The 142,360-nt window shown below is 40.6% G+C and overlaps 8 protein-coding genes and 2 long non-coding RNA genes across 20 annotated transcripts in view; 3 read left to right on the plus strand and 7 right to left on the minus strand.

Annotated features, from left to right (window-relative positions):
• The first annotated feature begins 1,035 nt into the window (after window positions 1-1,035).
• Window positions 1,036-3,202, plus strand: grxcr1a (glutaredoxin and cysteine rich domain containing 1 a). The gene is made up of 4 exons (XM_077733630.1): window positions 1,036-1,688; window positions 2,368-2,607; window positions 2,699-2,764; window positions 2,869-3,202. Exons 1-4 carry the CDS (start codon window positions 1,272-1,274, stop codon window positions 3,046-3,048), a joined length of 903 nt encoding a protein of 300 aa, XP_077589756.1. The 5' UTR covers window positions 1,036-1,271; the 3' UTR covers window positions 3,049-3,202.
• A 1,593-nt stretch (window positions 3,203-4,795) lies between these two features.
• Window positions 4,796-9,649, minus strand: slc30a9 (solute carrier family 30 member 9). 3 transcript variants are annotated; one of them, XM_077733444.1, is made up of 18 exons: window positions 9,481-9,649; window positions 9,018-9,131; window positions 8,783-8,950; window positions 8,571-8,618; window positions 8,398-8,497; window positions 8,175-8,267; window positions 8,006-8,088; window positions 7,752-7,810; window positions 7,585-7,652; window positions 7,021-7,179; window positions 6,821-6,956; window positions 6,698-6,737; window positions 6,433-6,504; window positions 6,246-6,353; window positions 6,003-6,168; window positions 5,776-5,905; window positions 5,596-5,709; window positions 4,796-5,517 (listed from the first exon to the last, which is right to left on the minus strand). In XM_077733444.1, exons 2-18 carry the CDS (start codon window positions 9,103-9,105, stop codon window positions 5,473-5,475), a joined length of 1,677 nt encoding a protein of 558 aa, XP_077589570.1. In that variant the 5' UTR covers window positions 9,106-9,131; window positions 9,481-9,649; the 3' UTR covers window positions 4,796-5,472. The 3 variants fall into 3 exon arrangements, with proteins under 3 accessions (XP_077589570.1, XP_077589571.1, XP_077589569.1); XM_077733445.1 differs by having other exon boundaries at window positions 9,018-9,245; window positions 9,481-9,633; XM_077733443.1 differs by having other exon boundaries at window positions 9,018-9,619.
• Window positions 9,650-9,915: 266 nt separating this feature from the next.
• gsr (glutathione reductase) lies at window positions 9,916-14,363 on the minus strand. Of its 2 annotated transcripts, XM_077733447.1 has the most exons (13): window positions 14,054-14,363; window positions 13,540-13,717; window positions 12,612-12,638; window positions 12,449-12,537; window positions 12,220-12,289; window positions 11,981-12,128; window positions 11,830-11,884; window positions 11,650-11,749; window positions 11,295-11,531; window positions 10,901-11,012; window positions 10,705-10,836; window positions 10,504-10,637; window positions 9,916-10,421 (listed from the first exon to the last, which is right to left on the minus strand). In XM_077733447.1, exons 1-13 carry the CDS (start codon window positions 14,107-14,109, stop codon window positions 10,272-10,274), a joined length of 1,488 nt encoding a protein of 495 aa, XP_077589573.1. In that variant the 5' UTR covers window positions 14,110-14,363; the 3' UTR covers window positions 9,916-10,271. The 2 variants fall into 2 exon arrangements, with proteins under 2 accessions (XP_077589573.1, XP_077589572.1); XM_077733446.1 differs by lacking the exon at window positions 14,054-14,363 and having other exon boundaries at window positions 13,540-13,960.
• A 221-nt stretch (window positions 14,364-14,584) lies between these two features.
• Window positions 14,585-19,088, plus strand: znf518b (zinc finger protein 518B). 2 transcript variants are annotated; one of them, XM_077732422.1, is made up of 2 exons: window positions 14,585-14,730; window positions 15,502-19,088. In XM_077732422.1, exon 2 carries the CDS (start codon window positions 15,594-15,596, stop codon window positions 17,877-17,879), a length of 2,286 nt encoding a protein of 761 aa, XP_077588548.1. In that variant the 5' UTR covers window positions 14,585-14,730; window positions 15,502-15,593; the 3' UTR covers window positions 17,880-19,088. The 2 variants fall into 2 exon arrangements, with proteins under 2 accessions (XP_077588548.1, XP_077588549.1); XM_077732423.1 differs by having other exon boundaries at window positions 14,612-14,730; window positions 15,513-19,088.
• Window positions 19,089-29,739: 10,651 nt separating this feature from the next.
• Window positions 29,740-32,292, minus strand: hs3st1 (heparan sulfate (glucosamine) 3-O-sulfotransferase 1). Its single transcript, XM_077732425.1, has 2 exons — window positions 32,055-32,292; window positions 29,740-31,343 (listed from the first exon to the last, which is right to left on the minus strand). The coding sequence occupies exon 2, from the start codon at window positions 31,237-31,239 to the stop codon at window positions 30,367-30,369; it is 873 nt and encodes a 290-aa protein (XP_077588551.1). The 5' UTR covers window positions 31,240-31,343; window positions 32,055-32,292; the 3' UTR covers window positions 29,740-30,366.
• LOC144207155 (uncharacterized) lies at window positions 29,777-73,334 on the plus strand. 3 transcript variants are annotated; one of them, XR_013328588.1, is made up of 10 exons: window positions 29,777-31,375; window positions 35,640-35,743; window positions 39,209-39,306; window positions 39,725-39,905; window positions 64,212-64,291; window positions 71,629-71,773; window positions 71,971-72,048; window positions 72,756-73,045; window positions 73,107-73,172; window positions 73,236-73,334. It is a non-coding gene; the product is annotated as an uncharacterized LOC144207155 (long non-coding RNA). The 3 variants fall into 3 exon arrangements; XR_013328587.1 differs by lacking the exon at window positions 29,777-31,375 and adding an exon at window positions 32,302-32,540; XR_013328589.1 differs by lacking the exons at window positions 29,777-31,375; window positions 35,640-35,743 and adding an exon at window positions 32,304-32,540.
• A 42-nt stretch (window positions 73,335-73,376) lies between these two features.
• Window positions 73,377-76,662, minus strand: LOC144207156 (uncharacterized). Of its 4 annotated transcripts, none has more exons than XR_013328593.1 (5): window positions 74,319-74,909; window positions 74,114-74,234; window positions 73,926-74,020; window positions 73,810-73,853; window positions 73,377-73,457 (listed from the first exon to the last, which is right to left on the minus strand). It is a non-coding gene; the product is annotated as an uncharacterized LOC144207156 (long non-coding RNA). The 4 variants fall into 4 exon arrangements; XR_013328591.1 differs by lacking the exon at window positions 73,377-73,457 and adding an exon at window positions 74,931-76,662 and having other exon boundaries at window positions 73,627-73,853; window positions 74,319-74,379; XR_013328592.1 differs by lacking the exon at window positions 73,377-73,457 and adding an exon at window positions 74,923-76,662 and having other exon boundaries at window positions 73,627-73,853; window positions 74,319-74,379.
• Window positions 76,663-104,018: 27,356 nt separating this feature from the next.
• Window positions 104,019-130,160, minus strand: rab28 (RAB28, member RAS oncogene family). 2 transcript variants are annotated; one of them, XM_077733627.1, is made up of 8 exons: window positions 129,795-130,160; window positions 125,577-125,673; window positions 120,888-120,976; window positions 119,428-119,557; window positions 106,994-107,097; window positions 106,844-106,921; window positions 105,023-105,124; window positions 104,019-104,781 (listed from the first exon to the last, which is right to left on the minus strand). In XM_077733627.1, exons 1-7 carry the CDS (start codon window positions 129,867-129,869, stop codon window positions 105,029-105,031), a joined length of 669 nt encoding a protein of 222 aa, XP_077589753.1. In that variant the 5' UTR covers window positions 129,870-130,160; the 3' UTR covers window positions 104,019-104,781; window positions 105,023-105,028. The 2 variants fall into 2 exon arrangements, with proteins under 2 accessions (XP_077589753.1, XP_077589754.1); XM_077733628.1 differs by lacking the exon at window positions 105,023-105,124 and having other exon boundaries at window positions 129,795-130,157.
• A 1,321-nt stretch (window positions 130,161-131,481) lies between these two features.
• nkx3-2 (NK3 homeobox 2) lies at window positions 131,482-134,640 on the minus strand. Its single transcript, XM_077732904.1, has 2 exons — window positions 133,953-134,640; window positions 131,482-132,526 (listed from the first exon to the last, which is right to left on the minus strand). Exons 1-2 carry the CDS (start codon window positions 134,344-134,346, stop codon window positions 132,105-132,107), a joined length of 816 nt encoding a protein of 271 aa, XP_077589030.1. The 5' UTR covers window positions 134,347-134,640; the 3' UTR covers window positions 131,482-132,104.
• A 2,198-nt stretch (window positions 134,641-136,838) lies between these two features.
• Window positions 136,839-142,360, minus strand: part of bod1l1 (biorientation of chromosomes in cell division 1-like 1) — a 9,038-nt gene continuing 3,516 nt past the window's right edge. Inside the window, exons 7-27 of the mRNA XM_077733377.1 lie at window positions 142,255-142,351; window positions 142,051-142,177; window positions 141,914-141,974; window positions 140,436-141,759; window positions 140,313-140,353; window positions 140,036-140,153; window positions 139,881-139,970; window positions 139,782-139,816; window positions 139,687-139,711; window positions 139,569-139,606; window positions 139,437-139,497; window positions 139,269-139,321; window positions 139,139-139,208; window positions 139,040-139,077; window positions 138,829-138,973; window positions 138,214-138,684; window positions 138,035-138,099; window positions 137,873-137,960; window positions 137,675-137,801; window positions 137,267-137,332; window positions 136,839-137,193 (exon numbers count right to left, since the gene is read on the minus strand). Coding sequence (XP_077589503.1) covers window positions 137,070-137,193; window positions 137,267-137,332; window positions 137,675-137,801; window positions 137,873-137,960; window positions 138,035-138,099; window positions 138,214-138,684; window positions 138,829-138,973; window positions 139,040-139,077; window positions 139,139-139,208; window positions 139,269-139,321; window positions 139,437-139,497; window positions 139,569-139,606; window positions 139,687-139,711; window positions 139,782-139,816; window positions 139,881-139,970; window positions 140,036-140,153; window positions 140,313-140,353; window positions 140,436-141,759; window positions 141,914-141,974; window positions 142,051-142,177; window positions 142,255-142,351 — 3,264 coding nt within the window. The 3' untranslated portion in view covers window positions 136,839-137,069. The remainder of the gene's footprint in view (window positions 137,194-137,266; window positions 137,333-137,674; window positions 137,802-137,872; window positions 137,961-138,034; window positions 138,100-138,213; window positions 138,685-138,828; window positions 138,974-139,039; window positions 139,078-139,138; window positions 139,209-139,268; window positions 139,322-139,436; window positions 139,498-139,568; window positions 139,607-139,686; window positions 139,712-139,781; window positions 139,817-139,880; window positions 139,971-140,035; window positions 140,154-140,312; window positions 140,354-140,435; window positions 141,760-141,913; window positions 141,975-142,050; window positions 142,178-142,254; window positions 142,352-142,360) is intronic.

The following is a 142,360-nucleotide window of genomic DNA, read 5'->3' on the forward strand; positions in this document are numbered from 1 at the left end:
TGCTCTGGATGACCAACTGACCCCAAAAGGCTTCTTTTTACCTAGAAATTGACTATAATTAGACAAGGCCCTCCCTAGATCATATTCAATCATGTCTAGTCGTCAATTGTAAAGATGAACAGCACTCGCTAAATTATGATTATCTTTTGAAACATTCAAAAATGTGGAACTTCTTCTAGTGTTGTGTTGGCATGTATTTTAAATAGTCTTCTACCATTATGTACAAAGTACACTTACTCAAGTACTTTATTTAGTAAATTATATATAAATATGCATGTAAATGGTAATTGTCTCGATTGGCTGGCAAGCAATATGGGGTGTAACCCGCACTTTGTGGCATACAAGGCCTTCTGACTAATAATTTAATAAAGTAGTCTTAGAACACAGAGTCCAAAGATACCCTTGGGCACTGAGCTTTATGCAGCTTAACCGAGACAAAGACGCTATTATCCGTTGCAGCCTGCTGTGCAATATTTCCATTGGAGTGCCAATAAATCCCACTATTCCACTTCCTAGTCGTAGGTCCTTGCCACATTTTACATTTGACATTTTTTTCTAGCCAATTGGTTTTTAACCGAAACCCCAAAAGTGTGACCGATAGCTATAAATGTCATGGATCAGGAACATAGTATATGGGACGGCGCGGTGAAAAAGTGGATGGTGGGTCAGCCTCGCAGTTTTGGGGTCACGTGTCCGATCCCAGGTGGGTCCAGTGGGGTATGCATGGTATCCCTAGGCTGGTGTGGGTTTTCTGCAGGGTACTGCAGTCCCGCATGCCCAAAACATGCATTCTAGGCTAGCTGGCTAACAGATTGAATTGCCTAACCATAGCTATGATTGGTTGTTCTTTGTTTCCTTGTGCCCTGCGATTGGTTGGCCACAGATTTATGGGCTAAAATCAGATGGGATGGGCTCCAGCACCCCCGCGATCCTTGTGAGGGTAAGCGGTTGAGAAAATGAGGTCAAGGATATCGATGGGTTTGATTAAAGCGCACGGCGTGGGCTCATTAGAAGTGGTCGTGTCAAAGCTTGGTTGCCAGATGCATAATGCACACGACGCGATCCCCTTACTTGGCCGCTCTGGTTGCCGCGGCAACGGCGCATGCATAATTGAATGGCAGCTGAGTGTGACTAGAAGGCAGCTTAGGCCGCCGGCCTTTTGGAGATCGGATTAAAAGACGCCGTTAAATCCACGGCCAGCTCCGAGGAAGGGCTCTCCCTGCCAAACTGCAACCCCGTCATGTAAAGCCTGGGCAGAGAGGCGCCGGAGCATGGACGGGGAGGCGGCCCAGGGGCGCCGCAGCGCCGACGGCCAGGCGGACGAGGGCCACGTCAAGTCCCAGAAGCGGGTGAGGTTCCGGGTGGCCTCGGGGACCAGCGGCCGCGTGCTCAAGGAGATGTTCAAGGACGAGGGGCCCCGCGATTCGCTGGACTCGGACGGGACGGGGAGCTCATTAGCCAGCGGGGACGGGGATCGCCCCGCCCGAGAAGGCTTCCCGGGGTTGGAACTGGACGACACCGACAGTGAAACTGACGAGCTGCTGGCGTACGCGGCGGGGGCGGCGGGGGAGCGGGCCTTCACCCCCAAAAGGGTCACCATACGCAGCAGGAACGGCACCGTGAGGGGGGTCAAGCACAAAGTGAGCGCAGGTCAGACGCTCTTTGAAAACTTGCCCCATTCCAACAGTGTAAGTCTTTTCATTTCGTGGACTGGGGATGATTGGTAAAAGTTGAAATATGGATCAATTTTGGGGGGATTTTTTATTACCGAGCATGTTTGTGGGGAGTACCCACACTGAGATTCAAATCCGGAAGGTCAAAGGCACAGATATCAAAGCAAGAGGGCCAATTTTGTGGAAAACAAAGATAATTTGGCTGCAATTGTGCATGATTTCCCTCTATTGAAAGCTCGCTACTTCCTGTGAAGCTGGCGTTCCATCAACAGGAACAAAGCGCCCTTTGTCGCGCCACGGTAGAAAGCAAAGTGCTGAGAATTCATTAGCCCGATTACTTTTTCCTGACACACTTGACCCGACATATCATTAATCTTTCATTCTTCACCAACCACGTCCGTCCGACATTGCGACTCGGACGCTAAACAAAACTTGCTCGGAGCTGTCCAAGGTGCCTATAAAGTAGAATTGGAGAAATCATTCAAAATTTGACTTTTTTTGGAAAATAATGCAATTTTTGGTCATTTTTTATAATGACAATTTGATTTCTAGTATGCAGCTGCATTTTGGTGTATTGGAAAATTTGCATGACTTGACTGCAGGGTGCGTGTGTTCAATTCCCAGTCTTCCTCAGAGACAATGTAAATATTTTGAATCTTTGCCACCATTGAAATTCTATTTTCTGTTGCCCCAGTTGGAGTTACTGCTGGAGTTGGGTCGGATGGTCATGTACACCACCAGCTTCCGGGTGGTCAGGACCACCTTTGAGCGCTGCGAGCTGGTGCGCAAAATCTTCCAGAACCACCGGCTCAAATTTGTGGAGAGGAACATCGCTCTGGATAGCGAATACGGCAAAGAACTGGAGGAGCGCTGCAAACGCGTAGGGGAGCCTCCCTCGCTGCCTGTCGTCTTTGTGGACGGTCACTACCTCGGGGTAGCTGGACATTTTTTGATCTAAAATTCAGGGTAAACAACTTTGAATATCAGATATTTTGGTATTAATGACATAAATGCTTGGCTTTCAGGGTGCTGAGAAGATCCTGAGCATGAACGAATCAGGAGAACTGCGAGATCTTCTAACAAAAATTGAGGTTGGTTTTGTCATTATCTCCTTAGATACTAATATCTTCCCAAAAAAAAATTATGATATCTGTAGTTTATGCTGATGTGTACTCACGGCTGCTATTACTTCCAGCGGGTGCAGGACCCCGAGACGTGCCAGAGCTGCGGGGGCTTCGCCTTCGTCCCGTGCCCGACGTGCCATGGCAGCAAAATGTCCGCCTTTCGCAACTGCTTCACGGACTCCTTTAAAGCCCTCAAGTGCACTTCCTGTAACGAAAATGGACTGCGGCCTTGTGGGAGCTGCAGTCACTGAGCCAGCATGTGTCAATCAAGTGCCTCCACATACTAACACTTCAAAAACAGAGACCCCCGGGACACCCCCCATAATCCCAAAATGGACTTTCCCTCTTCCATTGCCATTGTCAGCATTTTTTTTGTATGTTTTGTCCATGTTTCTATGTGTAAACAAAGAATAAAGAAGCGACTGTGAGAAATGCATTGGGGAAATCACATTTATTACAATAACAAAGAAAGGGGGTCTTTTTGTGTTGATTTTTAAAGCTAATAGTAGATTTTGGGCTTTGATTTTGTCAAATATATGGACTAAGAAAAGGCACAAAAGCATTTTTAAAATCAGAAAAGTAGATGCTTATCCAAAAAAAAGCTAGGAAAGTGCCAATAGTGATATTGTGTGCATGATGTGCACAAAAAATCTGTCATTTTTTGGCATGCCATTGAGGAGAGTTGCCTTTGTACCCAGTTTCAAGCAACTCATCAATCAAAGAGATAAAAACAGGAAAAACATGTTTTTCTATGACTTTTAACCCTATAAAAGTCCGACAAAATGGAACACTATTATCTCACTGGCTGCCACTGACGGCAAATAAGTGCCTAGAAATCACAACCCCAAGCTGCCAACCTTCCTTGCTGAAACAGATTGGACATTTAGTGTCATCAACGACTCTTAAACGTCAGCCAGACTTCCCAGTTTAAGGGAATATATATTAACACACCTGGTATCTGCATCTACAAACATCACATTTGCATTATATAGGTCATATTTTTTCCCAAATGATCTACTACATCATCTATAAACATTCTAAATGTAAATATTGTCGTTACCAAATCTATACGAACTATTTTTTCTTCCCCAATGACCAAAACAATGCAGTTCCAAAAGCATCGATTCCCATAAGTGGGTCAAAATCCAGTTGTCAACTCAAATTGAAGACCAAAAATAAATATATAAATAAATAAAACCGTAGTGGTCCAGGAGCAGGAGAGCTGGTTTGTGGACAAAATCCAGGGGATGATGTCACCCACGGATGGACAGATGGACGAATGTATGGACGCCCACCTCTCTAGGCTCTCATAGCCCTGTACAATGCTGCTTGAACATGAGCACACAAGGCAGCACCGTAAAGAGGCTAAAAGCGAAGAGCATGCGAAGATGAGGTAAGGAGGGGGGAGACAAATTCCGCCATTGATGCCTTCTTCTTCTCCTTCTTGTTGTTGTTGATGTCCTCCAAGATGGACTCGACGGAAGAAAAAACAGATCCTTGGGATGCCGCTTGTGATGGAGGATGGGAGCTTGGCGCGCAATGATGGACCACAGATGGATGGAGGGATGCTGGGATGAGAGGATGGAGAGGTGGGATGCAATGGGGGAGGACCAGCCTCCATCAAATGGCTAAGACGATCGTCCGCCGGCGTCAAAATGGAGCCGGCGTCAACGTTGCGTATTTACGCGTGCCTTCGATTCCGATCGAAGGAGTCCGCTTGGTCCCTCACATGCGCGCGCACGTGCACGCACGCCCCCGCGATTGACAGAGACGCGCGTGCACGGCGACGAGAAAGGTGGCCGAGTCCAGCAGCGTGTTTTGGGCTGGTGGCTCGTGACGTCAACGCCCACCTCCAGCTATTTTTGAGCACGAAAGCGACATCTACAGGTCATCAATGGAAGGATGCAGGACAGAAAGCACTTTTTGGACTTTTTGCCCTAAGAAATTATTCCAATTTAAAACTAAATGAATAAATAAAAGGGTACTCGTAGCAAAAACAGAAATCAAAATAATTTAATAAATTATTTCTGCAAATTTGTTCCAACTCCAGTATGAGTACAATACATATGCATCCCGCCTCTGCACATACACCCAAAATGTCAAAAAACAACTCTACAGTCCTCCCTAACTCAGATGAAATGTTGTTTTGAAAATAAAATCATGGCAGCACATTGAGTGCTAAAGCTATATTCAATATACATAATATTTTACCAAAATAGGCAGGTAGTATCTTCTGAGCAGCCATAACTATTTTTGCTTACCTTGTCATATTAAAAAATAAATCCCAAACTGGCTATGTGCTTTAATATTGTTTTGCCGATCATTATATTCATTTTGAACACTATCAATTCTGATCAAGCTCACGGGGGGTGCCGGAGCCTACCCCAGCTGCCTTCGTACTACACCCTAGACTAGTTTATTATTTAAGCTTCCCACTTCGTACACTCGGTTTGCAGTAAATCATCTTTATCAGGTAAAGTCGGTTGTTGTATGGTGATTTGCTTGGTGATAAAATTCATCAGCCAGAAAAACTATTTAAAAAAACAAAAAAACTATTATTTCTATGCTGAAATGAGAGGAAAATTGGGACTGTTAACTTGTGAGGAGGCAGACTTTGTCGTTAGGAATGAGAGGCGGGCGCCTCTTCTTCATCTTTAAAGTACTATACTTTGTGACTATAAGATCTCCAGGTCCACATGGCGGACCTCTGGGTTACGTTGCTGTGGAAGAGGACAAGTGGTTAAAGAAATGGTTCTGATCATATGAGTTGTTACCACAGACCTACAGGTTCCACATACCTTGAGTTCCTTCTCCAAGCGGTCCACCTCAGCTCCCAGGGTGTCGATAATGTTCTCACCGTGTTTCAGCATAAAGTTCTCAAGCTCTTCTGGGGTCTTCACCTGCTGAATGTCCTGCATGGGCACCAAAAAGCATTAACACTCAGACCTGGACTTTCCATTTGCGTCGAGGAGACTCACGTTTAGGATTTGGTCAATGTCTTGCTTTTCCAGATAGGAGCGGGTCACCACCCGTCCATCAAAGTCGACTTCGGCTTTAAAGCGCACTTTGCTGAGTCCCATATCCGTGGCCTTCACGTCGTGGATGGCCCTGAACCCAACAAAAAACAAAAAGGTTGACATGGTGAAGTTTTGTTTTAGTTATCTCTCTGCGGCTACCTAAGCTGTATATGCGAGAAATACGGTACCTGACGGCGGGGTCATTCTCCAAGAACTCCGTAAGTTTCTGGACGCTCTCGGGCTGGATGGAGCGCCCCAGCAGCGCCTCTGTGTTGGTGTAGATGAGAAACGCCGACACGGTTCCAAGAAGCGTTCCTACTCCCAATGAGCCCAGACTGTCGTAGTACGGATTCCCTGGCATCAATAAAACGTGGAAATTCTCATCATTTAACGTCCATGGTGGAGTTAAACTCACATGACTGTAAGCTTACCTGTGAGGGAGGTGAGTCCCATGCAGCCGGCGGCCATGATCACCCCGAGCACTGCAGCGGTGTCCTCAAGTAGAACGACGTTGGTACTTGGATCTCGACTCTGCATGACTGCGCACGAGATACACTTTTGGTCATTATCGGTCTATACATTTGTGTCAAAGTGCCTTTTTACTTGAATGACACCCACCATATTCGTAGAAGGAGAGTCCGTGGTTTTGGGCGCTTCTCTTGATCTCGTTGATGGCTACCAGGAGTGTGGCTGGAGGAATACAAAACAAATAAATAAACAGCCATTTTTAATGTTGAATTTAATTTTTATTTTTTTGGTGAATGTATTCAACTACGGTCTTGAGGCAAAAATTATTTGAGGATTTTTTTCCCCTGATATATGAATTGGCTACAAGACAATCTCCTTAAAAATCTTAAAATAACTTTATATTACATGGACCTACCTCCTTCAGACACCAGCGAACCAGCCAAAATGCAGTATGCCTGCCACAGAGAAAGCAGATTTTCAGCACATTCCCCAAATACAAATACGAACAGAGAGGGAGCCAAATTGAGAGGACAAACACCCATAGCAAAGACTCCATGGGCTCCGGGTGCAGAAGTCCCATGATTCCGTGGTACCAGGAGAGGCCGGCGCCCATCATAAAGATGCCTACGCCGCTGATGAGGGAGGCGATGTAGCGCATGTTGGAGAAGCCGTACCTGGAAGCGCAATTTAATTATTTTTGTTTTCGTGGTGGACCAAAGTGCATCGGGTGGTGCTTACGGATGGCCGGCGTCGGGGTTGCGAATGGACTGGCTGATGCCCAGAGCCAACAGGGCCTGATTGCAAGTGTCGGCTAGAGAGTGGATGGCCTCGGAGAACATGCTCGCCGAGCCCGTGTAGACCCATGCCAACAGCTTGAAGAAGAAGTTTAAGCCATTTCTGTGAACAAAGACAGAATAGTCAAATATCGTAGAAATGTGGAGGTCATTGACTCTTTATAACATTTTTTAAAAGAGTCCATGGGCATGATTTGTGTCTTTTGTTGTCTCTAGTGTATATAATGGTTTGTCCTGTGAGTCAGAGTTACATTGGGATGGTCTTAATAATCTTAATCGCCAAATTAAATCTTCCCTAAGCCTTTTTTTTCCACGCCCTAATCGAAGAGAGCATCTCGGGTTCATGTGACTAACTGCATGTGTCCTCTAACCCAATCATCTTAATGAAGTAGCCCAGCCCCTCATGTGAGGAGGCAACACTCTCATTTTCTTACTTGGGGGCTAAAGCATACAAAAACGTACGAGTAACACAAAAAAACGTGAAAAACTACGACAATCCTTGACTCACATGCAAATGGCGACCATGACCACTTTTCCCGGACCTTGGAGAAATGTCGTCCTTTTGCCTGATCGAGGCTGTACGAGAAGAGAACATTTTAAAATTAAGTTATAATCATTTTATACTTTGTCTTCCATGGCAACATTTCTAAATCCAGTTTTTCTAAACATATTTACCTTAGTGTTCCCCCAGAAATCTTTGTATTCTTTCAACAGCTGCTGACTACGGAAGATATCTGGAGGAGATAAAAAAACGACGGAAAATCATTTTTATCATTTATATTATCTAATTAAACCCACATTTGCATACGTTGCTAAATGAAAAGCAATTTCAATTTCTCAGCATCTCATTTTTCCAGATGTGCAACTGAGAAAATCATTTTTTGGCTTAACTGGGAGTACTATAAACTGTAATATTTTCACACTCTTACTTTCTTGGTACTCTCTTTCCACTTCTTTGCGTAGTTTTCTCTCCCTCGCCAGGGCTTCTTGGCTCCCCCACACATCCAGAGCTCTAAAATACCAAAACAATACAGTAATGCAACATTAACGACCATTTTATTTTGAAAAATAACTCCCGGGAAGTGGCACAACACTAACTTTGCCTCCACATCCGAACGCAGAAACACGGTGAATGCTTCAGTGTCATCGTGGGGGCTCCGCCTCCGGATCTTGCGAAGATGCTCCAAGTCGCTGTCGGGGGAAAAAGGCCACAAATGCTCGTGTGAGAAGAGGACGCTCCTCATTAGCGACTAATGGTAGCCATTCAGTCCTTCGTTAAGTCAGAAGGAATGCGAAGGGGGGAAGGGATGTGGAAGGCTACCTTGGTTTTAGACAGAACTCATTCATTGCTCGGACGGCTGTGATGAAGTTATTCTGAGTGTACTTGGCGCCGTATTCGCGCTTTTTCAGGACGGCTCGGACTGAGGGGAGAAAATTTGTTTAGACAGGGGTGAAGGACATGGAAAAAATAAAAATCTTATGATTTTAAATTACCTTTCACTTGAATCTTCTCTGCTTTTGTCAAGCCTTTAATTGCAGAAGCTAAGAAAGAAGCACATAAAATGTAAAGAGACTCCATGTTTTCAGTAGTTTCAAACAATAAAAAGACATAAATAAGATATTTTCGACAAAGTTTTACATTTCATTGCACTGCATTGCTACTTTTTTTTTAGGTGATGCTGTCATATTTGGGAACAACTTGTCACCTGTCATAGTTATGTTGGCTTTCACTTTTTCAGTTGTATTCGACGGAGATGAAGGAGGTCCATCTTTGCCGTCTGTGGAGTAGAATTGGACCGTGGCTGCTCCCAGCGAGGCAACGCGACAGTCCATGAATCTGAACACAGAGCTGGATTTGGCCCCTGTTCTCCAGCCTGCAAGATGTAAACATTAAACAGTAAATCGGGCAAAGCACAGAGTCAGTTTTAGGCGAGATCTCACCGAGGCACGGCTGGGGAAAGCTGGCTTGGTGCCGCCAGGAAAGCCTGCAGAAGACCTGCCACGGTCTGTGGGCCAGGCTCGGCAGCATCCCGGCGAACTGATGTAGTAACCCGACTAGCAGAAAATCAAATCCCGGTAAAAGATGCTACCTTCGCATGTCGATTTCAACTCATTCAAACAGCTCGACTCCGGAGGTGATGACACTCCGGGCATGACACCGTCAAGAAACTGATCGGAAACCAATACCACACAAATAAAACAATAGATTCTGGCGATAAATTACTCGGATCTTGAGGTTGACGATGAGGTCAACAAAATGTTGGAATCGGTTAGGCTAACGATGCTAAAGCAGTAAAGCCGAATGACTTGTATTAAAAGTCGAAGAACGATCTGCAAGACGGCGCAGATATTTGCTAAACTCACAAACACTAAAATGTAAAAGGATCTTTGACAAATGTCATACCGATTTACGGTGAGGTAAGTCCGGCATAGTCGATACTGGTGCCCATTTTTGCTAATCTATGGACAAACAGCAAGGTAAGTGCTACAAACATGCCGGGCACGTGACCCGTGACACTCTATGACGTAACGGTAATCCTCTCGTGGAACGAGTTGTGGAATCCACAGATAGCACAAACAACACTAGATGCTATTACGACCTGTAAGCCAGAAGGACGGTCGTTATAATTGTCGGCCATTTTGTGTCAGTATCATTCGTAGATCATAACACTAGTCAATGGATCTTTTGATCAACTTTATGACGCTAACTTTTAGGCTTTGCCCTACGTATGCAATATTATAATGATATGGATCTGACGTTTAAAACTCATTTTTTTGTATACACTAGACTACAAATAAGATGTCTTAGAGGGGAAAAAGGCAAGGACAATGCATAAAATGTATGAAAACATAATTCATATTTATTGATTCTTCATGACAGTACAGTACATGTGTGATCTGTAATTTATCCTAGGGAGATACCCCATTAGGTAGAAGTTTTTGGAAAAAAATGGACTGACTGAGAATCAAACATACAATACGATTGAGGTCTTTGGACTTTCTATATTATCACTCCATCATTTACTTAAAAAAAAAAAAAAGAATTAATTTGAATGACCCAATTACAGTACAATTTTAGAAAGCTACAACTCCTGAGGCAGAAAAAAAGGAAAAGCTGTGCAGAACAAAGGTCACTTGAGTGAATTAAATTTTAAAAAAAAGGTTATCAAGCAGGCCTGGTTGGCTGGTTTTCTATTAACGCATTGTGACGAGCTCCTCGGCGGAAGTGGGGTGAATGGCAATGGTCTTATCGAAGTCTGCCTTGGTAGCGCCGAGCTTGATAGCCACGGCGAAGCCCTGCAGTATCTCATCACAGCCTTGACCCTGCATGTGCAAACCTACAACCTTGGGGTGAAAAACAATAACAAATAAATAAATGAAACTTTGCAAGAATTAAAAAAAATGTTGATCTGTTGAAGACACCTACCTTTTCTTCCTCGCCAACGCAAACCAGCTTCATGAGGCAGAGAGTCTTCCGGGTTGTGATGGCATGATAAAGTGGCGTGAAGGTGGTCTGGTAGACCTTCACGTTTTCCTTGCCGCTGCTACTTATGGCTTCCTCTGTAAAAAAAAAAAAAAAGTACAATTGAGGGTAACCAAGTTAAGGGTGTGATGCTTCCTAATGTACCTTCTGTCAGGCCCATTGTGCCAATGGGGGGATGGCTGAAGACTACGGTGGGAATGTTGGAGTAGTCCAACTTGGAGTCCTTTTTGCCCTCGAACAGTCTGTGTGCTAACTTCCGGGCAGCAGCGATAGCAACTGATGAGAAACCAAATGTCCAGTTAATCCAATGATAAAATTGAACTAATAAGTCCAATTTTACCAGGTGTAAGAAGAGCTCTTCCGCAAACATCTCCGACAGCGTAGATTCCTTGGCGACTGGCGTTTTGGTACTCATCCACCACAATGTGACCCTGTTTATCCGTGTCCACGCCCTGATAACACACACAGGTTAATGTTGTTAATGGACAATCCAGTACAAAGAGAAATTGGTTCTATCCAAACATTCCAATGCATCATTAGACCAGATTTTCCTGTTGAGCTAATGCGAGTGTTTGCAATCCACTGTGTGGAAATGTGGGTCAAATATTGAGGTCTAATTGAAGTAGAATGCCACAAGAATGTTAGCGTTAATTAAAAAAATAGAATTTGACCATGTAACAGATTGTAGAACAGGTTTGAGCATAAAATCTCCTATTTGGATCACATATACGTACCAACTGGCCGACATTTAAACCGTCGATGTTGGGCATCCTACCGATGGCCCACAGGACGCAGTCCACTTCCGAAATAGTGCGGCTGTCCTTCTCGCCTTTGGTGGCGATTGTCACCTCCAACCCTTTGTCCGTTTTACGCAGCGACGTCACCTGGGAGTTCTTCCACAAATCCACGCCAGAGTTCTGCAGTTCTTTGGTGCAGTTGGTGCTTATAAAGCTATCAAAATTCCTCAAAACCTACAGAACAATTTAACATGAGTGAAGTAGCACATTGCTATCAATGGTCTAATTTGTATGGTATTTGAATTAGTAATTGTAGTATTGGACTTTCCATATGCATCTGTATATATTTTACCTCATTCTGTCGTATGATGAGGGATGTTTTCGAACCGAGGGTAGCGAGGATGCCCGCCATCTCCACCGCGATGTAACCAGCGCCCACCACCAAACTCCGTCTGTTGACCAAAATATATTGTTTATTTCCATGTAGGCTTAGTATCATTATTTTCAAGTAAGCGTAAATGTGTATGCTTACTTTGGAAGGGTTTCAAGTTCAAAAAAGCCATCGCTGGTGATGCCCAGGCTTGCTCCTGGATTGAGGAAATCAGATGATAACAATGGCGATGACTTCAACAAGTCACAACATAACACATCTAGACGTTTGTTGATTTAAATCAAATTCCCACCTGGAACCTCAGCATCGGACAGGACAAGTGGTTGCCCCCCAGTGGCGATGAGAATATGAGGCGCGGTGTACTTCTTGCCGTTGACCTCCAAAGTCGGCTGAGTATCGTTTGTGAACCTGGCGTGACCTTCAATTGTTGTGATGTTAGCCTGTCCAGGATGAAGTGTTTAAAGCATAGCGTCATTATTTTTTATGTTTTAAGAAGTACAACTTAACACATGGTTGAAAATGTGACCCTACCTTATCGAGATTGTTGCGGTAAATGGTATTCAGGCGACTGATGTAGGCATCCCTTTTAGCTTTCAGTTTTCTGGAAACACATTCAATGACAGATTTACACGTTTTATATCACAAAATATGTTGAATAGTGAATACACAGATCAGGTACACAATATGATGGCTATCTTTGGCCATAACTGGTTTTCCAACAAAACAAAAACATAAAAAAAAAATACAAATAAATACTTACTCCCAACTGAAATGAACGTTCTTCACGTCAAATCCATAATCGGCGTGATCGTGGAGAAACTCTGCGTGGACTGCCGCGTTCCACATGACCTTGAAAAAAAGAGTGACGAGCGTTAAATTGAAGTCAACTTTTTGACAAAATATGGCAATTGTGCTGTTTTTACCTTCTTTGGGACACAGCCAACGTTGACCTGTAAAAATGAAAAGCACATATTCTTGGGTAAGTTTGACAATAGTAATTTCATACTGTACATACATAACATTTGTCCACTACAACCGGTATGTAGCAAAAAAAACGATTCTCGTAAAAGCGCAACATTTCCCTTTACGTAACTTCCCCTTGTCACAATGTCACTACGCTTATCCCATGACACAAAGAGGTTCACCTGCGAAAATAAAATAACGCCCTTCTTAGAGTAACATACAGTATTTAATATTAAGAAATTGAAGAGCCGCTTCTTCACGGAAAATTCCCTCACACAACATACTAATACTCTAACAGTATAAAAATGAAAGTTCATCTGACTGACTTTTTTGATCGCTTTTTTTTAATTAACTTTTACATTCAATGATTTTCCTCCATAATCATCATCAAGGAGGTGGCTTGGGCAGCCTTCTGGTCACCTGGTCAGGGTAAAGTGGCACATTACAATCCCCCGATCTCTGTCTGGATCATCTTTTCACGAAGATCCCCCGAAACAACTCACCCGGGAGGCATCCCAATCTGATGCCCGAGCCACTTCGCTCTATTCTGAGCCCCCCATAGCTTCTAACCCTATTTAAAACGGGATGGACCCTAGAGTATACACTGTCAAAAGCAACTAACGACTTGCACCCAAAAAAAAAACTACATGTCGTTTCATTGAAGTATAGCTGAACTATTTCATGCATTTAGATTAAAATCAGCTAACCTTACCCAACTCATTCTGGACAACTTTACTTGAATATAGAACAATACACAAGGAAATAAATGAACAAGATGAAACCTGTAAGACATTGTGCAATGACCAGACTGTTTACTATTTTAGAACTTTCTTAGTTATTTCTGTGTATACTTTAGGGTCAATAATAAAAGTCAGACAAGTTACTCACGCAGGTACCTCCGAGTCTATTACTCTCGATGACGGCGGCGTTTGCCCCCAGTTCGGCCGCCCTCCGTGCCCCCGCTAGACCTCCGGATCCCCCGCCGACCACCAGGAAGTCGAACCGGGTGACCTCGCCCGCTTTCGCTGCCATTCCGCGACGATTTACACCGTAAGACGAGAAATGCCTGGCGATGGACGATGAGAAGATGGAAAGAAAGGAAGTTTGTGAGCTAGTTAGGCGGGTTATGATCGCCATAACCAGGAAGCTGATACGCGAGGGGGGTGTGGGACAAACGAGGCAGAGGGAGGGTCAAGCAAAAGCCAGTGGTTGCTGTGTCATTATGAAGAACAACAATAGTGTGTAATCCTAGAAAGCGTCCCCACAATGGTCACGGTGATGCTGCCTAGACAACGGCAGACGAAAACGAGACCGGCGAGACTTGAAATTGTCATTATTCTAATTAACTTGGACTTTGATGCATCAATATCAGACCAAATAAATAAAAGCGCATCTAACATACCCCGTCAGTGAACTTGATCGTGTTTGAAGGAGCCTGCTCATCCTTGCAAACAACATAGTTGCGTCACTTTGTTGTTATATTGTGTGGAGTGAAATTGTAGCTATATATATTTCTATTTTAAGAATACATGATGTGTTAAAGTTGATGTCTTGCAGTATAGAAAATATTGCAATGAATCGGAATAAATATTGTGTTTTTAGAAAATGTTGAGGTTATCCATCTTAAATCCAATATCGCAATACTTTCGTTTTAAGTATATTTTAGTAGCACTGGTGCTACACGAATATATTATTATTATTTCCTTCCAAAATAGTGATCATTACGATATTCCGGTTTGTGTTTTCGACGTAAAACACCGCATCTCAAATACCGTCTTGCATTTCACAATTTATATCATATACTACGACCTCATCAGATTTGTATTCACTTCTAGATAATTAGTTGTTTATTAAAATGTACAACTACGCATTTGAGCATTTTTTAAATATAAAAAAAATATAAAGTAAATATGTATAAGTAATATGTAGTCTTTATTTTGAAAGTAGGTTCAATCGTATCCGGCATTCATCTAGCATGCTAATCAAATACAGGCTAACGACAAATCGACTCCCACAGACGAGGAGCTTTACTGCCTCCAAAATATCCATCCAAAATGTATTTTAATACTCTGCAATAAGGTACGTAAGCAACATTCATCTATCTAGCCATCAGATCTTTGAACTATGGCATCGGATCTTCCTCATCCCCGTTTGCCACAGAAGCTTTCGGGCCTTTACATTGAACCAACGTGAACGTTTATCATCAACACTCGTCATCAAATAGTTATCTTTCTCATTTGGGAAAATTCCCGTAGAGGATCCGTGTCAAAGTCCGTGTGGTTGGCGAGCCACATTCATGCCAAATAAATCCTGATGTGGGCCGGATCGGTTAATTTTTGTCTCAAAATTGGACATCTATCACTGTCAATAGCACGCAACGAGTTCATTTGCATAACTTTTTTTCACATTTCAATTTTCAAAGACGTACAGGTTATTTCCCATGTATTTTGAGGGATTTTCTGCAAGGCCTCTTGTTTGTCACTTCCAAAAAAATGCTGTCAGACCGGATCGGACCCCCTTAGCGGGCCACTTTGACACCCCTCCACGGTGTAGACGTCATACCTTGAGATACGAGCTCAACATGTTCTCGGGTCGAGCTCGTATGTCAATGTAGTCCTACTCAAATCAATTTTTCCCAAATATAAAAGAACTGAAAACAAATTAATCCATTCCCATCCTCCTGAAAGAACACCTAAAATAGGATATTGCAATAGAACATGTTTTTAATTGTTCTAGATCACCAGCTTTGCTCACAAAGTAAGAAATACATGGTTGTGATCTGCAAGAAAATGTGACAAAAATGCCCTCGTATCTCAAATTTCTCATATGTTGGGACACTCGTATGTCAAGGTATTCTACAGCCGACAGTGGAGAGGCATGCGGACGTCGGTGTGAATCCGCCCGTGCAGCTGCCGCCCGCCGGTCGGACAAGGCTACTCAACATGAAGTCCGTCAACTGCCAGCGCTTTCCCTTCTTTGGGCCCACCAGACAACCAGGTGACGACATGGTCCTCACGCCGAGGTTCCTTGATCCAAAGCAATGCCCCAAATGTGACTTTTCAACCGTTGACGTCAACTTGTTCAAAAGACATACGTACGAGCACATGGCGTCCAAGCCGTGCTGTCTTCACTGCCAAAACGTCCCATTAGGTAGGGAAGAATCCTTCAAATCGTCTCTCAAATGCCCCCACTGCAAACTGTCCTACTCCCGCAATGCAAGTCTTTTGAAGCACATTGAGCGCGTGCACTCCAAAAACATTAATCAAGGACTCAAAAAGGCCAGTGCCAACAAAGACGCCCACTTTTTCAACGCCCTACCGGCCCAGAATTTGACGCAACCCGCGGTTTTGCCATCCCTCCATACGCCTGCCTTCAGTCCTGGATCAAAAGATGTGCAAGAAGATAGGTCAATTAATAAAATACTTCCATTTTTTTCAAATGCTGTCTCGGAGAGCGGTATTCATTCAAACCGGGCTTTAACGGTTTCGCTCCCGGAGGAAATCAGCATCCCGGCCGGTTGCCTGGTTGAACTGGTGGAAGTGAAAACCGTCAATGGGTCAAAGGAACTCAAACTCCGACTGGTGTCACGACACGAAAAAGAGGCCGAAATGAGAGCCTCGCGAACTCTACCCAAACAAAATGTCATCGAATCTAAGACTTCTGCATCCAAATCACAGCCTCCCATTGCGGTCCGGTCCACGGTTAACAGAAATATTATTCCGGAAAATAAACCGACAGCCGTCAAAACGACATTTCATCAAAGCCAGGCTACTAAACCAGTAAGCACAGCCAGTAGCCTCGTTTTAAATCAAGCCAACAAAGAGAAACCTACACTGAAGAGGACGTCACAGGATGTTATTGACTTAGAAACCTGGACTAAGGTTTTCAAAACTGTCTGCCATCCAGAAACGATAGAATACCCTTCCTCACAGAGTCTGTCAGTCTCCAGTCAAGCAAAACTCCCCAACATTCCCATTGAAACTGGCGCTTTCAGCTCCTTCGGACAGCCCGTTCAAAAGATATCTTGGCAAAAACGAGACGAGGGACTGAAGACTATTCTGGAGAGTACTACTCCTTGGACTGGAAAGAGGACTGGAACTCATGAAGAAGGTTTTCTGGAACGTCCACCTAGCGTGGTTTGCCTCAATGATAATAACAATAGCCCTTATATCAAAGACACGCCCAAGGTGGTAATCACGCCCAAGGTGGTGGGAACGCCAGTGCGGGTAACTCAGAAAATACACAAACCGGCGTCCTCGAAACTCCAAACCGTCAAAGTGCTACCTCCAAAGGTGAAGCCTCAACAGAAGACCGTTACTCCTCGTTCCTCTAATCCAAGTCAAATCAACGAGCAGACAAACTTCACTACCCAGATACCCGTGGGGTCTTACCACCCCGAGTCAAAAATTGGTCCAGCTTGGTCTCAGGGTGTCCATGTTGGCGTTAAGCAGTCTTCTGAAAGAGACACTCCAAAACCAGAGGGTTTCCCAGTCATCTCCTCCGTGTTTTCCCTCAGCCAAGAACCGGAAAATTCCCAAGCTGCCATGCGACCGCTCGTCAGGGCGCTGCGGGATATCGTGATGGACGCCGCTGATACGTTGGCGCCAAACGTCGATGATAAAGACCAGTTGCGGGTCAACCCGACCTATGGTTCGGTCAAAGTAGAAGGTAAAGAAGTGGTTCAAGATCCGGTCAAAGTAGAAAGTAAAGAAGAAGTGGCTCAAGAGCCGCCTATCTCGCCATCGCTTGACGTCAAGCCCGACGTCAAGTTGGAAAAAAGCAGCTCCACGCAGACGGACAATGGCGGTCTCGCTCCCAACTTGAAATCCGAAGATGCCCAAAACCTGTTGGACACGCCCACTGTCACCCATGTCAATAGCCAACATGACATTTTCAAATACGTGACCGTTCCACTGACCAGAGTGGACGGCGTCTGGACGACCCGAGTGCCGGCGGACGTCGGTCACCGACCCAAACCCCCTCACAACGCCATCTGCCTTATGCCACTCAAGGTAGGGCAATCAGTCATGAGCCCGAGCCTGAACCAGCCGGTGGTCGTGCTCAATCACCCCAAGCCACGGCGAACCCTGCAACACATGCTGGACGCCGTCCCTTACGCCAGAATCCCCGCAAAGGCAGCAAAGTGCCAAATATTGAAGATGAGGCTGGGGAAAGTAGTCGGGCAGAAATATGAGGTGACGGGCTGCACCGTTCGATTTTCCCAGTAAGGCCATTTCAAGCTTCTCATGTCCATATAAGAACTGATGCACTCTTGTTTAAAGACCAATTTGTATATAAACTAAAGTGTTTGTGTCTGAATAGTCGTTTTTCTCTCTGTGCCTGAGATTGGCCGCCAACCAATCCAGATTGGCTCTAGCAGTTAGTAAACATGTGGTGCCTTGCTCAAGTGCACCTAAACAAACAGCAAAATACTTTAAAATAATTTTAAAATTAAATTTAAAATAATTTTTACCCCTCCTGAGATATAAAATGAAGTGTTATGTGGACATGTTCAACTTGGCATAAGTACTCAAACTTGTATATTCTTTGTTTATTCTCCTGTTTGTTGATATGTTACATTGACTTCAATTTGGAAGTTGCTCTTCATCACTCCTACGGTAATGACCAACTTTGTCCGCAAGGGGGCTCTAAAGCTATTTTGTGTAATTACTTTTTTGGGGTTGATATTTGTACATAAACTCGTATACATAGATGCCCACCAGCATTTCTTTTTATCATGTTAAGCATGTTACATTCCTTTTCTTAAATGATATGAGTAGATGTACAGAGTGGAAGAGTTATGACTCCAAATTATATATAAATGGCCTTCATATCATTCAATGCTGATTGTATTATATTACCACAGTCTTATGCTGGTTTAAAAGTGTCTATGCTTCAAAATGATTTACTATATTTTGGTTCGTGAACCTTTCTGTGCATCATGTACACTGAATTTATTTGTATATCCCAATTTTATTTCTTATATTTAGGTCCGGATAGCCCGGCCATAATATTAGGTACGCCTTCCAATCTTTTTTGTCCACAGATCATGTCTTTTTCTTTGGCTATATTCATCTAAATTCTTTTCTGTAAAGATGAATTTTTCTAAATAACCATAATGAAGTATACACAAGATGGTTCTGCCCTTTAAGACGCTCATTTAGGGAATTTAAGAAGTAGACTACGGTACATGTGATGTTGTAGTTGAGGGGTTGTACCTCCCTGCCAAACATCCAATGTTTGATTTTAATTTTATTGAGGTTCTGAACTAATGAAATGTTTTTGAAATATTCAAACAGTGCAATCTTGAATCTGCTATGACTGACTAATTTTTTTTTATAACGAATGTTCCTTATTGCAGCCCATGTGTTCATTTTTGTAATATAACTACACTGTCTTTTTATATTAAAAGCCTGATCATGTTGATCAAAAGCAAACTTTTAGCAAGAAGCTGTGGTGTATTAGCTCAAGAATTAAAATTGGCATGTCAATCCACGATAGGCTCCAGCACCCCCAGGGGGTTTATGAGGATAATCGGTACGGAAAATGTATGTATTTATAGTAGGGACACAGTGGGACAAACTTTTTATAACCAGCAGATGGTGCAAAATATATTGTAATTGTGAATGTTGGCCTGCTATTTAAGTTATTTTATTTTTTTCTCAGAAGGGTCGCAGGGGGTGCTGCAGCATATCCCAGCTAGGTATGGACACTGAATTGGCCAGCCAATCATAGGGTGTCCAACTTAGGTTGGTTCATGGGCCGCATTAACGTCAACTTGATTTCATGTGAGCTGCACCATTTTAGATATAATATATAGATTTTTTTTTTTTTAATCGAGTTAAAGTAGAGTTAATTCCTGCTTCCGACAATTTCCTATTGGGAATTTGTTGGGCATCAAAAATGAAAGTTTTTAGAAATTCCATTGCATCCTTGCGTAGTGCTGAAGCAGAGACCAAACTCGCCCTTGGGCCGACGTTCCCCAACTTTTATCCACCCAAAGCATACATTCCACAATATTTCAATGGAAATCATCAATGCTCTCTACTTTGAAGGCAACCAACGCAATATCTTCACCATGGTTTCACATCCCAGCCTTGTAAACCAAGCCTGGCTATCCCCATTCCCCATGGCTTCCAATATCGAAAAGACCCTTAAAAAGCATCAATTTGGCCCAAGCTGGTGGATGGCCCTCCTCCAATCAGTGAAGACGCCTCCAGGGCCAAATAGATCAGAAAAAAAACAGATCTGAGGGTGCTCCTGTTGACAATAGTGTGATTCTTTCTTGTCTGCTGGATAAGTGTAATCTCCCGCGGTGTGACACAGCCAACTTCAGGCCCCGGAGACCCGGCGGGGCGTCACGTTAACTCAGCGTGACGTTTGTCTCACATCCGCCCAGCTTTCATTCCGCCAGCGCAGCAGAGTTCAGAGCGGCTCTTGTTTTCACTCTCCTCCACTCTAATTATATTCGCCAGAGATTTTTCCAAGACAAAGCTTTATGGCGCTAACAAGTGACACGAATAGGACAGCGACGAGTAGGACCATTACGCTTTTGGCTCTCCGTCGGTTTGGAATGCAACTTGACTTGTATTATTTGGCTATTTGGTTGCCATCCAGCCGCCGTCAGATCCATCCGCTTGGTTTAGGTCGGGGATGCGGGTGCCCATTTCATCTCAAATGTAAAAGAAAATGGACCTAGTAGACGAGGCTTCTTTCAGAACATTTTACTGATGATGGTGATGATAATGATGAATATTGATGATGATGATGAGGATGTTGATGATGATGTTGATGATGATTGATGATGAGGATGGAGATGAGGACAAGGAGGATGTTGATGATGATGAGGATGATGATGATGAGGATGAAGATGAGGATGAGGATGAAAATGAGGATGAAGATGAGGATGAAGCTGAGGATGAAAATGTGGATGAAGATGAGGAGGATGATGAGGATGAGGATGACTGATGATGGCGATTATTCTAGATGATGATGATGATTGTTATGATTCTTATTCTTATTCATTATACGTCCTCTATTATACTAATAATGTCGTCAAAACAATTCAGAGACATTTTCTCCTTTAAAAATAGTAAAATGACAAAAAAAGGCCCACATTTCCATGTTGTATGTTGTATACTTTTAAATTGTGAGGATGGCTCTCAAGGACTAACAGATGGAATTATGAATTGTTTTTATATTTCTCTGGATCACAAAGGTTCCTGTTTGAATGTACATATTCACATTATGGCATTTATGTCATTGTCATAAAATACCGTTACGGTGATTGAGGGGCATCTCAGGACTCTTCCTACGTTCCCCGAAAAGCTGCTAAACGACTTCAAATTTCAGTTTTTGTTCGTTTGACTGCTCATCATTTGCTGACTTGTCCCCATGGCTACCGCTATTTATGTCCTCGCTCCCCGTCTTTTCATTTAGACGCTGCCATGACATTATGAAACCAACCTGAGAAGTTTACATTGGGCTGATGAGTGGGCCTGCCTCATAAAAATGCCTCATTTTCATTTTCTTTTCCTTCATTTTTCTTCTTCATTTGGGCAAGACCTCGCCATCCAAAGCCGTCACCTCACCCAGTTGGAATTGGATTTTTTTATTTGCCAGTGTGGTGCAACCCGCAGCGGGGTTCGCCTCGGCTACTTTACTGGGATTAGCGGGTCCTGGGAAGTGCTTTTGGATGAGTCACATGAAAGCAAAAGAGATTACAAAGATGAAACTGGAAAATAAACTTGGAGCCAATCGGGGAAAGGGACGCCGCCGTGAGGGATTTGCGGACACTCGGCTGGGCTACTTTGGGATTTGCCACCCAGGCTTCTCCGCGGGTATCCGAGAAAAGGACCTTGTAATGAGACACTCGGTTTTCAGAATTGGTGCAATATTCTTAAATCAAATTTCTGGAAATTCATTTGAATGAAAAATGAAGAAATGATGGAGAATACAAAAATCATGGGTGTGTTAAACAACCGGAAAGTTTTCGGCAGACTGTAAAGCTCGAGACGGGAGCACAAGGTCAGCCTCCCTCCTGCGGTTTGGACCTGCAACACAATCGTCTCCATTTCCCGGGGAAGATTGCCATCTGGCCTCTCATTTGCTCTGATGCTTATCTTGGGAGACGGCTTCCCAAATGCGTCCACACCTTCTTCGCTCACCGCCGCGACCCACTGGCCTGTCAATCAGAACCCCCCCACATCTCCTCCGCTCGTCCTCGACCAAAAGACAAACTTCCCCTCATCAGTTCCGGGCTGCTCACTATGAAATAAGATCCAGTTGTAGCTTCGTACGAAAAGAAACATTGGGATGCCTCGCATCTGTTAATCTGCCCCAAGGCAAATATAGTGTGGAGTATATGAATAAAATATTTAGCACCATCTCCTGGTTAAAAACAAAATGGTTATCCCAGTACGTTCTTATGATATATTTCTCTTTTCATCATTTTCTGTAGAGGTTTTTCTGATAAGGGTAGTGGGGGTGCTGGAGCCTATTGCAGCCAGCTATGGGAAAAAGTTGCAAAATATCCTGTATTATTTGCCAGCCAATCACCGGGCTCCAGTTTATATGATCTCATCTCATTTGCTGACTCACTTTATCCTCACTAGGGTTGCAGGGGGTGCTGGAGCCCATCCCAGCTGACTTCAGAGCTAGAGGCAGTGGGCAGCCAATCACAGGGCACAAGGTAACAAACAACCACTCACGCTCACACAATTTAGAGTGTTCAATCAACCTACCATGCATGTCTTTGTTATATGGGAGTAAACCAGAGTACCCGGAGAAAACCCACACAGGGCTAACAACGGGCACAACATCCAAACTGGGGCGTCCAATAATTCGATTTAAATAAGTATAAAGTGCTTTATATAAATGGAATGTATAATGACAATTATAATGTAACAGTGGAAGGAAGGAATTTTTAATACATTATTATAATATTTATTTTTTAAATTAATTAATAATTAAATTAATCCGATCGAGTTTTCATTGAAGAGTTCAGTGAGCGTTTCTTCTCTGTGTTTTTGATACGAGTTGCATTTCACTTGAAATATAGCAAAGAAGAAGAAGACATGTTTTGTTTGGGGTTGTTCTTTTTGTTATTAATAGAGTGTCGTCGTCTCCCCGCTTTGGGCCTTTCGAAATGGTGAGAACAAGACTTGCCAGCTTTAATCCACTGCGTATATAAAAAGAAGGATGGGATAATGTCACCCAGATAAGATCTGAGGGAGCTTGTCTTTATCTCTCCGATGAGACTGGGATTCAGCGCCGTGAATAATTAAAGCCGCCGGCGCTGATGCCGATCTGCGGACGCCGGGGTCGGCAGATCCAGTGGGGGTCTCTCTGCTGTTGGGGGGGGGGGGAGGAGAAAGGGAAGGTGGCGACCCGGGCCACATCAGTCACCGGCCCTGGCTGCCCGGGGCACTTTGCTGAAGGTCAGGAGATGATGGATAGCATGGCGAGAGCCCTGGCTCACGGCAGACGTCGACCGGAAAACCAATGTTCCTCGTGTGAAGTACCGGTTAGTAGCTGGGAGAACTTTTTTATTTCCATAAATCAAGTGGAAGCAGAGGAAACTAACCGTCAAGTTTTGTTTAGGCCATTACCATGAAATAGATCATCTGTCATTTGATATACAGATATGAATAATACAGTCCGAGATAGAATTTTAGCTTCATTAAAGGTTTATCAAGTGCTCAACATTTTGAAGACCTTGAGGAGTGAAGACAGAAGGTTCGATAATATCGACGAAGGGAGATAATGACGGAAAAATTGGCCAGGAAACTGGATTTATTTGGTTATGCTGACTAAATATCCATATATATATATTATATTTGATAGTGCATAAATGTCCAGTACAACAAATCTGCTATCTTAAGGATAGTGTCACAAAAGTATAAATTCAAAAGTAAAGTTGATCTAACCTAATACTTTAAGGAAATATTTATTTATAAATGTATACTATAAAATACTGGTCATTCATGATTTAGTGGTAGCCAGAGTTGCCAAATAGTACCACTCTTTTGTAGTTTACTACTAAATACGTGACATCACTGGGAAAAATGCCCCCAAAATCTGAAAATTCTCCTCTAAAAAATACCTTTTCCATATTTAGTCGCCACCAAATTCCGACATACGCGTAACCCCATCATGTGTAATGCCACCCCACTCCATCATTTTTCCATTATCCAATCAGGGCAGCACAATAGCACCGGCCTGTATAATTACTGCAATACCCTGACCAATGTATGTCGGTCCTGACTCTCCTTCCCCCGAAATGCTTCATTTGGGAACGCAAAAGGTGGCGGGGGGTGTCGGAGGTGGCGCGGGTACAGGAATGAACATCTGTCTCCCTTCCGGCGTGGCCACGGATTGGCGGCGGCCGCCAGTTTGGGCTCCCGTGGCCTGGCCAGCAATCCATCTACATTAAGTTGAATAAAAGCGAGCGTGCTTGCCGTCACCCTGGTTGCCTACGGGGCAGGACGGCAGGCACTCCATTCAAATCAGCCATGGATCTTACACACACATGCAGACAATTTACCCACGTTTTTACTTTAGTAGCACTCGTCACTGGACAAAGGACAAAGATTGAAGGTTAAATGCCCGGGCGATGATTGTCAAAAGCATCATGGCTTCCAAATGATGCTATTAATGAGAACACTTTTTGTAATATTATGACAGTTCAGAGTCAACTCAATCCTCCCGGTTAATAACAGTCCAGTTGGAAGCTATTACCGTATTTTTTTCGCGTATTAGACGCATCCGCGTATAAGTCGCACCCTTAGAATTGCCATTGAATGGTTGAATTTGACTTTTTTTTTCATATAAGACGCTCCCTGGTTCACAATTTCCCCCAAAAAATGTCTTGAATTTCATTCATAGATGTCAAAATACATATTGTTTAGCATTTTATCTGTTTATCTTTTCTCTATTTTGAAATAAATGACCGTATTGGCTGCAATGTTATGCTGTTTTGTCTTTGCCAACTTCTAATTTGTGCCCATGATTCAGTCATCATTTTTTTCAGCGACAAATACGGTTTATATGCGAGAAAATCCTGTAATCTGATATACTATTTGGGTCATAAGTACTTGCACCTCAAGATGGAAGTAGTACTCTTTAGAGTATAAAAATGTGGACAGTTGTTGGTCTCATGTTGTCCTGTGATTGGCTGGCAACCAATGTATGTTGCCGTAGCACCCCTGCAACACTTTTGAGGATGTGTGAAACGGAAAATGAATAGAAATCTTACCCAGAGTGCCATTTGTTTTTGAGCCGACACAGACAATCCTCCACATAGAAGGCCTTTTTTGTCCATTAAAAAAAATGAGATGTATTTCCTTCCTAGAAATTCAAATATGGAACTCATTAATCTCATTTTCAACTGCGCAGACCTCGTTTGCTTGTCTCAAAAGCATCTTGACAATTCTAGTCTTGTATTTACGAGTTCAGTCTTGAATGATTTCCACAGCAAAAGCCAGGCTGGCGCTACCCAAACTAAGCTTTGGCACCCCGCTGTGAAAAAAGGCAAAGTGTGTTCTAAGAGAACCAGAACAGACCACTTAGGTTATCGATTGCATGCTGTGAGGATGGAATGTCTTAGATGAATGAGAATGTTGGAAATGAACAAAATCAGCCTGTGTACATCATTTGTTTGGGTCTGTTGACTGATAATAAAAATATAAAATGGAAAAAAAATGAAAAATGAAAACCCTAAACAAACCCTAACCAAACCCTAACCCTAACTCTAACCCTATGTTTTGCGATATGGGATTAAACCGGAGTACCCGGAGAAAACCCACATAAGCCAGGGGAGAGAACATGCAAACTGCACAAAGGAGGAACGACCTGGGAATTGAACCCAGAACTTTTTATTATTTTATGTTTGTGATGAAGCAATTGTGTGATTTGCTTTCAATTTAATAGCACAAGTAAAATATGAATTGTATTGTTTTGAAAAAGGACAACAAGGGCAACGAGATTGTTTCCTTTATGAAAACAATTAAACAACTTGCAAAAGAGCAATTACAGCGCAATATGAGCCATTTTTTTTCAAACACCATCGTGTTGTTTTTAGTGTAACACTGATTAGAACACATTTCATAGGATTTAAATGAAATGAGATCCTAATTAGGTCATCGCAGTAAAATAAGTGGTTAAATGGACGTTACCATCAAATCCTATCATTTTAGTATATAACTGTATCAAAAGACAACATGCAGAATTCATGGCAAATGCTCATTTCTCTTCAAAGATGCATATGTTGATATTATATTACTTTGCCTTTTTGTAGTTAATTGATTTCCGACCACGTTTGTGGAGCGGCCTTGCCCGGGGCTTGGCCAACGACCCGCTAGGAGCACGGGGTCGCATGCAAAAATCTGCCTCATTAAGTAAGTAAGAGCATATTACAGAGAGTGAGACTTATGCGGGTGCGACTGGATGGCCAGCACGCGGCACGTAATAGGCTGAATCAACAGCGTGTGAAATTAAGAGGGAAATAGAAGTCGACAGCAGACATTAAGCCTCTCCCGCACTCCTTTTTCACCCTTCAAGACACCGCACAGACGTTAATGTGACACCCTCCGACACCCCACCACCGCGTACCGTCGCCGCAGCTTGAAGACCGATTTGATTTTGATAGATTTCCCAAATTCGGAGCTGCTTTCGCCTCACCGCAAAGTGAAAAAGGAGAATTCTTGTTGCCTATTGGACGCAAATACAGGTGGCATGCCATTAGGGCAGGTGTTATTTTTATAATATTATAGAGTCATACCTCTACTTATGAAATTAATTGGTTCCAGAACTTTTTTCCTAACTTGCAAATTTCGTAAGTAGAGGTGTACTTTATATGTAAATGTCCTCATTTAGCAACTAAACCTTTCAAATTGGTCAACATGTGAGAAAAATGTAAGAAACACACAAAAATGAGAGAAAATGATCATAAAACGATTTATTAATGTCACAAAATGAATAACAAGTTTATATACGAACGCATAGGAACAAGAGAACGCTTACTGGGATGCAACATATAGATAGCACACAAATATAAACACATAGTATATGTTTTGAAAGCAAAAATCAATGCACCAGTTAAAATAATTTCAAAATAAAATGACAGATAAGGAATGCATGTACTTTTTAGGGTTTTTGCAACTAATTTTTCTCATCTTGAGGCCCTATTTTGCATATAATGGGCTTTCGTAACCTAGAAAATTTGCACTTAGAGGCATTTGTAAGTAGGGGTTTATCTGTAATTATATCATATATTATAATATATTTTTGACAAAGCATTCCTCTTACAACATAACATTGTAAACTACTTTTTTTCCTGTTCAAATCTGTTAAGAGTGCCACATGAAAAGATATCAAGTGCACAATTTAATTGTGTTTTTGTCAAGCCTTTTTAATACAGCTGAAGCTTGACCATTCAAAAAGAAGTATATTTTTAAACTCTTTAAAAAGCAGAGCATAATCAAAGCCAGGTAATATCGCAATTGAGATTAATGCGACTAAAATACCTCACTCCTCTAAGACGTCTTTGTCAAAAGCTTGGCTGTGACGAGCTTTGGAAGAAGGCTCGCTTCATCTTTTCTTCTTGATATGTTAATCAGCACCTCATTTTTTTTTCTCTCTCTCCGAATGTTTTTCCAAACAAAATCTTTTCTGGCAAAGTGGGGCGGAGCTTCATTTGCATCCCAAACACTTGCTTTAGAATGAATCTTCTATTCAGTAAATTGCCAGCAGTGAATTAATGACAGAGAAGAAGAAGAAGAAAAAACAACCCAAACAAAGCAGTTGCTATGGTAATGTGGGAATAAAATAGTGCTTTTTATGGTTAAACTATGTTGAACTGCAAAGGTTTTGGACATTTCAGGTCACTTTGCAGCAAAATATAACAGTGGGAGTCGGAAAAAAACATATTTTTGTGCACGTGACACCTTGAGGGAGAATTTGGTGGCATCTTGCAGAAGGTGATATCTTTGGGATTGGCAGGAAGGCAGCCCCCACCGACCCCCCGCCAGTCCCCCTCCATTAGATTAGCCCCAGGTCACACTTGAGTGAAGTTAGTTATTCCTTTCACACTGCAAATATGAGTCACTTGGAGAAGTCAAGTGTCAAACACAAGTACAAAAATAAATGACCTGCAACTTGACGTCACCTGATTCTCGACTATATAACCAGAAAAAAAGATTATTTACAAATAAACTGAGATGTGAGTTGATAAAATTCAAATTTCAAAACATTGATGTCTTAAATAGACTGATTTAACGGCATAATATTGTTCAAATTAATGTTTATTGTGAGAGTTACTATTATTTATCCACTGTTTACATAATAACTATGTTTTTCATTGTGCCCTGCAATTGGATGGCATTCAGTTCACTGTGGGATAGGCTCCAGCACCCCCTGCGACAACGATGAGGAGAATTGGTACAGAAAATGAGTGAGTAAATGTCTTTCTTTCTTTGGCTGCTTTTAAAAGCTTTTTTTTTTAAGTCTGCAAACCTTTTGACAGTTTTTAAAGTGATTTTGTGATCCAGGAGTATTTTTTTTGCAGAAAAAATGAACTGCATGTTCTCAGGTCGTCCGGAAAGCACTTGAAAAAATGTTGTTCTAAGCCAAGGGTTTTTTTGGGGGGGTTGGGGGTCCCCATTAATCCCGCCTGCAGAGTCAGTTTAATGGTGCATGTGGGGCTAAGAACTCACATTATGTTTGCCACTCCGATTAATTTGTTGATTTTATGTGCTGCTGTAAAACTTTAGAGGGCTTCTCAAGTGACAATCTAATGTTCTCCTCATAGATGTGAATATTAGTCATTAAAATTATGAGTCACTAAAAATTATTAGTCATTTAATCTGATGTAGAAGAACACAAAAGTGTCATGTCGAAGCTTTGGGGATTGAAATAGTTCATATTTCATAGGACGATAGCTTAATTACTGAAGTATTAAGAGGCTCTGAATTTATAATGGCTATGTTGCATAGGGCTGTTATTGTAGGGTGTGTTTTAAAAGGGCAACAATAAGCGCACTGAAATTTGTATTACGACCGGCCATGAGACTATTGCCATTGATTTTATTTATTTATTTAATTTTGGAGCACGTTTAACCAAATAAAATGATGTAACCGGGTTCTAAGAGTACATAGAAATCAGCCTGGGTATTTATCGGATCATAATGTAAAATATTCGACTCACCGTACATAATGTTTTAAATGAAATAGTTTTGAAAACACAATAATAGAGCACGCCCTTGAACATAGACTCTTTTTTTTCCAGGTTCCACTTAACGCCCCGTCGACAGCAACTTATTTCACGGCGCGTACTTGTTTATGCATGAAATCCAAGGTGGCCGAGGTCACAAATAAGCTCCCGCCGGTGTTTGAAATTCACACGGTGGTCCTTGAAAATGATCACATTGAACTTCTATAAATGTAAATGCATAGAGCGGGAGAGGGGAAAAAAAAACAAAGCAAAATTGCAAACAACAACACAGATGAATACAAATAGGACGTGAGGCCCTCTTGTGAGACGGGAGACCATATTTGGGTGACGTGATGGGCATAAACCAGGCCTGGAACCGTGTGTTTTTCATCAAATGAGGGTTAGCTGACAGTAAGGTATGCTTTGGACAAACAAAATGCGTCAAGCTGCAATTCCGGAAGTGTGCTAGACATTAAAATGAAATGGATAAAATCTCATAAAGAAGTTTAAGGTGATCTTTGTTGAAGGAAGCCATCACAGCAAGCCAATGTCCTTCTCAGTAAATATTTATACATATATATTTATTCAGCTCAGTAAATAAAGCGGCGTTTGATGAGATAGCAACAATAACAACACACTTTTTTTGTGTAAACGTTGTTCAGGAAATAAGCGTCCATCTTTGAGAAAGTTTGAAATATTCCATTTCGGGAGGAAATTTTAGAATGGAACAAAAATGGATTTTATTAAATGTGCTTGTTCAACAAATGTGTGCTTTTTTGCACAAGTCGCAGTTTTAATATACGTTTATATAACATATTACATTGGAATTCAGAGTAGGGCATTCATCCAGTTCTTCTCTTTTAAAGTCGCGCATTGAGTAGATTAGATTAGAACTTTATTTAATATTTGAGAAATTTCCTTGGTTACAGTAGTAGGACAGACACAGAAGACATTGTAGACCTAGGTAAAACAAACTGGAGCCACACATAGGCTGATTTTGAATTCATTTTGCTGCCATTAGTGGAAATCTTCTGATCTGGATTGGAAGTCAATGGCAGGGAAACACCATTATATTTGATTGGATGTTGACAGTTGTCAATCACAGTGAAAAAATGTCATGCTATACTCTGAAAAGCATGAAAATGGCAATTTTAAGTCAACTAGAAAATGTCCCTGACATCATCCTAAATCAATGGAAACAATTTAAAAACTTTTGCAGATCTTGTTGTGTTACTAACCCCATCCTAAATTAATGGACATTTTTTTAAAACTTTTGTAGTTCTTGTGTCGCTGACCTCATCCTAAAATAATGGGAAAAAATATTAAAACTGTTGTAGTCCTTGTTAGAGAAGAGTTTTGTCCCAAAAAAGTACTTCAACTTGAGAATGCTGAAACTGTCAAAGTCCTTCCATGAGAAGGTCAGAGTGCATTTTTAAGCTTGATTCCAAAATGTCATCCAACAAACATACAATATTTTTATAAAAAATTAGATTCAGCGTCCCTCTTTTACTTCCAGTCAAACGTTCTTCCCACCATCTGAAAGAACTTCCTATTGGGCGCACGAAAGAATCGGTAGAGTTTCTGCAGAATGTCGGGGGCCACGCGGGGGTGCGCCCTGCCCTTGGAATCGTGCAAGCAGCGTTCCCGACCATGCTGGCGCAGGCAGTAGAATCCCTTGGTCTGGTTGAAGTAGAAGTTGGAGGCGTGGATCTGGGGCTCCAGCCTCAAGAAGCGCTCTACCCGCCTCATCTCGGGTAGAGGGTCCCTGATCAGGCGGTCGCCGTCCACTACGTGGATGCTCTCCAGGGGGAAGTGCTGCAACCAGTTCTGCATATGCACGTAGTATAAACTGCGGTTGAGTGCCTTATAGCCCAAGTTGATGCGTCCATCCTTGACCAGGACGGATTCCACGGGTCGGTAGCGCTTGTGTTTCCGCAGACGGTTGTGGAGGACTTGCGTGTAGTCGGAGAGAACGCGTTCCGTGGGGTCCCTGAGGATGAGGAGCAGCTTGGCGTCCGGGTTCATCCGCCGGATCCGCCCGGGGACCTTGGCTGAGGTGAAGTAGGCCGGCGTTTTCTCCACAGTGAGCTGCTCCGGGGTGGCAAAGGGCATCTGGTCTAGGTACCACGACAGGCCCTTCTGGAAGTGGCTTTCCCAGTCGAAGAAGTGGACTTCGTTCTGGGCCGCCGCCACCGAGCCGTGCAGGCTCAGCATCTCGATTAGAGCCCGAGTGCCGCCTTTCCTCACGCCGATGATGATGACGCGCGGGAGTCGTTGAGATGTCCCAGCGGCGGCGGCGGGTGTGGATGGCGTGGAGGAGGAGGGGATGCTCGGGGAGTGCGTGGCCAAGAGGAGCAGCCCGAGAAGCAGGGCCGCCATGAGCGAGGTCCTGAGCCTGGAGGATTTCAGCCTGGCGACAGCGGAGAAACTGGATTCCACATCGAAAGATGGTCGGGCAGCGGCGTGGAGTCGTCCGGGACTGTCTGCGAGGGAGTCAATGTATCGTGTCACACGGGTAACAGATTTTTTTGTTTTTTATTCTATTCAAATACCAATTACAAAGTTAGTCAGAAGCTGCCAGAATACAAAAAAGAGGAAATGCATTACAGAGATAACCAGATAATTTAGGATTTAGTAAAAAAAAATGCAATATTGTTTTCTAATTTTCTAATCTTAAATCATCCTTTTTTGCATCACCAATCATTTTTGATAGACACTTTTTTTCTGAGATATACAAATAGGGAAAAATACTTTTAACCACAACATTTAAGGAGAAGCAAATATGATATTATACATTCTGAACAGACTGTGGGACTATTTTTTTTACAAATCTCTTATCTTACAATAATGCAAAAGATCAAAACTTAAGATCAATCATAAATACATAATTACAACCCCAGTGACATTATTATGCCAACTATCAAAACCAATTTCCAAACCACTACCCTATCCACACACCAAACTCATCTCATCTCATTTTCCGAACCACTTCATCCTCATTAGAGGGTGCTGGAGCCTATCCCAACTGACTCCGGACCACCCCGAATCCCAGCAAACACCAAACTAACATTCCAAAACCCATTTATAAATCTTGCATACACACAACACTCACACACACATTCAAGTAAGTTGTGCCTCGGTGATAGAAAAGCACTTGTCAAAAAGATGGTGTCTTTTTGGCAAAGATCTCCTACCTTTTGTATGTGTCTTCCTACTCAAGTCGTCAAGAAGAAGAATGCATTTCGTGTGTCCTTCTTTCTCCTTCGTGCGATCAAGCCGAGAAAAGCCACATTTGACAGGCTCAAGAGCCAGCCTCCTCCGGCGGAGTGCTTACTCTGCTCCTCTTCAGCTCTTCTCTCTCCCTTTTTCTCTCTCCTTTTCTCTCTCTTTTTCTCTCTCTCTCTCTCCTCTCTCTCGCGTGCACGGCCACGCCCCCTTGGGACAAACAATAACAAAACATCGTGGGATTGACGGAGCACATCTGCTATGTATATTAATCACAATCTAACATTTTTATCGTTGATGAAAAAATAAACTCTTGCCTATTATCAAACCAAAACTACTTTAGTTTAAAAAGAATAAAAATAGATAAATGACGCAAATGTACAACGTGGCAATTTTGTAGATGGTGAAACACCTGCTGTTTTTCTCAAGACGGCTGCCGATAATGATCATTAAAGGTAAGAAAGATAAGCCTTATTTATTATTTTATAATGTTTTTGAGTCGTTAAAGGGGCTAAGTCCAATCCTGTAGCGTTTTGATCTTTTGATCTACTCATTTAGCAGACGCGATTTCAGTTTTAAAGCATATTAGTTTAATGGTGGACAAATGCACATAACAAACAAACATATCCCGAACATATCCGAATCAAATCAGTCATATAAAGATACTAACTTTGTGTAAAGGAAGCTAGCAAACTTGTCTTACCTTTTAGAAAAAGTGATTAACCCATCAGATAAACAAAATATGTATAATAATGTAGCATTAACTGTGTACTCGAAAAGTTTGCATTCGTTTTTATGTCCTTAATCCCAAATATTTTTAAGCTGTATCTCTCCAAATCATAGTATAAATGGTTGCTTTCATCATTTTCTGAACCACTTTATCCTCACTTTGGTTGCGGGGGGTGCTGGATCCCATCCCAGCTGACTTCAGGCCAGAGGCGGTGGCCAGCCAATCACAGGGCACAATGACATAAACAACCAATCACTCATAGCTAAGGGCAATTTTGAGTGTCCAATCGGCCTAGCATGCATATTTCTGGAATGTGGGAGGAAACCGGAGTACACAGAGAAAACCCACGCAGGCCTGGGGAAAACATCCAAACTCCACACTGGATTCGAACCCAAGTCCCCCCACTGTGAGGCCTGCACGCTAACCACTCATCAAAACACTATCAAAAATGTGTTAAACTTGGCACTATTTGCATTGACGCCAATGAATATATGCTAGAACAGGAACATTCCGGTTTGCAATGTTATTATTTTGGCTTTGTAAATATGTATTGTGAGAGGTGTTTGAGGAAAGTGTTCCCTACACGCAAGCACCAGGGCTTAAGGGCGTTGCGCCATGAATATGAATTTATATACGCACGGGGACCAAATGTGAATGCAGTTTCTACGCTGTGGGCAATCATCCATATTACATTTATTTACTGGGAGGCTGTGGGTGGTTTGACTGGGAGGCTTGATTTTTTTATTGCTTTAGTTACACAAGGGTGTCGGACTCGGGTTGGTTTGCGGACCGCTTAAAGTCAAATTTCACGTGGGCCGGATATAATATTTAGATTTTTTTTCTTATAAATGGATTAAAAGAACTGTATTAAAAGCCCTGAATATTCTGTTTTTTATAGATCTAAAACAATGTATATTTGAGCTTTTTTTTGTATATTTTTAGATTGTACAAATTGTTTTTTGAACTAAAAACAGAAAACATTGATTAAAAATGTACAATTACTGATTTAAAAGGGGGAAAATGCGAAAATGTAATATACATCAATACTCTTCATTTGAATTTGATCCTAAAACAGAAAGTCATGATTCACTTTCCCGGGCCACACAAAATGATGCGGCGGGCCAAATTTGGCCCCCGGGCCGCCACTTTGTCACATGTGGTTTAGTAGGTGCTGCTGTTTTGCAAAAAAATACCACTTTTAAGTGTTTTAGTTTTGATATAGCTAGTCGTTGGTAAAATATGGCAGAAGTTTGGCTTCATTGGGGTAGTGGAAAACTACATTAAAGGCCATTTGTTGTGTACTTCCTTCCATTGTGGCCGCAGTGGTGGCTTTTGTGTGATGTCTTGCCATTTTCTCCAAGCCAGGAGAGAATTGGGGGTGTTTTTATGAAGTCATATGTCATCACTTTGTTTACATTTTAAAAGCACAAAGGGAGATCTTTTTGGACACTTGCCTTGAGAATAACGTGCTCTATACCGACTGACCTTTGTGTTCTTCCGTTTGTATTTGTTCAAGTGTGCACAAGCCTGCAGCAAAACACACTAGTACTTTATTTTCTGCTCAGTCACACACTACCACGAGAGAAAATGCAGTATTTTTTGGGGGGGTGGGGGTTCAAGGTGGAGGCTTTTGTATGTATTGTTGCGCGTCGCTTTGAAATACAAAGGCATTCGTTTTATTAAGAGACGGTTTTGTCATCGTTGAACTCCAGATGGCGTGTTTAATATTCATGTGGCGTAAATGCTACAATGTGTAACTTTTTACAGTGTAATCCATTTGTTGTTAAATAATAGTTCAATTGTTGAAAATTCTGCAATCTGAATGAAAAAAGTGGCACTTTGACTTATGAGTTCAATTTGTTCCATTATTAAAATACTCACTTTATGGATTTTAACAACAAATAAATGCCCAAAAATACTTTTTTGTCAAAGTTTATGAAGTGTCATTGAGGATATTTGTGTGATGATTTCCACTCATACTTTTTACATAGTTGTTTCATACAGAGGAATTCGGAATAAAGAAATGTTACTTCAGTAAAAGTTTTTTTTTTTTGCTTGATTATTTTTTGTAGGATTTCCCGTGGGAAAATGGAAAGAATGGGCGATCATGATGTGCGCTGTTTCCAAGAACCCGTTAAACCAGTCGCATGCAACTGTTGGCGGTCTATCCGACAAACCCACTTCCTTACTTATAAACACACTAGTTTTTTTTTGTTATGTTAGAGTGGCTGTCTTTGTTTATTTTACAGTAGGGCCGGTTTTTGCTTCGGGCAATATGGACGACCGCGTTAATGGCGACATTTGTATCATCTAGAAGACAATCTAATGAAAATACATAGCACGCTACTTATTTTAAACATGTTATTCTTTTAATGTATCATATTCTATTGGGCTTTAGGATTTCAGCAATACACAACTGTGTTTTTAGATGTTCTTTTGCAAGACGGTTGCCTCCCCAAAATGAGCCATTTCATCTTTTATCATTCTTGTTGTTATCATCAGACGTTGAGAACACATTGTGCTAACTAAAAGTCTTCTAAACAAGTCACGACAAGGCCACAAATTCTCGCCAAATTCGCAGAAACACATTACTTCACATTACAGACAAAGTTGGAATCAATCCGTCCACAGTATTATCACAATCAATACCACCTAGAAACATGAGGGACGACAAATACTCCGCCGACGGCCATGTTTACCAAGTCTATCCATCCCTCACCTCTTTTCTGACCTTTCCCAATTAAGCAAAGAGATTATGAAAGGTGCTCCAGCCAATAAGCATGTGATTTGTTGACACTAGCGTTCTTCTTCTTCTTCTCTGTAGTGTAAACATCATTAACACTCTGGAGTTGGATGCAGCGGCACTTCATGTGGGCTGAGCACAGCCACCAGGGGATTACTATTTATAACCAAACACTTTAAATAAAGGTAAGCGGAATCTGTCTATCCGTAATTACTGCAGAGGTGCAAATCTTTAGAAATGGACGTCATTATACACACTTTCCATGGTGAAGAAGTGAGGATAATGACTGGTGGTAGGGGGATTAACCCTGACTGGCCACAAGTCATTTTACTCTTATCTTTTGCCTAGATGGGCACAAAAAATATTTTTAAAAAAAGGCTTACCACAGCCAGTTTTTGATCAGCGTGTTATGCGATGCTGTGTGACAGGTTTTCTACGCACACATCTAGTTTTTTTGTGCACTGCTCACCACCCCTCCAAAAAAAAAAATTCCACTTAGAGGATTAGCGGGCAACTTCTGACACAGTCACCACCGCTGGAATATTTTACTCGACTGCTCTTCATCTTGACGGGCTGTTCGCGTGTGGAGGTGTGAATCAAACACATTTTTTTTGGAGTTTAGCAAAAAAAAAGAGGATTAGAGGCTGTAAGTAACGTTTTGGAAAAATCCACTGACTTGAAGAACGTCTTTTTGTTAGTGTAGTTGTTTATTTAAGATGGAAAACTGTGGATGTGTGATGAAAATGACAAATGGAAATATATTTGTCATGAAGCAGATTGTTAAAGGCTATCAAAGGAATTCAATCATTTTTCTGTGTCAAAATGGCGGCCCGGGGGCCAAATCTGGCCCCCCGCATCATTTTGTGTGGCCCAGGAAAGTCAATGATGACTTTCTGTTCTAGGATCAAATTCCAATGAAGAGTATAGATGTATATAAAATTTCCTAATTTTCACCCTTTTAAATCAATAATTGTCATTTTTTAATCATTTTTTCTGTGTTCTTGTGGACTGAAGTCTTTGTTAGAATCTGTTGTTATGGGGCTGAAAAATAGTTTCTTATTGTCAACTGCATCCGTCATTGTGGTGCGTTGATTGAAAATGGGAGGCGTGTGCAAAAGATTTTGCTCTAGCATTGTGTTTGCCTTTGCTTTGGTGCAAAAATTAAACAAAAAAATGAATTGTGGTGTGGTTTTCCTGGGGTTGGAGTGAAAAATGGGTGCTGATAGGAAAGGTGTGTGTTTCTGTGTGTGTCATTACTGCGCAAATGTTTGAGATAATATAGGGCAACAGTTAGGAGTCCATGGAGGGCTAGGAGAAAGGCCAGCTGTCATACAAACGCCTGCTGGGAGGAGAAAGAAAATCAATGGCCATAATTGCTCAATAACAGTGCGGACACGGAGGTGCACACATTGGGACGAGGATGGATGGCAGCTCACTCGTGTATATATATTATATATATATATAAACTCTATATATATTTTTTATTACATATTACATATATACTACTGCGGGCCGCATTAACGTCCACTTGATTTCACGTGGACCATTTTAGATATAATATAGATTTTATTTTTTTATAAATGGATTAAATGAACTGGATTAAAAGCCCTGAATATTCCAATGTTTATGTTTATTTTAGCTTTTTTTTAATAGATTTTTAGATTTTGCAAAATGATTTTTGAACTAAAAACAAAGCAAATATGGATTAGAAAATTGTAGTATTGATTTAAAAGGGGAAAATCAGGAAAATTATTTATACATCAAAACTCTTCATTTGAATTTGATTCTAAAACAGATTATTTTTAATGTAAAGATGTGACACCTCTGTGGTTTCATCAATTTTGCATTCATCATTATTGATCCAGTACTCTGCATCATTTGAAAAATTATTATTAAACACTTTATATTGCTTTAATAGACTTTTCCAATGATATCTTAAATAGACAATCCCAATTTGCAACACAAAATAATCCTCCCGTCTTTACGTTCAGTTTATCGATTGTACAAACCGCCAATCAGTAAACAACATGCGACAATCTGCAAAAAAATGTAAACTATTGAATTGCAAAACAGATATCACCAACCAAGGTTACACAGGTACACCGATCCGCTGCGTTTATTGTGCGAGTGAATGCATACTTTGTGTCGTCCGCCGGCATTCAGTCGGCCAGACAAACACACTTGGGGAAGAATCCAGAAGAAACGGTTTCCTAGCAACAGCCGCCAGCCACGTATCCCCACTCGTGTACAGTTACCACATTGGCCAGCGCTACTCCGTTAGAATGCAAAACCACATCTCGTCGTGGATCTCTCGTCCGTCATTGTTAGGCGCCCTTCGGCGTCGGGGGTTCGCCGTGGCCGCTGACCTTTAGTCGTGGCGGAAAGGTGGATATTCGCCGTGCGCGTGCTTTGTGATGACGTGCAGGCGGGAATTGGGAAGAATGGATGGAAGGCATCCAGCAAGTCCTGAGAGGGAAGTTGTTGCCTCACGTCTAATTGAATTACTGATGGGCCCCCCTGGAAGCCTCTTGTTTTACATAAAGCTCCTTTCAGCTTGATTTATGGCCTTCATATTCAACCTCGTGGGAGATTTTGGTAAACAACACTTTTGGCCTAACATTCTTAAACGCTTTTCCCGTATTCGGCGCTTATGTAACTATGATAATAACGTTATTAAATTAAGGCATGGGGTGAATGATGTCGTGCTGTTCCAGTGATTGAATTGAAGTGGGAAATGTGGTTTTTGAGGATAATTTGGTCATTTTAGACATGAGAAAGTCATAAAAAGATGGGAAAGTTGGATGCAGCTGGAGCTTTTGAAATGTATTTAAAGTATTGCTTATTTGAAATGTCATTGCAGTTGTGGGAGGAATCATAAATTCTGCTTTCATCAATCCCAAGGGAGAATTATGTGGAGAAAATTGTTGACAGTAATATCACATAAACTTTAAACATCGTTTTGTGGTCTGGAGATAAAATATCCAAAAGGCCCCATAGGAAATCATGGAAATACTTAAACGGGCACTGTAATGAAGCCTTTATCAACTATTTTAAAATGCAGGGAATGTTTTATAAATACTTTTGGGGACATTTTCATTTTTATTCGAGGGATATAGTCGATGTTTTTATTGTTGTGGGAGAATATAATGCAGTTCAAATCAAAATAAAGGAAAAATACTTGCAGTTTTAAGTATTTTATGGACATAAGTTCTGAATTTTGGGGTACTTTTAGGTATTTTAGGACATGAGTTCTAAATTTTTGGGCAAAAAAAGGAATTCTGCTTTTTTACTGTAATCTATTTACCCTTATGAGAGTTGCAGGGGTGCTGGAGCCTATCCCAGCTAATAGGTTGGGTGCACCCAACTGGCAAAATGCATTTTTAAAAAAATATATTCATAGCCCAAAAGTAGCTAAATGCAAATGTTTCTGGTTGAAATATTTTCCTTATTTTTGCAAAACATTTTGCAGTATATCAGTATATCAGTATATAAGTATGTGTTTCAGAATTGGCAAGCAACATATTCAACTTTTAAACCACAATACGTGTCATAAAAAGAAATCCCTTTTATAACAAATCTGCTGCCATTTATTATTATATCTTATGTATATCATTATAGAAAATCATTGTTTTCCTCCTCTTTTTTTCCAGGAGAAATCGGATGACCTTTTCTACATGATTACCACAACCTTGGCTTTGCCTAAACGCAAAACTCGGTCCTCCAACGTTATTATTTCTTGGAAAAAAAGGTAACTTGAAAACAATCCGTCTCCGCAATGTGGAGTTAGTGCTCATAATTGGAAAAAGTGTGTAGAAAAGCCACTTTGGTCCTGGTGATTAAGCTCCCATAATAGAAAAGATGCAAAGGGATAACAGCTTTCTTGCCCAAGATAACCAATTGCATCTGGAATCCGCTTTTGTTTGCCTCGTGTACACGTACACATGTACACAACTTGGTCATTTAGAATGTAACGGGGGATACCTGGTGGGATTGCAAACATCTGTTCTTGTTAAATTGCAAACAACTCTTATTGATCCGATGCTGGCGTTGCATTCCGTCACAATTTACTGCCGTGTGAGGGGGGGGGGGGGGTTGCTTGTTGGGGGCTTTTAAAGTGAATTACCAGTTCGCGTAGTAGTTAATGCCCATGTCGTCTTTTTCGCTAGGAAAGGCATGCATGCTGAATGCAGATGAAAATGGCCTCCTCTGAAGTCCAGGCAAGCAGCTTTGTGGGACTTAAAGAGGATTGCGCAGTGGCTCAATGGAGCGCAGAGGGCTGAGGAGACTTGCTCGATGGCGGCTTTGCAGCTTTGTCACCTCACAGGTTGTGAGGAGGGATGATCTGAGGTAAGAGTGATGTCAACTTTGACCTGGCAACCCTACAAGGGATTTAATATGAATGTTAAAAAATGGGATGTCACTCAATATTGATGGTTACTATCTGGTATGTTGAAATTATGTCAGGATGGAAATATCAATCAATGCCAATGACATTTTGCTTATTGAATGAACGCCTTTAGTGTCATTAACGTAATGAGATTTAAAGCTATAAAGTGCACAAATAACAACAACAAATCAACCAACTAACTCATGATGAATAAATTATAATAGTAAATAAATCATCAATGAATAACAATGATGAATTAATAATCAGCGGCCCGCTGGGACGAGTGGTTAGTGTGTCGGCCTTACAGCTCTGGTGTCCTGGGTTCAAATCCAGGTTATGTTCATCTGTATGGAGTTTGCATGTTATCCCCAGGCTTGTGTGGGTTTCCTTTGGGTACTAAACATGCATGCTAGGCTGGTAGGACAATCTAAATTGTGATTTGTTGTTTGTCTCCTCCTTCCCTGCGATTGGCTCGCCACCAATTTAGGGTGTCCCTCGCCTCTAGTCATCTGGGATAGGCTCCAGCACTCCCCGCGACCTTAATGAGAATGAAATGTTTCAGAAAATGAGCTGAGAAAGACCCCAAAGTGCACAAATAACAACAACAAACCAACCAACAAACTAATAATCCATAGATAATAATAAAAGTAGTCAACACAATAAATAAGTAGTAGTTAACATAGATAAGTTCCTTTTTTCCAACATCCAAGCACAGGAGTAACGATAAAAATACATTTTAAACAGCATTTCTTCTGAACATTTTAATCAACTACTTTTGTAATTTTGAACCGTATCTTGTCATCTTAAAAATGTTGGCGAACACCTTTTTTAAACAATACGAAGAGGGTGGGGTTACAAAGCGTCTTCCATGTTAGTTCTATATTCTTGTCTACGGTTTTGATCACAATTAAAGATAGAAGTTGTGAGTAAAGTCTCGGTAATGACTGAGGAAGTACATCCCGGTCTGTTTTCCTTTTAACCACACCCGAAACAAAGCCAAGCCAGTCACCTAGCGTCTTATCAAAGTTTTTTAAGGGGCCACAAACCCGTCGAGCTTGAGGAAACCGGCATGTGCTCATTTATCTTCCTGCCAAGACCAGGTCTGGGCACGCCAGGAAACTCCTTGTTTCCTTAAATTCTTCTCCAGTGAATCCAGGGAGAACATACTTCCCTTCTGTTGCCAACAGATACACTTCAGAGGCGGCAGCGGGCTTTCATAAAATAAATATTTTCCAAAAAGGCGGCTGAAAAGTTGACAGTGAGCATCCAAGGGCGATAAATCTGAAATTTTTACAGTTTTAAGGCTCCCCTTTTTGCTTATTGACATTCTTCAAGGTTAAAACACTTTGTTTATTTTGCTCCGACGTGCTATTTTCTTTCAATTCTTGCCACACGTGACCATTTTTAACGCCTCCAAAGAAAAAGCACTTGAGTAAATGTGTCTGGCGAGGCAAAAAAATAAAAACGGATTCGAGCCGGCGCCGCCGTAATGAAGCGTGACAGCGGGAATGCGGACGGGCCTAGCCGCAATATGTTATTGTGTATTATTTAATAAAAAGTGAAAGATTAGCGTGGCAGGTTATTATTTTGCGAAATTGCAACCACGGCTGCAACGTTGTAGCTGGGAGCGCGTGTCAAATTGCGCAGGTCACAGATGTGAGGTCTTAATGCGGCATAACGACCAGGAAAATTGCCTTTTTTTCTTCCAGATAGCAAAACATGACTCGTTTTTTTCAACAAAAAATGAAGCGACATAGTGTTTAGTGTCAGGGACAATGTTTTTTATCGGGGGAGCACTTCAAAATAAATGCCTTTTTATGGAATAATTGAAATTATCTTGGCAAAGTTTAAACCGTGGCGTTAATCAAAATGGCAACGCGTTCAAAACAAACTATGATGCAATTCTGGAGTTATACGATTAGATGTGTCGGCATCCGTGACAAAAATGTAGTCTTTTTCAAATTATTTTAATCAGGATGCGGGTGGAACGAATTAAGGAAAAATAGGCAAGTGTGTGTAATGACTGAGAATAACTAATGAGGTAAATGTGAGTCAGGCCGTGGGATCGTGACACGTGGCGCTTGCAAGCTGGCGCTCAAGACATTTTTATGTCTGACGTACAAAGAGTTGACAAAGGCAGATGGGGTGACGCGACAATTTCCAAGATAATGGAGACCTCAAATGCTCTGGTCCAATTGGAACTATCTATCTAGGCGATTACTCACCTGGCTTTTAAAATACCTTCTCGTTGCAATTATTGAGCATATCAATAACAGTGGAAAAATTAGTAATGGCATGCAACAGTGTTGTGAATGACAAAGATGCAGATTTGTTTTCAACAGAATGCTTTCTAGATTGGTCAAGCATAGCCACCAAATCAGGAAGAATTAAGTTATTCACTTAGTTCTGTCTACTCTTGAGGTCCTACTAAGAAATGTACAGTAATCCCTTGAACATCACAGTTAATGTAGACCAGACATGTCCGCAATAAACGAAAAAACCACAAAGTAGGATCATCCCGATTATAACTACCAAAATAAATGTTTTTGCGCCTATACAGAAATACAAGTTCACAAGTACAATCATCAAAAAGTATATATTTCTTTAAAAATTAGACCTATAAGCATTCCAAAAGACTAATGTATTAATATCTCAATATAATGTATACATTTAAAAATGTACCCACTTTAAATTCTGTACTTACATTGAAAATTGTTCCTAACCTATCTATGGCGTCACCATATTTTGTTTACATTTTATTCCCACTGTACTGTGGAAAGGAATGTGGATTTCCGATGAACACAGGGAAGGGGGAAAAATGGCTGTTGCGAGCGAGTCTTCAAACTTCAACAATCCGTGTCAGCGATCTATTCGGGATTACAAACGAGTTCACTTCAGGGGCTGGTCTTCTGAAACCAAATGACAAGCGGGCGATCAATGTGGAGATCAAGTAATCAGGCCTTGATTGGATGTAGCGGCGGCGTTCTTATTGATCCACGTCTGCACCACCAGACAAGCACTCTGAGCCCGAGACTTCTTCCATTAAAAACGCGAGGAATCGCTAGTGGACTGCCCGAGTCGTAAACTCGAATGACCGATCACTCTTGGTCGTGGTCTACCTAAAACTCCGGTTAAAAGACAAACCGGTAAAAAAAACGGTATTTTGATACTTTGATAAAGTCTTTGCGTTGTTTTAAATGATGGCTTTTCTCTGGGTAGACCATAAGAAGCTTTATTTTCTAGTGCAGCTAGTCAGTATCTAGACCCCAACCCCTTAAAAAACATAATAATACTAACAAAACACTGGCTATTTTTAATAACGACCCTGTAAAAATTGGCTATAAAATGTTTACAAGCTTTTAGTGGAGGAAATTTAATATTTCATGCTTGGTTGAGTTCACAACAGCAAAAGCAAGGCGAGAATCTTACATTAAATCATTCAGTCATCGTAATCTATAATGTTGTTTTCCTAGAAAGAGAATAAATCTATCACGTTTGTTCCAATGAAAACCAACTGCATTTCTTTTCAGCTCCATTAAACTTCATTAATACGCCCATTCCAAGTCGTCATTACACTGTACATCGTTTTTCATTCGGGAGGCTTTATTTGGAGAAAATACGTTTTCACAATATTCATTCATTCATTTTATGATACGCTTATCCTCACCAGGGTCACGGCTTGTGCTATATGTTAGTATATGTACATGTACATATATATTATACATGTGCATGTATAATATATATGTATATGTACATGTACATGTATAATATATATGTATTTGTACATTTACATGTACATATACATTATACATGTACATGTGCATATATACATTATACATGTACATGTGCATATATATATATTATACAAGTACATGTACATATATATTTGTTATACATGGACATGTATAACTTATTTACATATATATTATACATATACATGTATAATATATATGTATATATTTTATTTTCACCATGTTATTTTCACAATATAATTCTATGGAAATATATTAGTGTTACAAAGGAAAATAAAAGGCCTTTTAAGGAGGAATATTTAAAACAAAGCATCTGTACAAACTGTTTTTCATGCTGCTTTGCATGCAGTTAATAAGCGTCGACTCACTCATTTGTCTCCACGCTGAAGGACAGGAAAACAGTTTTTAGGACATTCTGCAGTGTCCTCTCTCTTGTCTCGCTGTCAGTCTAAAGACTTAAAAGACAGAAAAAGATTTTTACTACTGGTGCCGCTCTACCGCCAACTCTGCTGACTAGCGGGAGACCGCAAGGTGCGCTTTTGTCAGCTTTAATGGGACATTTTGCCCAAACTCTTGCTCTTTAATGGGGCATATATGCAAAACTGGACGACTTTTAGTACCTGGCCACCCACAAAGTGTGAAATGAAACAAGCCTGTCCATCTTTCTGCCTATTTGTGTTTCACCCCTTGCAAATATGGCCCAACTAAAACACCTGGGAATCTTTTGAAGTAGTAAAAAAAGGGACAATATGTTTCCTTTAATAGTCCACTCAGGGACGTCGACGTCCCGTGAGAAATCCGGGCCTCAAAGCTCTTTAGTTTAATGAAAAAAAGTATGTGTGACATTATAGAAAAGCTGATTTTGCGTGTGGGAAGACGGGTTGTTTAAAAGTTTATCTTTTAACTTCAAAATTTCCGTTTCAATTAGAGTACTAGATGCTGAAACCTATTTAAATCAACCCCATTCCCCTTTTTGATGGGAAATTATGCGTAAAAAGCCGCATATATTCATGAGAGCATAAAATAGTCTGGTCATAATTGCAGCCAAAATACATTTACATCTCAAAAAGAATATATGCACATCACCACGCCGTCTTTTTACGGACAAGTACGTAGACGTCGAAATAACTCGATAAAGGCAAAAGAAATCAGCGTTAGGGGGTCATTAATTGAGGTATTGAAGAGGGACGGCCAAAAAGTCAACGGTAAATTAAAGTTCGTTTCAAATGAAGATGAAAATTGTAATCATCATCCTTCATTTCTGTTCATGGCTGAAATAAACACAAGGCCAACTTGGAAAAAAAGGCTTCTTTCATATAAAACATTTCAATATTCCTGCTAGTTTGCCTGGTATGTTAATTAAGATGTTTTTTGCACTTTCATAAGTAGCAAAAATTAAAAAAAAACACTTTCCAGTTTCCACTTTAAAAATAAAACAAAAGACTAATTTAATCCAAAAAGCATTGGCATTTTAAAGGTGGCATTTTGTGCATTTTGTTTTCATATCAGTCAACTGAATGCTTTTCGTCAAAATATTTTTAAAAATTAAAAATTAAGCTATGTTATGCTAGTTTTCGCATAACATTATGTCTTACCAGCATCGTGCATTTATTGCTATATTTTTTTCATTCATTCATTCATTTTCTGGACTACTTCATCCTCACTAGGATCGCAGGGGGTGCTAGAGCTGACTTTGGACCAATCGCAGGACACAATGAGACCAAAAACCCATCACTCTTAGCTAGAGGCAATTTCGAGTGTCCAATCAGCCTACTGTGCATGTCTTTGGAATGTGGGTCGAAACCGGAGTACCCGGAGAAAACCCACGTGGGCCTGGGGAAAACATGCAAACTCCACACAGGGTGGACGTGACCTGGATTCGAACCCGGACCCTCAAAGCTCTGAGGTTTATGGCCCCGTTGCTATTATTAATCCTGATAATTCAAAGCAACAGGGTTAGTGTGAAATTAATTTGTAATTCCGACGTCATTGACAAGTCTTGAAGAGTTGATGTTGCCACAATGTTGAAGAAGTCAATGAATAGCCATGCAAGTGGCCAGGTGTTCCTCACAAGTCAAAGTGACAGCTTGGAGATAAGCCCCGCTGTTTGAGACTATCATGTCTAATCTAGTCAGTTCCGCCGTCTAGCCTCACACCGCTAAACATATTTGTTGGAGTGATTAGCGGCAAACTCGGCAGGCTGCTCTAAACCTTCGACCCAACCCAAATTTTATCTAGCCGCACTTTAATGGATGTCAAATGTGGCAGTTGAAACTGCGGGGTGGATGCTTATCTGCTTTGACAGTCTAAGTAAACAGAGATGGCAAAACACAGGAGGGGGGGGGGGGGGGGCAATCTATCGACAAGCGAGAATTCAAACTGACAGTAAAGATGTTTACAGTAATCCCTCGATTATCGCAGCATTTTTTTTCTGGGGGGCATTTTTTTGATTTTTTTTTTTTTGTAAATTCATGAAAATGTGAAAATCCATGCAGAAACTCACAAGCATTAGCCACTAATGTGTTTTTGTTTATAAATAAGGGTGATCTGAGCCTAAATATCTATTACCAATGCAAATATCTATATTACAAAAGCAGAGGGAGTCAATCCTTCATTATTTTACACTTTTATTGTTTTAGCCAGAGAGACCAGGTGCTTTTTGGTGGAATTTTCTAACGTTAGATATCAGCAAGGCAGCATCAGGAAAATGGCCCTAGATTTCAAATTGGCTGTCTCGGCACCTTTTCTCGTGTCGTGTACGATAATCATTTCATATATGGATTTTTACTGGGAAAAACAGGGTCATCAAGAAAAGAAAAGGCCAGTGTTGTTATTCCGCAAAGGAGGACAGAAGGTAAATAAATATTAGGAGTAAGAAGGAGGGAACTCGGCTGTTTCACGGCGTTCCGTTTCACTGGACAAAAGGTTCCGTTTGCCTTCAAAAAATGGAAGGAGGAGAAAGAACGTGACATATCGCAACTTGGTTGTTTTGACAGTATATCAAGGAAGTCTAGCAAAAAAAACAACTAGGGTGTATCCAACTTTAAATTCCATCCAAAATGTCAGCACCTAGGTTCAAACCTTTTGTTTTTTGCTCCATTTTTGCCATTTTAAGCCATTTTTGATATTCATATTCTGATTCTTTGAGTTCTTTGACACTGCTGGACGTCATTGATATTAAAAGTTAGTTGTTTGGAAGGACTGACTGTAAATTTGCCCCCAGTTATAGTTTTCCGGTGGCAATGCGTTCCTGTCATAACTATATTTTTTTGACTTTTTGGGATTAGTGTACATGCATGACGCTCATGTGGGATTAGCCGCTTGAGAAATTGGTTTGAGCCCCTGGGAAGAGAATTAGCAGTGAATTTAATGTCAATTGCAGATTTAGGAACGTGGTAGGCGGAAATTCCAACTCCCACCCCCCAAGCCTATTTTTTATGTATTTTGACAAACATGCAAAAGGTAATCACGCACTCACGCAGTGGATTTAATGACGAAGGCTGGAAAAACAAGTGGAAGTGGAATCTGACCTCCGAGCCAACTGCCAAAAGTCAGAGACAATCCTCTGAGGGAGGAGAAAAAAAAGAATTTAATCTCTTTTCAATCAAGTTCAAAGCAGCAGTCAGACCTTGTTTTACCTCCTGGAATGTTGAATGTTTTGGAGTGGATGAGAATGAGTTTCAAAAAATAAGTGAGCAAGCTCCAAACTACATTTCTTTTCTTCATATTAATCAATATGAATCTTCTTTTAAAGTACCCACTCCACAAATATGACCAGTAGGGTTGAACGCTAGTGAAAAGGGAGCTAAAATTAAAGATTAGATTCTTGTTTGTTCATTTAAACATAAACAAAAACCTCAGCCAATCACAGGGCACAAGGAGACAAATAACCAGTCACTCATTGCTAAAGTTATTTTGGAGTGTTCCACTAGTTACCTTAGCATGTTTTCAGGATATGGGAGGACTAGAGTACCTGGGGAAAACCCACTCAAGCCATAGGCAAACTCCAGGCATTGAGGATTCATCCGGGATTGAACTCTCGACCCCAGACCTGCGAGCCCGACGCACTATCCACTCCACCACCGTGTCATTTCCCTTCAGTTTATCCCCAACTCTTAAATAAATAAAAAAACAAAGACAAACATAACATAGACCAACCCATAAGCGATGCTATTGGCAGAATAAATAAAAAAATGCATATTTATATTCATATTTTGACTAGCCGTAATCTGAAGAGTGCTTTGACGTGCACGTCCATTCCATTATTTAAATGCACATAATTGCACGCAACGGGTCAGAGGAGGTCTAGGCATAGAAGAGTAACTGGATTTAGACAAATCCAGACTTTAATATATGAAATTGCCGCTTTTATCCTAAATCAGAACGTTTGTGTGATGTCAGCAAATCATGCGACTTGCGCTCAGTAAGCATGTGAAAATAAGCCATGCTCTATTTGAAATAATGACGTGACGCCCGACTCCAGGTGTTTTTCTTTCTAATTGAATGCACGGGTCCGCTTCGCTCACGCGCGTTTGCACCTGCGCCCTCATCGCTTATCCAAACGGCGTGCTGCAATGCCAGGCCATCCATCACGACCGTTTATAGAAAACCACGATGTGGCCACTCTATAATGGGCGCCATTTGCCGGAATATTAAACTGGCGGGACCGGCACCCCACGGCCGGACTTAACCTCGGCTTTAAAGGTCAAACATGAGCCACTGTCGAGAAAACGTAATGAGTCAGCGCGACCGTCGTCTACTTCTTGTAGCCGCCTCCCACCAGACTGAAACTTAATCATTTTGTTGGCGTCCAACCACAGAAACTTGCAAGACAAAATAATTAACTGAGGCCATTTTAGGTGATCTTTATTAACTTGTTGATGCATGAATTTAGTACATTGAGCTCATTCAATCATTCATTTTTGACCTGTTAATCCCCATAAGGGTCGCAGGGGGTGCTGGAGCCCATCCTAGCTAACTACGAGCACCCTGAATCGGTGGTCAGCCAATCGCAGGGCATAAGGAGAGCTAGGAACAATTTGGCATAAAATTAAATTAGTTTGCATGTTTTTGGGGATGTGGGAAGAACTGGAGTACCCAGAGAAAACCCACAAGAGAACATGCAAACTCTACACAGTGAGGATCAAACCCAGGACCCCAGAACTGTGAGGCCAAAGCGCTAACCACTAGGACTAGGGCCAATTCATATATGTGAACATGGACTTTTATAATATAATGTGCGAATATTATATCTTGTGTTATTTCAGTGATTTCCATGTTGCTGTTTTCATATTCCAAAAAATAACATCTACAGTATTTGGATATTGTTTTATATCAAGTTATTGTGTAGCGTTGAAGACAAGTTGATTGCCGTGGTGGCATTTAAAGGTCAAATTTCCTTTTCTGTCCTCTGCCAAGAGCAAGTCCAAAGTTATTACACACTATTGATTGCGAAGATGTTTTTGTCAAAGTTTTTGGCTTTGTTTTCTTTGCTATTTTCCGCGTTATTCCCTGCAAAGCTTTTCATAAACAAAACAATACGCTTTTTTTTTTTGGTCAACAGATGTGTTTCGTCTTCCAAAACACATGCATTCCATTCATTTTTTATTTTGTATGTTTTGTAACCCAACTATTTCTTGTTGTGGATGTTTCTCCAGAGTTTTCATCGTCTTTTCTTCCAGTCTGTTGCCCCCACATATAGTTCATGCTCCCGTTGACTTGTCTCCTGACCGATCCCAGCCAGCCAGCCAACAATCCTCTCAAGCATCAAATCCCCCATCGCGCGTTTGTTTACGCCATTGGTCCGTCTGAGCGCTTCACTCGCGGCCTCCATCTGCTTCGCACTCCTCCAACCCAAAATTGATATTCTGTGATGAAACATCCTTCATCACTTTCAATTCTGTGGGAGAAAACCACCAGAGTACCCCCAAAAAACCCATGCAGAATCATTCAAACTCCACAATTGGACCAACCTGGAATCAAACCCAGATTTTCCATCATTCTAACTACTTGTGCCAATGGGCCACCCCAGCATATTTCCCATTAGGGGAAATAATCCTTCTCAAACAATTGGAAATAAAACATTCCATTTTTTATCAGTTCTTTGGCTTGCTACGTTATCAGCAGAGATGAGGGCAAAGGCTCTGTGGGGTCAAAGTTCAGCCTCAGGCAAGATCAGCATTTTAACAGGACAAAGGCTTTATCGCTATAGACTATTACACTTTCCTTTTTAGCCCTGTTTAAAAGGAGATAACATGAAAGACAAACGAGCGAGTGGATAGCGCTCGTTTGCAGGTTTCCGCGGAAATGTCAAGCGCTGCAAAAATGACTTTGCATTTCAGGAAAAGTCTCACTTTTTTTAAAAATCTGGGGGCGTATCGTTATAAAAGAGCATTAATTCACAAGCAATGTTGACTTTAACATATTTAAGGGACTTGTAAAAAGTTGGAGTTGGATTAAAAGTGGCTTTTATTCGTCCCAATCAAGACGGAGGATTGATTCTCGCAATCCTTTATCCGAGTTGACGAGCTTGTCTCTGCTGCGTTTGTGCTATCGGAGGCTCGTTAAAAGGTAAAATCAAAGCCTTCCTTGTTGTTCTTACAATTATCAGACCTGCAGTGGTCTGCAAATCGATATTCTGGTTGCAGAACTGATTGGGAGGTGATCTAATTTTAACGACCCACCAACTTAAGAATGATTTGGTAGAAGGTAGTTGATAAACTTTAACATTATTGCTCCTTATACAAACCAAAAAAGTTGTAAGTGTAAAAATCAACTACATTGAAAAATCCAAATAAGTCATATGTACAAATAAATGATAGGAGGATTTGTAACTTTTGAATTTTATCTTTATACTTGGACAAATACTCCAGCATTTGCAATTTTGAGTCAATGAAGCGTAACTGTTGTATTTCCACAGGGTCACTTGCAGAAGCACTGACCGAAATAACCAAACACATTCTGGATGTTGGCGCACCGTCTGTGCCACACATGACTCTCGACTCTTATGGTCATGTGGAACAAATGTGCTTCACAGTTTGGATTGTAGAATCGCAGTATGCCGATTAGAAAGGGAACAAAAATAATATGACGCATAATTACGTAGGGATAGATTTCTCAAATCCATTGAGGATAGAGTAGACAAAGCTTTACACTTTACAATTTGCTGTAAAAATGAATAGAAGGAATGTAACTCAGGCCTCCACTAAAATGACAAAGCTGGAAAAAGTTGTGTTTTAAAGCAACTATGCTGCCAAAATGACTTTTTTTCCTGAAATTGTTGCAAAAAAAGATGAGTTTTTAGGTTTTAGGACAGGTGGGAGGCAGATTATTTGTTGTAAAGGTTGGACTGTGTGGTCAATGTGGCGCTAATGAAAGAAAAGAACATAAGAATTGAGTTGCTGTCCATCAGAAAGTAGCAAATTGAGCTGAAGGAAGGATTTTGCTAGAGTTTCTTTGCTAAATAGGAAGTTTTTAATTGTTTGGAATCTGGAAAAAGCTAAATCTGAAGTTTTTTCATGTGATAAAGTAGTGTAGTGGGCAGAGAAAATATCCCAGTGGGATTCCAAAGCATAGTTAATGGATTTAATTTAATCAAATCTTGATGTGAGTTGGATTTGAACTGCTTGACCCTTTTAGTCACCGTTTAAATGCCATGTAGCTTGTTGTTTGTAACTTTATTTGGCATTCAAGTGTGGCGTGATTACAATTACAAGTATTTTGTTTTTATATTCCAGCCAGCACCATAGTGAAACAAGGACACCCTGCCTAAATGATTCTTTAAAAACAAATTTGGAGGTCGTCAAATTGAAGAAAATAGAAACTCAGCAAGCTCCTGCTGCACTTAGACTCAATTAAAAAAGTTCCAATTGCAGATACACAGATGAGATGTTTGCCTTCTTTGCTTGTTGTCTATTATTGGCTGGCACTCTCGCTGAGAGGAGAAAGAAAAAAATAGCATCTTTGCATCTTTATCATTTCTGGTGCATTTCTGCACCTCTAAAACCGACGTTTTCTAGTCTATGAACGACTCTCCAATCATTTCAGAACACACTTTATGCGCTTTTTGTCAGGAAAAGCATTCAAATTCAAGTGAAGCACTTTTTCGAGCTGCGGAAGCAATTGTCTCGTCGCCTGTGAAAATCAATTAGCTTAATCAGTCGAGATGACTTTGACAAAGCCAAAAATAAGAGCTCTTCAGACTGTGTCTGCATCCTGGAAAATGGATTCATCACTTTCTTTCTCTTGACAAGCAAATTAGGTATTTGGAGACATTTGATTGAGTCTTGCTCACATAGAAGTTGTTTTTCACCACAAAATGGGGATATAAGTAACACCTGAAAACATAATGATTCAATGGCAGGGTTATTTTTAGCTCCAAAAAATTGAAAAAGGCTCAAACTCAAAAATTCTGGTTAAGACTAAATATGTAGTACAGGTACTATAACAAGAAATACTTATTAACGTCAATCCCGCAGTGTTCCACATAAAAGTATTAGCATAATAATCCTTTCTTTTGAATTTTAGAGCATGTTTTTGCGCGATAATGACTCACATTTCTCACAAAACAAGAGTTGGGAGTGTTTTTTTTTTTGTAGTACTACTATCTTGTCAAGCTGCTGCATTTTTATGGAGAACTATGCTTCCTGTTACTTGTCGGACAAATGAATTATTTGTGTCTTGGTATATATTAGCAAGCGCGACCAGTCAATACTTGTGTCTGCCATTGCTCGCTCAGGGCGCCGCCAACTTGATTTTTTTTTTAACATTTTCCCTTCAAAGTAACACATTTGTACTCCCTATTAAAACTGTGAATACAGAGGTGAAAAATGTGTCGTCTTATACTCGGAAAATTGTAAGTTTCAACCATTTGAAGGTGATTTCAAGTATACGGCTTATATGCGAGAAAATGTGAGTCCCCAAACATAAAATAACCCAACTGCGGCATATTTTTTCCTCAAAAACGCAGCAACGGCATCTATGAAAAGCCTCGTGTGGGGGAGTTGTTGTGGTGGTGGTGGCCCTCTGTAAAAATAGGACAAAGTGTATATAGAAAAGGGATGTTGGCAGAGGACACAGCCAGATGGCGTCACCATGTTAAGCCTCTCAAGTAATGAGGCAAAAGACATTTCCTAGCAACCATAGCATTTAATGAAGCACCTTTCCAGAAGTAGCAGCGTGCGCCAACTGTACTTCCTGTCGCTTTGTTGTAAATGTTGTAAGTTACGCCAGTGGCAAAGTCTCACCAAGTTGTTTGGCGCGCTAAATCTTTCACCCCACGGCGAGCTCAGTGTGTGCTCGGGGAATTGAAAGAGCTGCCTTCACATGCCATTAAGCGGAGAAAGCCTGAGACAAAGCTGTCGCCTGGCTACCGTTAATGCCACGTGCGTGACACCAACATGGGGACCCGCTTTTTTTAGGGTGCTGATGCAGCCACAGTACTTTCGTGGTTCGCTTCCGTGATGCAAACTATTGAATCTTAACTAAGAGACCTGATTTACATAAACGTCTCCATTATACAGCCATACCTCTACTTAAGAATGCCTCTCGGTACGAAAGTTTCAGGTTACAAAATAAAATATTATCACATACACACATATAGGGCACACGTAAAAGTCTAAAATGTACTACAAAGTAGACGAATGGGCTCTTTACACAATCTGGTGGACAAAACACGGGTATTATATCTATAACGGCCGCAGAGGGAGATATTTCAGTGGCTTAGAGCACATTTTCTTATGCTTTATTTATTCTAAGATATTAATAATTCATTTCTTTACCATTTTATCTATTTTTTGTGAGTTTACTCACATTTTTCATACAAAAATTGGAATACTTTGACCATTTTCTAAAAGGTTTTAATTGATAGTTGTGTGAGGACTGTGGAACAAATTACAGAATTTACATATAAAGTACACTTCTACTTACGAAAACTTCCAATATTTTTTCTATATCGCTCCAGTGTATAACCAATAGGGAACATCATAACTAGCTTATTTTTACCAACAGCAAAGTACTTTTTCCAAGGAGGAAACCAATAAAAATACAAATAATTGAATTATTTGTTAAGAAGCTGCAAGAGGCTATCATTTATTTGAATTAAACTCCATTCTTTTTTTAAGTGCCGTTTTAGATGTTCCTGTCTATTTTAAGAATTTCCATCTTTCTGCAGGCCCGATTCCTTAATTGCAAGCACGTTACTTGAAAGACGCCGCACTTCCTTTCCGCACGTCTCCCAAAATCGTTCAGCATCAAATGATTCCTTCGAGTATTAACCGACTACTTTGAGTGCAAACGTTTTTGTTTTTTTGTTGTTGTTTTTGTTTTTATCTCGGATATTGCAATATCTTTATGGGCCCTACTCACGATGCAATTCCGTCGTTTAATTAGCTTCCTCCATTACAACTTTTGTAAACCGCGTTGCCGTCTCCTAAATAACCTCAATGTGACGCTTATAATTTGCCAGTTGAAAGCAAAGCTGCATTTGTATAACCACTGTCTCATCATGATGAGAAGTTTCTGAGGTATATAATGAGGCATCCCAAAATGGTTACAAGTCGACAACTGTATTCACTGAGATATTTGCTTGTTGATCATTTATTTATTCGTCCTAAGTTTGAACCATACTTAATTAGGTGGCCTATTAATAACTGATTCGGACTGACACAACTTCATCTTTCTTTGCTTCTATTGTTTTCATTCTATGCGCTTTTTTATATATTCTTTTTGTCTTAGCAGTCTTTTTCTTGATTGTCTCTTTTATATCTCTTGCTTTTATGTTGAGAAACTCTTTATGGTTCTTTTCAACTTGGAACAATGGAGCAGAATGGCAAGTTTATTCAAAAATCAACTTAAAATTGAAGTCATGATTTAACCTTCTAAGACCCAAACTCTTGCAAGGCATGAATTTTAATTTTCTCTTTGATATTTAGGGACCTGATGAGGGTAAAAAAACCAAAGAATTATCCTTCTACATGATGTAGTTTTTGAGAAAAATCAAGTGGACGCCAGGCCCTTGTCGTCCAAAATTGAACATTGTAATCTTTGACAACCAAAAATGTGATGACGCCAAGTAAAGTAACATTGCATGACTTGATGAGAGGATGAGGACTATTTTTTAACTTGTTAAGCCCCGTCTTGGTCTTTATTTTTCTTGCTTGTTTGTTCTTCTCACGTCTTGCGGCAGTTTTTGTGGCTTTCCCATGTGTTGTGTTTATAATACGGAGGGATATTTACATTTAAAGAGTGTCATCCTGGAAAAGCCAAAAGCAAAGAGAATATCACCAGCCATTTCAACATTCAAAGTGTGTGTTTTTGGCTTTGGGGTTTGTTTAGTTTGATTTATTTGTGTGTTTAAAAGGATGGATGCAGTTCATTTTGGAATGGAAGGGAGTGACAATGAAAGAATGTATTGAATTGAATGCTTTTATTGTCATTGTACAAGTATAATACAATTTAAAGCTTTCTTGTAGTGCACAAATAACAATAACAAACAAACAAAGACATAAATAACCAATAAATAAGAAATAAGTAAGTGGTACAGTGACTGAAGTGGTTAGCCATAAGATAATAAGATCTTGAGTTGAGTATGGTGACAGCTGTTGGGAAGAAACTGTCCTTGAGTCTGTTTGTCTTGGCTGTTATGGCTCTATAGCGCCTTCCAAAAGACAGAAGCAGGGATCTGTGTTGTTCTTTATGATGCTTTCCGCCTTTTTTGTAGATGCAGGACAGATGATATGAAGGATATGAAGCTTGGAGATGTTGTATTTGCAGTACATGGTACCAAAATGCTAAAAAATGACATGTGAATTACAGTAAACAAGATTTATGAGATTTAAGTACATTAATTTTGAATCATTGAAGTTGAGATCACCAGAAAAATATTCCTAGGGCAAAAAAAGCCTGTCGTTGATGACTTGAGTTCAAAACCAAAGCACAAATAAGAACTAATCAGCCGTCAACTACTGTTCTGAAACATTGTGTTTGATTCTTGCAGCCTTCTCTTAGCATTCCTGCTCTTATAGAACGAATGAGTCATTGCCACTTTTTCTGTAACTATCTCTATTTTATTGTTCAGGGCACACGAGGCAGCGTTTCATAAGAAATAAGTGTCTGGAGAGACAATTAAACAGACAAAGGGAAAGTATGTTCTTCAGCAACTGGGAATCGGTGACCTTCACTTGATGAGTTTAACGTAGTGGATCCATTTTTGACATCCTGCCACATCACAATGTCCCAAACCATGCTGATCAAATTCTTATTCTTTTGACAAGGGTGTAAACACTTGCTTTTTGTCTGGTTTGGTCTCTTCCACTTTTTGTGAGGCGCTATGTTTTCTCTTTTGCGTGTGTGCCATGTATTTTTATCTTGCCTGTGTGCTTTTAGCGTGTCCTTACGTGTGTCACATTGTTATTTTTCTATCCTCCATTCTGGTTGTCTGCCACTCTGTTGTTGGCTTTTATTTTCCTTTTTTGGTCTTTTTAGCTTCAAGACAGTGTTTTAGTAGTGATTGGTGTCACATAGCTTCAGTTTTTTCAGTTGGGGAAAAGAAGTTTTTGCTTTTAAAAGGGAAAACAATATGGCGGTGAACCCTTAGGTTAGGTAACTTTTGCATCTTGCAAAATTTTTCATTTTTTGAGGTGAAAATCATGAAATCTTACAATATATACATGAAAAAAAAGATCACAAGTATGAGAAGTATCCCACTTTTGGCACTTTGAAATTAAAAAAAAAAGGGAAGTCAGATTTTGGCTTTTTGCGAGAAAATAGCAAGAATTGTAAGAAAAAAAATGGAAAGAATGGGACACTCAAAGCTGCTGAATGGCTCACAAGGACAGCTCTTCTATACTTTGGAAGCAACAAATGATTCCATTAAAAGTGGCTGTGCATTATCGCACACTTGAAATGGCACTTTACGCACAAACATAGGTTGAAGCTTTTAAAAAAATAATACAATGAATAAAAGCCTTATAGTAGAGCTCGTCATCTAATGTATAGTGGCTACTTTGACTGATGCAGGCCATTAGCTGCCTTTATTAATGATTGCAATTTTCCCTATGAAGTCATTAAAAAAGAACATATTTACTCACATAGGGTGCACTTAAAAGTCTAAAATTTGCTCCAAAATTTGGTTTACAGCATAGACCACTTGTGTCAAAGTAGTGGCCCGGGGACCAAATCTGGTCCACCAAATCATTTAGTTTGGACTGAGAAAGTAAATGATGAGTGCCGACTTTCTGGTTTAGGATCAAATTAAAATGAAGAGTATAGATGTATATTAAACTTACTCATTCTCCCCTTTTAAATCAATAATTGTCATCTTTTAATCATTTTTTTCTGGGTTTTTAGTTCAAAAATCATTTTGTAAAATCAATAAAAATATATACAAAAAAGCTCAAATAAACATTGTTTTAGATCTACAAAAAAATTGAATAATCAGGGATTTTAATCTAGTTCTTTTAATCCATTTATAAAATAATTAATCTAAATATTATAATCTAAAATGGTCCAGCCCACGTGAAATTGAGTTGACGTTAAAGCCGCCCGCGAAACAACCCGAGTCTGACACAATGTATACATTGACAGGTATGGAGAATATAAATCCATCATTGTGATGACTCCGCCTTCATCAAAACATGTTTAAAACCTCTTGTGAATGATCCCCCCCCCCCCCCCCCCCAAAAAAAAGGGAAAGAAAAGCATCCCAGGAGTGTGAAGACCTCGTCCTTGGCAAGCAGAGGCGATTATTATTCAGGCGTAGCAAACAAGCCAATCCCTTCAGGGGAGCACAAAGTGGATTCCCTGTCAAGGTTCAGCGGTGACAACAAGACTAATTACTCCGTAATGGCTAGCATCCCTCCCTTTTCAAACCTGTGACAAGAGGCTCATGTAGCTGCAAAAATCTGTCCAGATGATTACAACAGGAGCCTCCCTGCCGCCACGAATTTAAATGGAATACTTTGAGCACAACACAGCTTTCTTATTTATTTATTTACTTTTAATTACGCCAGGGATGCGGAGAGGGACGACCTCCCACGCCGGAATGTTTTGTCTACTTGCTCTTTTGTTTTCTTGGCGCTCTCCATGGTGCTTAATATTCCATTTTGGCTCTGGAAGCTGTTCTTATTCTTTTTCTATTCAGGGGAACTCTTGTTCATGTAGTGGTGTTCAACGCGGGCCCCGAGGGCTGTGTTGAGTGCAGGTTTTTGTTCCAACTGATCCTACAGAAACAGTTTAACCAATGAGATTTCTGCTGAAAAAAGAAGCACCTGATTGCACTTCCAGATTGGTGGAAAAGTTTCCTCTTAAAAAAATAGGTTGTTTGTGTCAAAGTGCCCTGCGATTGGCTAGCCACCAATTCAGGGTGTCCCATACCTCTTGCCCGGAGACAGCTGGGATGGGCTCCAGCACCCCATGCGACTCTAATGAGGATAAAGCTGCTCAGAAAATGAGATGAGAGATGAGACTTAGGCCAGGCTCACTCCTGCCCTCCGACAGCAATTCCAAGGTACGAGAAAGGCAGTCAGGCGAAAAAGCAGGTCGAGGCATGATTGATAAGCGGTGCCAACGCCAGAGGTCGGAGCCATGGCTCAAAAAAATGCCGCCATCGATTCTCGTTGCCCTTTAAACAAACACAAGCGACACCCCGGCACGCAAAGTCTGGGCCGCGTCGTCGTCGGAGGAGGCTCCGAACTGACACCTTAATCCACAACGTGTACTTCCGTGTGACTGGGTGTATGGCGGCAAAAATCGGGTTTACTATTTGTCACGGAAAGAGAAAGTGAGGGTGGTTTATTATGAGGGCAAATGGAGAGAAAGTCTTTGTGGGCGTGGAGCAGTCGGTGGTCCGTCGTGAAGGTCAATTGTTTTTCTCAAATGGTAAAGCTGGAATTGGAGATGGCGATGTCGTTTTGTCATGTTTAGTGGAGGATGTTGTTGACTTGAAAAGGTAGCGTTTGGTTTGTGTGTCAGGCTCACATTTCTGGGATTCTGGGTTCAAATCCAGGTTGGTCTATCCATGTGGTGTTTGCGTGTTCTACTCCTGGGCCTGTATGGGTTTTATTTGGGTACTTTCCTAAATCGCTTTAAAGTCAACTTGATGTCACGTGGGCCAAACCATTTTAGATATAATATTTAGATATTTTAATTTTTATAAATGAATTAAAAGAACTGGATTAAAATCCCTGAATATTCCGTTTTTTTGTAGATCTAAAACAATGTTTATATGAGCTTTTTTAATAGTTTTAGATTTTACAAAATGATTTTTGAACTAAAAACTGAAAAAATTGATTAAAAAATGATTGATTTGAAAGTGGGAAAATCAGGAAATTGAATATACATCTATAGTCTTCATTTCAATTTGATCCTATTATACTTGGAACTTGTTCTTTGCTATCATGGATGTGGTCCTTGATGAACCCATGTTTTTGTCTCAAGTGTTGTGGACCAGGTTAGCATAGAGCATAGATGTAAATATCAACAATTTTCCTGGAAGCCTTTGATGGATTCAAGTAGGCCATTTTGTATGTAAAAAAGTGGATGTGAAGAATGGTGGCAGACAATTTCAGCGAATGATATTTCCTTTCTGCATCCTCAAGCCTGAGATCAAATTACAGGCGAGCAATTTGCTAACACCGCCTTGCGTAAGGCCTTGTGGCTCAGTTCACGGTCTCAATCTTTCCACTGTTTGATCCTTGTCTCCTGCCTTTTGAAGTCCCGTCTCTCATCATCAGGGCTGTTATGCGACTGGAAGTGACCGTTCTCCAAAACACAAAAGCAGATGACATGAATTCAAAGGAAGCCTTCAATGGCCGCCGTCAGGCAATTTACTATTTGAACTATTTTTTTTCTGGTCTCCTACCCAATCACGCTGAGTATACGTACTCCAATCCATTCTAGTTGCAATTTAGACAGAATAAATGCGTATTCCTGACACAGTCTCAATTCTCACCTCAGTGTTCTTTATTGGAAGAAAAGACAACTTTTCTGTATCCAGTTCTTGTTTGTAAATTCAGGCAAAAGTAGGCAAAGGAATTTTCACATAAGGATTTTTAGCTAGACTGTTAATGAACTTGATTTAAGACTTAGGCCTTGAGAATACTGGCAGGATCCTTTGGGCTACAGTTGAAATATCTCCCGCCGCCTTGGTGGACGACCGGGGGCTTAACGGAGAAAGAATTATGAGTCCCGAGATAAGTGTGGAAAGCGTAGGACAAAAGAGCATCTAGGTGAATACATAGCAGACTTGAGTGATAATAGAAAACAGGATACATGATTAGTGGGAGCAATTCCAAAAGGCTTATAGGCTGGCTCAGGTTATGTTTTAAGTACATGACATTGTTCACAATGAAGGATGGAAAAAAATAGGTATTTTGCTGTTTAATATATCCTGGTACATTCAATGATTTTTGCTTTTTTTGAGCCTTCCATTTAATATACCCCTGCCGTTTAATATTATATTATTATATATTAAACAGCAACTCAGCTTTTTTGTAGGGTGTTCATGGGGGCATAATTCTAAATCATTAAAATTCCAAGTCAGACTTTATTCAGCAGTAAGTCATTTTAACCTGGGCAGTAAATATGATTTTTGAACTAAAAACACAGAAAAAAATGTATTAAAAAAATGACATTTATTGATTTAATAGGGGGAAATCAGGAAATTTAATATACATCAATACTCTTCATTTTAATTTGATCCTAAAACAGAAAGTCACCACTCATGATTTACTTTCTTGGGCCACACAAAATGATGCGGCGGGCCAGATTTGGCCCCCGGGCTGCCACTATGACAACATGTGTGGGCCATAGTATATCGTACCTTCCCATTTGTGCGCCATTTATTATACCCCTGTCGTTTAATATATCCGGATATATTAAATGCAGGGGGTATATTTAACAGCGAAATACAGTAGTAGTATTTTGTCCACAAGATCTTATTCAGAAATACTCCTTACTACCCTGCAAAATCGCCATTTCCTCCATTGCTTTAGTCAAATAAAACACGTACGAACTGAAAACATGCAATTACAAGTATGCCGGGCGACTCGTATATTCGTAATTGAACCGTCCGGCGACCATCGTGAGGAAAATAAAAGCCCGCTCTCAGCAGGTCTTCTGTCGTCGTGATGTGAGGGTAGCCAGCACGCGGCGAGCGGAAAGGTCAGCGGCGGTGGGCTCGTAAATCGTTGTGACGCGTGCTCGCGGAAACCACGTGTTTCAAATAATATTATGGTCCAGGGTACCGGCGGCGGAGTCATTATTAGCTAGCATCATAGCCCCAAAGCCCATGTGGATACGTTTTGGGGGGTGGTGGATTTTTGTTCTTAAAAGCCACTGGGAACCCGCGGCTGAAAGAACTCATGTAACGTTATGGTTGAAGGGCTCAGGCAGGTGGAATGGTTTTGTGTTTTATGCTCCGATTTTCAGTAGCTTGGTCGTAAAATATCTCGAATTGTGGTGCTGGAGTGACTCCACCGAGGTCGCCCATCATCAATCCTATCCCTGAAATTTGTTTATTATTCGGTTAGTTTCTATGTAGAGGTTGCTGGGGTGCTGGAGGCCATCGCAGGGTGATCTTTTGATAAATTAATGTAAATTGTTGGTTAGGACACTAATAAATAATGGATTTAATTGTCATCACCAAAAATAGATTAAAATCAATCAAAAGACTTTATTGTCATTATACAAAGTTAAGTATAACAAAATTGGTGGTGCTACTCCACAAACATTAAAAAAATACATTAAAATAACATTTAAAAAATTAAAAAAACATTGAAAAACATTTAAAAAACACTTTAAAATTAAAAAAAATATAAAGACCATTTAAAAAACAGATAAAACATTAAAAAACAGATAAAACATTTTTAAAAAACATAAATAATTAATTTAAATGTCCTCACAAATAAACCATTGATTTAAATATGATGTTAGTTGAGATAGTGCCATGCTAATCCATCAGTGTATAGAAAAAATGGCTGTCATCGGCAATCATATTTTATATCAATAGACAAAGCAAGAGATGCAAAGATGGCCACAACGCCAGATGTATGTTTGTCTTTTTAAATGATTTTTTTATTATGATATTCAAGCAAATATAAGTGGGTAGGGGGGTAAGTAATATCTGAATCTGCAGTAAAATAGTAAAGGTTCCACTTTCCGTCCCGCCCGCCCGTGGCGCCACAAGCGATTGTTCCGGGCCGTGTCTCGCTGAAGATTGTTTGCGGAGCCACGCTGAGCTCGTGACACTTTTTTTCCCGCTGTTGCCTTCAATAATTGGGAGCGGCTCACTGGACTATAAAAGCAAATAAATCCTGTTGTGTCAGGTGGCATGCCGTTTTCTTGCCCTTTTTTTATGCCCTGATTCTTAATCATCGGGTCTAAAAATAGAGGTAAAAATACTGCAGTATATTTCATTTAAGTTCAAACTATTTTATTTGCAAAAAATGTCATTTCAGTAAAGATGTTATCTCGATTGAGTAGGTCATAAACTGTAAAAAGAATGGATGCATCATCATTTTTCCGCCCAAAAATGAGTAAAAAAATGTATTTTTTGGGAGAGTTCATTAGTTTACTGTAAAAAAATGACACTAGTTTAGACATCCAATACTTTTTAAAAATTCTTAAATATTAAACTACTTAATGATAACTTTTGAACAGATTTCCAAATGGTGCTCTTTATTTGCTTAAAAACGAGAGTCGTACTTTGGAGGACATTTAAAAGTCAGTCCAAAATTGAGAGGCACTTGTTTTTTTTCACATGAATTACATTTTTTTTAGTCTGACATTTATCGAATGCTGCACTTTTCTCCAAGTTTTACAGTGTGTTCCGCCATTGAAATCCAACTCTGGCGCTTAAATTTGCTGCTGACGCAAAAGGCTTTTAACACAAAGCATAAATTGGAGACATTTGGCGTCCGCCAGTGGTAATTGGCCAAAGGAAACGGCAATTGAGAGCAATCTTGACAACTTTTTGAGGCCCAAGCGGACAGAATAAGTGGAGGTAGAATTAAGCAAATGGAGAATCCGGCTAAATGTTTCCATTGACTCAAACGGCCTCTCACAAAAGATAGACTTGGGCAAAGTAGTCCTTTGACATTTTGAAATCAATAGGGTCCGCCGCACTTAGACCTGAAAATGCTTTTAAATGAAACATTTGTCCTGACATTAGAAGTCAGTTACCACTGAGAAAGCATTATGCCGCAAAAATAACCCGTTGAAGCAGACGCGATAACCACTTGTCTGCCGTACATGATTTCATCTGACGGGACGTTGCTAATTTTAACGGCACGCCATTACAAAGGGCCTATTGGGAATGAGCTACTCTGAGGCAAACACAATAGTCAACTTTAGTCACTTTTTGTGCCTGATTACTTGTGACTACTTCTTGATGTTGAATACTTATACTTATATTGACTACTTATACTTATGCTGACTACTTATTTGTGTTGTCGACTTATACTTTTGTTGACTAATTATGCTGACTACATATTTGTGTTGTCCACTTATACTTTTGTTGACTACTTATTGATGTTGACTACATATACTTATGTTACAACTTATGTTGACTACTTATTTATGTTGACTACTTATACTTTTGTTGACTACTTATACTTTTGTTGACTACTTATACTTTTGTTGACTACTCATACAATCGTTAACTACTCATACTTTTGTTGACTACTTATACTTTTGTTGACTACTTATACTTTTGCTGACTACTTATACTTTTGTTGACTACTCATACTTTTGTTAACAACTCATACTTTTGTTAACTACTCATACTTTTGTTAACTACTTATACTTTTGTTGACTACTTATTTATGATGACTACTTATACTTTTGTTGACTATTATTAATTGATGTTCACTACTTATACTTATGTTACTACTTATGTTGACTACTTATTTATGTGGGCTACTTATTTTTGTTGTTGCCTACTTTTTTTTTTTTACATTAGATTAGATAACCTTCTTCAACCCATATTTGGAAAATATGAAAATTCAGACACAGGAAAAGACATTAGAGACATAAATGAATAGGTTTTTCATGTTGTTGACTACTTATGCATATGTTGACTACTAATTATGTGTGCACTTTGTGGTGAAGCTTATTAATCTCATTATACTGTATAATGACAATACAGGCATTCAATTCAATTCCCCTCAATTATGGTCTCTGTGGGGGTGACGTCCATGACTGTGACATAGTTGGGGTGGACTGTACTCCGCGCCCCCGGTTAGCGGCGCCGCCTGACGTCCCCCTTCTCGCTAAAACAATAATTCAAGGTTACGGTGATGGATGAGCACGTCCGCCGTGATAACGGAAGGTCATGTGCACGCGGGCCCCCGGCTCGCCTTCCGCCGTGGAGAGCGCAGCGGGTCCACCGTGTCGGCACGCTACCAGAAACATTTGCAATCTTTTCTGACCGTGACATTGTTTAATGGTTGCGGCTTGAGGAGATGTTCAAAAACAGATTTTTGCAGCATGTTTTATGTTTTTTGTTTTGTTTTTTAGGCCTGGATAAAAGTGGCAAATGAAAGGTAAACATGAATGTGGATTTTTGGATCTTCAGCCCCAACCGTCGCTTTTTGGAGGTAAGAATACAGGCATTATTATTTCTTTTGAGCCTATTTGGAAAATGTTCTGTTCTTTGATGATATCGTTGTGTCTTGAGATGAGTATGGATAAGATGGGGAACTGATTAGGAAGTTCAAATAATTGTTTTTATTAGATCGGTGAGGTAAAATGTTAGATAAGAATGTGTAGAAGCACTTTTTTGGACTTAAGTTCTCCGTCACAGACTAAAACTGAACTTATTTATACAATTACCTCTGTATTTTTTGACTTTATATGGCCCATAATGATACCCATCTTAAAAAACGTACTTTTCAAGTCAAAAAAAGCACAAAAACTTCAAAAAAATTTAGGTATAAATTGGAAAAGTTCCGGCTTTACTTTTTTTGTTGCGTAAAGTCTAAAATGACAAATTGTATTTCCTATCACGACCATTTATTATCTCAAATTATTGATCCTGAGCTGCACATACAAAAAAAGAAAATCAACAAAACTCCCTAAAAATAGAAAAACCTTAAATTCCCCTGTTGACTTGTTGATATCGCCTTGATATGTCGGTTCTTGTGAGCAAAAATCAGCAAACGCAGGATGTCAGGAACCAATGGCGACGCCAGAGGAATAAATAGCTCAATCCCAAATGAATAAGTAATATCATGTCGGAATAAATGAACCCCCTCCTCGTCTGTCTTTCCAATTCCCGCTTCCCTGAATACGTAAGCTAGATAACGCTCTTCTTTTATACCTTTACACCTCGTAAAGTGTTTTTCTGCGTGCTTTAAACCACTTTTTTTCCCTTCACTGATAATTCCTCCTCACCCGTCGTGTCAAAGTGGATTTTCCACTGAAAACAAATGCAATAACGGGCAGCTTTTATCGGGGTCCTTTGGAGGTATTATTGGAAAATTGCCCAAATCTTCCTAAAGATGGCAAACGGATGGAAAACTAACCGCGTGACCAAAGTGCAGCATGCAAATTTCTTGGGCTTATCTTGGAAAATAAGCCGAGCGGTCGGCGACGGAGCGCGTCCCCACGCGGCATCTCGCCGGCTTTAAAAAGGGCTCGATAAGCATCCGACGGCTCGTCAAAGGGAGAAAGTTTTCTGTCTTAAGTAGCTGACCGCGGGCTAGTCAACGCGGCAAATAATGTACTCCATGTTAGCAACGGTGGACCAGATTTTTGGTCGACTGGGATGTTTGTCAGGTGACATCTGGAAAATAACTTGCCATGAGATGTTGTTTGGAGATTTAGTAGTGGTTAGAATGTCGGCCTCACAGGTCAGGGGTCGATTGTTTGATTCTTACTATAAAAAGCCTTACTCTACATGGTCATTTTTTAAAGAAATAAATGCCTTACTATTCATGGTCATTTAAAAATAGCCTTACTATACTATGTCGTTTTTTTAAAGAAAATATGCCTTACTATACATGGTCATTTTAAAAAAAGCCTTACTGTAAATGGTCATTTTTTAAACAAAAAAAAGCCTTACTATTATGTTTCTCTTAGAGTTTTTAAGCAATACTATACAGAGTCATATATTTTTTAAAAGCCTTACTATACATGGTCATTTTTAAAAAAGCCTTACGATACATGATCATTTTTAACAAAAAAATCTTCCTATGCATATTCATTTTTTAAGAATGAAGATCCTTACTATACATGGCATGGTGGTGTGAGTGGTTAGCACGTTGGCCTCACAGCTCTGGGGTTCAGGGTTCAAATCCAGCTTGATACACCTATTATATAGAAGAAAATGAACATCTCTTATTTTTCTTCTTTCTGTGAAGATGCATGTGATCCAAAATAGGGCCTTCTATGCTATGACTAAAATCTGCAGGAAATGACAGATAGAAGGGGATGTTAAAACAATCTCCCTTGAGGCCATGGGGTGGTAAAAGCATTTGGGGAGCCCAGAATCTTTGAAAGCATCTCAAATTCTGAGAAGTCACTCCCCTTATCCCAAGGCCACCCACTCGTGGTGACATGTCAGACTTTTGTGAGTAAATATGTGCCTTGTCGCATTTCTATGTTTTTTAATCCAAAAAACAAACAAAAAACCCTCCAATTGTCGCCATGATAACCATTATTAAAATACAGTAGAGACATTATGCGCTTGAAAAATATATATTTCTCTGCATAATAATATTTCTGACCCTGTTTTAGTCCAGTCCAATGCATTTTAAGACAGTCCAGCATTTGGTCTTGGAACTGAGTCCTTTAGCCCTCTCTAGAGTTCAAATTTACACATTACATTTCTGCCTTAAATGTTTTTTTCACGTACTATAACAACTATGATGCCCTAAGAGAAATGATGAAAAAGATTATTTTTAAAGCCATAACCAGCAACTTCCATGAACTCTGTTTACAGATACAGAATTTTAAAAAAAAGTTTTACCTGCCATGTTTTTCTCAAGGCCAACTGTGTATTCACCCCAATTTGCAAAGCCATCTGGCAGAGAAAATATTCACTCCAGAGCGCTTTGAAAAGAAATTTCGCTTTAAAAAAAAAACTGAGCCAAAAACAAGAAAAGAGCCAATTTGGCTGATTTAATTTCATCTTTTTTCATGCATAAATTTCATTGAAGATGCTTAATTGTCCATATTTGAGAACGTGAGTGTGCATATTCATTCATTTTATCTACAGCTTATCCTCACAAGGATCGCAGAGGGTGCTGGAGCCTATCCTTGCTAACTGTAGCCAGCCAATCGTAGGGCTCAAAGAGGCAAAGGACGAACCAATCACAGCTAGCGTTAGATTTTTTAATTAGTTAGCTTAGCATGCATGTTTTTAGGAGCTGGGAGGAAACTGGAGTACCCGGAGAAAACCCACAAGAACATGCAACACAGTGAGGAACCACCCGGGATCGAACTCTCGACCCCAGAACTGCGAGGCTAAACGCTCCGTTGAGAGTTATTTGATGTGCCCTGCAATTGACCTCTGTTGACCTCACCGGGCGACGTGGGAGACGTGGAGTGAGGTCGCTGGCGGCGTTCCTCGCCGTTGCGTTCATTTGTCCCCAGTGAGACGACGTCAAAAAGACGAGTGAGTGTGTGTGGTCCTCGCCCGTTATCGCCACTGAAGCTTTAGAAAAGCCATTCCCGGCCAGTTCCTTTTCCAAAGAGTTCTTTTATTGCCGAACGCCGCGCCAAGTTTGACCTCGGTAAAAAGCGCTTCCCACTCGACGTCACTCATCGCAGAATTTTTAGGCACTAAAATGCATTTCAAACCTTATTTTATTTATTTTCTTGCCATGTTTTTATCACTTAACCCTTTCAGGGATGGTGCAATAATAGTATAGAGACGTTTTAGTTGCAATTGGTCAATTTAATTTATAATTGGAAAATGGGGGGCCACAAAATGTTGGGTTGTAACCTGAAATGAAAGATTTGAGTATGTCGTATTTTTGGAAGGACAGTTTTTTATTTGACAAAATATACGTTAAAGTAAAACGGGCTAAATATGGATATGTAAACATATGTTTTTCAGATAACAATAGCTTAAAAAACAACATAAAAGGTCAAAGAGGGGGAAAAAAACTAGTTGGAAATGAGGATTTGTCGCAGGCCCAGCCAAATTTACGTGTTATAATCCGGAAAATACGTTACTATGTTTATTTTAGGTGAATCTGGAAGTCGACACAATTTTTCTCTTTTTAATAATATTTATATCTTTAGCTTGTATTGTTTATTGGCTCTTTTTGAGATTCAAATTCACTCTAATCACCTCTTTATTATATTATTTCAAATTCGCTCTTGTCTAGTACAAAAGATGTTTACATTTTTTTTTATGGATGGTGACATTTATGAGTGCATATACTAGTGTGTTGTCTGTGTGGGATCTTCAGCTGTGTGACTCGACAAGCCTTCTGAAATGGGAGCTAAAACTTATTATTTTGTGGCTTTTATCACTCTGCTGGTGACTCTCCATCCACAGCTGTGTGTGTGTGTGTGTGTTAGTGTGTGTGGCATGTAGTGGGTGGTATTCCGACAGAGTTCACGGATCAAGTGGCGTGACTCTCGTCCGTCGCATTCTCTTCCAAACACTTGTGAGAGAACATCTGTTCTGCTCGGCTCAATTCACTCGGCCGCAGCCGCCGTCCAGTCCGGTTCAGTCCAGTTCAGTACAGTCCAGCACACACGGGTGTTAAAGTGAGGTGGAGTCGGCGTTTGGTTGAGATGAATCGGGCTTGGTGACGTCAATGAGATAGCTAGCGTTTTCTACTTCTTTCCAATATCTTCAATGCATTTTTTTTCAGTTAGGCTGGAGAAGCTTGCAAAATATTGGAAATCTATTTTTAAATCTGGCATTTCATTTTTCGTAGTTATACGGGATGCCATTTCATGAGTGAAATTCAATGTTTTCAATGAGTGGTTATTTTTAATGCAGATTTGTGGTGGAAACATAGTTCAAATGGATTATGAGTGATAAAAATAATTGTTGGTGAATTAAAATCATTATTTCAAATTCTTTATATTCTTTAGTTGCTAGGCAGGATTCCAATCAAGTCAAAGCTTAATGGAAAGCACCATTTCAAACTGTTTTTTTTCTTTTTTTTAACAAATACACAAACTCTTGCGATACATATTATTTTATTGGACAGCCAATTTTGGTCTTTTCCATTTTACCCCAAAAATAAACATTTTTATTAGACAACTAGTCAAAATTCTTCCCATTCAGACATCAACAATTGGACTTACAATGATGACCATACATACACTAACAATAGTACTAACCCCTACTTACTACTCTTTATTAAACCAAAAAAAAGAGTCTGCCCCAGTCAATTCTATCTAACATCAGTAAAGTAAAACTAACTTATTTCTAAGATTTTTTTACACCTAAAATACAAAGAAAAAGGTCCTGTCTGTTATTGAGTGACTTTCCCATTGACTGCGGCCTCCGTGCAGATGACAAACGTAGCGGCCGTAAATCAAAAGGCGAGCGTTTTGTCTGCCAAAAGGTCCCGGCGGACTCCCGTCCCGACTGACAAAGCGAAGCCGCTTAAACGCTTATTTATGCTAGCCGCCCGGCTGCGCTCTTTTCCCAGCACGCACCATTAATCTGGGAGGAGCTGACTCATGGGGGCACATTACAAGTACCACACGGCACTTTAACGTGGCTGGAATGATTTGGTGGGGGGAAAGGCCAAAAGATCAATTCCACATTTCAGTTTTTTTCCTTTAAAGAGGTGGAACGGCGTAAAGTTGATTTCCTGTCCAATGTTTTTAACTTTTTAGAAACACAAGGGCTGGACTTGCTACAACAAATTTATCGGAAAGTGGTCGTAAAACTTAGTGGGTGGGCCACAGAGTAATTGTTTCCGTCTCGACCACCAGGATTTGCCCCGTTGAGTGAAAGAATGTATTCTATTTTGGCGTATACGTTTCTCTGTAAAATCTGTAAAAATATGACTTGTTGCCAAAGAAAATCTGATTAAGCCTTTTTCTGGTGATAAGCAATCTGATAAAAACATTACTACAAAAATAACCTTACTTTACATAGTTTTTTAATGAAAATAAGGCTGGCTAAGTGTACTTTTTTCATTAAGCAAATATTATTAATAGTGTAAATGGTCATTTTAAAATAAATAATAGCCCTACTGTACATGGTAACTTTTTTAAGGAAAACATTATACTATACATGGATGTTTTTTGATGAAAAAGAGCTGTACTTTAAATATTTTTGACCATTGTGTGACTCATGAAGTTTTTCTCTGAAGTTTCATGAGCGATTTTTGTAGTCATCACACCCTTTACGCAAACTTTTTTAGACGCGAGCCTGGAGATCCATAAAACATTTCGTAGGCTCGTAACCGTGTGGTGGAAAAAAAATTCAACAAAAGTGAACCGTCACCCAAAGTCAAGCCGTTCAATGCGGGCGGCTCTTTACAGTCATTTTATCACCGTTTCCACCCTGGCTTCATTTATTTATCCACAATTTTTTCGTCTCCTTCAATATTTTGTGGCTTTCTGGGGAAAAGGACTTGCTTCATCATCACGGTGGAGCACAGCCATGGTTTTTGCGTGTGGTCCTCACTTTAGAATACTTCTGGAAAACAATCGTCAAGGAGGACCGGCCCCGTTCAGCCTATCCCAGCTGACTTTGGGCCAAAGGCGGAGGACACCCGCAATCAGTGACCAGCCAATCGTAGGGCAAAATGCAAATAACGAACAATCACTCACACCTAAGGGCAATTTGGAGTGTCCAATCAGCCTACTACACAGGCCCAAGGATATGGTGGACTGATCTGGGTTTGAACCCAGGACCATAGAGCTGTGAGGCCAACACGCGAATCACTCAGCCCACTGGGCAATGCATAGTAAGGCTTTTTTTTTTTAAAGAGCATGTAAAGTAGGACTTTTTTCCTTAGCAAAAATGACGCCGAGACTGTTTATGTGTGGAGTGCAGCGCAGCGTGATGAGCAGCCAGAGAGCAGCCTGGTTTTTTTCAGCTGTCCAAACAAGCTGCCAGGCAGCTTCTCCATTTTATCATTCTCTTGGCTGCTCTTTTGTCTCCTGCAGGACGGACGCTCATGCAGTGTTTTCTACTCTTACTAGCTTTGACAATCCCCAGAGAAAGTGCATTCAATTTCACCACTTAATCCTCATAAAGGTCGCGGGGGGTACTGGAGCATATCCCAGCTGAATTCATCCCAACCTGTTTGTGTTTTTGGCGACAATTCGAAGCCTCAATCTTAACTTTGCAGAAAATATGTTTTCTCGATACATTTTTCATTTTTAGAGGTTCCATCTAAAGACGGGCCTTGACTTTGACACTTTGAAATTCAAGTCTGGCACCAAAAAGTGGCTAAAAATGAGGGACCCGCATGACCATACCCACGCTTTAATTTTTCACCTCAGTTTTGTTTTAGTACGGTTACACCATCCGCATGCCTGACTTGATGGATGCTCACCTTTTAGGGGTGCCGCTTTGCACATGGAGCATATCTCCTACACTTGGGCGACCCAAAACACACCTGCAGAGATGCGTGATGGAAGGAAAAAAAGCCATACTATACATGGTCTTTGTATTTACATAAAAAGCCTTACTATACAATACATAGACAAAATTATTGGCCAACTAAACATTTTGGAACACCCTGTATAATAAGGCTTTTTTTCTTTGTATTTTTAAGGTCTTTAAATAACGACATTAAGCCACTGGAGGGCGCTATCATATTTTTGTCCTGCTTTTAACTTCCTGTCTCCAATCTAGGGCGTTACATACATAGTTTAAAACAATTAATATTGGAAAAACTAATACGCTGAAAATTGTTGTTTTAATTAATAGTTTACTAATACACATTATTATGAAAACAATCTATGATTTCCGTGTCTGTTTTGAATACCCATGATCCAGTTCAGAGTTCAAGGGTCGCATCTATTCTTCAAAATGGCGTATGCCCCAGCAGCCAGTTCGGCAGTAAACTGCTAAGGAGCTCAGAAGTGACGATTTACCGAAGAAAGACCTGATAAAGTTATCACGGCACAATGTAGAACCTTCAGTAAGTTGTCATTTGGGGTTGTCAAAGCCCCAGTTCTCGTTTTTCGACGGTAGCATGCTTCGATGGCGTGATGTGGCCCCACGTGGATGCGGACAGTAAAATGTTTGTAAGCAAATTGGCTACATCGCGTCACTGTAGCTCTTTATGTTTAAAAAGAAATCATTCTATTGTGTGTTTCATTTCCTAATCGACCACAGACTGTTGGGAAACATCAAGAGTGTGGCCAAAACGGCCAAAAAGGAGCAGCTTGTCGATGCCATAACGAGTTGAGCAAAGTGAGTCATTTAAAAAAAATAATTTTCTCTCTATCCGTCCAATCATTAAAAATCAGCGTTCAGTATTCAAGGCTTTGCACAATTGGCTTTTTTTTGTTAGGATGCATTCAAATTTTGAATGAGAACACACCAAGTGGTGGTGATTTTTAATAGCAAGAAACTTTATGGATAACTTTCAGCCAAACGATATAATCAGTGGAGGTCTAAGGAATAAATAGTACACTTTTCTAGAATATTCCTTTACCCTGGGCTTATTTCCCTTTACTTTCTTAAAGGCAGACCTCATGGTTTGGTCCTTTTCATATTTAGTTTTAAATGTGTTTGAGAAATTCAGTCAACAATAGCGCTGGGTTATTTTTTGTCTAGTTTAAACATGGTAAAATAACTATTTTCCCACAGTGTATGAAGGAAAAAATGAAAACAATAGACTTTTTGCAATATTTATTTGAAAAAAAGAATGCTTTTGAAATAATAGACTAAAAATAACATGTGATATGAATATGGCTCATTTGTGCATACAAAAGTTTAAATGAGCAATTAGTCTTCTATAGAGGTTTAAAGCCACAGAGATGGTGGAAGAGGTGAGTTTGCAAAATGGACGAGAAGACATATTGGGGATGAGGTAGAACCCAGGTGTTTTTGGTGATTTTATTTTTTTCATTTATTGTGTACTAATGTTACTCATTTTGTATCTTGCTTCTCTTCAGGGTCCACCCAACTTTACCAAATGAACGCTGAAGAAATGGTGACGCGGTGGACGGCAGGCAGTCTTTGGCAGCAACGTCCCCAAATCTGGTACTTGAGGGCCCCTGTACAGTTTGTTTTTCCACATCTCCCACCACATCTGATTCAGATGATCATTTGAGTTTGATGTGTTGGAAGATATGGAAAATAAACTGGATAAGGGGCCCTTGAGGGCTGTCTAGAGGCTCTTATTTTTGAGCCTTTCTGCCTCCATAGTGGTCAAAAAGAAAAAGCAAACCAAGCTATCAGAAGGGTATGTCTAATATTTCCATTTTTATTCCTCTTGTGACTTTAATATTGCTTGCCTTTTGCAGTGAAATGAAGACCTGGTGACTGACTAAAGGAACTTTATTGCTGTTATGGGAAAGAGGATTTTTCTGGTTAGTATCTAACATTTGTTATTTTTTTGTCAAAACTTTGACTAATTCATTGTTTCCTTCCAGAATTCCACATCATTAACTGAAGAATGCAGTGCTTGATTTTGACCTACGTACGTTCATCTCAAAAGCCTTTTGTGGAAAAATAAAAGTGCTTGAAATGTATACATGTATTCCTTTTTGCTACTTATTTGAAGGAAAACACAATTTGTCATTTTAATTTTTTTATTGAAAGATACACATTAATAACACATTGAAATAGCTTCTGGTATGATCACTTTTCTCCACCTGTAGACAAAACACTTAGTCATTTTTCTTAAATTTATTTTTAAATTGTGAAAAAAAAATAGGAAAGAAATTTAGTTTTCAAAATAAAAAAAAAAAGCAATTAAACACTTAGTCATTTTTTTCCCTTAAAAAAATTCATCAAAACACTTTATTTTTATATACCAACTTTATTGAAATTAAAAATATATATACATGAAAAATACTTAGGAAATAAACACCAAAAAAAAAGGAAAAAAAGACCGGAAAAGGTCTTTAGTCTTTTTTCCCCAAGTGTTTTAACAAAGACAATTGACACCCAAATCTCTTTTATTAAAATGACTGAAAGAAAAAAAAAAGGTGAGATCCTCCTTACCATAAGGATCTGGACATCATGAGCCAGAAAACTCTGGACGAGACCTACAAAATAAGAAGGCAGAAATCAATAAAATACATTTGGATGAATACTTGGATATTGTACAATAAATTCACCTTTCAGAAGACTGCCGGTATTCTCTAAAATGCAGTTAGGAGATGTCACATGATATGAGGAAGATAACCTGGTCCTCCAGATTCTGGACATTGACCTGTGTGCAAAAATAAAAAGGCAAAAGTTAACACAGTCACTGGAATTTAAACTGATAGACTTGCATTTTGGTTGTTGTTAAATGTAGTTTTACCTTGATGAGAAGACCAAAGATGATGGCAAACAACTATAATACAGAAAGCTCAGAGATGCCACATCATGCAAGAGGCTTCATCTTCAAGTAGGCAACTGAGGAAGATCACCTGGACACGGACCTGATGTGTGCAAAAAAAAAAAAAAATGATGCAAAAGTTGTCATATACATAGACTGGAGATTCAACAGATGAGATTAGTTTTACCTTGATCTGGTCCTGTAACTTCAAGGGTTTGAGTCTTCTGCTGCATCTTGATTTAACCAAGCTATTTGGGATTTGACAAAAATGATTACAGGAAAGAACAATCTTACAATAAATGATCAAGATAAAGAATGAAAATAAGTTAGAGTGCGCCGTGCTAATTTCACTTGCCCAGACAAGGTGAATAAATAGACACTGAAGTTAACAACTAGGAGAAAGTTGGTTTGACAATTTTAGTATAAATGTTTTTTGAATGAAAACAGACCAATACAAATTGGAAACGCCATTTTATCCTTTACCCAGTAAACTATCTGTTGATCTATCGGCTTTATTTGATTAAATTAAAAGCTTTTCTACACGACAATGGAGAAAACGGACTAGCTATTTTAGCATTACCATCACGAGGACGCCTGACGTGGTCAAATGGAACGCGTCATCGTGACGCTAATGCTAAGGTAGCTTGTCACATGCAGAGGATCTTAAATCCTCGACGGTGTGCTCAACCTGGCATTAAACTAACAGATTTGATGGCGTTTTAGCTCAATCGATTCCTAAAAAACCTCCCAGTAACGTGAAAGAAACGCACTAGGGCCAGTAAATTGCTTACCGCCTTACCTCCTTGGCATGGCGTGCTCGACGCCCGCTAGCATACAAGTGGCTGTTGGAGAAGACGAGGCACTGCGCATGTACGTAATTTACACAGCTGCGATTGGCATAGCCACGCCCATGTCGACCATATTGAATGTGGAAAAGATGGTGGCTTGCTTACCGTGCTCCACCAGGTAATATGTCTTTCTAATTCAAGGTCTATGTTTTGAACATGACGTTCCTCCCAACTTAATGTCTATGTTTTGAACATGACGTAGGGATGATTATTTGTGGCCTTGCTGCAATAAAACAGTTATATACACTAATGTTATCAAATATTTAATAACGTTCAACTCACCTTTATTCCAGACTCAATTAGTTTGACATTTGAAACATCAAGAATCCTTCATTGTATTGTATACACTAATGTATCTGAACTGCAAAACATAAAATGGAGCAGGGGAGAATTTATTATATCAATCTTTTTATCATGAAAGCAAATCAAGGGGGAAAATGAGAAAACAGGAAATCTTTGCATGGTGTTTATTGGAACACATTAAAAACATATACATTTCAAACAGACTCGCTCAACCTGGATTTGAACCCAGGACCCCAGAGCTGCGAGCCAGACGCACTAACCTCTCTATCCAACGGATCACCGCAAATACCTAGATATCTTACTATAAATGGTTATTTTTTTTCTAAAACAAATTAAAGCCTGTATGGTCTTTCTTTATTGGTTATGAAAAGTAGCTTTGGAATGTCACCTGATGGTCCAGTGGTTCTTCTGCCTGACTTTGGCATGGCCAGCCTGGGTTCGATTCCCACTTAGTGATGAATGTGGTTTTCTGTGTCATATAAAAGACCATGTATAGTAATTCTATTTTTGGGATGAAAAAAAGTCCATTTTTAGTAATGCTTTTATTGGTTAAAATAAGACAATGTCAAAATGTCTCCATTTGTTCACAAAGAAACGACCATCCAAGCTCTCAGCTCGGCATTCACCGTCCAGCAGAGTGAAAGCACCTGAGAAAATAAGAGAGTGGTTAAATATAGACGTTAAGTAGCTCCCTTTCTGCCCCATCCAAGCCAAGGAAAGATGTCGGTCAGCGAGAATGACGCTCGGGGCTTCATTTGACACCAAAGCCTTCCTAAGAATGCTCAGAGGAGAGATGGATTCTTTCACGAATGACTTTGGGCACTTTAAGAGCCGCTGCTGTGATTGGCCGCGTGACAACAAGCCGGCAAGAACACTGGGCCTCTGTGAGGCGCTTAAAAGAAGGATGTGAGAGGAACATTTCATTTCAAGACCCCTCCACTAAATACATGACTGACACATGCATTGGGACAACATTTGCAATTAGGCATCATTTACTGTTTATCTGTTTTTATATGTAAAAAAATCATTTTTCAAGTATCTGGATGACAAAGTTGAATTACTTGATACTTTCTATAGTTTTCCTATCTTGCAAGACTTACCTAGGGTGAGAAATTCGGTCATCCGAGGAGCCAGATGAGTTGGTTCGGGAATCTGATCAGGATGACCCCATGACGCCTCCCTGGGGAGGTGTTCCGGGCAAGTCCCACCGGGAGGAGGCCACGAGGCCAACCTCGGACACGCTGGGCAGACTATGTCTTTCCGGGTACCCCAGGGGGGCCTTGGGGTCCTGCTGGAAGACTTGGATGAAGTGGCTAGGGAGTTTGAAGTCTGGCCTTCCAAGCTGAAGCTGTTGACCCCGTGACCCGACTTAGCGGATGAAGATGACGGATGCATGACTTACCAGAGTTGAAGTCCATTTGCATATGAAAATAATTCACATTAACTATATCTAATTTCACATTTTATCTGAATTTAATTGGCATAATGCCACCATTTTGTGTGGATTATATAATTTATAGATTATTTTGTAAAAACAATAATAAGGGAAACTTGCAAAGCACACATGAATAAAAAATAACTATCAGTATTAAGAAAACGCTAGTTTAAATATTTAAAGTTTAAGGCAAATTGGGATGATTTACTGTTGAAAAAAACGAGCTTTGATTTGATGAGATGTTCCTTGCTGTAGGATGAAAAGCTTTCCAGAAGAGGACGCTCTGCCTCTGTGTAGAAATGTCCCCAGTGAGTATAAGAGAGGTCTCAGTTCAGCATTTGCTACAAGAGGGTCTCAGTGTGACAAGTTTACACAGACCATGTGCAGACCTCCACGCCGCCGTAAAAACACTAATCACAAGCTCATAAAATGGAACTCCAGCACGTCTTTAAAACGCTGAGGTTGGCCGGCCAATGAATGTGGACGCCTATTAGTAATCCTTACTGTATTCACATATTGTTTCTTATTCATTCATTTTCAATAAATGTAAAAATATAGACATGAACACTTACATGTCCTAGGTTTTACAGTTGTACTTGAAGGCAACGCTCTGCATTGAGAAAATAATAGAAATGTGATATTTCGCGTTTCACATCTGTACATTTTTTTCTTTTCTTTTGTAAATATAGTACATTCACAAAATGTCTACTTTTTTTACTCATTTGAGGTTCTGGTATTTTTAAAAGCCTCAAGGAGTCTTTTTTCTTTTCAATCTTGGATGCCGTTTCAGATGCAATTACTAGTTTTGCCGTTAAAGTGGGGGAACTCGATGCTTTTGTCGATCGGTATCAGTGTTTTCACTCGACACGCATATATTTGAAGGAGAACGGGGGCGCTGGATTTGAGACAAAAAAACACCCCTTGGAAATGTGTAAAAGCGTGACCTCAACATCTGCTGCTTTGCGGTCCAACGCCGCCAGAGAGACGTTGACGGACAGGCGCCGCCGACCTGAAATATATTCCTACGAAAAGCGGACTCATAATGGGAAATCAATCGGTGGGATACCTAAAAAATCTCCCATCATAAAGCTCCTCCTCCAATGCAAGATTTTATACCAAAAAATCCCAACACATCAACGTAGGGCTGGCTCTAGAGGTGACTGTGTAGTAGCCAAAACACCTTTCTACTTTTTACTTGATGATGAGTATGTTTCCTTTTTTCTATGTTTCATATGTACAGTTAACGGATGCACTTTTTTATATGTATCATATCTTGTGCTGACCCATCTGTCAAATTTTTAAAGTCAATGTGGTCCCCGGGCTGAAAAGTTTGCCCACCCCTGTCTTAAAAGTCTTAAATCTTATTAAAGAAGGAGAGGCCTTTGGACGGAAGGCCCGAGATGCCGCCAACGGGCGGGCGCTCGTCAGCTGGGGTTATCCTCAGAGACGCGGCGAGGTGAAGTGGGTGACCATGTTTTAGGTCCGCCCAGCTGTTATTGCCCTTAATGTCCAACAGATGTGCGGGAGCCGGCCCCGCTAAGTCCTCGCACATGCCGGTCGCTTGAGGGGAAATCAAAGCACACACACACACACGCCGAATACACACACACGGAAGGGGAGGCACACACGTACACACACATGCATACTTAGACGGTGCTGTGTGCTGAAATCACTGTCATTAGCCATTTAGTGAAATGATAGAGGCAATTAAGATCAGTCTTGAATTTAAGGCAGGCAGGGCTGCAGGGCTCACTTTTCTTTTCCTTTGCCAGAACATGTGTGAGCAAAATGACACGTAAAGGACTTTAAAGGTAGCACGAGAGAGTTGGGCAGGGGTTTGCTTAAAATATTTTAAAGAGACAAAAATATTTTCTTTGATTATATTTGCCAGGGATTTTTCTTTAATATGATCACGTGATTGGAAATTGGCTGTAAAAGATCATGTTTTTAAAGTGTTTTTTTTTTGGTATTAACTTATTGGATATTATTAAAAAGCAACAAAAAAAGAAAACTGTTTTGTACTACACAACATTTTTTAGAAGATCTTAATCGGGTCTTTTTTTCCGATTTTAAAATGCAACAAAAAGAAATATGTTTTGCAGCATGCAATATTTTAAGAAGATTATGAAAAGGTCATTTTTTCAAATTTAAAAAAAGAAACCAAAAAAGAAAACACATTTTTAGAAGATCATAATCGGGTCATTTTTGCAGATTTTGGGGGTGGGGGCTACAAAGAAACAAAATAATCACAATATTCAAGTATTTTGTCAAAAGAAACTCCCCAAAAAATGTAAGTTTGGTATCAGTGGATCTTCCAAATGGGGCCGGTCTGGAATAAATTTGCGTCCATTCAATGGAGAATTCTCAATTGATATGGAGTTTAGTCGCAAAACAAATGAAAGGCACATGTCAAACCCCCCCACTTAATTCACTTAATAAGTGTCACGGTGGCAAGGTTGCCTGGTAAATGCGCCTATTGTGGCAAAAGATTTCTTCCACTTTCTACACCCTTTCCTCATCTTAAAAGATTGACCTGGCTACGACGCCGTCTTCAAGATTGTCCGGCGGCGAAAATCAGCACCATCAAAAGCGTCAGTGTGCGTTTGGCACCAAATCCACACGGAGGTGTTCATTGGAGGGCGGCCTTACGCGAAGAACGGCGAATGTTGCTTTGCTCGCGAATGCTCGCCAGGGGCTTGAACCTTTCGCCGCCCGCTTACTTTGGATGGCCCCGCGGCGAAAGCAACATTCCATATAATGAAACATTCATTTCCAAGCTTCTCACTACTTTTTTCTTCTTTTTTTTGACATGTTGATCCAATGTGCAGTTCAAATCAACATGGAGGACTTGATTACAACTTAGCTTTGTTTTTGGTGCAAATACGAAAGAAGGTAAAGAAATTATAGACACCCACACACATGGATTATTGTTATTTCTAATGGCAGAATACAATTGAATTGATTCCTAGATTATTGAATGCACTTTTGATGTGCTTTTATGAAGAAGTTGTGGGCAAACTGACAAGAAATGACAGGTAAATTATCAACGGGGAGATGCCAAGCTAAGAGAGTCCCCAGCATAAATATAGCAGCGGTCCAAAAATACCAAATATATCTGGCATGTTTCAAACTGAAATGGCGTGTATACAGAATCTGACACTTTGCTTTACAGTAATCCCTCGAATAGTGCGAATATTGTACACCACACATGCCCGCGATAATCAAAAAAATGTAAAGTAGGATCACCCCTATTATTGCTACCAGGTAAATGCGGCTATACAAAAAACAAGTATAAATATCAAGAAGTATAATATGAAATATTATAGTTATAAGCATGGGAAAAGTATTCATATCTACATATATGTATTCTTATATAAAAATGTAAATACTGTACTCACAGTGAAAATCGTTTCTAATCATTTGATATAGATTAAAAATTATGGGATTTTACTTGGAGTTTTACTCATTATATTAGGATTAGATATATTGACAGGGATTGGGTTAAGTATCTTCCTGCAATAATTAAATATATGAAAAAAAATGGCTGAAAACACATTTCGTCAATATAAAATCGGCACATTATTAATTTACAAGAGGATTTGCGGACAAAGATTCAACAGATTTTGTCTCCAAGAAAATTCCAATAAAAATGTCAAGCATCTGTTATAAAGTAGTAAATAAATACCCGCTTCTAAACTGCTAGCACCTGTGGCTCACCAAGGTAAAGTCTTTTGTGTATTTTATACTTTTTCAATGGGAATAATCCCACCGTATGACCCGGCAACTCGCGCAAACGGCCCCGACGTGCAGCAGAAGCAATGACGTCTGCCGACAGGAACGTGTCCCCCTTTGCTCAAAGTGCCTGGCGCTGGCCGGCCGGCCGGCGTAAGTGAGTGTGAACGTAAATAAACCCCATTATAACAGGCATCTGCCGGGCTCCTGTCACACACTGCGCCTAAACACAGGCCTTCCTGCAAAAGTACCACTGGCACTCGGGCAATTACATCTGCGGCGTGGGCCCCCTCTTTTCCAACGCCAAAAAACAAAGATGTCCAATCAGGACGTGCGTGGGAGGCCAAAAAGCGCCGGTTGTAACGTTGAAGTGGAGTCACGCGAGGGGCGACCCCGAGGTAACCTAACATGTGACAAAGTGTTTCCATGTAAACAAACAGTAAGGTGCCTCGGCCTACTTACGGGGGGCGCTGGCGCAATGACGTAGGTGACGGCGAGAATTAGATTAGATTACTTTATCCGTCACGTATTTGGGAAATTTCACTGTCACGGTAGCAAGACATATTATACATAAATAAATAGGTTAATAAATAGTGTGTTGCCGAAATATACACATGTACATGTACATATAACTATACAGCTACATATAACTATACACATACACATACACATACACATACACATACACATACATATACATATACATATACATATACATATACATATACATATACATATACATACACATATACATACACATACATGTATATGTACATGTCTAATTGTCTATTAAATCCACGAAGCGGCTCTAAATGAGTGCGACATTACAATAAAATCCTTCTCAGGGCTCAAACATCAACTACACGTCAACGGAGGAGAGTCGTGTGGTAGCTTGTTATTCCAACAGAACATCACCTCTGTCCGGACCACCAAGAACTTTTGTTTATTGTTTGAGAAGATGTCCTGGTGGACGCGAGCCGCCGCCGCCGCTTTTAAAAGGTCGGGCCGCTTTGGCGTCCGGCGAGAAGGCGAAACGTTGGCAAGAGTGTCGGAGAAGGGAGAAGAATGGCTTTTAGCTGTGTTTAGGGTTAGCCTTTCGGGCCAAGAGGGCACGTCGGAGCCGTGGCCCGAGGATGGATCCCGGCCCACCCCCCTCCTAGGTGTCAATGTTATGACATGTGTGCCGCTCCAGTGTTTTTGCTCGCAACAAGAGCACTTCATCTTCCAGGGTGGCCACACTCATAAAGAGGAAAAAAAGGCGACTATCCACCGTCTTCTCTGTTACAATTACGCTTGGCTTCCTGTGGGTTCTGCGCCTGGCGGTCGCTGGTGATAAATAAGCAAGGAATGGAGTGGGGAAAACCTTGGTATCTTCTCCAAACGGGCTATGCATTATTTTTCCAAGCTTTGAAATTTGGCTTTGTAAAAGCTCAAGATGAATACAGGTGATTAACGGCTAATAATGGGTGTTTTTGCAGGTCAATCTTCCATGAACGATCCTTGGACGTGGATATCGAGAAGGAAGGATGGCGTGAAGTTTGAGAGGAGAGTGCGTTGCCTGATGTGGAAATTCGGAAATATCCCGAGAAGATGTTTTATATGGGTTTTTGGATTCTGGGGAAAATGTGATGTCATGTACTAACTAAGGAAGAAAAACTACCATGGATTCTCGGGGTTAGTTCGATTTATTTCTCAAGGGGAATCGAAGACTATTTTAAAATGTTTTGATTTACATTTGAAATGTTGGCCTATAATAATAATAATGTAAATATATAATAAGGGGAAGCTCGGTGGGGCCAGTGGAATCTAAGACTATTTTAAAATGTGTTGATTTACATTTGAAATGTTGGCCTATAATAATAATAATGTAAATATATAATAAGGGGAAGCTCGGTGGGGCCAGTGGTTGGCGTTTTGGCCTAACAGTGGGGGACCTGGGTTCAAATCCAGGTGGGTCCACCTGTGTGGAGTTTGCATGTTCATGTGGGTTTTCTCTGGGTACTCCAGTTTCCTCCCACATTCCAAAGACATGCATAGTAGGCTGATTGGACACTCTAAATTTCCCTGGGCTATGATTGGCTGGCTGTCTGTCTCATTGTGCCCTGTGATTGGTTGGCAACCAATTCAGGGTGTCCACTGGGATAGGATCCAGCACCCCCTGCAACCCTAGTGAGGATAAAGCAGTTGTGAAAATGAGATAAGATAAGATATAATAATAAAATTACATTTTCCATCAATGATGCGAAACCAGGAATGATGAGAGTAGCATAGTGTCAATTTGTATGTTTTTTTTTTGCCCAATTTTTTTTTCTGCAAAATTGTGTGAAGGCATGTAGTGGAAACTCTTGTAACAATTCAAGTTCAGTCAAATGTCCTGAAAAAGATATAATGATCTTTTTTTAACACACCACAAGTTTTGGTTTGAGTGAGTTACTCCGTTCTGAATAAAATGAATGGATGTGTTAATTCAAATGGCCGCTTCAGTAATTAAAGCAAACATTGGCCCAAGTGGTTCTCCATGCAATCAAACGACAAACCTTAAGTGTTTCTCCTACACGCCTTAATATACAGTATCTACTGTATATGTGCATTTGTAAATGAGGGTTTATATTCACTAAATGTTTCTGTCACGGCACGAGGAAGAGAAGGAATGTACTTTTGAATTGAGCGCATTTTTGCGGGTCGTATCGCCATCTCGAAGAACACTTTGCGGCTAAAACCTGGGAAAATGGAAAAGAATTTGACACCAGTGGCCTCTAATTTCGATATCTCCCCATCTAATTGGAAATAAAATATTCCATTAAGTCGGCGGTTTGTCGGAAAGCTGGCACGACACGCACGTTTATTTATACGCGCCATGGTTGGAGTCCAGCTCACAGCTGGGTTTATTTCACTCTATCAAAAGCTCCCTTTTTAGTCAAGTTCATTTTCACCTCTGGAGCGAAGGTGCGTTGGGCTCGGTGGGCAACGGCGCGTTCCCAGGGAAAACATTACTGTAAATGACCGCGGAGGGGATGGTGTTTTCATTCCGCCCAAACCAGAAACACTCAGCGAGCTTCACGTTTGTCTTGTGAAAATAACTGATTAGCCAATATTTCAAAACGCTAACTTCAAATGTCAATATGTACTGTAACACTAACTGTCAAGTGACTACATGTAGCTGCTGGACAAGCGCCCACTTTGAGAAAGGGTGGTCAAACCTCGGGGCCAGCCCTTCTTTTTCCCCCCCCCCGGCTTTCATTTATTTTCATTTCACTTCGACATCAAATTCCTGCAAGAGCCAGTTTCCATGTGGTGATAATCACATTACCTTGTGTAGGTTTTAGCACCTACTGTATGCCCTGTGAACGCTGTAAACAAAAATACACATGAAAGCCACTCACCCTGTGAAAACTGTGAAGTTCACATTTTTTTATCCTTTGCTGCACTAAAAATACAGTCATACCTCTACTTACGAATGCCGCTAGGTACAAATTTTTGTCATCATGCAAATGAGTGATTTGAAAAAGATCCAAGTTACGAAATGCCCCAAAAAGTAAATGCATTTCTTCATGTTATATTATTTTGAATCCCCCTGATTATGCTATAAAAACTACATTTGCAACGTGGCACATATACACACACATAGGGCACACGTAAAAGTCTAAAATTTACTACAAAGTGGACGACTTTTGGCCCTGGTACAACAGACTCTTGCCACCGTCTGGCGGACAAATACAGGTATTACAGTGGCGCATTTATTTTAAAACATCAATAAATAATTTCCTTATAATTTTCTCTTATTTTTGTGTGTGTCCTTACATATTTCATACAAAATTGGGACACTTTGACCAATTTTAAACAACTAAGTTGGTAGTTGTGTGAGCACCATAGAACGAATTAGAGAATTTACATATAAAGTACACCTCTACTTACAAAAGTTTCAGTGTACACAATTGAGAATGGTAAAAAAGGTATAAAATATGGGAAAAACGTATAAGTTGACAGGTAAGTTAACTAAGAAGATAGCTTTTCTAGTCTAGAAATGTGTTTGACTGTCTATGTAGTTATTGTATCAACCTGGATAGCAAACTATCAGATAATAAGTACATTTCTAGGGATTTGCATGACTTCATTAGTACAGAAATCCCTTGTTTATCGGAGTTAGTGTAGACCAGACATGGCCGCGATAAACGAAAAGTATTGTAGCCTTGACGCCATGCGCTGTACGAACTGTAACAACAAATTGAACTATTAGGGTGCCTGAAGTTACGCCTTGCAAATTGTAACAAATGATTTGTGTAATAAACAAATAAATGCTGGATAAAAATCCATGCCTGACTTTTCATATTTAATGCCAAGCTTTGGATGGATGCCACTCCGTTTACAGGAAGCATAAGAGCGGTCCTGCTGCACCCTCGTGCCATGAATGGAGGGCTCTATGTAGGGGGGGGACAACCGGCATGCTCATTTTAGAAAACTTTTTATTTTTTGAACCAGGCAATAAATGAGGGGGGGCATCAATGTGTCTTTTTCAAGGGCTTGATTATGTGACGTGGTCGGCCAAAAAAAGTGCCACTTTGGGTACAACCCGGGATTCCTCGCCACACTATTCGTTTGACCGTGCCAACTGCCCAACGTAAGGCTCGCCTCTTTTAATTGGACGCCGCCCCCCCCCCCCCCCCCTCGGCTCAGATACTCGTTGCTGGATCATCCATCATGCGGCTCTCATCTTGACTGCACAACTTTTCGTTATGCTCAAACTAACAAGTATGTCTTTATAGAATTTTTTACATGGGCGTCGCAAACTGAGCTCATGTGAAGACGTACAGTGAACTATTGAATGTAAATGGGGCATCCGACAACTTCTACTTCAGTATATTGATCGTATTGGGGTTTATTCAGTTTAATTCACTATGACTGTTTGGTTGCAGTTTGGGAAAATCCAGGAGACGTTTAGTGTCAGGGGGCCAAGTGGTTAGGGCGTTGGCCTCACAGTCTTTGGGTCGTGGGTTCGATCCCAGGTTGGTCCTCAATGTGTGGAGTTTGCATGCTCTCTCTTGGTGTTTGTGGGTTTTCGAGCAATTCTCGAGCAATTAAATGCCAAAAACGACTTGTTTCTTTTAATATAAAGATTTGTGCAAAGAGGGAAGCCCGGTGGTAACACTTTGGACTTTAATCCCATTTAGTGTTTATGTACTTTCTTATTGGTCCTGCCGTGTGCGTGTGGATGTGTGTGTATGTGTGTGTATGTGTGTGTATGTGTGTGTGTGTGTGGGGGGGGGGGTCGCTAGGGTCTGGCAGGTCACAAAGGCGGCTTTGTGAAGGAAGTTAATGAGTGTTTTGTGAATGTCCCTTGATGCTCTGCAGCTCAGCAGCGCCTCGCCAGCGCATCAACTTTTAAGTGTGTGTATATATGCAACGGCACGTGTGTTTACAATATGCAAATTGACATTGTATTTTGGGGCAATGTCTTTAAAATCATTGTTTTTTTTTTTTTGGTGACTTCGAGTTGATCATGTTGGTGATTATAATGTAATATAAATATGAGGAATATGCAATATGTGTCTATATCAGGTAGTTAAAATGATGTAAAAAAAATAATTAGTAAAATAACTGTATATGTTTTTGGTATCCTAAAAAAAATAAGGTTTTTGGAAACCGACAGTAAGTTAAAAACTCCAAAAGTACATTTTTGTAATCATTGGATTTTTTTTTCTCCATAAATGACTATGTCAGCTTTATGTATTGTAATTGTAAAAGGTTAAAAAAGGAGGTTAAACAAGACGAAATCAATGTGCTCAACTTCCCTCGTGGTCAAGTACCTTGCCGTTATTATGTCGTATTTGTTCAAGTGTCAAGGAAATATTAAATATCGCCAGTTGTCTACGGAGAGGGGGCTAAAATTATTGACAGCTGTCTAGCACTTGGGCAAAGTGCAGTCAAGTATGGAATATGAATGATATCAATGACAGAGCGTCAGACGGGATGGAAAGTTTCAAGGAATGAGTGAGTGGCAGCCGCTGGAGGCCTCAAGCGACTTCAAACATGGCCGTTGTTCTGCTCAGCATCATTTCTTTCTTTTTCTTTTTTTTCAATACAAAGTATATTTGTAACCTTTTCCTGCACATTGGGGATGATTAATGTGACGATGTCAGCTTTTAGAAGATCTTAATCACCGTGAAACAAATATTTCTGGAAACCGGAAACCCGGGATTTAGTACGCATGATATTAAAAGGATAACAAAGTCTGTTATACTGTCTATTCTTTTTTTTCACACGGTCATTTTTTCTAACAATATCTAAACCTTTTCATGCAATTTATGACTTTTTTAAAATCTTTACAGAGTATATTGTGTATATTTTATCACGAGTAGATGTCCAATCCATTTGAAGTGGAAGGGATGGCAATTCAATTGTTTTCCTTTGAATTGATTGCTAATTTTTGGTCATTTTCTGTTGATTTTTGGGGGGGCTTTTTAGGGTTCCTGTTCATTTGGGGCCAGACAGATCACTTTCTGTTGATTTTGGGTCACTGAACAGGAAGTTAGTCAAGAATTTCCCTTATAGGAGGAGTAAGACGGAGCTCAAAATCAAACAGAAAATCATCAGTAATTGCCCTAAAATTAACAGGAAGGGATTTGTAATTATAGTTATTTTAATGGTCATTGGAGACCTTAAAGTTCTCGTTATGGTAAATATTTTCATTATTTTATTAACATTTTTAAAATATAAAAATTGTGAAAAAATATGGGGACAAATAAGGTAAATATTCCAATTATTTTTTAAATGTAAAAAAAATGACTAATTAAAAATGGGGGGAAATAATAGTAAATATTTTCTGATTTATTTCCTGAGAACTACAGAAATAATACTAGAATTTGATGAGTTAGAAATATGACGATGGAATTGATCTATTTTGGCAAACTGACAATTGTTAGACAATTGCATTCCAGGCAATGAAAATTGAAAGACATCTAAATTTCTCGTAATTCTGCAACAAACTCGACCCTAACAACAGAAAACGATGTGTCCCCAAAAGATCCCCTATCTTAATCCGCCAAAAACTCAAGTGGCTCCCCTAATCGCCGACTTTCCAAAGAGGCGTGTCCCTCAACCCTTAAGTGTATTTCCTTTTTCAGTTGTCCCTCACTATGGTCACTTTGCGGCCATCCTCCTCCAACCAGCAACGGCACAAAGGCTCTGTGTTGAGCTTCTCCGCCTTGCTTTCTTAGCTGGAGAACATAAGTGTTGACCCTCGCTCCCCTGCTGTGAGTGACAGGCGGGCTTGAAATGTGGACACAGGACCTTGCCGCCCCCATTGGGAGTTGAGGGGCACGCTCCCAGTGTGGGTGGGCTCAATCACCCGGCCCATCTTTCCGCCGCCCGTTACAGTACGCGCAAACATCTGAAATGGGAAGCCGGCGATTGCGTTACGGAGATAGCCCCCCCAAAATGCTTCGCCGCGATTGGATTTCGTGTTTCTTTGCTCAGAAGCTTAAGCCGCAATGTAAAACAAGAAGATTAAATAATCAATGGGCGAGGAGAAGAACTTTGAGTAGAACAATGTGAGGAACCCAAACAAGCTTTATCGCTCGGACCAAGATCATTCGTAAAGTTATCCGTTAGCCTGACCTCCACTCGCTGACCCGCAAGCCATTTTAAAAAGAAAAACGTTATCTGGAAAGATCAGGAATGAACAGATTCGAAGAATTCTCCAAGAATGGAGGCTCTATAAAGTCAAGTCCAAGCCACAAGCGGAAATAATGGCATCTTGCAAGAAGTTGCTATACGATGCGAACCCCTGCAGCAGGTTTTCTTTGGCCGGGAACGACCACTTAGTGCAAAAGATGCCAGTCACGGTTTTTAAGCCATGTTTTCCTAAAGACGCTTGGTGAAATTCATCTGTACTCTGTAGACATACGTGAACCCGTCTGGTAAAGGTCAAGCGGCGCGCTTTGTTTTCGTAACCCTATGGAAATTTTACCGAAAGAATCGTACGAAGAAAACATCGTCGTACTTTGCATGTGGCAAAACCTGGAGACAAACACATTAGTACGTTAGTGCCAGACACCAAAATACAACACCTTTTTAACTATGTCTTAAAAAAACGAGGTTTTTGGGAGCTGGCATCCAGCATCAACAACGTGATGGACTTTCAAGTGGGAAACAACTTTAGGCTGCATCTCACCAAGATGTGTGGTGTACAAACAAATAAGGGCAAACAAGTCCAAATACAGCAAAGTACTTTGGCTCCATTTATGCAAGCGGGGCTCTTCCAGTTGGAATCCCTCCCTTCACTCCAGACCTCCTCTGATGGTGCAAGTCTCATGTCATCAGGCAGGAGGAGACATCCCATAGATACAGAGCACCTGGCTGGCGTTTACTCAGAATATGGTTTCTATTTCTAAACTTCTTACACTTAGGACAAGTGCCCACTACTTTCAATTGGGATGATTGAGTTTGGCGTATAAATGAATCTATGGCATAGATTCTATGCCACAACTTCTGCCTAGCAACAGGTGAAAAAAGTATTTTAGAGACTTCACTAATCTATCTATAATCCTTATAAGGCATGATTTATGGGTGTGCATGTGTATGTTAGGTGTGTATGTTAACATTCTCTCGCTATGTTTGTCTAAACTGAGCAACGTAGAGAGTTAAAGTTTTTTATGGGGGCCAGAAACGTCTGTCTGATCCTAATAGGTGATGTTACAAACTATACAATTACATTACAATTATTAATTATGTTACAAACAATTGTAATGCTAAAATTCAAATGACAACATTAAGACCATTAACAAGATTCCACTGAAAATGTTTCATGCATTTTTACAATGCCTTAAAGTCGATATGTATATTATTGTTTCAACTTTGGGGCACAAATGACTATGCCCTATAAAATCTGGCTGGCAACAGGTGACACAACCGAATTGGGAGACGGGGACTTGTCCTGCAAATTTTCATACAGCAACACTACAAAAAAATCCCAAACACATTGTAACACTGCCTTTGAAAAATCAGAAAAGAACTCAAAACTGCACGTACTACGTAGGAGGAGCCTAGTCAACACTACATATTTTTAAGTATAAAAACTGACAGATCTCTAGACAACTAAATCAGTTAGCCAAGGCAATAACAAGTGGATGAGGGCAAGTGCCGGCCCATTTTCTCCACATGACAAGTTACTCTTTGGGGTTTGGCATAGCCGCTTTCCTCCGGGGGTGCAGTAGTCCACCCGGCCCGGCCTCTTAAAGAGCCATTTGAAAAGTGCGCCTGCAGCCATGCGCTCCCTCAATGACCTCTTTATTTGTTAAAATAGATTATTTTAAATAAATTACAGAGCACTTTGACTGAATAAACAGAGAGCTCGGGGGCCGCGGCCCGCGCTACATACTTAGCACGGCCGCAAAGATCCGACGTGACTGGCGAGCTGTGTAATCGCCTTTGATTTCACTGATAGGACTCCCATTCTTTGGCCCGCCAAAAAGATGGAGCCATTCAGGCACGTGAAAGCTAACACCGCTAAATGGAGGCAAGTCTCGCGTGGGGAATATGAAATTGGGATGTTTCGAAAGCCCAACATGTCCACTGAGGAGTCCATTAGAAGAACAGAGGGGTGCTTGAGGGAGTCCCCGGCCTTTTTAATACCGAAAAATAAGGTTTTCCCATCACAATGTAGGTTTTTTTTCAATATTAGGCTCAAAAAACAGCACCTATCACTCTGCTCTACATCCATTTGGCTGTAATGTCTTCTGGCAGGAGATAGTTATACCCGGATTAGCGTTCCGCCCCAAAGAAATCCTGCAATAATAAAGTGACAGGGGAAATGGCGACGGAGCGCGGCGGCGAAGAGAAACCATGAAGAAATTAGCTTTGATTAACCCTCCGAGTGCTTGTTTCAATTCTCGCCGCTCTATTTATTTTTGAACATGTGGTTGACATTCCTCCAGCTGCACATTTCCCGGCACGTCCATTACAAATAATCGCTTGGTGGTTCTCAAATTTAAAAAAAAAAGAGAAAAAAAAAGATCGGTATATGTGTTATACGTCATGTGCGCAATTTTGAACATCAACATTGGCGATGGCAACGAGGCCTCAACTGTTATTCCTCAGGGGGGAAAACGTTATGGATTGTGTAAACTCAGCAGGATACTACACGCTGTATATTGCCCGTGTATATTATCCCGTATAATTATGTTTTCTTGCTGCCATGTTGTCTTTGTTAATCTTCGCCCGGGGTGAGAGAAGTCGAGAAAATTGGATGCGAGGCTTGTGAGGTGACGTGCTTATTGGGAGGCTTTGGCACCTGGAAATTTTTCTTAATGCTAATAAAAACTTTGCAAAATGTCATAGACGGGCTAACAAATCGCTCAGGCGCCACGTTTTGGCACAAATGCTGAAATGGACCTTGTTAAGGAATGATATAACATAATGGTTTATTTATCCCTTATTTTTTTAATTAAATTTACATTCTATACATATTTTTTCAAATGTACAATTTGATATAGCATTTTTTTAAATTTACTTTTACTCCTGATATTGTGCCTCTTGGACAAATAAGTCTAAAAGTGGCATTTTCAAGAGACTAAATAAGAATAAGAGCATTAAATCATCATTAAATTGGGGAGCGCATATTAAATTATTTGTTTTTTTTGTGTGTTTTTGTTTGTTTCGGAATGAACAAAAATTCACAGATTGATTTAAAAATGTTTGGATGAAAAACGCAAATAAAAAAGTGTGATTATCTCAAGCACAAATGCAACTACAAGACAAATTCCCCCCCAACTTTATCCATTCAAATTATTATTCCTATTGCAAGTTTGCATGCCACAATAACAATAACCTCTACTATGCTCATTTTCTACAAATTCCATCACGCTGTCCTTCAATTATTTTTCTGCTCGATTCTTAAAACAAACAACACCCAAGACAGAGAAAAACTGTCACACTACACTATACGTAAGATGCCATAACACTGCCATATGCACATCAATAAAGAATATTCTCAGACTTTTCCATTAATCTTCACACTACACATGTATTCTCTTGCACTAAAACAACATATCTACCTTTTAATCACACATTTTTAATATATATATATATATTTTTAGGGACAACTTATTTATGTGTGCACTCTATGGTGAAGCTTTAAATCTCATTATACTGGTATAATGACAATAAAGTTATTCAATTCAATTCAATTCAGGGATTCTATGATTATGTTTTAATCCTCCCATTGTTCCACCTCCTCAATTTTCAAGTGATTACAAATGATGGGGGTGCTGGGGGGGGGGGGGGGTGTCTTAATTCATAAGCCATTAAATGTTATGAATGGCAATTTCAGTGACTCTCTCTCTCTCTCAGTGGCTCTTTAAGGCCATTTTGAATGGGGCTCAGTTCTGCTGTAATTGAGCCTAATAGCGCCCGCACACACATAGGGAACCTCTTTGACACCTCCGGCAAAAAGGCTCTAATGAAACGCTCAAATAAGCGTCACGCCGCCTCGCCGCGTATCAAAGCCGCCTGCAGCCGGCCTGACATTTCGGCCTGACATTTCGGCCTTTTAACAGCTACCAGGCCTCCCGAAGCCAAAGTCGGGAGCCGGCGAAGGAAAAGATGCATGTGTTGACGCGCAACACACGCTTGTTTTCGAGATGTCAGAGTGTGAGGAACAAAAACTTGGTGGGAATGGCTTTTTTTGGGGTGCGTCTAGTGTATGTTGCTTAATAGTTAGATGGGAGAAATTTCAATTCTGTATATGAATGTAGTTGTGAAAAATATTTATGTTGGTTGCAAGTTGTGTTAGGTTAGATTGGATGGCTTTTCTGACATTTTATTTGTAGTACAAGGGTACTAGTGTAATATTTTCAATAAATACTTATTGTAATAATTGTAGTCATTTCTAGAAGTCAAATGTGTGGAAATAGGACTATAAATATTGGAGATTTTGGTTCCCTTGTCTACATTTCATCACTATTTTTTAAATATAAATAATTGTTTTACAAAATTGTAAGGTCAAATATGAGCAAGAAATGTCTTTTTTTGTTCTTTTGTCATTGCTTTTTTGTCATAAATGTTTTTATTGATTGTCAATAATTAATTATAAATGTTATGGTCTGAATAATTTGGGCTGGATTAATATCAATATCAAAAAGTCTACCAATGCGAGCCCTAAGGGTGTTATTGTTTTTAAAGCCTTTCTGACAAAGTAGTATGTTTAATGAAAATTCACTTTTCTATCTCAACAATTCCTAAAATATTAACAATATAATTTTAGGATGCAGGAAACAGCAACAATGTATAATTTCAATGTTAAAGATGTGGAATGGCACATCTATCAATCTAATTAACATAGTAATTTCAAAAAATGTATATATAAATTCAAGAAATGGAAAGATTGGAAATCTTGGCAATTTCAGGACTTGTCAAAAGCCAGAAATAAAGTCCTGGCATTTTTTTTTTTTTTTTACTCCCCCATGAATTCACACGTCGACGTTGCAGCGCCTGCTTATTTTTCAGTCGACTTTTTGGGAGCCGACACGCGTTCCGCTTGTTTGGTTCCATTTGACTTTGCGCCAGATAAGAACCAGATTGGCCCGGGCGGCCCAAAGGCGGCCCAAAGGCGGCGACACGGACGTCCAGCACCCCCCGTTTGTTGTGTCTCCCCCCCACCCGCGTTTTGTCACTCTCTCTGCTTTACTTCGCCCGTGTGTTATTTTAAGAGCCTCAGCGTCATTGCGAAACTAAGTCATTTTGTTTCTATTCGGGAGATTACTTTATTGTGTTGGTTATTACAAAAATTAGAATGCAATATTGGGTTATTTATCTCCAAATGTTCCTGCAATATCTTAAGGCAGCTAACCAATACACAGGAGCAATCAAGCATTTGTTTTTGGTGGTTGCCAGACTTTTTGTTAAAACAGAGTCCCCTGGGAAATGCCACAAAAGCACGGGAAGAACTTGAAATGCACTCAAATGCAATTATATTCTAATGTACTTTTGCCCCATTCATAGAGAAATATTTTTAGATCATACAGATGTACCTATCATATTTTGTCGCATATTGGCCATCTCCACATATAAACTGCACCCTTAAATTTTCCTTAAAATGGTTGATTTTGACAATTTCTCTCTCATAAACGCCCCCCGTTTCCCCTTTTTTCAGCTCCATATTTATGGTGTTAATAAGATGTACCATTGTCTTACTTAGAAGAGAAAATCTTGAGAAAAAACTATGAGATAAACTATGGTATGATCGTGGCACTTTGAGCGAGGAATGCCAGGTACAAGTACGTTTTTTTCCACATTTTCTGCAAAATACGTTTTTTTATTTTTCCTGAATTATATTCATAGACATCAAAATAAATATTGTTTAGCATTTTATCTGTTTATATTTTCTCTATTCTGAAATAAATGACCACACTGACTGTCGTCTTGCATTATGGCATTCCGTCTTTGTCAATCTAATTCATGCGCATATAAGCCATACCTTCAATTTTGTCATATTTTTTAATATTTCAATACTTTCCGGCATTTTAGTTTGTCAGCGAGGGCCTGCGCTGTCTCTGGCCAACGTGCCGCCCAAGCAGCTGGCGCGAGCCGAGTTGGGCTCCTGCGCGTTGACCTCCTTGTCAAGGACGCAGATGGGAATTAGGAAAAGTGGACTTGTTTGGAACAATTATAGAAATTACTTTAATATCTTAAAAACAAAAAAGGGCGGAGAGGGGCGGGGCCATATTTATTTGACATGTTGACTGTCAGATTGAATTTCCACTGGAGGCGGCGGGGCGCTAAAGCTGACTTAAATAGCACGATATGTCCGTGCTGTTAGCCAGGTGTGTTTAGTATGGCTCTAATCTGCTTGTACTTTTTTTATTTTGGAGGGGCCTGGGGGGGGGGGGGTGGGGGGGTGCTGGAGTCAAACGTAAGCACCTGCTTGACTCGGAGAGGGGTGGGTCGCGACCCCTAGCCCGCAACCCTGAAATGGACACCGACTAATAGAGAGCCATCTGTTAAATTGTAATTGATGGGTACACGGCACTCTGAACTCTCCTTGTGTAAGCGTGCGGGATTTAGGCAGACGCTCCAATGACAAGTTAATTTGCTCAACGAGGAGCCGCCACGAGTGTTTTCCTTCTCCAAAATACGACTCTTATTAATGATAATTGCTAAAAAGCAGGGGAAAAAAGGTGACACATGTCCCACTCGTGTTTGTCTTTACATTTTTGATCATTTCGGGCAGGGGGTTTAAATTAAGAGGGGCGACATTTCACAATAAAAGTAGTGTTTTATTCGGAAAGGCCACAAAACAGGACGATGGACTTAACTGGAATGAAGTATTTAGTCATTTTGATTTGATATTGTTTTGTTATTGGAATATTTTAGTTTTTATTCCAGATATTGGCTTAAACGAGATCATTTTTAATTTTACCTTTTATTTTTTAAATAGTTATTGAAGTTTCATTCTGAAGCAAAGTTACAATCTTTAATAATAATATGAATTGTTGAATTTATTTGATTTATCATTTTATCTATCGGAATAATTTTATTTAAATATAATGCAAATAATTTTCATACTCTAATGCAGTCTTTTATTTTATAGCAAATACTACTAGAGCAAAACTACTTTTCCTCCTAAGAAATTAATTGTATATCTTTAATGTTCATTATTTTGTGTTCTATGTAAAAGAGAGACAACCAGATAATATAGTTTTTTTTTTTCTTGGAGTCATTTACTAGCTAAATCCAAATTATATCTACTTTAGCAGCCCTTCAAGGTATATTTGTGTAGATTTCATATTTTGTAATGTGACATTGTGTTATGTTAAAGTTATATTTCTGCACAGCTACTGGATGGGATTCTATAAGTGCATTAAATCCAGATACTATCAAATCTATAGGCATTTTTCAAGTACACTACATATAAAACAATAATTCCACCCGTAGTTTAACCGTCCAACAAATATAGCAAATACTGCTCGGCTCATATATATGTTAGTGTTATCAATTTCTAAAGGTCAACCGGTTGCGTGACCTTGCGCGTCCAAGTCCTAATTCCCCAGTAAAGACAGACAGCCTTCGATCTGATTTCAAAGTCAAAGTCAATCCCAAATGGGCGAAGGCCAAACTGAGGATTGCGGCGCTCCGACGTCCCCCCATATCGCCGCCCCCCCAAAACATCCCAGCGCGGACGGCCCCCCATAATTGATCGGCGGGACCCCGAAGGGCACGACTCCTGTCAGATCAGCCTCAAAGAAGGAGTGCCAGAGACACATCCTGCGGGGAATATCCACTAATTATGTGCATTTAACCATTTCCTGGTTGGAAGAACTTAAAGAGCGGGGCCACAATCACGTGAACAATAGTCAGGGGGTGCACTTCCATCAAAGACCCCCAAACCCACCAATACGGATGAGATTCTCGCTAACCTTTAACTAAACGGCTCATTCCAACTGATCCAATTGATCGTTTCAATCCGCAAATATATCATCTTATATTTACAATTTTTTTTCTGGGTTTTAAGTGTTTGTCCTGAAGCACGCAAGGGTCGTTTGTATAAAAAGCACAAATATGAGTGCTGTTTGAATTGCTATATTGTGTTTGGCTTGGTTAAAGAGTGCACAAAGGTGGCGTTTTCTTCGCCATTGTGAGGCCGGCGTGGCGCCCGTGGGTGTTAAAACATGGCGGGAGCGGTTGTTCGCCAATGTTTAAAATGTTTTCAAAAGAACCGCAATGAACTGGTTGCATCAAGTGCAACCCGCATAATGTAAAGATCCCCCTCTTTGTTATTTATTTGTGTTGTCTAATAGATTTTCACACAAAGCTGATGTTTTGTCACGTTTTAGCCTCGAGCACTTCCACGTTTGAATGACTGAATTCCAAAAATTAATCGAATTAATGAGGCTGCCCTGCGATTGGCTGACAACCAATGTCCCCGCCTACTGCCCAAAGTACTTTTCCAAAAGTCGCTTTTCATGCGGGTGCGCTGAGTATCTTTTTTGGAACTATGTTTTGTTAATTTGAAAACATTAACATAGGCTCTGTGCCAAAAAAAATCCAATAGGATTGGTCGCCCGTTAAACACTGACATGTTTGGGTAACGTCACCCCCTCATAAAAGGAGAAGAAAAAAAGCTGAGCTCTTTGTGCTCCCACCTGGCTGCAGGTGAGCACGTTTAACAAGCCCTCCACCGTCTTGTCTGCGCCACTTAACACCTGACATCCCCTCCTCCCCGCCGACCTTTGACCCCTGACCCGCGACTTGACAACCCGGTAGACGTCTCTCAGAGACTTTCTTTTTTTCCGACTCGTTGCTCTTTTCTTTTCCGAGTGCCGCCGAGTGAAGGAAGCTGAAAGGTATCCAGGAAAACCTGGGGGCACGAATAGGGTGGGGGGACGCAGGTGTTCATGCCTGAGCACCCTCTCAAGTTCAAACATCAGCGAGTCCTTAGCAACCAGCTCACAGTCAAACAATGCATCCGACACCCCGCAGGCGACAACTGTTGCACTCACCCCCGAAGAGCGATCCACTATTCTTTTTACCTCCCAAAAAAGGCCACAAAAGTGTATTAATTTGTGTTCTGAGCCGCTTATCCTCACATGGGTCTAACTGGGTACAACCTGAATGGGTGGCTAACCAATTGCAGGGCACAAGGAGACAAAGGACCACCAATCATTGCTATTATTAGGCAATTTTGAGTGTCCAATCAGCCTAGTGAGCATATTTTTGTCATGTGAGAGGAAAGCAGAGTACCCGGGGAAAACCCACAAGAGCCCAGGGAGAACATACAAACTCCACAGAGTGAGGACTGACTTGGGATCGAACCCACCACCCCATAACCACCCAGCCGACGAACTAACCACTCAACCAATGGCCCATTACTACAACATGCTCTAAAATTCTACCATTATCTAGGTAAAAAATCTATATTATAGACAGAGATAGGGGTCAAATCCACTTCATATTTACCCCAAGGGACCAGTCAAGCAAATTATTGACACCAGTCAAGCAAATTATTGACACTAGTATTACTAATAGTGGAATTACTGGAGGATTTTCCCATTACCTACTACTTTACTATGACCCAATATCCATTCGTGACAGGTGAAACGCCGACAAAAAAGTGAACCGAGTCCCTCCGAGCCATTAAAACTGTCCGTCATTGCAGCCAAGGCGCTCAAATGATAACGATGACAAGGGCGTGGCCGCCTTTTGTTAACGGGCTGTCTTTTGTCTCCGACCTGCGAACGGTGGGCGGGAAAACAATGGAGTCGGTTTGGGTGTTTCCTGGGTATTGGCTCGCTCAATTGAGAGTCAGACTTTGCAAATCTCATCAAATATTAAAGCTTACTGTCAGTTACATCGGCGGAATGGAAAGCTTCTGGATTGGCTAACATTATACTCACAAAGTTTAGTTATGGTCAAAGTTGAAACTTCATTTTTGTAGTAAAATCAGTTCCGTCTGGTCTTTTGCATTTTCATAAAAAAATGCATTTTGAAGGGCCTTTGCTCTGCCATTTACCAAAAATATTAAATTGTTTCGCCAGACTTTGTGTGCCACATGAAAAAATATATATATATACACTAACAAACATACTGTTCTCATTCACAATGATATCATATCCAATGACAACAAATGATCCAACATGGCTGGCCATAAGGTGACTACCATTGAGTTGCAATTGATGAAATAGCAATATTGAAGATTATCATTGCTAGAAAAATGACAGGGTACAAAAAGTTCAGCCTTAAAATCAACAGTACTTGAAGTATCATCCCACTTGAGTTTCGGGATTAGTGGCCAAATCCTGGGGATATTAATGACCAACATTACAAGACATCTAATCCTCCGTTGCGCCATTGAATGTGCACATGCATCATGGGAGAAAAGCTGTCAAAAAGCTTCTAAGTGCTTCTCCTCTGCTGTCAAGTAAACAAAAAGAAGGGAAAATTTTGACGGGCGATAACGTTTCAGTTGACATTCTCCCCTCATAAACCTGAGACGCGACTTTTACAGACTGGGGGATTACCTGCTATGGAGTTTGAAGAGGTTTGCCTTTGTCAGGGCCCACGGGCTACCATCAATACGCCAAAAAAAAATATCAATTAGTAACCGAGCGCTGATGCCACTCATCACTGTCCTCCATTTATGAATAAGTGATTTGCTTTTGCAACATTGGACTCAATAATTCACGGCTTAATCGTCTCGCCTTAATTGGCGCCGCCATCAAAGATGCAAGGTTCCACTTAAGTGGTGCACATCAGGTGCCACTTATATCCTCGCCAGATGGACTTTGCGGGCTTGGGTGTCGCGTGCGGCGCCTTTGTGGCGTTCGCGCTGGCGTCCAGTCCACGCTCGGATCAGGTTTTGGCCCATCCGACGGGACATCGTTTGTCTTTTTCGGGCGCCGACTACCGTGAATAATTGAGGCTGAATTTTGACTTTAGGAGCCTCTTGAGTGACTTGGGCGACATCTTGAGGCATGTCATAGCCAGGGAACTATGCTGAAGTAAATTGAGGAGCTCTATATAGATTAATGATGTGGTTTGACACAACTTTGCACATCCTCAAGGTCATGGATTAGCTCTGGGATTGGTCGTTTTGGTGTCAAAATGGCTTCTGAGAGGAAGCCAATCATGTGACATCTGACTCAAATGAGTTGTAATTTTGGGGACACTTTTTCAGGTTGTAATATTGGGAAAACAATTTAAATGATGACTAAACTTGTTCTTGTCACATCTATTTTAAAGGTGAGGCCATAATACAAAAACAATGTTTGTTATCTAGGTCTACAATGTCTTCTCTGTCTGTGCTTGCTACTACAACCAAGGAAATTTGCCAAATACGGCATGAAATGAAGTTCTAATCCATACTACTCTAATCTAATCTTATTTTATCTCATCAGGTAAGAGTGTGATCATGTTCAAACCACAGCAAAGACACTCACACATGAGTATAGGCCATCCTTCAACAAAAGAAAGAGCAGAGTTGGGTGTCATGGCTTAAAAGTTCAACATACACTCAAAGAGAGTTCATAGGGAAAGCCATATTGTAGCCAAGAGACATTACTAAACACATCTTTTGACGTCTCAGTACAAAAAGATGAGATGACAAGCACTCAGTGCTATTCATTACACGCACACCCAAAGATGACACTTTAGAAGAGCCCCCGGATAAGAAAGACTGAAAGGGTCGTAGTACTTAAACCCACGGTGAAAAGTTTCAATGTAGCTCCAGATGTTCTATTGTGGCACTCGGAAGGGAGGGTGAAAATATGTGGCCTTAAGAACAAAAGAAAACCTGAAATTAAGAGGACAACACAATGGTGATCTAGGAAAATAAGCTTCACGTTTACAGACATTCTTCTTGAATTTGTAATAGATTCAGTGGGTCGATGATAATTGTCCTGCAAGGTAGATATCGAAATTGTTTCAGTTTTGGGTAGAATATCCACCCCAGAATTTGCCAGCCATCTCGAACAGCGTCTCAAATTCAGTCTACCACAACGGGATTCTTACAAAGTGACGGAATTGGCAAATGTCCATTTACAATCCATGTTGGAAAAGTATCAATCAGGCTGCCGTCTTGTCGTTTTGTCCCAAAGCTGGAGTTCGGACTGACGACAGCTTGTTGACGCAGACTTCTGTCAGGGCCTCGGGTGCCGCTGAGACTATGAAACCTGATCTGGCGGAGACACTTTATGTAACAGAATCGTGCTTAACGGCATTAAGTTCTGATTCTGAGACAGCGTTTTCACAATTCCCAATTTCACTATTTCAGTCAAGCCGAACTGTGGTTAAAATCCACTAGTTTCTACCTTTCAGAGCTCCCTTAAACAGCATCCCAGCAGGGAGAAGTCTAGCTGTCAGGGGCGATTGAGCTTCGTATTTAAGGACCGTAACATCAACGGACTGGCTCTCTCCTGGACCAGCCAACAACAATATCAAATCAAGGTAAGCTTACAGTTTGAATCGAGGATCTTTTCTGGAAATGTTTCAAGACAGTGCCTTGCTCATTTCCTGGTGCAAACATCTCGTCACAACGAAGCAAGAAATGGAGTGTTGCGAGAAGTGGCGACTTCATATTGAAAGCATGACTATAATGGAAGGTGACTTTTAGATTTTTTTTCTTAGGTCAATACAATGCAGCTAGTGTAGAACAACCCTGGAGTTTGGTAGGAGTTCATGCCAGGGGTGGTTCAAACCCTGCTGCTTTCCCATTTAGGACGCATTGGAGTTAATCAGAAGCAGTCAGGTCTGAGGGCTCGCAGGTCATCAGCCGTGAAGAGGAAATTATCGATGGAAATGAAGGTACGGCACCCCAAGCACAAGTAGTCCAGCCGTGAAACTGGTTGCAGTTTCCCTGCCGCCAAAACAAGGCCAAGTTGTTCGCCTGTGATTTAAGGACTGCTTTCGTCATGGCCTACGCCAAGAACTCCTGCTTTTATTGGCTGTTTGGGCTATTTCTATGTCTTGACCAATATTAAAACCCAACATAACAACTCTGATGAGTCATCTGAGGGGTCTTTTGGGGGGTTGTATGTAATAACATAAGTAAGAAGGGCTTCACGGTCAAGTCATGGAACCGTTGCGGAACCTGATGTCGTTTGGAGGGAGAAGTGGTGGCAAGGAAATAAGGACAATGGAAGCCAGGTCGGGTTCCAGGGTGTCAGACAGTCAGGTGAGAGGGGGCTTCATGTAGCCATTGTGGCTGCAGATGCTGGCACTTGGAGGTGTTTTTAAACACGGGACACAATGATAGGATCTGGATGAAGACAGATGAACGTTTCTAGACATTGATTTTCCATAACTTGTTACTATTTTGACACACGATCTGAACTGACTTGGTGCTTCAGACAAGAGTGCGAGCTACTTATTTTCCCAGAAACGTGTGCTTTTACTGTTGGACTACATTTGAACTTGACCCGCTGTTACCTCGTTTCAGTGTTGTTTTAAGTAACGGGGACTTTTTATGTCGTTGGCGTAACGATAACGGGTTAAGAGGGTCTCTCGGAAGACTGAAGCAGAACGAGAAGTTTGGCACTGTAAGTTAAAGACTAAAATGAGACATCAGAGAAATGCTAATATGATTAAATACATTTGCATTTGACAAGCATACACAAATGAGATTTAAACCTATGAATTCGTACTGACTAAAGCTTTCATGAAGTAAAACTAGATTGACACATCTAAAAATGACTCACGTATGACTAAGACCAAGCAATTCCCTCCAAAAGACAAAGACTATAACTAAAAGTCCTGCCAAAGACAACACGTCTTGACTTTCAACTATTTGACTCAAGTACATCGGCACAATTTCTCATAGCAACTTTATTCCTCCCAGTACAACAACGAGCGTAAAAACCAGAGTTCAGAAAGTTCAGATTTATTCTCCTGCCGCCATTAAAAAATGTCCTGACCACCATTTCATTTAACAAAGTTCTTACTTCATCATACAATAATACAAACAATTAATGTACACTCTGCGGTTTTGCCAGGTTTTCTTTGGATTCTTTTGGTCTTTTAAACAACCACTACTACAGTAGTCTAGTCTGTATTGTATTCCTTTTGCATGAAAAAGATTTCCAGGACCTGTCGTGTTTAACTGCTATTCATTCACCCGCCCACAGAAAATAGCGCCAATCCACACCAGGAAGATTTTGACTTTTCTGTCGCCGAGTTTCCTTTTTTGGGAATCCGCGTGTTTTTACTGGCAGGGTCCTCCCACCAGACCGAGCGCTCTATAAATATGACCCTTCTAAATGCCCACATCCGTGCCCTGAAAATAAATCACCGTCCTTTCAGCTGCGAGGAGACAGGCGGACAAACTAGCAAACGGGGAACCCAATTGACCGGGGGACTAGCGGACCCTGGGACACCCACCCTGGGAAAAAGACTTCTAAGACTCGAAAGTCAGTGGACAGAAATGACGATGGCGGCTCTTCAGAAGGGTTTGACGTCGGTCCTACTTATTCCTTGAATATTTTGGCACAGGTGCAGAACGGAAGAAGGGTGAGTGGGTAATCATAAGGGTGTTGGCCCATGGCTGCCCACAAGAACAAAGGCACAGGCCACAACTATGGGCCTCTAACCAGATTACTTAACATGTTTCTTTTACTTAGGGACTGTCATTGAAAAACCACGGAGAGCAGACGGAAAGGATGAGAAGAAGCAGATGGTAAATATGGAGAGAAAGGTCGGTGAATGGAAGAGGGGTGACGAAGTGATTCAATTTCTGAGCGAAAGCTGTCAAACTGCTGAGAATTTTTGGGATTTTTTGGGATTATTTGGATCGTAACCCTTAACCGGGCATCAAACTGGTCTCAAATGGGAAGACCGGCATTGCACTGCCATTCAAAGATCATCTTCAACATGGAACGATCCCTGCCAGCCCTCCAATTTCTATTGGATTGGAAGTCTACGACATACGAGTTAAAAAAAGACAATTTAAAACCCGATTTGTTAGACCCAATGACGATCCTCTAAAAATAAATTACTCAGGCCCAATTTCCAATATCAATTAGTTTTCCACATAAATTAGTTTTGTAAAATCGATCGTGTTTTATGTCAAACGCTGACCTCTTACATCAGGAATGTTAAGTATTGGCATCACATCACAAAAAATGCCTCACACGAAGTCATTGAACAAACAGGAAGGAAAGTTCAATTTCCAGCCATCCGACCTAAAAACTAAGCCTGGCCCCTTCCTGGGCATTATTCCGCCACCGCCGTCGATATTCTTTGCTTCCGTCTGAAGAGACGCGACAATGTGTTGCGGGTCTGAGCTTGGAAATGCTTTACGCTTGTTTTCTTTGCAAAAAACACCTGTCCAAACAGCGGCAAAGCCAAGGGCGACGCTGGCCTGTCAACACTGGTGACAGCTCTCCACACCAAAAATCCCGCCGAGACAATTCCTAAGACGTCCACTCGAGCGAAACAATGCACGTGGGGTCGGAATGACCCCATCTAGCTCGGGCACTTTCTATAACGTTTGTAGTCTCGGTTTGGGGCCGACACCTGGTTGGGGAGATACTGTCTTTTGTTTTGTTCATCTGTTTGCTTTCAAAGCCACTTAATCCACTGCCATTCTCAGAAAAGACACAAAAAAGGGATTCTATAACTCTATTTAAGCAAAAGACCTGATGATTGAATAATTCAATATTTCAGGATTTATAAGGTGGTCTGTCCATAGTGGAATTTTTTTGGTGAATGTTTTTAGAACAAAGACCAGGTGGATCATTAGCCAACAGCAACTTGGCTAAGTGTCTATAGAGAGGGCGTGATGGTGGTCATGTTTCAGTTTGAACGCTTAAATTTCAACACATACAACACTTCATTGCCAATCATCTTACCAAGCATACAATTGCCATCATTATCTGTTCATTGTTACCATGAGGATTCAAATTTGCTATAAATTACCTACAGAAAACAAAGGAAATATGGAAAATGCCCTAAAGACATGACATGATAGATGAGAGGGTGTCTAAAGTTTAGCACAAGCGTTATTTTGCTCTGTTAAGTGGAAGTGATGGAGATTATATCTAAAATATTTTTTTAAGGATTGCACAAAAGTGTCTAAACGGACTAATTCTAATATTCACCCCAAAAAACTTTATTTCAAAACAGAAACCAGCTAAATGATCATCTGTTTTAAACTGTACATATGCAAATCAACATCTTATTTACATAGCAGGAATCTAAATGTACACATTTAATGTGTCATTGTTTTGAAGGGTGAGTTTAGATTCCATAATCTAACATTTACATATTGTGTATAAACTATAAACTACTAAAAATGTCTCACACTATACGAACAATACATAGATGTAAAGATCTCTTCCAATATTTGATTAACACTGTTGCCATTGAATCTTGGTCATAAATATATAAAGAGTATGATTTAACTGAAATGCTAAAAAAATAACCATTGTTTTGCAGTTAAGTTTAGCCTAATGTGGAATACAAAGCGCAGACTAATTTTAGCAGCGCATATTGGGAAACGTGTAAAAATGTCTGTCTTTAAACCATATATATTCTGCCGTTTGTTGCTAGGCAACCGTGGAATTTTAAATGGCATGATATTCTTGGGCGTAAATAAAATGGGCGTTTGTTAACGTCTTGGGTTCTTCAACTTAGCCGTACGAGCGACATACACAAACGAGTAGAGACGACGCAGTTTGAACGTGTCACGACGACGCCGGGACCCAAACACTGACTGACTGAGCGACAAGACGGCACCGTGGCGGCTTTGCTTGGACTCACTGCACTGCGCACATGGAGCTGCGAGGAGGGTTGACCGTCCGGGCCACCATGTCCTGACTGTAGTTCACGATGTCCGCTTTGACCACGCGCTGCAAGGAAAAAAAAAAGGCACAATTACCCACAGTTTGCTCCTAGAAGATCATGCATTTGTATAGTAGGGATATCTATGTGAAAGCATGTACACAGGATTGTCATGACATTGGGGACTGTAGATCGCTATTATTTAGGACAACATACCTGGGAATTTTAATAACTAAAACCTAAATACTTAAACTACGACAAGGAGACTATTTCTAGACTTGCGTACATTATTCTACTGCAGAAACATACTTCCCACTATTGAACCGAACATATTTTGCTCTGCTGTCGGTTCTCTTGTCTAATGGGGCCTTCGTCCTGAGGGTAGTTGACCAGCTCGGCCTTCACGATCCTCTAAAAGGGTAGCCGAGAGATTGGAAAGAAAACAAAAATCAAATAAAGATGGTAAGAATAGGAAAAGAAAGGAATTGAAGAAAGAGAATATGCGGGACATTGGGAATTCTGTCTTTTGTCCACCCAATTTCAATAAAGCTATGAGTTATCACTATAAAATGTGAACCAAGACATGAACCAAAAACCTGATCTTTTTTTTACCCGATCCGGTTTCTAATCGGGGACATCCCGAGACAAAAAGCCAAAGAATGACATCATCATCATCGGCGAGAGAAAAGCTTTCCATCTGACGAATGAGCTGCTGAAGTGCCATGTCAAAGTCAGTGATGGATCCGAGGCCTGGCTATCTGATCTCAGAGACAGAGGAGCAAGATGGAGGCAGATATCATTCTGTCCAGGGTCGCGACCTTTGTGTTCGACTCGCGAAGCCTGACAGCTGATAATGAGACTCAACTTGGCCAATGCTTTTAACTTTAACCTAGCGCCCGCAGGACAAATTCCAGATGGTCAAGATTCAAAATTGGACAATCGTGACGAAGGAATTTGCTCGGATGGGGCGGTGTCCTGGACACCGCTGGAGACAAATAGGACTGCAAAAGTGGAATGCCATCTGAAAACTACGTCAAAAGCTATCAGATAGTATTCAATTAAGATTGAAAGTATTTTAAAATCACACTTTGGTCCTGTCACCACTCAACTTTGACTAATTTCATGTAAAAATGCCAAATTTAAAGTGTAAATACCCACAAACATCTGCAAGATTAGAAATATTACCTAGAGATCAGGAAGCACTAAAAAGTAGAAAACTAGAATACAACCTATTTAGATTGACTTAAAGGAAAATATCAACCATATATGTGCATCTAATTTCCAAGATATCCATCTCCCCTTGACAGGAAACTGAATAAAATGTCACGTTCCCCGACAAAACCGACAAGGCCACCATTGGCGTGTCACTCATTTTTTCCCTTAACCCAAGCACTCACTCCTTTAGATAAACACAGATTAGAGCACTTTGTTCCTGCTTCGGAGGGGAGGAAGAGCCGCCTAGATGGACGTCTCCATTACTCAGTAGGCAGCACTATTGGTAATGGCGATGATGGGCTTGAGAACCCATCCAGTCCTTGCCTTACATGCTCTCCCCCTCTCGGGGTGCCGTGACCTCCCCGCGGGGCCCGGCTCCTTCGTACGCCGCCCAGCCAGGGTGGCTCCAAAGGCTCGTATCGGAGCAGGGATTAATGTTCTTAGAGGGGGTGACCCTGTAAATCCTAGAACCGCAACATTCGGGCACCGCGCCGTGGCTGGCAGGCCCGGAGCCTCTTCGGTCCAAGACAGCGGGCGGGGTGGGGAGATAAAGCAAATAAATCAGGCTACCCAAGCCACCTTCTCACCCCTATAACTGCATACCTTTAACCTCTGACTTCACGCGTTAATGTGGCCAATGTGGCTTTTATTTACAGATGGCCGGTCCCGCTGGCAGGTAGAGCGAGAGACACGGGAGTCAGACGCAACAAACTACTGTTTACGCAAGGGAAGGTCATTTACAGTGTGTGGCGACCTCCGGCGACCTAACACACTCCCGCCGACCTCCATTACAAGCAGCGTAACGTTACACAAGACGACTGGCCATTTTTCTCAGCTCAATTAATCCAGAAAAAGTAACATTTGAGCCTTGTTAGGAGAGACGTGATGGGGAAATGTGAGACCCCAATGACTCACCTGGGACTGCTCTATCTCTGCTTTGTTCAGCTTTACGCCGAGAATCTCGGCCGCCACTCTCTGGAAACAAAGAAATACCTAAAGGGGGGAAATGTAGTAGGTTAGAGTTGGATGGAAATGGTGCTTTGGTTTTTTTAATGGGATGCTCACCGAGTCTCCGGTTTTGGCAGAGACGAACTGGCTGCCGAGGCTGTTTTCTTGGCAAAAGCGTTGGTGCTTGTCGTTTTTCACCGTCCTCATGTGCTCCAGGTCGACTGGGAAGACAAAGCAATCGCGACATATGAGTTTCTCGCCATAGGTCAACTGTCACATACTCTCTGTATCAATATAAACAGTAGATAGAAATGTTTACATTAGACAGAAACACAAGGAAACATTAACTCAATCACAAGGTTGGCGTATCTGTAGACTTGGTACGTTTCCGTCAACTGGAACGAGGCAGAGAATTTTATTTCACAATGAAAATATGGTCAAGGCTTCTTGGAAAAACAACTTTTAACGGAAATGCACACAAGTCAGTTCTAATTGTTGTGGAATTCCTGCATGTGGCTCCAGTTTTTTACCTAGATCTACAATGTCTTCTGTGTCTTATGTCTGTCTTTCTTCTTCAACCAAGACATTTCCCAAATACGGGCTGAAATAAAGTTCCAACCTAAACTTCATAGCCAGAATTTGTGCAATACTGCAAAGAAATGTAATAGAAAACATTCAACCTGTTGAGCAGACATCTATCTAAAGTCGATAACCTTTATTTGACCTGACAAACCTGGAATAGAAAAGGACCAAGCCTCTGGGCTAAATCCAAAACTGCATAAGGAATTTTGACTTGGGCACAGAGGACCAAGAAATGCCACTGTCGCTTCAGTCCTGATTTACTGAGTCTACGATGACAACACCTTCTTTTTGAGCTTTTGTCTGGGGGCTCCCTGTACATTTGACTCCTTCGGAGCCATACCTGCTGCTCCGGTTCTCCTTTTTCTTCCACCTAAGGTCACGTGGAGGTCGACCGGGAAGGTCAGCCCCGGGTCTCGCCGCTGAAAAGCAATCTCTTCACTCTCTATTTCCAGCTTTGTGCATTAAGGCGGCCACACCCAGTATCTGGTGCTTGCAGGTCTATGCTACCTGAAGGAAGTCGGGCTACTGTACGGTGTTGCGTTTCTTTCCAAACGTTGGATTCTTTGTGCGAGGTTGTCAAAGATTTAGCTGTGTTCTCATGCCCCGGACGTCTGCTGCACCCGGAGAGACAGATATATAGTCCAAAGAGAACATAAATACTGCCTTTATTGAGTCGTATTAATGTCTCGGCAAGTCGCATGACCCCCAAAATGCCACCGGGCGGGCTACAAAGCAAACAAATACTTTTAAGGGGGAATCATTTTCCATTAAAAGCATAAGAGACACGTCAACACAAATTGTAAGCGCAAAGCTTTCAAGCAAAGGGCAGACTGTCACGTCTCAGTTGGAGAGTAAACACGGCTATCTCGCCAGCGTCGGTCGGCAGGTTATTAATTCCCGTCATTAACGAGCAGAGGTACTTCATGCTACTCGGGGTAAACACTGTCAATCCTTTGGATCCTGCACCCTCGGAAGAGGTGATCAATCAGACGTCGGCGTTACATTAGACGTGGACACATGCTCTAGGAACGTTAAACTTTATGTAGAAGACAAGGTGAGCATTTACTTGACACAGTGCAGCGACCTTAAAATAAAGGAAAAGTTTAGACGTCATTTGGGAGTGAGTGGTTTGCTTTGCATCACGATAAGGAGTTTTTGCATCGTAAAAACGGGGATTTAAAAAAAGTACTGAAATAAAGTTTATATAGATAATACTGGGGATTAAGCGATGCCAGTTTTTTTGTAAACATGTGAATGCAGATGAAGTACAAATGAATATGTATGTACTATGACGTCATTATGTTGATTATGTTGATATTGATTATGATTATAATGTCATCACAGCCTGTCAGGCTCTTGTATATTTGTATATTTATATATGTATGTATTTGGATATGTATATTTATATATGTATGTATTTGTATATGTATATTTATATATGTATATATATGTATGTATATGTATGTATATATATATATGTATGTATATATATATATATATATATATATATATATATATATATATATATATATGTATGTATATGTATGTATATGTATGTATATGTATGTATATATATGTATGTATATGTATATATATATGTATGTATAGGTATGTATGTATATATATGTATGTATAAATATATGTATATGTATGTATGTATATATATGTTTGTATAAATATATGTATATGTATGTATATATATTTTTAGCAACACGCTTATTTATTTATATTTTTATTTATTTACTTTTTTATTATCATTTATGTCTAAAATGTCTTTCTGTGTCTGTATTCTCGCCCTCTTGCTAATGTGACAGTGAAATTATACGGGATGAATAAAGTAATCTAATCTAATCTACATATGTCTTGGAATTCTGCAAAATATCTATCGTTTATGGTTGTATTTGCGACTTTGTGATGGTCAAATTTGATGAGATTTCAATTTGGGAGCATTTAGTAGTCGCATGTGGTCTTTGTAGCCTAAATACGAAACTAATCCCAGCATTTTAACGTTTGGCCCAATACGTCTTCCTAATGTAGCCATCTGTACTTATCAGGTCAAAACAATCTTCCCGCCGGGCTCTGGTTTCCGTCTGCGTCTGTCAAAATGTACGTGGGCTTAACAACCTGAAGGAAGTGACTGCAAACACGACCTTAAACTGTTTAGGCCTCCGAGCACGTAAGAGATAGCGGAGGGGGATCATCACTCGTCGACAACCACGGCCCGCCCTCGCTCTGGTCACTGTCACCATTTATTTAAAAGATCTGCACACCAATGGGGGTGAATTTGGAAGGTGCGGATTTGACGGCTATCACAAGTAGCTGAAGGGTTTGTTTGGGTTCCGTTTTTTATACAATCTAAACTACACATCACTGCTGTCCTGGTGAGCAAACATTGGCATGAAATGGAAACATTGAGTAAAGAGAGGAATAAAAATGGGTGATTTGACACTATGTGTCAACAAATTTAAACTACGAGTGAATTTTTCAATATTTTTGAAGTTTTATGCGAGTATAATTGATTTTAAAATAGCAATCTGTGGATGTTAGGATATTAAAATCCAACAGAATTAAGCAAAATGAATTTGGTTATTGTTATTAGTGTATTTTTCATTGGAAATATTCCAATTATAAACAGATTAATGTTCTCTTATTGAAGATAAACTATTCATAGCTAAATTTTAATGTATATTGGAAATTGAGGCCTATTGAATTGATGGGGAAAATAAAATACATTTTATTTTTTTTCCTTGAGGCTAAAATAGCAAATATGCAGGTCCCTTAATTCAAGATGCTGCTAAAAAATCATGCTACCGTTCGCCTAATATAAAAATAGAATAAAAATAATGAATAACTAAAACAATGGCAAATTAAGAGGCATTTTGGCTCCAAACCAGAGAGGAACCATTTTCATTTTGTGAGTACAGTATTTAAAATACTTACATTTTTAACTATATACATTATACTTCGATATTGATATATTACAGTCTTTTGACAAGCTTATAGCACAAATATTTAATCATAAATATACACTTTTTGATCATTATATAGGCACGAATGGCAAGAAGTTTCCCAGCATGGGGCGACCCAGCAAAGACGCTTGACATAGGCCAGTTAATTGCTGGAATTTTAAACTAAACAGGAGCTGCTCTGACTTTGCAGCCTGAGAGTGGAATGTGCTACAAATGGTGGGCCGCTTGTTGTCAGGGGGCGCTAAGGGCTCGTATCCTATTAAGAGAAAGTTACACGGTTCAGGCTAATCAAGCCCAAGGGAAAACCTATCACTTCCAAGACTACCTTGAAGACCCCTCTGGGTTTTTCACTTTTGTTTTGTTTTTTTTACTTCTTCCCTAGCGACACTAAAATGAGGCATTGCAGAATGTATAGAGTGACATGAAGTTATTTGCTCAAAGTCATTCAGGCCAGGCTTTTTTTTGTTTTAGATTTAATTGCTGTTAAAATGGATTTTGTTCACTTGTGCTGTGGTGAAATATAAAATGGATGTTGTAAATAAAAAATGGAGTTGGGAGTTGAATTGTTTGGAAGGTTGTTGACTGATTGGGGGTCTGTTTTGTTGTACTGTATGAAAGAGGGGAACCTCTAAAGTGAATTATAAAGAATGCTAGATAGAATGTTGGTGGATTTCCAAGTTTTTCTATTGCCAAGTTCATTTTTCCCATCATAAAATGTTAAGTGAATGATGAACATTCGCAACGTCAAATCGTTAGTCGTTGGACAGGAACATTTGAAGGAATATTCAAAACACTCCTAAGGGCTAGTTTTGTTATACATAAAACTGTATCAAAAAAGATTTAGGAAATGGGAAAAAGAATTACATTAACGAGTCGTTTTTTGGGGCATTTGTGCTGTGGTTAATATTCCGATAATCATGTCATTTTTTCGTTTTGAGCTTCTTGGGGCGCAATCATAAGAAATGGCCACAAAAAGTGCCTGGTTACAAATTCGATGACCACAGAGCTCAGGCTTAAGAATGTTTTTCTCACTTTTTAGGGAAAGTGTGTGCATTTTGTCAAGAATCTTCGCTGAATTTATCCACAGGAATCAAAATACTGTAAAAAAATGTCTTGCAGTATAAAAGTAAGGATCAAGATCATGTTTTTTCGCCCGTTGTGGTCTTTTTCAGTAGAATGTATAAAAGCTATTTGATGTGGCATCCCATTTATGCTTACAATTGGTACTACAACCCTTTTACAACCTACAAAAAGTCTCTCAAGTGGACATTAAATCACTCCGAGCTCCAAATTACAATTTCAAAATGAGGCGTTTCCCGAAAAATAATTGTTATTTTGTTCACTACTGGAGGCCTCACACAGTTATTGGCAAACCAGAAGAAAAAGCAGCGGTTAACAGTGACACTATTGTTTTCCATTCCACACTACGTATTTATTTTCTTCCCCTGAAACAATATTTTTTTCCAATTCTATCCCTTAAATAATACACAAGTGGCCTCATTCTGGATTACAATTTCTCAGCCCAAAAACGAGAAAAATGGCAATTGCGCCCTGGTCGTCGACGGCAACAAGGTGTCGATTCTACACTATCAATTAATACCTTGTCCGCGTTGATCTTTGCCAATATAACCGCTGACAGAATAATGAGAAGCAATCAGCAGCGTATTAAAGGCCGACTAATAACATAATCGCGCCGGCTTCAAGCCAATCCAGACAGATGAAGTGCTGTTTAGCGGGCCGCCGTTGCCGCCGTTGCCGCCGCGAGAGCCTCCTCGGGGGAATCGGCCCGGATACAGAGCGCTCTTTGTGCGGCGGCGCCCCCCGCCCCGGTGGCCTGAAAGCGGCCGGCAACGTCGGGGGACTTGCTTTGCAGCGGGTCAGAAGTGTTCTGTCGACAGCTCATTGATCACAGCTCATCTTGTCATTCGATCGTTTTTCACCAAATCCCGCGCCGACGCACACGTGGGCGTCACGCACGCGTCCTTTTCGCACCTCGCCCTGGCGCCCTCCGCCCTGGCTTCATCCCGCCTATGTTGGGAATGTAAACGTCTGGCGGGGAGGTGGGAACGCCAGTAAAACGCGGGTTCGAGGGCCGGGTTAACGGGCCCTCAGGACTCGTGAAGATTGAACAAAAGCTCCAGTACCGAGCTGACCGCACAAGTCGCTGCCCGGGTTTTTTTTTTTTTTTTTTTGGCTGGCAACGTCTTTTAAGCTCTCCTGCTGCTGTTAAACTAAGTGGACTTTTATGGTGAGGCAGTAATGCGTGTCTCTGCGAACCCCCCAATGCTGTTATGCGGGGAAATATATTTTTGCAAAGCACAGGGGAGCCTTCATTGTAGGACAAGTCACGTCACCCTGCCAGTTTAACAGTCATTATTATGTGCGCAAAAAAAAAGGACTCCACCTAGGAGCTGGGCCTTGAAGATTGTCAAAAGGTTTTATGCAGGTTGGGTTTCAAAGTGTTTTTAAGCAATGTTTTATGCTTAAATGAGATGTCCTGGTTGACATGGTCTAAGAAAAACTGCAGAAAATACTGAAATGTATACCAAAAAGAGGAGATAACATTTTTGAAACGACGGTTTTCAAACTATAAACTGATGCCAGTCAACATCCACAAAAATATCCATCATGGTATGAAATATGGCATTTTATCGTTACTGCCTTTAAAAAAAATGGACAAAAATCTACTAAGAATTAATGGAAAAGTTTGTTAACTATGTACATTGTTTAAGTCACAGATCATAAAGAATTGTGGAACTTTTTTTTTATATTGTCTGTATACAATACCCAATCTGATGACATTTACACCCGTTTTTTAATCATTAAAATGATAACTAACTCCTTGAAAATAATAAGCAAGGCATAATTACCCTAAAAAAGCGCCATTTCACACAACAATCCTGCAGTCCTACTGTACTAAATAGAATGCTTTTATCGTAATTATACAAGTATATTGAGATTTAAAGCTTTGACCACTTAGTGCACAGTTCAAAGACCAAATGATGCCTTAAAAATACAGCTCAGCTACTTTCTCAATCCACAAAAAAAAATCACAGCAACAACCTTAATCTCCGCGGATGCCATTTCATCAGAAAAGTATAAGAATATCAACTTTAAAAGAGCAAAAATCAAGATCTATTGATGTCAAAGCGGAAAGCCAATGTGTTGGGAAATGAGCGAAGAAAAGATGCGTCACCCCGTCCGCAAATTCCTCCGTAGCAATGTTCTGGAGAAGAAGCGAGGAAATCAAGTCTGAGAATGATGACGCTTCCAGGACGCATTTAGGTCAGGTGGCTAAGCCCTGCTGGGCCATTCAAATGGCCCGTGACTGACCACACAAGACGCTATTGGAAGACTGATCATCAGCTGCATGTGCAACAATATTTGCTTTATGGATGGCTACAATGAATGAGGACTTTCCATGTTTTAACAGGCAGGAGAGTCAAAAGAGGGGGCGCCCTGTGTGTGTGTGCATGTGGGGGGACGAGCGTGGGGGTCCACGTTAAGCCAGTAAGTCGTCATGATTAAATCATAGAGCTCGTTTACAATTTTATTGGGTGGCTCGTAGTGGCTCCATGTTGGAAGTAGAGCATATCAACTGAAACAAACCCCATAGAGGATGTCTTAATCTAAGGGCGTCAGACTCGGGTTGGTTTAATGTCACATGGGCTGGACCGTTTTAGTTATAATGTTTAGATTTTTTTCATTTTATAAATGGATTAAAAGGACTGGATTAAAAGCCTTGACTATTCAATTTTTTATAGATCTAAAACTGTTTATTTTATATTTTTTAGATATATTTTGAGATTTTACTAAATGGTTTTTGAACTAAAAACACAGAAAATTGATTAAAAAATGACAATTATTGATTTAAAAGGGGGGAAAATCAGGAAATGTAATATACATCTATACTCTTCATTTTAATTTGATCCTAAAACAGAAAGTCAGCACTCACGATTGACTTTCCCGGGCCACACAAAATGATACGGCGAGCCATATTTGGCCCCCAGGCCTCCACTTTGACACACATCTTAATCAGAGGCCGTTTTCTCAGCATTTACGAATCACGGCGTAATACGGTCAGACTTGAGGACCCCTTGTAACGCAATTGGAGATTTTCCGCCTTGCGCGGTGACGAAGTGAACTTGATACGCCTGTGCTGACCCTTTGAGTGCGAATCAAGGGTGAAGAGAAAAAGGAAACGCCGGATTTGCTGCCAGCGGCAGACATTCCAGGATTTGATCCATGCGTAAACCATGCCTTAACGAGGAGGTCTATGTACTGTATATACAGCGGCAAAGCTGCGGTCGCGCGACCTAGCGTGTGACACCGACACTGCTGACGTGTTCATCCCTTTAATTTGAGGAGGGGCGCGGGAACCGGAGCGCCGAGCTTTTGTCCGACGGCGTCCATTGTGGCTCGAGCCTTCCCTCGGGGGCAATTAGGATCTTTAGTTTGTTGTAAGAGTACCTAAGTAGGAGTGGGTCGAGCCAGGAAAAACATATTTCGGCTCAAGCAAAAACAGAAGCGCATTGAGCTCCTCGGCACCCCTGGATTTCTCAGCGCCGCTTTACTATTGAGAAATGGGCAGGCCGGCAGTCGGCAGACACAAATGGGAACAGATTCCTCGGGTTTATCGTAACGCATTGGCCGATAAACGGTTTGAAGGTATAGCGAGGTTTTTAAATAGCTAAAAAAATCTTGGGGTCGGAAATTTGCCATATCGTGAATTTTCTCGCATATAAGTCGCATCCATGTATAGGCTGTACCCTTAAAATGACCTTAAAATCGTTGAATGTTATAATTTTTCTTGGAAAAGACGTCCCTGATAAATAATTTTCACCTCCATATTCATGATTTTAATAGTTTTATGCAAGGTACGCTTATTTTTTAAATTTTGTTGAACTTGTAATATGATTCGTCCTAGAAGGGGAAGGGGAGTGGTCCAAAATATAGACAGGTGAAGTGGATGCTGTTTTTGCAGGGTTTTTTGTTTTGTTTAATTAATAAATTATTGTTTTGTGTTTTAAAGTGATTATATGTTTTAGGATTTTAAAGGATGGACAAAGGATGGATTGTTTACACTGTTGCCAAGTTGAATTGTCTCTATAGTGGACACCAAAGTCATTTGTCGTCTAAAAATAGCCCATTATTACGCTTTAGATAGCACAATATTTTTGCCCAAAGTTATCATAGCCCTTCAACGCTGGCGGCGAGAATTTCCTCCATATTTTGACTATGCTTGGGTGGGAGAAGTGCGATGGGTAACGCCATGTGGAGAAATCCTAAGCGCCGCGGCGTTCAAATCAAACAGCCACATGCCGTTTGAGACAACAGCCACGCAGAGCCAACCAAAAGACATTAGTGTGAGCCAGCTTGGTTACAGTTAAAGTACACACACAACTAAGTGTCATGGCCAGAGTTTGTGACAGTCCATGACCAGGTAAGACACCACTAAGACGACAGTAAGAGTTTTCCACAGAGGACCTGGGCAAAGGGGCCTCCAAAAAAGCCCCATGAGTAATGAGGAAGGGTTAAGAGAACTGAACCCATTTAAGTCACCCAAAAAAGGGCGAGGGAAGTCCGTGATGGATGATCCCGGGGCTCCTCGGGGAGAGCGCAATGGCGACGGGAAAGGGTGGTGCTCGGGGAGCAAGCGGGACGCTTAATAAAAACAAATTGCTTTGGAAGATGGTAAAGACTGCCCACTTACACAAGCTTAAAAAGAGGACTTTTGTTGTAGTACCATTGAGGTTTTAGAGCTAAGAAAAAACTTCAGAACCTAACAATAGTGTTTAAATTTGGAACCACAAACCACTTTTTTGGACTTCATCTAGGACTCAACGTAGGGGGGCCACGGAGGGGCAAGAATGCAAGCTATCTAAGACAGTAAATGCATGCAATAATGTGTTTAATACTTGTTTTGAAGAAGATATTTCAAGAACAAGTGGCACAATTAGTTTTTTTCCCTAACATACGCATACTTTTGTGGGGAGTCTAGTTTAGAATGGGAATAGACGTTTAGTTTGAAAGAAAATATATGTACTTTTGAAAATATGTATTCAAATCTTATCTTGACAAAAAAAATACTTCAGTATAGTTAAATATGCTTTACTCCTACCAAAATATGTCTATTTATTGCAAAGATTATTTAAAAAACGGTTTACTTTGTAATCCCTGACATTTAATATTTGCTGAAGGTTAAATTCCCAAATGGATTTGAACAGGTGCTTGAAAAAATGTCTATCATTGTTACTTGTTTAGCTTTGATGGCCGCTTAGTGACACCCGTTACACAAGTGGGATCAGCTTCGACAAGATGTGTTAAAAGAGCTGGAAAAAATGAAGATGACGGAGCAGAAGGCGCGCCAAGTCAATACGTGACACCTGATGAGGTGCTGATGTCCATGCATTACTCTTGTCTGCGAAAGTTATTCTACCACAAAAATGTACCTCGAGTTTTCATATAGCGCATTTTCGGGACTATAAATCAAGTTATTTCAAAGACTGTTGATATTTTACATTAACTGCTGCTTATTATGTCTATTGTTCACTGTTACTATGTTAGGTTGACATGTTTAGTATACCTTAGCATTGATATCAACTCGTACAGCCTGCTGCTTTACCTAAGGTATAGTTTGGAGTGTCTGGAATGGGAAATCCCATGAAAATCTAACACTGGCTTCCTCGCCGAATTGTGGTGGCGTTCTTGGACGCAAGAATCTGGGCAATGCGTCACGGTGAAAAGCCCGAAGCATGCCGCCACCGCCGCCGCCTCCAAAAGCACACATGCGTGCTTAGGTGAAGAAGAAAGAGGAGGTTGTTCTCCAGGACTGACATGGCGCAAGAAGGCGAGGTGAATACAGGAGGGCTACCCTCGTGGAGAAAACAGGCTTATTAATGATTGCAATTCCCCCTATTAAACGATTAGAAATAATGTACAAATGCAACTCAACACATATTTACTCACCAAAGGCGCATTTAAAAATCTAAAATTTGCTACAAAGTGGACGGAGTGCCCAATCAGTATGCACTAAATTCAAGATTCTGTATGGGTACATTGCTTGCTGACGTGCTATATTTATTTAAGCATATTATTCTTAAAGCAAGACTATATTAGCAGTCGACAATGACGTTTTTGTCTACTATTAGTGACCAAGACCATCCAAAATGGGTAAAACGAGATTGTTTTTCTACAAGAAAAAGTGGCTATTGGCGTACACAATTTGAAATGATTGAAAAAACGTATAAATTGCAAATTATGTTAATTACTACATAATGAGGACATGGTTCCAATGGAAATAGTGAAAAATAACTGCCTGGAAACCACTTTTGGAGCTAAATTGCTTTTAAAATTCCCCCAAAAAATGGAGTTTGAGTGTCAGACCTGAAATTCTTGCTTGTCAAAGTAAAATTGAGCAAATTGGGAACTATATTTGCCTGAGGTAGACTGAAAAGATTTAATTTGGCTATGTCGGTCGTTAAGGGCCACTATCTCTAAGCTTTGCCTTCAAGTTTATCTAGGTGGAAATTTCCCCGGGTGTCGAAACACCCAAAATCTCCCACAAGTCGGGTCGTCGCAGACACAAAAATGTCCTGTTTTTACAAGCTCCTTGTTATGACTGCTCGTCTATTTCGGGTTTCTAGCAAACATGTCACCCAACGGGTCCGTCCGGCATCATGGGAACCGCTGGCCAAGACATCTCTACTCGAAAAGAATGCGACGTAATCACACGTTCATTGTTGCTGCAAAGCAAGAATTCCACTTGGAAAAACACAAATACGACCGAGAGGTCCAAAGCGTGAAAGCCCCTTCAAGACTCCACGCCAAAGTGCATAAATTCAAAGCGAAAGGCACTTGGGCCGAAGCGAGACCTGATCGAGCGTTCTTAAAAAATGAAGCGCTCGGGGTCTCCAGGTGATTGATGGCTCCTAGTGGGCCAATCTGTGTGGGATCCCAGTTTTCTTTTATGCTGGGAAAACACCCATGGGGGTATTCGAAGCAAAAGAGCCATTACAAGTGGGCCGCAACGGCGGGATAGACGTACTTAAGTATTACAGTCTAAAGCAGACATGGGCAAACTACGGCCCGCGGGCCACATCAGGCCCGTAGACATTGTCCTAAGAATATTTTTTCTCCCCAAGAATGTGGCAGTAGCTGTGTTCACTTTTATTTGTTTTTGGTGTTTTACAGTCCGTCTATCTTTTTTTAAATGACATTTTAATATTTCATAATACATTCCTTTTTACTTGACTTTGTACTTTATACTTTTTTACTTTAATGATGAGTATGTTAATACTTTAGTCCTTTTTTTTCTCTTTATGTTTCATATGTACTGTTAACGGATGCACTTTTTTATATGTATCCTATTTTGTGCTGACCCCGCCCATCTGGCAAATTTTTAAAAGTCAATGTGGTCCCCGGGCCCAAAAGTGTGCCCAACCCTGGGCTAAATAAAAGTGGCACCGACATTTTTTTGCAGATTCCAATATATGTTCAGTGCAGAACTCTTAAACCCGACCTTTGACCTCCCCAAAGTTAACTTTGGTAAGCTCCTGTTTTACAGACGCTACTAGGCGAACTGTTCATCAAGGTTAGACACGCTGACAATTCACGATAACACGCCACGAATCTTTAACGGAGGCCTACGTATTTGTCCAATGAGATGTCATGGTGACGACTCATTATTTTGGAGATAGCGGACGAGTTGTCTGGTTAACGTCGGAGGAGGAGGGGCTTGATGAGGGGCACCTCGCGGTGAGACGTAGATAAGCGCACTCTCGTCAAATTATAAATTATCGCCGCAGTATTTGCAAACAATCGTACTCCCAACCCGAACTACCTTCTTATCGGTGGACTTATCGCTCAAGATCGGTGGTCTGCGTTCAAGACACACTTTTACTCCTCCGCAGATGGAGATGAAATGTGAAATGTACGTTTTTTGGCAAGGATCAAACCCTGGCAAGTTGTTATTTTTTGTTAAATTTGTCAAAAACTCACTTTTGTTGCCCACCAGGGAGACCACCGGCTGGATGTCGGATTCTTCATTGGCTTTTTTCACCATGGTGTACCAATCCTCCAGATTTTCAAAGCTCTGGTAGTTGGTGATGTCGTAAACAAGAAGGACCCCCTAAATAGGAAAGAGACAAAAGAAAAGAAATATTATTACATTGGCAATCCACAACATAGTTTCTGACTGTATTTTTATTTCTCAAAGACAGTTCAGTTTTAATGTTCATGAACAGTTTGATACATTTTGATTCAATACTTTGGGACTTTTTCTACTTAAATTTCCTTTAAACATTTTTTGGTTCCAAAAAAATTCAGTTTTCAATTCAATTTTTGGGATTTCCAGAGTTTGGCAAATTGTCCAGAATAAACTCTTGAAAATTAGAAGCTCTGCATTCTTGCATGGCTATTCATTTTCTTTGAGTGTAGTGTTAATGGCCAAAAGTCATCATCTTTAGGGGCCTGAAGGAGAATGTAATCCAGTAAGGTGACACGAAGCCTTTGACTGCAGTGCAATTTTTCAACAGACGTGCACTGTCCCAACGTGCGTGCTCGCTCGCTCGCTCGGTGTTGACAGCTCACGATTCAAGCGAATAGCAGCCGTCCTAATGCAGACGACATGATTGATTACAGGATGAACAAAGCGGAACAATAGCTTCCAGGTATCCAGAAAATGCTTCACCTTTCTAGATCACTGTTTCCTAACATTTTTGGCGCTGCATCACACTTTTTGCATCGAAAAAATGTCGCCTATATCAACAAAAGTCATTCTCATCAAAGTTTCATCAGCAAGAATCACATTAAAACTCCAAATTTATTCCAAAATCGAATTTTGTTCATGTCAGGGGACCCTCAAAAAACTTTTTAATGGCAAAATGTTATGACTCTCCAAATATGACTTAAATCTCTGAATATTAGGCAAAAAAATGCTCACAGCAAAATTTGAAGTCCTGAAAATCAAACAATCTCATGTCAGACATTCACCATATTTTGATTTTACAGAAAACTCAAGCTACCTAAATCTTCCTAAATTTGACGTGAATCAAAATAATGGGATCACTATCTTTGTCCAAAAAACATGAGATGAGGCCCAAATGAACCTTATCCAAATCCACCATTTTGACACCGCTATCTCATTGTTATTCTTCGAGGGAATAAAAATCCCCGTAATATAAGAATTGCGAGCAGTTGCGGCGGCCTCGTCACTTTGACACAAATTGTGATCTTGAAGCGGCCTGCTGCGTTCACCATCATTTCATCTGTCAGTCCATCGCTTAAGTTTATTATCATATGGCTCCAGCCAGGAGGTCTGACAAGACTGCAATAATAAGCGCCGGCGCAGCTCAAAACTAATCCTTCCTGTTCTTCCTATTACGCTTTCCCTTTCCCGCATATGACTGGGACCATCCCGTTGCATCTTCTGCCTGATTTTAAAAATGTGTTTGACTTACGTGAGCGCCGTATACGTATTTATCCAGCATTTTTCCTCCCAATGTTTGGCCGCCAATGTCCCACACCTGCAGGGTTACATTCAAATTGCCTACAAGAGAAGAGAAAAGAAATGCAGCAAGATATAGGATTATTCAGTATTTTTTAAGAAAGCGGTGTGGTTGTTCAAAATAGACAATGTGTGTTGTTTGATGTCAAATTTGACAGCAAGTCATTACTGGGATTGGCAGTGAATTGCTTGTTTATTTTAGTTTAATTTTTCACCATCTGTTAGAGTGGTCAATTTTTATCCGGGAAAAAACGAGGAATTAGTGTACTTGTATTTTTATACAGGCGGAAAAACATAGTATGACAGTAATAATAGGGGTGATCCTACTTTGCGGTTTTTCAATTATCGCGGCTATGTTTGCACTACATTATCCGTGATATTTGAGGGATTACTGTATTGCACTAAATAATTCCTATCTCGAAATATCACAAATTCATATTGCAATTGTTGTAATGCAAATTGCACACACCTTAATAGAAATTATGGGATGTTTTTAAGTTAAAAAAAACTGACTGAAACTTGTTTGGATCAATGTTAAAAAGTCCATTTTGATGACAGAAGGGCCGGAAATAAATAAATCTGAGCTCCGTCATTTATGTGAAGAGCTCTCAAAAATCCATCCCAGAATTCTTGCCACCATGGCAGCGACAAGTGTTTGCATTGTACCGCGTATGTGTGTCATAACCTGCTGCTGCCAAACCCGGAAAGGTGAAGAGAATTATGCGCTGTTAAGGAAAATGCCAATAATTAAACCAGAAAATGGCAGGAAATAAAAAAGCCAGAAACCAGCTCAAGAAGTGGAAGCAAAAAAAGAAGAGAAAACCCAAATAAATATTTTCTTCCTGTGGAAAATGAAAGGAGTGGTCAGAAAAAATAGAAAAAATATGTTGGATAGAGTTTGTGCCATTAGACTTTTGGACACGGCTGAACGACTTCCCCCTTTATTTTGAAGGTGAGGAGAGGAAATGTTGAGGTTCACAGTGACTACATCTAGACTATACACTGCGTCAATGTAAAGCCACGTGGACAAGGGTGATGAAGAAATTGCTCTTTATTTGTCTTGCCAAGCAAGGCTTTTACGCTGCTGAGCCAACGCCACTGGCATTTTCATGCTTATGCTTCGGGAGGGAAGCTTGAAGGCCCAAGAGTAAACCTGGAAAATGTTCATAGGATGGGGAAATGCTCACTTTCTAAAAAGGTCTCTGTCCAGATGTCCTTTTTTTAATTATCTATGGACCTGCTAAATATACGAAAAAAAATGAAGACCTCTTTCAATATTGTTATTTTGTATAAAAACTGAGATCACATACTTAACAATTTTTTAATTAGTTTTTGGCATTATTGTTCACTCAAAAAAAATTGAAATGATAAATACTTAATATTTGCAAGATAGTGGTGCAATATTAAATCAAAATCAAACCAAAACAAATTCAATATAAATCAGTCTATAAAGAAGTCAGTCAATGACTTTTTCAGCATTCCTCAAAATTTCTCCCAAAATGACTAACAATCCCTGTGACTATCATAATGAGTATTACCAGCATTACACAAAATATATCAGTTAAATTTTGTGCACTTTAGTCCTATCCTTTTACTTGCAGGGTGACTTTTTTGAAATGTGTTTTTGCTCATCAATTGTTAATTTATCCTTCAGAAATAAGCACAATAAAGGCATTTTTCACTGGGAATGTAAGATTTTGTACCTAACTGGACTATTTTTGCAAATCCTCAAACTGAATTATTTGCTGGACAGCAGGTGGTGCAGGAGACTGGATTTTTTTGTGCTGCAGCTTCTTATTTTTCAAGCTCGCTCGAGCTCTCGGGATGTGCCATCCTCACATATTTGTATCTAACTTCATCAGGGGTAAATAAATTACATTTTTCTGAAACTCTCAAGTCAAATCTACTTTCTTGGTTACAACCTTCCAGACTTCCATTAAATACAAGGTTTTCTGCTCCATTGCTAAAAATAGAGAGCTCAAAACAGCTAAAAAATGAGGCTTTTGCTCATATTTTCTTTCTTAAATTGGTATGGTTGTTTGTTTTGATAAAATCGATACCCAATGAGAAGCCTGGTAGTATCAATAAGTCGTCAATGTCGAAGAATCGATACGACTTTTCTGACGATACAGCCGAATTGAAAGCATGTATTTCCAAGGGGACGATCAAAAGAAAACAAGTGAGATCATAAGAATGCGTACCTCTAATAAGTTGGGGTGTAGCTGCATTGGGACTTAACCAATCACATTCAATCAGGTTTCAACTGGAGTCGGCGGCGCACACATGCCACAATTTAAAGTGCCTCTGATTAACCCTAAATAAAGTGCAGCTGTTCTAATATGCTTTTGGACATTTTTTTTTCTCTTCACATTGATGCTAACCCTGACTGCTATTTGGAACTGCTTCATTATTCCCTCCACCTTCACAAATGCCCAAATTCCAGCGCAAGAAAATCATTGTTGTAGTCCGCAAAAAAAAAAATGAATTCCCGCATTCGTCGCTGGTCTTCAACATCTGTTCCAGAAGGCCTTTGTTTTTCAATCCCCTCAAAAGTTGCGTCCTCACCTCGCCTTTCCGTGGAAAATGTGCGTTAAATTTGACAAGCTGGGCCTCCGTGGTGAGAGGGCTTAAAAGTAACCCTGGACGTACACAAAGACGGTTTTTACGGCTCCTTGGAGACCCGGCGAAGGTCGAGGATGGTCTTCACCAAGTTGGAGACCACCCAGTTGGGCGAGACACCCTCCTCCTCAGCTCATCAACACCCAATTCCCCAGAAAATGGGCTCTTTAACAACTCAAGTGTTGAGCCAGTATGGTTGCTGCTCCACTGATATAGATATATGCGCACTACGTTGACTTAAAGGTGGACAGTTTAGCCCTCAAAGGTGCAATAAAGACGTGGGATTAGTCCAAGTTCATATTTAGTCCAACTTGGTGAGGACAGCGCTTACGACGGGCTCTACCGCAACATTTTTGGGGCTTTTTACTTCTCCCCTGGTGTCTTAAATCAAAATGCAAATGCGTGGTCCAACTGGCAAATCAGGAGAAGCTCCGCTTTGTGCGTACAACTTTAATAAATGTTGTTTTATTAAGGAGGAAAAACTAGAGAAACTTTGTAGACTTTCCGTGTGGCAGATGTTAAGTATACTGTATTTTCCCGCATACAAGCCGCATCTGCGTATAAGCCGTACCCTTAAAATTGCCTTAAAATGGTTGAATTTGACAATTTCCCTCATATAAGCCACCTTATCTGCCACATTTTCTTGCCTTATGATGTTTTATCTTTGTAACCTAGCAATTTCGTCCATCTCAAGTCTAATATATGCGCATATAAGCCCTACCTTCAATTCAGTCATCATTTTTTGGAGCAACAAATACCGCCTATACGCAAAAAAATACGGTAATGAAATTTTATACGCCAGGAAAAAAATCAAGTTCACATGGCGGCAAGTCATGTCAAAATGTGTAAATATAGCAACGGTCAATAAACATTATATTTAAGAAAATAAATCTAAGGAGCCTACAGAGTAAGGTCGTCATAAGGAAAGCAAATGTTTTAGATGGCACGGACAAAGATGAGCCGAACTTGCGGATCCACGATAGGAACATAAAACTGTTGATGTATTTACACTTGGCCGTGCCCGCAGGATTATGAGCGAGGCTGGCTTGGACCTGGACGCGAGTTGTCCAGCGGCCTTGTGGACTGTTTGCGCTGGAGAGAAGAGCCTTCACAGCGAATAAGTCTTGAGAAGTGGCAGACGCGCTACAATGAGGCGCCACCAGAAAAAGAGACATTCAGCTCCAAACGGATGAAGCCAAGCAAGAATTAGCCCCAAAAAGCTCTGGCGAGAATTGCTGGACACGAAAAAGATGGAAGGCTCCAACAAAAACCATGGGAAATATAAATGTCAAGTTGAGTGGAACCACCAAGGTCAAATATAATCTGTTCTGGGATTTTTTGGTTTTCGTTATGAAGCATCTTGAGCTAATTTGCATCACCTGTGCTGTGTGAGATGATGATGATAAATAAATATTAAATTAAGGTACAGTAAAAAGTATTTGCCGGGTTTAAATTGTATTGAAAGACTGAAATGTTTGTGTGCGATGAAAAAAAATAACAGAAAATTCCGTACGTGGTGGACCCATCCTTCTATCATCACCTGGCTAAATTTTAATGATATATATAATAAAATAGACTGTACTCAAGTCATCAGTGTTTAGACTAAGTCAATGATGCGGAAGATAGTTGTCACTATGTGATAAATTGGTGATAAATCACTACACGTCGCTAACATATGGTGCATTCATCTAAAAAGATGTTTGTTCTTTGGATGCAATTGATGCGGAAAGACGTCCAATCCCTTCTCACTTTAGTTTTTATGACGAATGGCTAAGTGTCAACAGTCATTTTTCCTTTTAAATGAAAAAATATCAGATAAATTACACTTTCAGGGCCATTTTTGAGGAAAGACATCCTATAACGGAGGTTTTAGATTACATTAGATTAGATTAGATAACTTTATTTGGGAACTTTCACTGATATAGTAGCAAGAGCGTGAGAATACAGACACAGAACGCGTGTGAGGTGAATAGTGATGTTGTGGCGCATGCGTGATGCAGATGAGTGCTGCTGGATGTCTCACCTGGAAGGCTTATTCTCTTCAGAAAGAAATCCAGACCGATGGTTTGTTTGTACTGCTTCCCAAAGGCCTCCTGAGCAAACCTGGTGGCCAGTGAAGTCTGGAACACAGCGGCAAAACAAAGGAGAGACATCGCAGTCAATGGGGAGCAACAGCAGGGTGCTGGAACATGTTAGATTTCACTTTTGGGGAGATACCACATCGTGTATCAAAAAAAAAAATATGATGCAAACTTTCTGGAATGGGAGTCTATTAATGAAAAAAATGATGCAAAACCTCCATTAAACCATTGATCTGGATGAAAAAATATTGAAAAATTATTTGGAACAATTTTAAAGTGTACAATGTGTTACATTTTAATCACAAATATTCCTAAATTTCTAGGCTTTCCACTAAAACAGTGCTAAACTTAACTGAATTTGAATGGGCTCTTCCTTAGAAAAATGTCCGCCAATCCCTAAAATTGGCTCAATTTTGGGTCCTGACCTTAAAATTGGGAAACCATGTTCTTGTTCCCCCAAGATTTCCCTCCCGCACGGCCAGTCCAACGCAATTCATCACGCAAAAGTCATTTTTCTCATCGTCCTCAAGACCAACAAAGCATAGCGTTGGCGTTATTTAGAAATCCCTTTCGCAGACCCAACCAGAGACGGACGGGCCCATCTGCGGATGGACCTGTCAAACTCCGACGACAAAACCAGACGGAGGGGTGCGTGTCACGTCTCCGGACTGCGGGACCAAATAATTACCACAAATGAGGAAACCTCCATCACTGTCAAGGAGAAAATAGCCAGTCTGCGGCTTGTTGACGCGGCCAACTGGAATTCATTTTGATGGATGTGCGGCTGGACCAAAACAGGAAACATTGGGATGTCTATTTATTAACTTGACATAATATCAACGCCACACCTGAGCACGACTCCATTTTAAAGGAAATCTATTGCATCAGAGGCTTGTTTCTAACCCCCCATTGGCAAGAAACCAATGGGAACATTCCCAACTGTATTAGGACCTTCTTAAAACCAATCTAGGAGCTTCGAAAAACCAAAAAAAATGTTTTGGAGTGCAGGAGAAACCCCCAAGTACCCAGACGGAAAAAATAAAATAACAGCAACCACAGGCAAAGGCAAGAAAACTCCTCCCAGGAAGTCCAAAGCATGGTTTTGAAGACTGAGATGCTAAGCCTCGTTCAGTTTGTTGCCGAGCTAATCGTTCTGGACGTTTATTGACCTGAAAATTGTTTGCTTCTCAGTTCGTCGTGGCCTCAAAAGCGACGGAATCGTGACGGTAAAAAGGAGAATGCGGCTCATTTGGGTCGCCCGAAGATTTAGCGCCAAGGCGGGAATAACGAGCTAGGACAGCAAAAATGAATCCCTCATGCTCGGGTTGGCCTTCTCGGACATTTGTCTTGGCGTGGTGGTAGCTTGGTTTTCCCTTTTTTTAATGTAGGGCCTTTGTAGTTTTTGTTTTTTTCTTTCAGTGTACAATTGGAACAGTGAATGTGAACGCTGGCGTAATCCTGACACTCCAGCACAGGGTCACCCGTGATCCCGATGCCGGGAAATGGGGGGGAGGAGGTCCTGTGAAACGAGAAACTTGGGGAAGCGGGCGGAGGAGAGAAAAAAAACAGCAAAGACGATGTGATTCTTTTGTACTCTTTTGACTGCTAAAGTTGTGTACGAGGATGGAAGCAATAACGGGTTGTGTCGCTTTAAATTTTAGTTTGAGAAGGACATTTAGTCAGAAATTGAGATTTTGTATTTGGTACAAAAAATATTGAACATTTGAAGTGTGGGATGTCATAAAACGCTATTGAATTGTTGAATGGAGATTTCCAATATTTTATAATTCAGTGTTTCCCATGTGAAAAGTATTACCAAGAACACATTGTAATATTCCGCGAGAAAAATCTTAATAATAAGAAATATGATGACCATTGTACTATTACAAGATTTAAATTTGGGTTTAAAGTCATTTTGTAGCTTATTTTTATTTAATGTGGATTTGCAGACTTCAACTTTTGCCGACGTTAAATCTGAGAGAACACAATAATAATATTACAAGATTGAAGTAATATTAACAGGGGAAAAAAGACGCAATATTACAAGATTTAGTAAGATTTTATGTTTTGTGAGCCGGAATTTGTTTGCTTTTAAAGGCATTGACTTTTGGTGACTAAGTCTATGTGGGCATAAAACGGCTTATTGTGTAATATTAGATTTAAATAATATTTTAATAATAATACAAAAAATAAACCCAGTTTTTAGCAAGTATACAGCATTTTTTTCTATTTATTATGACGGAAAGTTTAAAAATGCCTTGGCAAATGATGCCATCTTTGCGCTAAATTTCTTAATAGCCTATTTTGACAACTTTTTCTTGGCCAAATCTGTCCAAAACACACTTGACCGACTTTCATACCTTGCACTTTCAAGTCTGCAATAACCGCTTCAACGCCTTCCATTTAACCCCGCATCCAATCCCGACTTGTTTCAAAAGGGAACAGCAAATATTGAAGAAAAAATTCCCAGTCCTCAGGTGGAAAAATAGACTGGTGTTTAAGTCAAACGTTGCGTATTAAAGCTTCGGCTCTATCCACATATTTCGAGAAAAAAAACATCTGACTCAGGTGGACAAGCCTTCCCACATCTTGCTATTTTTCTGAATGGAGCGTCCGACCGCAAGGCAAAATACCAGCGGAGAATGGCGTCCAAGATAAACCGATCCCATTGCAATTTGCCGGGCAAAGTGACATTAATAGGGTGGGGTGGCATTCAACATGTCAGTCAGCGGGATGGAATATAAATGGTGGGTTTTGCAGAGGCTGCCATTTTTTTTGGAGCTCGATGCACAAGCAGGTAAGTCAGTGATGAGGTGACAACTGGCACGGGTGTGTGTAGGAGTGTGTGTTTTATTAAACGTAGCGTATCTGCTGGGAACTGACTCCGGTGTGTGTTTCTGCCATCCTAATAAAAACAAAAATGGCGACTTTTCAGAATGACGCCATTCATCTTGCAAAAAATCGGGTCAAATATTCACGTTCTTTTGTTTTGATTGTAGATTTGAGAGCGTCTGTGTTTTGGAAACTGATTTTGTTTAATACAATAGTTCAGTCTTTGGGAAAGACTTATTGTAGATAATAAAAGATGTCATTATAGAAGAGGGAAGGCGGCTCGTGCTTGCGGTCCTGCATCGTCGCAGACTAATCCATGAAGTTGCTAATAGTAATGTTAGCTTCTCAAACATGTGGTGACTTTAAACTCGACAATAACTGGTCATTTAGCATCCAGGAAAAAGAGCTTACAGTATAACTACATAGTGGCTAAAAACACACTAAAGCAATGAAATGCAATGTTGCGATGCCAATTGAAAGTTGCTTTTTTACTGTTGTGTAATAAAAACACTGTAATGGAAGTATTGTTATTGTGCTGTATTTATACTACGAACATTCAAAGTTCTCTTAAGCCCTACCTTCTTTTTGGTGGTAGTCTATTAATCTATGATGATCAAAATGCATTTTATTTCATTTTTGTTGCAGTTTCGGTAATTAACTGTTTTGGCTTTAGCCTTAGGAGTGAGAATTTCTTATCACATTAGTCTTTTTTATTTTTATTATTCAATAAGGTGATTAAAAGTGCAATAAAAGCAGTCATATTTTATGAAATCCTCATGCCGGACTGCCAGTGTGTCCACTTATTATTTAACTACAGCTCCAATAGTGCTAATAACAATTCCACTAGTTCATTGAATTAATATGTTATAAGAAATTAAAATATATACATGGACGTACTGGGAGAAAGTTATATCATTTCCCATGCTGTTTATCATCACTTGAATCACCAAGGAACATTAGTGTGGCATACTAATAAACACTCAAACAGCTTGTCAGTGTAATAATTGCCAAAAAGCAGATTTGTATGTTATATTGCCTTCACTCGACCGGACAAATGAACCGAATTCAAAAGTGGGATGAATCTAATGTTGCATCACGAGTGTCAATAGCTGAGCTCATTCCCATCTGTCGTCGTTGAGCGTCCGTCGCCATGGTAACCACTGCAGTCTGCAGACCCAGGAGTAGCACGCCGAGGACGCCGATAACCGTCGGAATAATTTCATTTTATGCATATTTGATTATACGACAGCTTGACATAACTCGGGAAATGCATATATTTCTGACCTCTTAGTGAAAAGTGGACAAGGTGTCCGATGATGGTCACTTACCTTTCCGCAAGCGCCGTCACCGATGACCACAATTTTAAGTTGCCGATCCTGGCTCTCCTCCTCCGAATCCGACATGATGCCGAGGGGTCCTCGACCAGGGTCCGCTAAAGAAAGAGAAAGACCCCTTTTCTCTTATTTCAGAACTACGACGACGCGAGGATTACAATTCAAACAATTGGTCTGAAATGCACGGGCAGATTAACACGAGTGGAGGTAGAGACATGAGGCCATTTTGACTGTACCAACAGGGCGGGTGAAGTTGGTGAAGAATAAAAGTGGCCTCTTCCAAATGGACAGGCGAGTTTTCGGCCAATGGGACGCGCACGAGACGCACTTGAGAGCCCTCACATGGACGGCAATGTCTGCCGTTTTCGTCATGACGGCGTGGAAGCTCTTGAAGGCGTAAACACAGCAGCGACTCGACAGAATGGTTTCGTCCACATCGTGACGTCATCCAACGTTGCTTGGGGACAAAACAAAACCTGAATTTTATGCACAAATAATGAAAATAAAGCTATATAATTGACCGTATCTGCAGAGGTCGTACATGGCATCCCCTCTGGCATTTATCAGTTGACTGATTTTAATAATAAATACAAATATAAATACTATTTTAACCCTTTCATGCATGATTATTTTCTTATATGTATTATACATACAGAGTAGGGGTCTCAAACTTGCGGTTTCTGGGACATTTTAGGCCCCCATTGAAAGATAATTGTAGTTGTATTTGCACGCTTGAATTTTGCAATAAACATCAAATATAAGAAGAATTTCAAATGGATTCGAACTGAGCATCGGTGGCTGCACAACAGTAAGACATGACAAACTTTGAACAATATAATAAGGCCTATTTTTTATAAAAGTTGTCATCTGCCCCATTTTGGAAGACATTTCTCCTCCAATCTGGATGAAGACGAGGGAGAATGAGCACCTGGGATTTCTTAAAGCCACGTTGAAAATCAGAGATCAAGTTCAGGCCTCATTTGTGTGATTTAACTCTGTTGATAAGATATATTATCAAGTGCTAAAACCACTGTCATGTACACACGGTGTATTTGAAAAATAACCCGAAAAACTGGCCCGTGTGTGTATTTGTTTTCCATATTTGTTTGATGAGCATCTGCTGAAAGCCCCCAAAGTAAAATCTTCTCAGATATCAAGAGAGTCCAAATAGCATATTTGTTTGTTGTCATTTACCTAAAAAATAAAAAGCATTCTTTAAATATTGACATTCTTTCATAAAACATGCTCTAGGTATTATGATGTACACATCAATTTTGATTAGTAGATATGAAACAACACTGCATGAAAGAAAAGTTAACATTTTGTGGCATTATAGTCTAATTTAAGGCTAATTTTATCTTTTTTAAAAAGCTTGTTACTTGCATTCATATAGTTTTAACTATGTCTTTTACTTCAATTTCCAATTGCTTAATTCTGGTCTGTTTTTTTTTTCATGGCAGGAATGAAAAGGCCACATGAATAATGTGAGAAAGATTGATTGTAACAAATAAATTTGTCACTTGCATTTCATAGAGGAATGTATACACTTGGATATGACAGTGTATTTTATTATTATTATAAACAATGCGTTAAGATCCCCAAAATATGTCTATGTCAGAGTCACAGGGTGCTGGAGCCTATCTCACTTGACCTCTGGCAGACAGAATTTGACCCCATGCGGTATTCCAACTCAGGATATTAATTATAATGCAATTTTGATCCAAAGATGGCTCTACTTTAAACAAATGGGTTTTTGTTTGTCAGCTAAATTCTCAATTTATTGGCAGCCACGCGGAAAAAAAAAAAAAAAATCCCATTTGTCTCTAATCCCAAACATGTTTTCCTTATTTTCTTTGAACATTTCTTTATTTCTTTGAATCTGAACTTAAACAGCCTCAACAATAGCAAAAGCCTGATATGTTTTAAACATTTTTTTTGAACCATCCAAAAACACAAGAACAAAAACACACATTAGATTATAAAGAAAACCTTCCGCTTTTTTTTGCTTCTATTTAAATGCTTCCAAGAAAAAAAGTGCTCAAATATGTCTTACCTTTGCAAACAGAGCTGAACAATGAGAAAAAATGGGGGAAGGGTTGAAAACACAACCTGCAAATGAATGAAAAGTCAAAAAAAAATAAAACTGTCAATCACTGCAGAGGTAGGATGGAAATAGAAAACCAACAAATGTCCAATTTGAGGTCCTGTCCTTCATGGACATCCAAGGGACGTTTAAAGCATGAAAAGGTAGAAAATTGGGGAAGAAAAAAAAAGTCCAAATAAATAGAGTCCCTTGGTTTTTTTTCACGGGTTCCCTGCGCACGAAAGCGTCCACGCGGGGAGGCAGTACGCGTACGGGTAGTAGTAAGAAGGCTGCAGGGAGAGCAATGGGGGTCTCAGCACCTCTCCGGGGCCATATTGTCTCTGGTCGTCGCGTACCAGAACCTTGACCGCCACCTTCTTGGCGGCCGGCGTGGACGCCATCAGGTCGGCGGCCATCTGCCGACGCTTGGTCTTGTAGCGGCGGTTCTGGAACCAGATCTTCACCTGAGTCTCCGTCAACTTGAGGGAGGCGGCCAGGTCGGCGCGTTCGGGCCCGGACAGGTAGCGCTGGTGGTTGAAGCGACGCTCCAGCTCGAAGACCTGCGCGTGGGAGAAGGCCGCTCGGGAACGCTTCTTTCTCAGGTTGAAATACTCGCCGCCGCACTTTGTTTTGCCGCTGGAGTCTGTGGAGGGGGGAGACACACAGGCCAATGTGGGTATTTTAGCAATGCTTGGGTGGTAATATTTGCTTGCTGTAAAGCTATCGGGACAAGGATATGATATCTTGTTGCTTTGTAGACTTTAAATTTCCATTAAAAAATATATGTGCTAAAAATGAAGTGCTCGGGTTCGATTCCCGATTGGATCGGGGGCAGTCCCAATGCTTCTACTGCAAGAATATTATCGCTCAGAGATATATAGACGTTATTTTATTTTTAAGGGCAAGCCTGCCATTGATGGCGATTCACGTCCAATGCAATTTGACCGCGAGGCTAGTGAGGATGCTCAGAAAAATTTAAAATGAGTTGTAAAAACCTTTACGGAGAGAAAAATATGGAATTTTGACAATATTGGATGTCAAACTTTTCCAATCAGTAATATCTTTCAATGAGATTAAAATAGTTCCCTCATCTAAAGCATCAAATATTACAATTTTGGTGAGTTTACCTAATATAAGATGCTTGTTAGATCAACTAAACGGGGCGCATGAAATATGAAATAGATCCAACCCCATTTTGTCCCAAGACATTTTTTCATCATATCAATTTTCATGCAGAAATTAAATTAATCAGAAATACAGTAAGCATCATATCGCGAGGACACATCTTTATAAACGTTTCATTTTGAATGTTGCATTGCAAGATGCCTAAGTGCAAATTTATGGAATACTGCAAACTTATTTTTACATGTAAATGTTATTATTTCAAAGAATTAGTTGTAAAAAAAATGTGAAACTCTGCATGCATTTGAATTTGACTTTTCCCTAGATGTAGTGGGTGTGGTAATTAAGTCAATACGTGCAGAGTGAACAATTGTTGTTTTTTTTATATATTTAAAGAAATAATAATGGTCGCCATAAAGTATTTTGCAGGGCCAAAGAAAGGGCAGCTTAGCATAGGCCTCATATGCAGAACTTAATAGCCATTAGTAAAAGAAAATATTCTATTCTAACGTACATTGCAATGACAAACTTTTAAATATGTTCTAAATGATAATGCATGTGATAAACATATTTCTGAATGGATGAACCTCTGATCCCTAATGGGAAATTTAACACTCAAATGCTATTCTGCTCTCTCCCGTAAATTAAGTTGTCACTTTAAATGTGAATGTGCACTACACAAATTACTAAAAAAAAAGGAAAAAGATGATTATTCTAAAATCCTGTATTTTTTTAAAACGAACATATATTTATCACTAAATACGCATGAATACGATTGGACCTCAAACACATCATTAACATCCTTGCAAAACTTTAATACTGCTGAAATTGTATTTATACTGCATGTCTTACTATATCGTGCATGCGTAAATGGCCTTATTTTGGCGCCTATTTTGGCGCTTAATTTGGCACTTAATTTGGCGCTTAATTTGGCGATCTTTCCTTACCGGCGGCGCTGTGTAGCTCGCAGTCGCTCTTCCCATGGTCCGCGGCCGCCGATTCGTGGTCCGTCTCTTCCTGGGGACTCTCCTCCATCACGTCCGAGACGGCCCCAGCGTCCCGGGCGTCCCTGTCCTCCCTGTCCTCCCTGTCGTCCTTCTCCGCCCTCCGTCCCTGCGCGATCCCGGCAGCCTTAGGCTCGTTGTCCACGCTGAGCCCCGAGTCCGAGTCATAGCTCTTCTCGGGCGGCTCCCCGGAGGCGGCGGGCACGTCCCCGAATATTTTCCAGCACGTTGTCTTGGAGAAGCACACGTCCAGATCTGGCAAGTGCCGGTCGTCGTCCTTCTTGTTTAGGATGGCCTGGATGGAGAAGCGCGTGAGCGAGTTGCCTCGGACGGCCATTTTGGGGTAAGGGGGGAAAAGTTGAAAAGTCAAGTGGCGTGGTCGCTCGGCTCGGCGTCAAATCATCCGAATTGCAGCGTCGCCACAGCTGAACATGGAAATCCGCTTGAGGGCCGCTTTCTCACTCGCATCCCCGCGGGAACCGGTCGCTGCTAAGTCCGCAGACGCGATGCTGCCCCTCCGCATTGCTGTGCCATCAGCGCGGGATGACTTGGAGCTCCGGCCCTTTTCAAACAACTTTTTCATTTTTTTGGGTCCTGCCTTACCTGTGACTGACAGCTTCCGAGCTCCGCCCCCCAATGGCTGAGAGTTAGGTGTAAACCACTTCCGTATTGACGACCGTAAATGACGTCACGGTGCCTTCACCGGACTCGGACATGTTGTGACAAACTACTTTTTAATATATATTTTTTGAAACCAAAATAAAAACATGCCCAGATTTGCCAGTTTGATAGTGATGAATATTCATCACAATGTATCCAAAAGTAGTTTAGTCAACGATAGCTTCCCCAAGTTCAATTATCTTGAATGCAACCATGTATCACTATCATTTCAACGTGTGCGCTATACAACCCAACACATTAATTTTTGGAATTTGCTATTGCAAAAACTACATTTTAATTTTCATTTTTCTTTCTTGCCACTTGTGTTGTTGCACATAAATAAGCGCTTATGTTATTTGTTTGTATTTTGCATTCCGAAATTGGCCATATGAAGGAGCTATTTTAAAACACAAACAACAGGCAAACTTAAACAAAACACGCAATAACGAATAATTTCTAATGTAAAAAGCTCTAAGCGACTATGTAATTAAGGAGGCCTTCATTTATTTTATTATTAAATATACGACTGAGGCATTGCATAAATAAAAAAATATACTTGCCTGGTATCTGTAAACAAATCAATTGAATGTGGAATATACAAATAACTGATATGTTATTCTTCAAAAAAAGAAAACAGAAATGCATTTACCCCTTCGTGTTTTGGACAATACAGAACATAATTTCTGCAGAAGTTAAATGAAAATGAATATTAAAAATGTGCATACCTCTAAAAGGTCATTAATACATTTTATGATCGATTTGGATCATGCAAATAAGGATATAGAAGTGTTGCACATTTAGGTGAATGAACAAATAAGTTAACTAGCCAATACACTATCATTTATTCTGCAGAAAATAAAATTTAGGGAAAAAATAGATATAACAGATACATCTGATAATTTTAATTCATATTAAGGATATATTTTTTTCACATTCCAATCTATTTTGACTAGGAGGGCAAATGAACGAGAGTCTAGTTCTGTTTTTATTGATTTCATCGTCATTACTTTGACTTTTATCAATATTTTAGCACTTTTTGGTCATATTTATAATTACATATAATAATAAACATAGCAATAATATATTGTTTAACAAATAATCATTTCCAATATATAGATATTGTTTATGACCAAAAATAGTCCATTGCCTCAAAAAAGGTTAAGGTAGTAACGATTAAAAAAATAAATATGTATTTATTTTAAAGATGAAATGTTTTTTAACCCTATGTCTCAATTTTAGAATAGCTTATAAACAACATTTCAATGAATCATGACTTACAATATGAATCAACTTAATTCTAAAGCAAATATGAGACATTACTGTATTCAAGCTGTTTTGAATGGAGAACCAGTATATATTTCTAGTCATTTGTAGTCTATCAACATATGAAAAAATAATCATTCAATGAATATGCGATAATAGATTGACTCCAAACCTGTTTTAGTATTACTGCATGCTCATAATTTCTTGCAAAAGTGAAGAAAATGCATAGGCCATTTCTGTAGAGAAAATGGCTCCCTCTGCGGGCAAAAAGAAAAACTTACACCCCCCCAAAAAAATATGAAAGATGATATGCTTGCACTTAATGACTCTGCCGGGAAACAGTTTATAGTAGTGGCTTCTTTTTTTTCCTCCTTTCCTCTTTCGCAACAGAGACATGATGCCTTAATATCCTAAAATAATAAATAATAATAATAGCTGCTTACCCGCTGTACAGTGAGGAAATCAACTTAAATGGCACATTAGCTATTTCTCTCTTCTTAACCTGCCTCATCTTGTAACTTAAATCTAGTGTTTTTAAAAGAAATATAGCCAAACAGTGTCATGGTAACGCCCCCAATTTTTTAACATCTCATAAGCACACCCTGATCGTCAAGAATTGCTGCCAAATTGTGTTCAGATGGCGTAAAAAAAAAGAGGGGCGGCAGTGGGGGTGCCTGCCAAGACTCATTTGCAATAAATGGCGCCCGCTTTAAAAAAGAAATTCTCACCAAATATCCCATCATCCCCATCTGGATGGCACACTCAATCAAGCTCAAGGTCTAAAAGTGGGAGAAAAGGGAAGGGAAAAGGGGAAGGAGGCCTTTTAAGTGAGCTGGGAGGAATTTCACCCACATGCCAGAAAAACAGGGATGGGGGGGGGGACAAAAAATACATACAAAAAAATGCTAACATACATGCATTTAATTTGCATCTTATAAAAAAAAAGAAACTAGGTTAACATGTTGACGATAGTACAGATTAAAAAAATACAAAGAGTACAAGCCGAAGAGAGACATTTTGTCATTCACAGAATGAATAATCAACTATAAAAATCAAGCTAAAATACGGTCCTATTTTGTGTGGAAAATACAACGGAATGGTGCCGTGTGTGATGGAACCGCCATCAATAGGGAGATGTCAGCGCTTAGCTCGCTTAGCCGGGGGCTCATCGGACTTGAGGCCGCCCCGCGACCGCGCGGAGGGAAGGCCGGGCTCGGATTTGCGGCCCCCCTTGGCGCCGCTTCCCCGGCCCCTCGCCCCGCTGTGGTAGACAAAGGAGCGCAAATGATGAGTTCAAGAGTCGCCATTTTTTTAGGAAGTCAAGATAAACTCACCGCGCCGCGGGTTCGTCTTTGCCGGTCTGTCGGCTGGCTCGGGTAGATGGTTTGCTGGGCTTATTTCTGCACAAAAACAAGAAATGGAGAAATTATTTGTTGTGATATGAATTCAATGCTCCAAAAATTAAAATGCAACTGCCATATTTCCCGGACTATAAGCATTATTTTTTGTTGGTTTGGTTGGGCTTGCAACTAATACTCAAGTGCAACTTATTGTATTTTAATACTGAAGTGCAACTTATTGTATTTTCTGGACTATAAGTCGCGGAACTAATACTATACTTATATATATTTTTTTCCACTACCATTGGCTGGTGTAAATGTATAGTCCTGAAAATAAAGTATTTTTTTCACTCTGACAGAATGTTGTTTTATATCCTCGTCATGGTGTATTTTCTGTCTGACCTTTCAGCTTCCAGTCGAGACGCCAATCGCGTGGTGGCCCGACCCTTCGCTTCCTTGCCGTCCTCATCTTTGTCCTCGCCGTTGTCGTCCTCGTCATTTCTTGTGGCTTCCGTTTTCTCCTTTTTCTCTGTCGTGGGGAAAAAGACGCAAACTAGTTCTTTTCTTTCCAGCCACGAAGGAAAAATGACAAAGGCGCACCTGAGCCATCGGACGGGGTCACCGGCGTCTTGGGCGGTCTTCCCCTCCGGGCGGGCTTCTTGGGAACGGGGCTCTGCGGCTCGTCCACCTGAAAGCAACCCACCCACATTTTTCCTCTGGTGACAGTTGAACGGAAAGTGAGAGATGAGGATTTTAACGTACGGCATCAGCTTTCTTCTCGCCACCCATCTCCTCGTTGTCTTTGGAAAGGCTCGCCGATGGAGAATCTGCGAGAAAATGTCATCCATTTAGACACCAAAAATGGCACAAACATCACATGGGAGGACAATTTTGGGACTTTGGACAGTTGAAGGAAAATGTTCCTCCACAATTTTACTCACCGACGTTTGGTTGGTCCTCTCCTTGCACCTTCAGAGGCTCCTCCCTTGTGTCCTCCACCAGCTCTTTGTGGACATCTTCCTCCTCTTTGGAGGCTTCTTCACTGGTTTCCGTAGTCACCATTTCCCCTTCGCCATCTTTGCCAACAGAATCCGCGGGTTCCTCTTTCGCTTCTTTGCTCATCTCCTTCTCCTCTGGCTTTTCTTCATCCTTGGAAGGTTCTTCCTGGCTTTTTTCCTCAATGGCTTCCTCCTTCTTCAATTGCTGGGCCTCCTCACTTGGGCAAGTGTCCTCATTGGACTCCCCGGGGGCGTCCTCCGAGGTCTCCTCAGTGGTGGCGGTTTCAGTCTCGTCAATGATTAACGCATTGGTCTCCTCGCTGGCGTCCACCACTGTGGAATTCCCCAACGTCTGGTCTCCCTCTTGAGCTTCTAAGGTCTTTGAAGACCTCCTCTTCTTCGGCGCTGGTTCATCTGAAAATGCCAAAGTCCAAAAAAAATGAAGTCTGGTTGGGGCAATTGAAAAAAAATGTAAATTTGCACTCAAATCGATATTAAAACAAAACAAAATGTAACAAAAACAAAACAAAACATAAAGACACATTCCGGGTGTCCTACCTTTGGAGGAGGATGGTCTCCCCCTCCGACTGGGCGTCTGTTCCTTTTTCCCAGCCTGGTTTGGCTCCTCCCCCTCGTCCAAGGCTTTGGACGATCGCCCCCGACGTGGCATTTTCACGTCCAGGACATTTGGCGGCTGGCGTTCCTACAAACCAATTCAAAAGTCATTTATAGTGATTTTTTTCCACAACTAGTCAACTTTCCAACTGACCTCCATCATGGCTTCTTTCCCATCCTGGTCTTCAACTGCTGAACATTAAGGTCATCAAAAACAAAAAAATTCTTTACAATATATACAAACAAATATTACCGCTATCATTGACTGCCGCCACATTTTGAGTGGATAGTTTTCGTTTCCGTCGGCCTCGTCCACGTTCCTGCTGCAAAAAAAAAACACCATTAGTATGGATATTTTGTGCTATGCATGAATAAAAGTTGACCTTTTCACAAACTTCCGACTCCTTCCGCTCCACATGGACATCAGAACTCTCATCTGGAATTGATTGTCAACAAAAATAATATAAACAATTGTAAAATTCAACAATTTTGAGGCCATTTTAAGGGTGTGGCTTATATGCGAGAAAATGCAGTAAATAAGCAGTACTTACTTTCTGGTTGGACCACTTCTGTCACACTGTTGGCTTCTGTGACCGGACTTTGAAGTTCCCCCTAAACCAAACAATGGTACATTCTATGAATAAATCAATAATAAAGACATGGTAATAAAATATTAAACTTACAATTGGAGCAGTGCAGTTCTCTTCCTGGTTTTTCCCATCTAGTGTTTTGGAAGTGAAAAAAAAACAATAAAAAAACAATCAATACTCTATTGAAATTGTAGCTTTTTCATTGACTTACCAGGACTGAGTTCCACTTGGCCTGCCTGTAATTCAGAAGAAATTGTTAGTTTTGTTTTGGACCATTCAAGAAAGGAAGGATGAAAACACACTCACTTCAGTCTTTGTGTCTTCGTCCTCTCGGGTTGTCTCTACAAAGGACACAGGACAATAAATAAATATGTTTTGACAACATGTATGGTTTTATGAGCATACCTGGCGGAGTGCAAACGTGTGGAAGAGTCGGGGTCTCGCAAGGGGTCACATCGGGGTTCTCCTCCACTTTTTCCGGATCAACAACATCTTCTGTGAGAAGAAGTGATGTCAAAAACAAACATTCTCAATTCCAGAAATGAAGTTTTTTTTAATACCATGTTCCTCAGCGGGCATTGTTTTTTCTTCAGCTGGCTGTGAGTTAGCATCCATTTCTTTTTCGGTTATGGACTCTTCTTCCAGAGTAGGACTTTCTTGGGTCTTCGGGTCTTCTTTCTAGAAAAACAAAACAAGCATATTTGAGATTGATCAGCCCTCCCAGGCAAAATGGATTGGACATCTCCTTCCATCAATGTTAGTAAAAACATTATTATGCTATAGACTAGTTTTTGTTTGTTGTTGTTGTCCATTAAACAAAAAAAGATGTCTATTTACCATTAAAGTGTCAGCATTGGTGGAATCCAGTCCGGACTTCTCTGAAAAGAAAACAAGCACAAAAACTTGATAAAAAAGATGTCCGCCCGTGACAGGGACGAACATATTTTCCTGTTCGCTCACCTTGGCTGTCCCATTGATGGTCAGGGGGCGGGGCCGAGAACTCCGACAGGTTCTCCTCTGGATCCTCCTTGGTTTCGTGACTCATGAAACCGGGGGGCAAGGCGGCGCTGTGGGGGTCCATGGAGAGCAGCGCCAGGGCGGCCTCTTTCATCTTCATGTCGGCGTCCTGGAGCGTCACGGGTGGGGCGGCGCGCTCGTTGTCGCCCGCCTCGTGAAGACGGGCGTCCATGGCCGAGGCACAGACGTCCATGAGGGTCAGAAGGGCGTCAGCTTCTGGGGGGACTGTGGGCGGGGCGGGCATCGGGCTCAACTCGACCTTCTCAACCCTGCTTTTTTTCTCCTGCCGACTCTCCTTCTCCTTCTTGTCAGCTTTTTTCTTACCACTTTCATCCACATTTCTCTTCTGCTCTTTCCCAACGCCAACACCCTTTTTCTTTTCCTTCCCCTTTAGGTCCGAAACGTGAGCTTTTTTGTCCGCCTTAGACACGGCAGGACTTTTGGGCTCCTCCTTGGGTTTGGATTTGTCGGCCATTTTCGTTTTCTCCGTTGTTTTGACCCTCTTGGGAGACTTATCGCCGTCAATAGGCATTCTGGCGCCATGTTCGCTTTTTATCTTCTCTTTGGCGTCCATCTTGAGCTTGACCTTGTCACCCTGCCGGTCTTCGTTGTGGCTTTTGGGTCTTTTCGGAACGTCTTTAGAGTGTTTTTCCTTCTTCTTACTCGCCACAGCGTCCACTGTCGGCGTGGGCGTGGCCTCTGCTCGGCGCTCCTCCGAAGAATCCCCTCGTGATGGTTGCTTAGAAGCAACTTTGAACTTCTCCTTCTCTTTGGACTTGTCTTTCTTGTCCTTTTCGACAGACTGGGCCCGCATTTTCTTGTCGTCCGTCTCGCTTTTCTGCTCTTTGGCGCCGGACGACTTCTTGTCGTTCTTCACCTTGGGCTTTTTCTCGCTCCTGTCGTCGGACGGCGCCTTGGCGGGGGCGACATCCTTCTGCGGGCTGAGCGGGACTTCTTGTTTCTTCTCTTGCTTGGGCTTGATCTTAGGGATGACGACATCGTCGGAGGTGGCGCGATCTCGTTCTTTGCGGTCCTTGCGCGACGGCCGGTCGAACTTCCCTACGGAGCGTTGCCGGAGAGCCTCCTGGGAGCCCAGTTCCAAGTCCAGGATGAAGGAATGCGTGCGGTTTTTGTCGGGGAGCTTCTTAGCGTCGGGCGACTCTTCCGAGACGCCCGTCTTTCCGTGCCTGTCGTAGGGCGGACAAGACTCGGATGGATTTTTCAGTGTCTTCTGTTGGAGGCTGCGCGATGACGTCGATTTGACTTCCTAAAGAAGACACAAAATGTATCGATTTTCTATCATTTTTCATTCAGATTTTGCAAGCTAAATTGTTCCTAGCTCTGATTGGTTGTTTTGCTTGTCTCCTGGTACGCTGTGATTGGCCGTGATTGTGCTAAATCTAATGACGGTTAAAACGTACTGTCTTTTTAGAGGTTTCTCCCGTTTCTCCTTTTTTCTTGCTGCTGGCATCTCCCTGGTTCCTGCGGAAACAGAAAAACATCCCCCATGTAAATAAGAGACTAGAAAATAAGAATAAAAGATTATTTGGAGGGTCACCTGGAATCTAGTTTCCTCTTTCTGTTGAGCGCCATTTTCTTCTCCAGCACTTTCCGCTCCTTGCGAGCTTCTTTAGCTCGCGGCGTCTCCATTCCGGCGGACTGAGAGCTCTTCTGTTTTTTATGATCTGAAAGGGAGGGAATGCCAGCAACCCGTTGAGCGCTTAACGGTTATATTTTGAATGTGACGTCAAATGAGGGTTACCTTGTTCTTCTGCCTGCGCTGCTTTCTGCTTGCGCTTCTCTTCCATTCGCTCCCGATTTTGTTGTCTTTTCAGCAGACGCTCCTCTTTGTCTTTAGCCTGAAGAGA

Source organism: Stigmatopora nigra, chromosome 14, assembly GCF_051989575.1.
Source record: "Stigmatopora nigra isolate UIUO_SnigA chromosome 14, RoL_Snig_1.1, whole genome shotgun sequence".
Classification (NCBI taxonomy): domain Eukaryota; kingdom Metazoa; phylum Chordata; class Actinopteri; order Syngnathiformes; family Syngnathidae; genus Stigmatopora; species Stigmatopora nigra.

Bases quoted from the DNA above. Each gene is read 5' to 3' on its own strand.
- grxcr1a (XM_077733630.1), top strand. From the start codon at position 1,272: ATGGACGGGGAGGCGGCCCAGGGGCGCCGCAGCGCCGACGGCCAGGCG. The intron at 2,608-2,698 runs GTAGCTGGACAT...CTTGGCTTTCAG, and splicing joins TGGACGGTCACTACCTCGGG to GGTGCTGAGAAGATCCTGAG. The intron at 2,765-2,868 runs GTTGGTTTTGTC...TATTACTTCCAG, and splicing joins ATCTTCTAACAAAAATTGAG to CGGGTGCAGGACCCCGAGAC.
- slc30a9 (XM_077733444.1), bottom strand. From the start codon at position 9,105: ATGCTGCCGAGCCTGGCCCACAGACCGTGGCAGGTCTTCTGCAGGCTT. The intron at 8,951-9,017 runs GTGAGATCTCGC...TACATCTTGCAG, and splicing joins CTTTCCCCAGCCGTGCCTCG to GCTGGAGAACAGGGGCCAAA. The intron at 8,089-8,174 runs GTTAGTGTTGTG...TTGGTATTTTAG, and splicing joins CGTTCGGATGTGGAGGCAAA to AGCTCTGGATGTGTGGGGGA.
- gsr (XM_077733446.1), bottom strand. From the start codon at position 13,788: ATGGCGATCATAACCCGCCTAACTAGCTCACAAACTTCCTTTCTTTCC. The intron at 11,885-11,980 runs GTGGGAATTTGA...TCCTCAATCCAG, and splicing joins GTCCGATGCTGAGGTTCCAG to GAGCAAGCCTGGGCATCACC. The intron at 11,750-11,829 runs GTAAGCATACAC...TTTGGTCAACAG, and splicing joins GAACTTGAAACCCTTCCAAA to ACGGAGTTTGGTGGTGGGCG.
- znf518b (XM_077732422.1), top strand. From the start codon at position 15,594: ATGAAGTCCGTCAACTGCCAGCGCTTTCCCTTCTTTGGGCCCACCAGA.
- hs3st1 (XM_077732425.1), bottom strand. From the start codon at position 31,239: ATGGCGGCCCTGCTTCTCGGGCTGCTCCTCTTGGCCACGCACTCCCCG.
- rab28 (XM_077733627.1), bottom strand. From the start codon at position 129,869: ATGTCGGATTCGGAGGAGGAGAGCCAGGATCGGCAACTTAAAATTGTG. The intron at 107,098-119,427 runs GTGAGTTTTTGA...TTGTCTTCCCAG, and splicing joins CTCCCTGGTGGGCAACAAAA to TCGACCTGGAGCACATGAGG. The intron at 106,922-106,993 runs GTGAGCATCCCA...TCCCCCCTTTAG, and splicing joins CTGCCAAAACCGGAGACTCG to GTATTTCTTTGTTTCCAGAG.
- nkx3-2 (XM_077732904.1), bottom strand. From the start codon at position 134,346: ATGGCCGTCCGAGGCAACTCGCTCACGCGCTTCTCCATCCAGGCCATC. The intron at 132,527-133,952 runs GTAAGGAAAGAT...CCCCCTCCACAG, and splicing joins CGAGCTACACAGCGCCGCCG to ACTCCAGCGGCAAAACAAAG.